Source organism: Myodes glareolus, chromosome 4 (genome assembly GCF_982192425.1).
Source record: "Myodes glareolus chromosome 4, mMyoGla1.1, whole genome shotgun sequence".
Taxonomy (NCBI): domain Eukaryota; kingdom Metazoa; phylum Chordata; class Mammalia; order Rodentia; family Cricetidae; genus Myodes; species Myodes glareolus.
Window position 1 is genome coordinate 72,828,953 of NC_142029.1, and position 142,333 is coordinate 72,971,285.

General features: G+C 44.3%; 5 protein-coding genes across 17 annotated transcripts; 2 read left to right on the forward strand and 3 right to left on the reverse strand.

The window, feature by feature from the left end:
- The first annotated feature begins 16,318 nt into the window (after positions 1-16,318).
- Positions 16,319-29,344, forward strand: Mcam (melanoma cell adhesion molecule). 4 transcript variants are annotated; one of them, XR_007228340.3, is made up of 16 exons: positions 16,319-16,466; positions 18,215-18,348; positions 18,436-18,643; positions 18,734-18,804; positions 18,900-18,987; positions 20,910-21,089; positions 21,214-21,335; positions 21,443-21,605; positions 21,690-21,808; positions 21,881-22,022; positions 22,164-22,285; positions 22,387-22,528; positions 22,653-22,748; positions 22,894-23,041; positions 23,287-23,433; positions 23,851-24,828. XR_007228340.3 is itself a non-coding variant. In XM_048417214.3 (16 exons), exons 1-16 carry the CDS (start codon positions 16,400-16,402, stop codon positions 23,878-23,880), a joined length of 1,950 nt encoding a protein of 649 aa, XP_048273171.2. In that variant the 5' UTR covers positions 16,319-16,399; the 3' UTR covers positions 23,881-24,828. The 4 variants fall into 4 exon arrangements, 3 of the variants coding, with proteins under 3 accessions (XP_048273171.2, XP_048273172.2, XP_085544770.1); XM_048417214.3 differs by having other exon boundaries at positions 23,316-23,433; XM_048417215.3 differs by lacking the exon at positions 23,287-23,433.
- On the reverse strand, positions 25,092-106,767 carry Cbl (Cbl proto-oncogene). Of its 3 annotated transcripts, none has more exons than XM_048417210.3 (16): positions 106,460-106,765; positions 82,547-82,794; positions 50,321-50,467; positions 47,523-47,679; positions 46,385-46,506; positions 45,606-45,743; positions 43,815-43,902; positions 42,960-43,091; positions 42,324-42,527; positions 40,122-40,253; positions 39,657-40,034; positions 38,514-38,608; positions 36,418-36,558; positions 35,937-36,034; positions 34,963-35,145; positions 25,092-33,873 (listed from the first exon to the last, which is right to left on the reverse strand). In XM_048417210.3, exons 1-16 carry the CDS (start codon positions 106,646-106,648, stop codon positions 33,581-33,583), a joined length of 2,745 nt encoding a protein of 914 aa, XP_048273167.3. In that variant the 5' UTR covers positions 106,649-106,765; the 3' UTR covers positions 25,092-33,580. The 3 variants fall into 3 exon arrangements, with proteins under 3 accessions (XP_048273167.3, XP_048273170.3, XP_048273169.2); XM_048417212.3 differs by having other exon boundaries at positions 33,734-33,873; positions 34,877-35,145; positions 106,460-106,767; XM_048417213.3 differs by lacking the exons at positions 82,547-82,794; positions 106,460-106,765 and adding an exon at positions 82,513-82,531.
- Positions 106,768-114,165: 7,398 nt separating this feature from the next.
- Drc12 (dynein regulatory complex subunit 12 homolog) lies at positions 114,166-119,660 on the forward strand. The gene is made up of 7 exons (XM_048416854.3): positions 114,166-114,214; positions 114,407-114,542; positions 115,051-115,116; positions 116,014-116,133; positions 116,556-116,648; positions 118,416-118,546; positions 119,479-119,660. Exons 1-7 carry the CDS (start codon positions 114,179-114,181, stop codon positions 119,605-119,607), a joined length of 711 nt encoding a protein of 236 aa, XP_048272811.3. The 5' UTR covers positions 114,166-114,178; the 3' UTR covers positions 119,608-119,660.
- Positions 119,661-120,260: 600 nt separating this feature from the next.
- On the reverse strand, positions 120,261-126,247 carry Nherf4 (NHERF family PDZ scaffold protein 4). 4 transcript variants are annotated; one of them, XM_048416852.3, is made up of 11 exons: positions 125,932-126,247; positions 124,019-124,046; positions 123,818-123,891; positions 123,294-123,505; positions 122,840-123,029; positions 122,614-122,750; positions 122,211-122,415; positions 121,800-121,996; positions 121,508-121,714; positions 121,180-121,380; positions 120,261-120,957 (listed from the first exon to the last, which is right to left on the reverse strand). In XM_048416852.3, exons 2-11 carry the CDS (start codon positions 124,027-124,029, stop codon positions 120,928-120,930), a joined length of 1,464 nt encoding a protein of 487 aa, XP_048272809.1. In that variant the 5' UTR covers positions 124,030-124,046; positions 125,932-126,247; the 3' UTR covers positions 120,261-120,927. The 4 variants fall into 4 exon arrangements, with proteins under 4 accessions (XP_048272809.1, XP_048272810.1, XP_048272808.1 ...); XM_048416853.3 differs by having other exon boundaries at positions 124,019-124,049; XM_048416851.3 differs by lacking the exon at positions 125,932-126,247 and adding an exon at positions 124,408-124,517.
- A 58-nt stretch (positions 126,248-126,305) lies between these two features.
- Nlrx1 (NLR family member X1) lies at positions 126,306-141,250 on the reverse strand. Of its 5 annotated transcripts, none has more exons than XM_085688646.2 (11): positions 141,101-141,250; positions 138,489-138,545; positions 138,333-138,375; positions 137,841-137,910; positions 137,403-137,491; positions 136,292-136,911; positions 134,921-135,742; positions 129,843-130,438; positions 128,827-128,913; positions 127,436-127,687; positions 126,306-126,966 (listed from the first exon to the last, which is right to left on the reverse strand). In XM_085688646.2, the coding sequence occupies exons 6-11, from the start codon at positions 136,880-136,882 to the stop codon at positions 126,645-126,647; spliced, it is 2,670 nt and encodes an 889-aa protein (XP_085544772.2). In that variant the 5' UTR covers positions 136,883-136,911; positions 137,403-137,491; positions 137,841-137,910; positions 138,333-138,375; positions 138,489-138,545; positions 141,101-141,250; the 3' UTR covers positions 126,306-126,644. The 5 variants fall into 5 exon arrangements, with proteins under 5 accessions (XP_085544772.2, XP_085544771.2, XP_048272803.3 ...); XM_085688645.2 differs by lacking the exon at positions 141,101-141,250 and adding an exon at positions 140,507-140,674; XM_048416846.3 differs by lacking the exon at positions 138,333-138,375 and having other exon boundaries at positions 138,424-138,545.
- Between the last annotated feature and the right edge of the window lie 1,083 nt (positions 141,251-142,333).

Genomic DNA, 142,333 nt, shown 5'->3' on the forward strand with positions numbered 1-142,333 from the left:
AGACTCCGCTAACTTGGTGGAGGAAATTTAAGTTGCTCGCCAGTGCGTTCTGGAGGAGTGCAGGTAAATGAACTCTGAAAAAAAAACACACGTCTAGAGGCGCTGTTCTTGCAGAACTGAGCAGAGAAAATGCTACGGCAAGAACTGCAGCTCCCAGTGGCTGCTCTAGCAGCCAGGGCTGTCTGCACAGGTGGAAGCCAGGCTTTCCTTCTGCTTCGCAAGAGAAAACCCAGTTGGACAAGAGCAGACTTTCTTAGAGGTTACAGGGTGTATATGGGTGGGGGTTAAGGGACCCGATGAGACCAAGAGAAGGTGTCCAACTCAGAAGGCTGTTCTGTGCACTCCTTCATCTCCTCCACAAACATTCAGTAAGATATAGGTTGATCTGGGTAGTGGTGGTGGTGACGCACACCTTTAATCTCAGCACTTCAGAGGCAGAGGTAAGTGGATCTCTGTGAGTTCGAGACCAGCCTGGTCTACAGATCTAGCTCCAGGACAGTCAAAGCCAGACATAGAAACCTTGTCTTGAAAAACAAACAAACAGGGCTGGGGAGATGGCTCCGTGGTTAAGAGCACTGACTGCTCTTCCAGAGGACCCGCGTTCAATTCCCAGCAACCACATGGCAGCTCACAACTGTCTGTAATTCTAGTTCCAGGAAACCCAACACTCACGACAGAACACCAATGTATGTAAAATATAAATAAATAAATATTTAAAAAAGAAAAACAAACAAACAACAAAAAAAGATAAAGGTTGCTTGCTAAGATTTTTAGAATTGAAGGTTTTCCTTTTGATTTGTTTAATTTTTTTTTTTTCGAGACAGGGTTTCTCTGTGTCACTTTGGAACCTCTTCTGAAACTTGCTCTGTAGACCAGGCTGGCCTCAAACTCACAGAGATATGCCCTCTGCCTCCTGGGTGCTGGGATTAAAGGTGTACACCACTACTGTCTGGTTTAATCTTATTTTTAAATTATGGAAATTAAGGTTAGAGTATAGCTCAGTGGAAGAGCATTTGCCTGGCATGGGCAAAGTCTTAGATTTCATCTCTAGCAGTGCGTGTGTGTGTGTGTGTGTGTGTGTGTGTGTGTGTGTGTGTGCGTGTGCGTGCGCACGCACGGTGCAAGTGCATGCGTGCGTGCATGCTTTCTCTCAAACACAAGGAAATTATTATAATGGGCCTGGGAATAGCTCAATGGCAGAGCACTTGCCTGGCATGTAGAAGGCCCCGATTCAGTTCAGTCACCTGCACTGCGTGGGGGAAAGACCTATGGAAAGGCAGATTCTAAACCAAGCTTGTTGGCTCATACCTACAAACCCAGCACTCATGAAGCCGAGGCAGAAAAATCAACATGGATTGAAGTTAACCTGGTGTCTCAAATATAGAAAAATAAAGAAAAAGGAGCCCTCACTGAGACTGGCTCTTCACCCCTGTCCTTTCCACTCAGCTCCCCCTTCCAGTAGCATGCAAAGTGCAGAGCCCACACATACTAAAATGTACAAGAATCCAGAGAGGAGAGAATGAGGCCACCTGCTCCTTCACAGTGGCACTCGGTCCACTGAAGAGATGCCATGACAAGGCCCACCCTCCCAAGCTGAATTTATGCACAAGAAGTTATGGTTGGAGGCTGGAGAGATGGCTCAGCGATTAAGAATACTGGCTGCCCTTTCAGAAGACCCAGGTGCAATTCCCAACACCCACATGGCGGCTCGCAACTGTCTGTGACTCCAGTCCCAGGAGCTCTGACACCCTCACACATGTGAGCAAAACTACCGATAAAATGAAAAGGTCGTTTTAAAAAGGACGCTATGGTTGACGTCAAGCGATGGCCGACAGGTCCATGGAATTGTACTGGCCTCCATCCCTTTGTGACCTCTGTGATGGGTGAGGGTCAATGCTGGGCAGCAGAAAACACTGAGGACAGAAGGCTTGGAATGAAGTCCCTAGCAACTATTCACAGAGAAGCTCACACAGAACCTGCTTCCCTGTCCTGAAGCTGGGCCGTGTAGGGCTGGAGAGATGGCCAGTGATGGCCAGCACCTGCTGCTCTACCGGAAGGCCGGCTTCTATTCCCAGCCTCCACCTGCTGGCTCAGCCACTGGGTAACTGCAGTTCCAGGGATCCTGCATTCTTCTGGCCTCTGAGAATACAGCACACATGTAGTACCCAGATATACATGAAGGCAAAACACTCATACATATAAAATAATCAACTAAAAGTTGTTTTAAGGATTGGAGAAATGGCTCAGAGGTTAACAGCACTGGCTGTCCTGAGTTCAGTTCCCAGCAACCACATGGTTGCTCCAACCATCTATAATGAGATCTGGTGCTCTCTTCTGGCCTGCAGGCATACATTCAGGCAGAACACTATACACATAATAAATAAATCCTTTTAAATTTTGTTTCAAATCAGGTCATCTATATTTTCATATGAGTTTTTAAAGATTTATTTATTTTTATTTATGTGTTTAAGTCCTTCGCCTGGATGCATGTATGTGCACCATGTACATGCCTGGCACCCAGGGAAGCCAGGAGAGGTGGATTAGATCCCCTGGGACTGGAGTTACAGACAGTTGTGAGCTACATCACAGCTGCCATGTAGGTGCTGGGAACTGAACCCAGATCTTTTGAAAAAACAGAAAATGCTCTTAAACACTGAGCCATCTCTCCAGACTCCTGACGTTTTCTTGATAAACTTTTTGTAATACCAAAACAAAAAATTGTTTGAATAAAGGTTAATTCCTCTGTCAATCAGGCAGAACAATTAACCCTAACGTTCAGTCTGGAAATAACAAGGTCTTGGCCCAGAGGCGTCTTCCTATTACTGGAACCTGGAGGTCTTACTACTTCTTTAAATTTTGTTTTGTTTTGTTTTATGTGTATGAGTGTTTACCTACATGTCTTTATACTACATGCATGCAGTTCCCAAGAAGGCCAGAAGATGGCATCAGATCCCATGGGACTGGAGTTAACAGTTGGCTGTGAGCAGCCCTGTAGGTGCAGGGAAATGAACTTTGGGTCCTCGGGAAGAGAAGCCAGTGCTCTTAACAGCTGCACCATCTCATCAGCTCCTCTACTTCCTTTTTATCTCCTGAAAACCAGGGTGAAAGCTGGGAGTGGTGCTGCACACCTCTAATCTAAGCACATGGGAAATAGAGACAGAGGACCAGAAATTCAAGGACAGCCTGGGGTACAGAAAACCCTATGTCAAGAAAAAAAAAAAAAGCAAAACAAAAAATTGAAACCTGGGATTACTCTTGAACTCAAGGCAATCCCCCACTTCAGTCTCCCAATTTAGACTGGCATGCTAGGTTGAGGAGATGGTCTTTATGCCAATCTAAGGAAAATGATGTAAACTATCTCAAAACTCTCATTTTCAAAACTGCAAGAAAGAGCTTTGGGAGTTTTAAAGTATGGTGGGTGACTCCACGCTTGATAGTCTTGCACCTGGGGAAGAGTGTGTGTGCCTTTTTAAAAGATAGGCCTAATTTTTTAGGCATAAAAGATCTTGCTAGAAAAAAAAGAAAAAAGGGGGGAAAAAAAAAGAGGTTGCGAGGGTTATCTATGTCTCTCTCTCTCTCTCTCTCTCTCTTTCTTTTTTGTGTTTGTCTTGTATGTTTTGTGGTTTCTTTTGTTTTGTTTTTGGTGTTTGGTTTTTTGAGACGGCTTCTCTGGGCAGCCCTGGCTGTTCTGGAACTCACACTGGAAACAAGGTTGGCCTTTCAGTGACAAGCAGAGGGACTCTGACAGAGCAGAGGAAGGGAGGTTAGGAAGGTGACAGGTTTGTTTTTTTTTTTTTTTAATAATTTATTTATTTTTATTTTATACACTTGGCATTTTGCCTGCAAGTATGTCTGCATGCGGGCATCAGATCACCTGGAATAGGTGTTATAGACAGCTGTGAGCTGCCATGTGGGTACTGGGAATTGAACTTGTATCCTGTGGAAGAGCAGCCGGTGCTCTTCACCGTTGAGCCATCTCTCCAGCCCGAGAGTTCTGTTTATGATGCATCATATCGAAGTCTCTCAAGAGGAAGCTGAGCTGTTTTCCTTCGGGCCGGGCAGCCTGTGGTGGCTTCAGATTCCCCTGGCCTGCATGAGCATTAGTTGAACACCACCATTAGCTCATGTTCTCCATTCTTCTACCTGGTGGCACGTCTCCAAACACATGTCCTTGAAACATGAAGTCACCGCGGACAAAAGCCACGAGGTCTGTGGCTGGGGAAGAGAAGCACTTGGATGTTCCTGCTGCCGTTCTTTGCGGTTCCAGAAGCACAACAAGCCATTTCCCGCCACCACAAATGACAGTAAAGCCCAGATAGAAAGTGACTCTAAGCTGTGTGTTCTCAGAGAGACAGCAATATGAGAAGAAAGGATTAGCATTCTAGAGAGCAAGCCAGATGCTCAGAACGTGCCCTTCATCTCAGTACTTGGGAGACAGTGGCAAGCAGATCGCTGTGAATTGGAGGCCAACCTCGTCTACATAGCAATTTCAGGCCAGCCAGAGCTAAATAGTAAGAACCTGTCTCAAATAAATAAATAAATACATACATACATACATCTGCGGGGAGGGGTGAGATGGGGGCGGGAAACTGGGGTCAGTATGTAGAAATAAGTGAAAAAAATGCTATTTAAATAAAAGAAAAAAATCCTGGAGATTTACCCTCTCTCTCATCTTCAGTCAGCAAGTGTTAGAGGGAAGTCAGTCATCCCACGGTTTAGTCTTCCCCGTCCAGTCAGGATCCAGCCTTGTCTCTGAGGTTGGAATGTTGACACGTCTCCTTCTCCTTTGTCTCTGTGTGCACCTGTGTTTGCACACACTCAAGGGGCTGAGGCTTACGTTCCTCTGCTACACCGTCTCCTGGTCTGGGGATAGCTCAGGGCTTAACAGGCCAATCATTGGTGCTGGCCCTGCTGGGCCATTTGCAAAGCAAACCTGCAGATACCGTTCTACAATGGAAGCGTCAATGTGCCCACAAAGAACATGAAAGCGCCCCCATATGTCCTCCTCATCTCAGAGGTACTCACTCTGGAGTCTGAGGCAGGAATTTTGGTGCCAGCCTGGGTTAAACACACACGCATGTACATACACAAAATAAATATGTGTATTTTTTCCCTTTTTAAAATGTACTTTCAAATTTTTAGTTGTATTTTCCTTTTGAGAGCGGGTCTCACTATGTAGCCCTGGCTGGCCTGGCACTACTGATCTTCTTGGCCTAGCCTCCTGAATGTTGGGATCACTGATTCCTACTCAGCCTAACACTATCTGCAAATTTTAAGAGAAGTATGTGCTGTGTTACAAACTGTTCCTCAGACACTGCTGAAAACACTACCAATCTTTGAGTACTTATGTTACCTTATTTTGTCCCTGTGACAGGGTCTCACTCTATAACCCAGACTGGCTTCAAACTTGAGGCAATCCTCCTGCCTTAGCCTTCCAAGTAAGTATTTCTGATAGGGTGTTGGTGCCTCTACCCACTAAGTCATCTTACTAGCCCTCAAAACAAAAACAAAAACAAAAATATCTTGTTTGAGGCTACAGAGCAACTTCCAGGACAGCCAGGGCTACACAAAGAAACCCTGTCTTGAAACACCCGCCCCCCAATTTAAACTTGGCTTGGTGGAACTTGTCTATAACTTCAGCACTCAGGAAATGAAAGCTGGAGACTGTGGAGTTCAAGGCCATCCTTGACTACACAAGAAATTTGATGCCCTGTTTCAAAAAAGAAAGGGCAACCAAGATGCTCACAGTCATCTATAACTCCAGTTCCAGGGGATCTAACACCTTCTTCTGACCTCTTCAGGTACCAGATCTGTAGAAGGTCCACACACATACGCTCAGGTAAAGCACACAGGGAACTCCAGGACAACCAGGACACTGTCTCAAAATAATAACAATAAACAATTTTTTAGAATTATTTTATTTATTTATTTTTTTTAAAGATTTATTTATTTATTTATTATGTATACAACATTCCTTCCATGTATGCTTGCATGCCAGAAGAGGGCACCAGATCTCATTATAGATGGTTGTGAGCCACCATGTGGTTGCTGTGAATTGAACTCAGGACCTCTGGAAGAGCAGTCAGTGCTCTTAACCTCTGAGCCATCTCTCCAGCCCTAGAATTATTTTAAAGAGTGTAAAAAAGTAAAACAAACTCAAGTTCTGTTTGATTTTTTTCCCCATCAACCAATGAGTTTATGCTTATACACTAATGCTCATTACTATTAACTGAGACCCATGGTTTACACTGGAATATAGCCATTCACCCATTCCCATTGTATCATACATTCTAGGTCTTGAATTCAAATTGAAATTTATCTCTGACACACACAGGGAGTACTCACCTCTCACTGGGGCAGCGGGCAGGTAGTGAGCTCTAAATCTGTTAAAAATCACTATTAGTGTTAGTAAATTCGGTTTATATTGTGAACACTCCCACTAGTGACCATTTTCCTGTAAATGAGCGAAGATATCAGGTTTGTGACAGTTTCCGTAAGTAGCGGCTCACCGACTCTCTGATTTCCCTGAGCAGGACTGCCAGTCTCACAGCTGATCAGACTCTCCCGTGCCCACATCAGCAGTCTAGAACGCTCCATGGACACTGAATTAGCTATGCAAAGACTGCAGCTGATTGCCGCAGAGTCTGAAGGTATTCAAATTTTCATCCTACCAAGCCTTGATGAACTATAGGTGACCCAGTCACCATGTCCACTTTAGTCTGGGAGAAAGACTTCCCCAGGTGAATTAGCAGAAGGATCCCATCATGCTAAGGCTGTGATTGGTTCAAACACCGGGCTGATACACAGTCTGTCCTGATCACCTGGTGAGTTGACTGCCAAGGGCCTTTGTCTCCTTACATGTGGTACTCAGAGGACAACTTGGTTCTTTCACCAGGTTGATTCCAGAAACTGAATCCAGGTCTTCAGGCTTGGCGGCAAGCTCCCCTAACCTACTAGACAATCTCCCCACCCCCACCCCTACAGCCAGCTTGGCATGGTGGCTCAAGCTTGTAGCCTGGCCTCGGAAGGCCAGGTCAGAGCATCTCCATGGAGTTCCAGGCAAACATAGACTACAGAGGAAGAGCCGTTCTCAAAACATGCAGAGAGAGAAAAGAAGGCAAGGAAAGAAGAAAGGAGGGGAGAAGAAAGGAAAATAAAAAGTAGGCGGAGAGAAAACTACATTCTGTCGGCGACTACAGAGTGCTTGCTCTTTTGACTGCCTGCTACTCTCCTCTCCGCCATCAGTGCATTATTCTCCAAGGCCTCGGCCCAGGGGAAGCAGGAGAGGCTGCCAAGAAAAACTCAGTCCCATGTAGGAGACAAATGGCTAAAACAAGGCCACACCCTATATGTTGTTGGAGACTGCTTCCCTAGGAAAAAAATAGATATTTCCAATCCCCACCATCTAAGGGAGAGAAGGGACTTTGGCGGGAAATGGAGTCTTGGAAAGCAAGGCCTTCTTCGGTTCTGGCCCTCTGGGGCCTGACCTTATTTAATGGATTTAAAGTAGCTTCGGGATTGCTCTCTTCCTTAAAACCATGGTGTACACCCTGCTGCGGTTAATAATTTATCACAATTTACAAATCGTCTGTAATCCAGCCTGGTCCTCAGCAGCCTCCCTCCTCCCTTGCAGGATGCAGGATGCGGGAGGGCCAACAGGCCCTTGCTGACCTCTTGACAGCGCACCCCGCAGCCTGAGCAGCTTACAGCTGGGCCTCAGAACGAGGCTAGGTGGCGCTCTTCCAGGAAGTTGCTCTTGACCCACCCGGCTGTCATCAGCAGCTGTTTGCTGCACGTGTTTGCTCCCCAGTGCTTGGCACACTCTACTATAACTGCTCATGTACTTGCCTACCTCATTACGAATCCATACTTCTCAAACACTGGGACTTTGTCTTCAGTGTCCCTAATGGAGTCCATTCCAAAGGCGCCAGGTGTCAGAAAACCGAGAGAAGGGGGACGCTACCACGCCCTCTCCTTACCTGGCACCTTCTCTGCCAACCTGTTTTGCTACAGTGCTTTGTCATCACTCAGGATAAAATGAAATCAGACACAGGAAGCCTGCGTTTCCAGAACTCTGAAATCCTGCAATTCCGGGCCTGAATCCTCCTATCTACTTGGTTAAACGAGGGAGCAATACAAATAAAAGACACCAGGGGGCGCGCTTGGGCCAAGAAGACATCAAGAAATTAGTGTGTAAGGTCAAATTCCCGTTTTGTCACATAAATTCTGCCATTGCTCAAAAAAAAAAAAAAATTGCGGTGGCTTCCCATTGCCTAACTTATCTTGAAATCCAAGATGTTTCCCCATAACCTAATCCTGACTCATCTGAATGTATCCTCTACCCTGGTGAATTTCTAGTTAGCCATGAAACACATTCTTCGTGGAACACTACCTGTTCATTAAGGCTTGGTTGGTAGTATAGCCCACAATTTCTGGTGAAGTAAACACATAGTGGGAACAAATATAGGGTTGTTGTGACAATACAATCACAAGACAGGTCACGGAGCCTCCTTATCTGCCTCCTAGCCAGATAGCTGCCTGAAAACTTTGGAACAGGATCCCAGACCTTAACACAACTGACTCCATGATGGACGTGTCATTCAGACTGTAAAACTCAGTTTGTAGATAAAACCACCTCCCCAAAATAAGAACAAAGACCTATTCCATCAAAGTTCGTAGTTGTGGGAAAGTCTCTAAATACACTAATCTTGCTTTTTGGCTCCTGTGATTCTACTTCTGGCTAACCGTTCTTGTGAACTGAAACTTGTCAGTCCAGGACATGTTTTTTGTGCTAAAAAGCTCACCCTGAAAAAGGTTTGGATCCTGAACACCCAGTGAAGCCACCAGCCGACTAATAAAGACTTTGGCTTAAACCCTGGTCTGATCGGTCTTCTCTGGGGACGACCCCACCACAGACCCTGGTCTGATCGGTCTTCTGATCTGATCAATCTTCTCTGGGGTCGACCCACCACAAACTTCCTACAAAGAACAGAAGCTGGCACTGAACTGCCTTGCTCTCTCTTTGGATTTTTGTTTGTTTTTAAGACAAGGGTCTCATTATGTTCTTTGGCAGGCCTCCAACTCACAGAGATTCACCTGCTTCTGCCTCCCAAGTTCTTCATGGATTAAGGAGAGGCATGCACCACTGTGCCAGGCCATTTTGGTTATGAGACAGATTCTCATGCAGTTCAGACTTGACTTGAAATCCTGATCTTCCTGCCTCTGCCTCCCATGTGCTGAGGGATTACAAGTATACATGATCCTGCCTGGCTTCCTTCCCCCATTGCCTCTCTTTGTTGGTGCCATTTCCCCTGCCTGGAATGGCCAGCCCTTGGTTTTTTTTTTTTTTTTTTTTTTTTTTTGAGACAGGATCTTGCAGGATCTTGTTATGTAGACTAGGCTGACATCCATCTTGCAGAAACACAGCGATCCTCCCATTTCTGTTTCTCAAGCACCGGACAACAGGTAGACACCACCACACCTCACTGACCTTCTGCAGCCACTCTGGGGTTTCCAGAAAGACTTTCCTGGCTGGTGGAGGAGCTAGATAAATCTTCCTTCAACACTGTTCACTGGGACTGTAGCTCACGGACAGAGTGCTCACCCAGCGTGCACAAAATCCTGACTTGGATCCACAGAATTGCATCAGACAGGCAAGGTGGCATGTGCCTATAAAACCAGGGTATCCGGGCTGGAAGGTCAGAAGTTCAAAGTCATCCTCAGCTACACAGGGAATTCAAGGCCAGCCTAAAATACAACAAGATCCCACCTCAAAAAAGAGAAGCTAGGTGGCTCAGATCTTTAATCCCAGCACTCCAGAGACAGAGGCAGGGAGATCTCTGTGACTCTGAAGGCAGCCTGGTCTACAAGGTGAGTTCCAGGACAGAGAAACACTGCCTACAAAACCAAACAAAGCAACCCCCCCCCCAAACAAACTGAAAAAGAAAGAAAAGCTGTTTTTTTAGGTCTCTTAGGCTAATTTAGAAGTTCTGACAGATAACAGAAACATTGAGACTGTAGCTGTAGGGTTGTCCCTGTCCTCCTTCCACGAGTTCTCTCACTTGGATCTGTGCCTTCTCCTCCTGGGTGACAGGACCGATGGCTAAATATCCTTATGACAAGAGGTGGGCTTCCCAGGGAAGACCAAAGACTATGATAGCCAGACTATACCCCAAGCACAGGTGACCACCTCATGGGACCCAGATGCTTCCTTCAATCAACTGTGAAACGCCACCTTCTCCAGACTCCCCATCCTCCCACACACTGAAGCAGCACTCAGATCACAACCTACCAAGCCACTGGCCTAATGAAGACCACCTTCTCAGGCAGCCATCTACCCCAGGTTATTATTTCCTTTTCCTGAAAAATCAAAGTCCCTGTCAGACCTTTGAGACATGTACTTCTTTCAGATGTGGCCACCTTGACTAAAACCTCTTTTCTCTCTGTCCTTCACCCTTTCTTTCTTTCTTTCTTTCTTTCTTTCTTTCTTTCTTTCTATCTTTCTTTCTTTCTGAGTGGGAGGTTGACACAGGGTTTTAATATGCAGCCCAGACTAATCCCTAATGAGAAGTCATCCTCCTGCCTCAGCCTCCCAAAGGTGGGGATTACAGACACGTACCAGCACACCCAGCTACACTCAGCACTTTAGTCTGTATATTGGAATAGTTAATATGTTCACTCTGTTGGTAGCCCCAGAAGGGAGTTTTTGCTAGAAAACTCTAGTAATATATTTAGCACCATTGCAATATTCACTTTGAAATGGTTAAATAATTTTATTATTGTATATTTTTATTTTGAGACAGGGTCTCGGTATTACAGGCTTACTCCAAATGCAACTTGTCAGCTGAGGAGGACCTTGAACTTCCTGCCCCTCTTGTGTCTGACTACCTTCTAGGTTCTGGGATTAAGCGTAGGAGCTTTCATTACATGCACTTTAACACAATTTGAAAAACTGATCCTATGTTACGTTAGGTCATGTAACTCTTGTTTGAGACAAGGTCTTGAAATCTTGCCCAGGCGAGCTTCAACTCCTCACCTCAGTCTCCCATGTGCCAGGAAAGATATGCTACCCTGCACATAGCTTCCTCTGAATGCTGAACCCCCTCCCCTTTCCCCCCAAGTGTAGTCTTTGCTGTTCTGAAATTCAATCTGTAGACCAGGATGGCCTGGAACTCAGATCTGCCTGCCTCTGTCTACCGAGTGCCAGATTAAAGGTGTGTGCCACCACTGCCTGGTTAAAAGTTTTTCGGTTTTTGTTTGTCTGTTCGTTTGAAGTTAAGGTCTCACTATATAAGTCCAGCTGGCCTCAAACGCAGTAACCTAGTATTTCCACTTACTAAACACTGGGACTACAGGCCTAGTCAAGAGAGCTCCAGCGGCATCCACCTTTCTGTGGTCACTTTCTGTTGTAAAGATCACTATAAACATGGGTCACCACAGTGGCCCTTAAGTGGAAGTCCTAAGCTGTAAAGTCCCATGTAAATAGAGGTAGCACTGCTTCTCTCCCTCGGAGCCCTGTCTGCTCTCCTTGTGGCTGTAAATAGGTAGGAAGCTGGTCTCAAGGCCAGTCCCTTCAGTATTTGAGACCTCACCACTTCCACAGTCACAGGCAAGAAAGTGGCAGCTTTTGAGTTAGTTTGTATCCAAATCCCAAGATCTCTAACTTTGGAGTTTCCTTGATGGTCCAAGCCATCAGGGTATGTACTCTGGAAAGGCCGCAGGTCGACCTTAATTATCTCCTTTCTTCTCTCCACTATCTTAAGATCCCTGTCTCTGTCCTGTCCCTTTCTGGAAAGCCTTAAGGAGGGTGTACCCGCGTCCTTCCGAGAACACAGTGACCAGTAGACCCAGAACGTGGTGCGTCCCGATTTCCCATATGCTCTCCAACAGTGGTCTTTGCCTTCGGGACATCGCAAAGTCAAACTTGAGCAGCCCTCTGGGGACATTCCTCCCCCCTGGGTGGTGGTATTTGGGAAAGCGGATGTGAAACTCCCAGAGGGGGTTAGGCGTAAACTCCCAGCATCCGGCCTAGGCCCCAGTATCCTTTCCCGCCCACCCCCCAGATCTATGATGGTGATAGGTAAGTGGGATGAGGGTGTGAGCCCAGAGGCCGCAGACCTAAGACTCCACCGGCGACAGGACTTGCTCCGCGCGGAGCTGCAGAGCGCCCGGACCCGCCCCGCCCGCGGGGTCCGGTGCAGCCGCACCACACCTCCGTTCTCCCCCGGGATCTGCCCCCGCCCTTCGCAGAGGGGGTGACCGGACCGACTGAATCACTGCCGAGGGAAAGACTCTGAGACCGGATTCGGGGTTTCCGGAGAGTTCCATGGTCCCCCCCCCCCTCCCAACTCGACCGAGCCGCCTGAGCATTTTTGGTAATGTTTGGGTTGGTGAGCACGGCCGGATGCCCCGCCTCCCTCTCGGCATCCCCTGGGCAGGACCTTAGAGCCCCGGGCTGTTGCAGCGCCTTCGCGCCTCGGCTGCTTCTGTGAAAATGAGACCCTAGGTGCTGAGAAGCGGGCAGGTGAACTGTTCACGAGGATAGACCCCCTAGGGTCAGAGGGAACAAGAGGGCCAGTCTAAGGTATAAGTATTCACAAGGTCTGGGAGGAAGGATAGAAGGGCCATGACCTCTGTCAATAAACCCCATCCACTAATTCCTTGTTGGTTGTAAGGGTTCCTAGTTTCTAGGAAGTATCTGATTCGTTCACATTCACCACCACCACCGCCACCCCGCCTCCCCAACACTACCGCAAGGAAGGGGCCAAGAGTAGAAGCCCGAAGCTCCCAGGGGAGTCCTGGAATGTTGGGATCCTGGGAACAGACCCAGAAGTCCATGGGAAAGCCAGGCGGTGGGAATCCCACCATCTAGCCCCCTCCCCAGGATGAACCACCGGATGCTGCGGACCCCAACTCCCCAACAGCGGGGCTTGTGCCTGTGGAAGTCCCCACCCTAGCCTAAGTCCGGGGCAACCCTAAGGTTCAGTAGGCCAGCTGTGACGCCGATGCCCCTCCCCCACCCTGCTCCAACATAATCCTCCTCTTTGTGTCACTCACCCCCACTCCCTGGCTCCCCCTTCTCCGACCCCTGCACAATAGAGTCTTTGCCGCCTCCAGGGTGGAGATGAACTCACGATTTTTCCAAGTTTAAAAATAGCTCCTCCCACCCCCCCCCCCCCGAAAGCCACCCTCCCCTCTCCCATGTTGCTGCTGGTGTGCACCCCAAAACAGCCCACACCTCCTTCCTCCTGCCCTGGGTCAGGTGTGAAGGACATGAGTGAGACTTCGTGTCCGGCCAGAGTGTAGACGGCTTCCCTCCATTCAGTTTCTTCCTCCATATCTTCCACCCCCTAGCATCCGGTTTCCTGGCTTGATGATGTCCTCAACAGCAATTGACCCCCACCCTGGTTTTCACTCTGCTGTGCCCTCCCCGAGTGGTTCCCCACTACTCTGCAAAGGCTCCTGCCACCCCTCCTGGATCCTGTCTTCTGGCCAGGCCAGAGAGGGGGTTCCCCAGCCTCTGTAGACGCCAAGATTGCTGCCCACCCCCAATCTCCTCATCACAGCTGCAAGCGAGTCTTCATCCATTTCCTTCCTCCGCCCAGCCCACCCTTCCCAGCAAGGAGGTGGGGCATCCTTCTGTTTTTACCTCCACTTTAATGCTCTTCCCCACTTTAATAAGGAATGGAAAGCCCCAACCGCTCACACCAGAGACTGTAGCTGGCAGGACATAGGATGGGGACCACTCCTCATCCAGCCTGTGGGCCTCACTGTGGTTAGTATATGGCCCCTTCATAAACACCATCACTAAGCTGTGTGTCCCCTGACCTTTCCCTACCAGCCTGAGGCTACTGGTGGCTGCTGCTGCTGCTTCTCCTCCTCCTCCTTTCATCTTAAAAAGAATTATACTTTTTCTTCTTTTTTAGTCTTAAAAATACATCTTATTGATCCCTTTTTGATAAAACCAGGTACTGGTAAGGCAAGATAAGTGTTAAGTTAATGTCTTGTGGGGCGGAGGTGGGGTGTTCTCTCCCAGTGTTCTGTCCAAACCACTCTTGAACTCAGGCTCTGAGTCTGGGAGTAGCTGACTACAGCTCAGGGGACCACAGCCGGGAATGTTGCCTACCTGGAGCATAAATGTGCTGGTCTCGGGGTGGGGGTCGGGTGGTTGTTCTTTTTTTTTTTTTTTCCCTAACAAGCTGACAACTGCTGGCATCTGTGTCACCAGAAAGACCACAGTTCTCAGGATCTGCCCAACTTCGGATAGAGGCCATCCTTTGTGGCCCTAAAGTCCACAGCGAGCAGAAGAAAGGGCTTTGTGCACTTGGCACAAAAAAGATGAAAGTGTAGGCACGCCCTAGGCATTGCCGCCATCCCAATAACTTAGGGGAGATTCCACCGTAGGCTTTCTGTCCTCAGATTAGTTCAGAGTCCAGGTTAGTCCAGAGTCAGAAGGGATGCCTGCCCCTGTGTGGTCTTCGTAGCTCTTCTTTGCCAGTGTTAAGACACCAGTGAATACCTTCAAGACCCTCATCGGAAATGAGACACAGAAACAGTGATGAGAGTTCTGGACTGCTAATCTCTCCAAACTGTTGCTACACAGTCTGGCCGCAGGGGCCAGGCTTCTTAAAGTACAGTGGGTTTGTTTGCTTTGGTCATATGCACCTGGGAGGGACGGGATGTCACCCTGGCCTCTAATCTTATTTTCCTTTCACTGCAGAAATGACTCCTTCAACCCCCACCTGGCACCAATCGAAGAGGAAGAGTTCAGAATCGACTGTCCTTGGTGGTTAGCTGGCTGTGTTTCCAGGCTGCCAGAAATGAGAGTGATAAGTTAATGGTGTTAAATGAAGACACAGGGTGGTGGTGGTGGGGCAGCACTTGGCCTGCCTCTTCATCCTTTAGCCATTTCTGCAGAGAAACAGGCTGACCTTCCTATTTTGCTCAGGGCCAGGGGCCAGTGCCCATCACCTCACTCTGGAGGGTAGAGGAGGCAGGACCCTCTTATTCTCTCCCCTCAAGGGCCTACGCCAGCAGCCCGGCAGGCTTGGCATGACTCTGGCTGGAGACTAATGCACAGGGAGGAGGGGTCAATGAGACTCTGAAAGATGAGGTTGATGTGGTTTGCCAGTCATCTCTGAGTCATCAGAACGCAACCCAGAGCATTCTCTCAAGTCACCTGGCCATCTCTCGTGTTTGCTGCCTCACCCCTTTCTCTGGGGCCGTAGCAGAAGGGTGACAGACCACTTCCCTAAGTCCGGACCCCTCTGATTTCCCAGTGAGGTCTCAGCAGGCCTGAAACCCTTCCTGAAGCAATGGTGCTGGGGTCTTTTTGAGCCTTAGTTCTAGAGTCCAGAAGACCCAGGGAGAAGCTGGGGTTTGGAAAGGGGAGGATAGGGTTCCTGGCCTCTTACTATGTGGGAGACTGTTTGCAGGCATCTGTTTGATGGATCTGACTCCTCCAGTCACTGAGCCACGATCAGCAGTGTGAAGAGCTGAGGAGTGGGTACCACAGTCGGGGGCCGCTTTCAAGCATTAGGAGGAGCAATAGGTTTCTGGGGGATCAAGCTAGGGACTTGCACATCCATTAATATTAACCTTTCCTCATTCAAGTGAGGAGAAACTGAGCCGGAGACCAGGAAGGCACAAAGAGGGTTGGAATAGAATTATCTAGGCCTGGATGTGGACCATGGGTTTGTGAATTTAGCCCCCTCCTCCCTTCTCTAGCATAAGAGGGACTTGGAGGAACTTGAATATGAAAGGACAGCGTAAAAGGCACCGTTTCCAACTTCCCTGCCCCCTTGATGGCACCTCTAGGTCTGTGGGACCTGGCACAGTTCTTCCTCCCGGGCTGCCAGGATAGCGAAGACTCTGGAGAAGTGCCAAGCCGGCAGCCGCCGCAGTGAAGCGGCCGTTCCAGAAGGCGACTAGGGCCAGCTCCATGCCTCCAAAGCAGGGCAGAGGAGAGGAGCCTGATTGGGAGGCCCCCATCAGGGACACCGCCCTCCTATTTCTCTGCCTGAGGGTCCCAGGGGCTACACCCGCTGGTAGTGGCCAAGCCCGAGTGAGCGCTGCTACTGTGTCCAGGACGGCTCTAAAGGCCACCCGGTCAGCTTCTTCTGCCGCCTCGGCCAGTCATTTCAGCCTCAGGACACCTGTCATTCCTCCCTCAACCTTTCCAAGCCAGGAGGTTGGGAAGCGGGAGTTGGCTTCCAGGCCTTGATCGGGGCGCAGCTCCCAGCCGGAGCGCCGGGGCCCGCCCCCTAGGGCGCGGGGAGGGGGCGGGGGGCTGCGCGGGGCGGGGCCGGGCGGCGCCCGGGGTCCCCTCCCCCGCCCCCCTGACGTCAGCCCCCGACAGCCGCGAGCTCCTCACTTGGCTCTGTCCCTCCGTCGGGGAAGCATGGGGCTTACTAGGCTGATCTGCGCCTTCTTGCTCGCAGCCTGCTGCTGCTGTCGCCGCGTCACGGGTGAGCTGTGTGTCCGTGTGTGTGTTGGGGGAGAAAGTGTGCGTGTGTGTGTGTTGGGGGAGAAACCGACCCGCATCCCTCAGGACCTGGGAGTTGGGAGATGTCTTCGACGGAGCCTGAGTGTGCCGGAAATCAGAGCTAGCAGCCAGGCAGAGGCCAGGGCTCTGTACCCCGGCGGGCGCTTCTAGTCAGAGTCCCCAATTCCCAGGCGCTCCGCTTGCGTGCAAGTTCTTTGCAGCGAATTTGCAGCCTAGGTTCTAGAGAATTCTGGTAACGGACCCAGCCAGGAGGCTGCAGCGGCGAGCGGGAAGGGGTGGGGCCGAGCCTCTGCAGGACTCTGGGGCCGGCCTCACGCAGGTGCTTGCTCTGGGTGCCCGCGACTGGAGCCGGGACAGAGGCGCGGCTGGGGCGCATCCTCAACCCGTGCATTCTGCGCCCGCCTGTTGCTGAAAAAGCTGTTTCCCTTGTTGGAGAGGGGGGGCGCCGACCCCTCCCCCTCCGCCTGGGCCTCAGGCCAGCTTGGAGGTGAGCGAGGGAGGAGGTGGCTTCTGCTCGGGCTGGGCGTTGGCAAGGGCAGCAGCGGGTATTGTGGTTCGCCTCGCGCCTCCCGACTTGACGGGATCACAGGGGACTAACGACGAATGGAGAAGTTCTACAATAGAAACAGTTTATGTTAGGGACTAGAGTCCGAATAGAGAGCGTCGGGGCACCTCGGAGCTTTTATTTGAGCCATCTGGGTCCGGGCTTCTCTTGCACATCCCGCAGCGGTGTCGCGTGTTATTCTTGGCTCCTTATCCCGTCCCAACCACTGGTCGGGCAGGGAAAGGGGAGGGCTGGGCATTACCCACTTCGTTGGCTTCTTGCCCAGTGCCAGCCTCGTCCCTGGGGTACTCCAGTCTAGTGCCTCCCAGGCTGACCTTATTTCTGGGGAAAGGGCTAAGCCAGCTAGGCAGTCAGCACAGCAAACAGAGCCTCCCTCTGCCCTGCTTTCTGGCTCTCGGAAGAGTCAGATATCCAAGGTCCTGCTCTTGGGTGAAAACGACCCTACCTGCCTGTCCTCCAGTCTGGAAGCCACACAATCCAGGCATCCCAGTGACCAGCCAGATTGTGTCCAGTGACATCACTTTCCCAAAGGGCTGGTACCACTGGCGTCTCTTCTGCCCACTCTTTGGTCCTTGACCTAAGTCCTGTAGGGGATTCTGACCCCTCTATACTTGGATGGGGTCTTCAGATTGTATTGCAATATTCCTTGACATACTGCTTCTGGAGTATGAATTGTGGCCTCTGGCCAGAGTTGTCCCACCGTGTCTTCTAGAGGATTTGGGGGGCAGAGGGTAGAATAGTGACGTCTTCCCCGGGGAGGTGGGAACACAAAGGGGCCTGTTGTGCCCAAGCCTGGCACATGCCTTGCATTCTCATAGTCTGAGCTCACCAGGACTAGGAAGGGGCCCAGGAGCAAAGGGGCCTTCCTCTTGGCCCAAAGCCCATGTTCCCCTTATCTGCGTCTCCGCCAGTTTCTCTTGAGAGACACCCAGTCACTCTGTCTATGTTTCAGGCCATATTACACTGGGAGAGGTCTGATCCAGGTTGGGTTGTGGGCATTGTGAAGTTAAGGGTCAAGAGAGGTCAGGGCCCTCTCCAGACCCTTGGAGTGGAACAGCTGCAGTGAGCCAGGAGAGGAGAGGGGACAGGACAGGACAGAGCAGCTGGCTGACAAAGCAGCCTGGGCATGCGCCTCCCTTTTGCAGGTGTGCCAGGAGAGGACAAACAGCCTACACCCACACCAGACGTGGTGGAGGTGGAAGTGGGCCACACAGCCTACCTGAATTGTGGCCCCCCACGGCATTCCTCAGTCAACTTAACCCACGTGGACTGGTTTTTGGTGAGTGCCTGGGCTTCAGAGGGCCGTAGTAGGTGGGAAACACTGTCTCTTGGGTAGGTAACTCATCTCTCTGCTCCTTGCCCTCAGATTCACAAGGAGAGGCAGATACCCATTTTCCGTGTGCGCCAGGGCCGGGGCCAGAATGAACCTGGGGAATACGAGCACCGCCTTAGCCTCAAGGATTCGGGAGATGCTCTGGCCCTGAGTCAAGTCACTCCCCATGATGAGCGTGTGTTCCTCTGCAAGAGCAAGCGGCCACGGCTCCAGGACCACTACACTGAGCTTCAAGTCTACAGTGAGTGCCCCCTCCATTCCTGCCTTCTGGGTAGTGTGGACCATGTAAAGATGGGTTTCCATTTCTTGGTTTGTTTCCCTTCTGTTGTAGAAGCTCCGGAAGAGCCAACCATCCAGGCCAATGCCGTGGGCATCCACGTGGACAGACAGGAGCTTAGGGAGGTGAGATACAGTAAGCCAAGTGATGGTGAACAGGGGTTAAGCTGGGGCAGAGGTGGTTGTCAGAAGCAAGGAGACTCCCATCCTGTCCTCTTTAGGTTGCTACCTGTGTGGGGAGGAATGGGTATCCCATTCCTCAAGTCATCTGGTACAAGAATGGTCGGCCCCTGCAAGAGGAGGAGAACCGTGAGTACTCCCTTACTGCTTAGGCTCTGGAGGACCACCTAGCGTGTTCTATTAGAAATTTTACCAAAACAAAAAGCCCATACAGGTAATGTGCTATTGAATAATTCAGACTATAGCTGAGAGTTGGCTCAGTTAAGAGCACTGGTTGCTCTTGCAGAGGATTCAGGTCAGTTCCGAGCATCCACATGATGGCTCACAACCACCCACAGCTCCAGTTCCAGGGGATTCGATGCCTTCTTTTGACCTCCGGGGCAAAAGGCATGCAAGTGGTACACATATACACATTCAGGCAAAACATTCATACACATAAAAAATCATTACAAAAATTTACCTTTTATGTATATTTTATGTATGAGTGACTCTAACTAAATGTATACCTGCAGGCCAGAAGAGGGCATCAGATCCTATTATAGATGGTTGTGAACCACCATGTGGTTGCTAGGACTTGAACTCAGAACCTCTAGAAAGTACAGCTAGTGCTCTTAATCCCTGAGCCATCTCTCCAGGCCCCACAATTTCTTTCTCTTTCTTTCTTTCTTTCTTTCTTTCTTTCTTTCTTTCTTTCTTTCTTTCTTTCTTCCTTCCTTCCTTCCTTCCTTCCTTCCTTCCTTCCTTCCTTTCTTCTTTGTTTTGTTTTTTTGTTTGTTTGCTTTTCGAGACAGGGTTTCTCTGTGTCGCTTTGGAGCCTGTCCTGGAACTAGCTCTATAGACTAGGCTGGCCTCAAACTCAACAGAGATCTGCCTGCCTCTGTCTCCCAAGTGCTGGAATTAAAGGCATGCGCCACTACCACCCAGCCACAAAAAAAAATTTTTTTGAAGAAAAATTTGGGCTATAAAAAAGCTAGGATTCCTTTCTGGCCGACTCCTCCCAGAAATGGCTTCTGCTGTCAACTGTCATTTTCTTTTGTTCCTATTTCTCTGTCCTTCACAATGTCTGCTGCGGTGTGGTTTGTGTCGTGTTTTGAGACAGGAACTCAAACAACTCAGGCTGGCTTTTGACTGCCTGTTGCCCAAGGGCTAGGATACCATGTATGTACCACCACCCCTGGCTCAAGGCTTCCTTTTTGTATTGATTTGGTTTGGTTTTTCAAGACATGGTTTCTCTGTGTAGTCCTGGCTGCCCTGCAACTCCTTTGTAGACCAAGCTGGCCTTGAACTCAAAACAATCTTTAGGAGACTTCTGCCTCCTGAGTGCTGGGATTAAAGGTGTGCACCACCACTGCCCAGCAAGGCTTGTGTTTTTTACTGTCTCAACCAAGGGTGATTTTGCATACATACCTATCTCGGGGAGACTTGGCAGTGTCTGGGGGCACAAACTCAGAGGCTGCTATTGGCATCTGGTAGGTAGAGGTCAAAAATATAGCTCAGCATCCTACAGCGCACAAGGTGGCCCCACCACAAAGAATTAATTCTGATCTGAAATATCAATAGTGCTGAGCCTGAGAAGCCCTGCCCTTCGTGGTAATGCGGCCACACATCCCTTTTTGTAATGTGTCCAGGTCAGTCTGATCAGATAGACCCATTTTGCCTCCTGCTGTCATACTGAATATGATGTGGTTATTACCCTTCTCCTGCTAGCACTTAATGTCTCACTTTTTCGTCACTTTGGACTTTTGTTTTGGATTCTGAGGCTTGAACCTAAGGTCTTACACATGCCAAGAACATGCACTACCACTAAGCCTTTTGCCTGACTCCATTTTCCTTTGTCTCTGGGGTGATCCTGGCACATACCCTTGTATATGTGCTAAGGTGTAAATGTTTTTTTTTAGGGTAGATAGCAAGTAATAAAAGTACTGGGTTGAAGAGGCACCAGTTTGTATTTGGCTATGGGCCCCTGCCTTAGAGCTCTCCCTGCTAATCCCCCGGAGAAGTTGGGCAGGGAGGGGTGCTGAGGCCAAGTCTTGCTTCCCTCTCCTGCCCAGGTGTTCAGATTCAGTCGTCACAGATTGTGGAGTCCAGTGGCTTGTACACCTTGCAGAGTGTTCTGAAGGCTCAGCTAGTTAAGGAGGACAAAGATGCCCAGTTTTACTGTGAACTCAACTACCGGTTGCCCAGTGGGAACCACATGAAGGAATCTCGGGAGGTCACTGTTCCTGTTTTCTGTAAGTCTTGATTTTTTTGCTCCTTTGGTTTTGGGGGATGGGCCTGGTAGGAACTTCTGCTGGTCCCTCTGCATCAAATTCAGGGCCAAGCCTTGGGCTGAGAGCCTTCGCTTTTGCCCACCAGACCCTGCAGAAAAAGTGTGGGTGGAAGTAGAGCCTATGGGACTGCTGAAGGAAGGGGATCATGTGAAAATCAGGTGTCTGACGGACGGCAACCCTCAGCCCGACTTCACTATCAACAAGCAGGTTCGGAGGGCGCCATGGTGGGTGCATGGAGGGTGTGCAAGGGCACAGGCAAAGAGGCAGATACAGCAGCTGGAGGGGTATCAGCTCACCCTCTTGTCCTCTCCCAGAACCCCAACACTGGGGAGACGGAGGAGGAAACCACCGATGAAAACGGTATCCTGATCTTGGAACCTGCACAGAGGCAACACAGTGGGCTCTACCAGTGTCACAGCCTGGACTTGGAAACTATGATCACCCTGTCAAGTGACCCCCAGGAGCTGCTCGTGAACTGTGAGGCACTAGGATGGAGGTTCAGCCTGAGGCTAGGGGGAACTGGTGGGCCTGCCCAGGCTGACACTTTTACTATGCCTCCAGATGTGTCTGATGTTCGAGTGAATCCACCTGCCCCTGAAGCCCAGGAAGGCGACAGCCTCACACTGACCTGTGAGGCAGGGAGTAACCAGGACCTTGAGTTCGAGTGGCTGAGAGACAAGGTACAGATGGCTTTGAGACTGTGGGTGAGAGCTTGCTCCTTCCGACCCCCCTGACCTACCTCTCACCCCTAGACAGGCCAGCTGCTGGGCAAGGGGCCTGACCTCCAGCTAAACAACGTGAAACGGGAAGCAGGGGGACAGTATCTCTGCATGGCATCTGTTCCTAGTGTTCCTGGCTTGAATCGCACACAGCTGGTCAGCGTGGGCATTTTTGGTGAGGCCCTTTGTATAGCAATCAACCCAAGTTGGATGGCTTTGAGATGTCGGAGGTCAAAAAAGTCAGCTGGCACTCCGAGAGGTGTGGTGGGAAAGTAGAAGCGAACGATTTGGGGGTCTAACCCTTTCCTCCCCCAAGGGTCCCCGTGGATGGCGTTAAAGGAGAGGAAGGTGTGGGTGCAGGAGAATGCAGTGCTGAACCTGTCTTGTGAGGCTTCAGGACATCCTCGGCCCACCATCTCCTGGAATGTCAACGGCTCGGTGAGAAGGCTTCATTTATCTTCCCCGTCCTCTTAATCCCTGCCTAGGCTTTGAGGCCATGGCCGGAGATCCTCCCACTCTGAGGATCCATTTCCTTCTAGGCAACTGAATGGAACCCAGATCCACAGACAACTGTGAGCACCCTCAATGTCCTTGTGACCCCAGAGCTGCTGGAGACAGGTGCAGAATGTACAGCCTCCAACTCCCTGGGCTCAAATACCACCGCCATCGTCCTGAATCTGGGTAAGAGCTGCCTCCCTGCCGAGGATGATGGGCATGCCCAGGCCAGGGCATTAACGTGCGCTTCTACTAACAAGCCCTCCCTCTACGTGCGCTTCTACTAACAAGCCCTCCCTCTGCCTCCTAGTCACTTTAACCACCCTCACACCCGACCTCCGCCAGACCACTGGCCTCGGCACCTCCACAGTCGGTCCTCACACCAGAGCCAACAGCACCTCCACAGGTAAGCCAGGCCTTTGCCAGGGTTCCCGCTCTGCCCTGTGGAGAAAACAGTAACAGCTCATCTGCCACCCTGGGCTGGGTAGGGTGGGGCAGCAACAGCGATGTGGCAGCCTGGGGCAGGGAGTGACTAGAAGTGTCTTTGACAGAGAAAAAGCTGCCACAGCCAGAGAGCAAAGGTGTGGTCATTGTGGCTGTGATCGTGTGTATCTTGGTCCTTGCTGTACTGGGTGCTACCCTCTATTTCTTCTACAAGAAGGGCAAACTGCCGTGTGGACGCTCAGGAAAACAAGAGATGTAAGCCAGGCTCACGGCCCTCAATCCCTCCCCATTTTTGGCTGCCCAGCTTGCTACCTCATAAGGGACCTCCACTACCTAGTGTCCACTTACCCTTGAGAACAGAAACTGGACCTTTTGTGCTGCCCACTGCCCAACGTCCATCCACCACACCTCCTCGGGTCCTCCCTTCCTGAGCTGGCCCCAAAGCACCAGAGAGCATAGAGTCTTCATCCCTAAAGGCTCTCCCTTCCCTTGTCCCCCAGTTGCCAACCTCTCACCTCCCTCCTCCCAGCACGCTGCCCCCGACTCGTAAGAGTGAATTTGTAGTTGAAGTTAAGTCAGATAAGCTCCCAGAAGAGATGGCTCTCCTACAGGGCAGCGCCGGTGACAAGAGGGCTCCAGGAGAACAGGTAGGAGGCAGCTCCTGAGGCCAGGGCCTGACCCCCCTTTCAGGAATCGGGGTAGTGGGCTGATGGTACTTGTTCCCGAACATTAACTCTTTCTGTCTTTCCTCTTTGGTTGGAGATGGGGAGCAGGCCCATCCTGCCTTACATTACTGATGATGGCAGGACGAGGTCCGTGGTGGAGGGACCCTGGAGAAAGATAGCAAAGCCCCACCCTATATTCTGCTAAAAGTATAGCCTCTTTCCCCACTGCAGATACTTAGTTGGGGGACATCTATCTTTTCTTGTCCCCTTCCCCCTATTTCTGCTGCTTGCCTCAAGGCTGTTGCAAATTCATCAGCTTTTGCTTCAGTCCCTCCTTTTGGTGTCCATGCCGTGAACCCTATGGTTCTTCATGTTCTGGTTGTTTCTCTTCCCTTTCAGGGAGAGAAATACATCGATCTGAGGCATTAGCTGACTCACCAATGTTTCCGGCTCAGTCTTCACCCCAAGCTAAAGGGACAGCAGGGACGACTCCCACTCAGGTTCAGAGACCAGGTCCAGAGGGCCAAGAATTGGGACAAGCGCCATTTGGAGGATCTCATTTGGCCATGGAGGCCTTGCTATAGAGACCAAGTCCTCCTTTGTGTCCACTGAGTAATGCTTATCCCAAGTGACTGGGAGCCTCAGTCTCCCAGGAATGGGGTTTTGTGTGTGTCCCCCACCCCTCCTGCTTTTCCCAAATGGATTTTTTCTGTGCACAGCCAAAGGTCGCATATCCACCTTCTGCCATCAGCTGTGTGGGCCTGTCCCTCTGAGCAGGTGTTCTCCCCTCACAGGCTGTATCACATGATATGGAACCTGGACACGTGGTCACATACACTGTTCACACTGCTCCTCAAGAGAGGCCCACAGTCCAGAGGCAGCTGCAGCACTGCTTCTCTGCCTGCCTGCCTGCTGCTCTTTCAGGGTCTTTTGGGGTCTTTTCCCTTTGGGCAGAAGACAGGGATTGGTGGTAATCCTTCAGTGCGTGAGGAAGGAAGCTCGGCACTGTTGTTTGTTTTGGAGTGAAAGCTGTTTACTGAGCCTGAGCTTCCTGCTCCCTCAGTGGATAATGGGAGACTGAAAGAGAAGCCATGGGACAGAGAGGAGGTCTACTGGGATGGGGATTAAGCTCATAGGTAGATTAGTACCAAATTTCTACGTGTGAGTTTATGGGCCCAGATCCCAGGAGAGTCTGTGGGACAATGGTACTTAAGAGATGAAAACCTGGCCTGGGCAAGAGCTATTGGAGTATGTGTGCATCTATGAGTGTGTGTGTACATACATAAATATATATATATATGGTTTTGTCTGTAAATTTGCAAATTGTTTCCTTTTATATATTATGTGTTAGAAAAATAAAGTGTTATTGTCCCAAAAGCTTGACGCACTTCCCATTCATCACGGATGACAGACCTGGAGCTTCCAGAATCACAGGTGTCCTCACAGAAGTGACAGGCTCTCAGAAGACTGTCCCTTTACCTCCAGAGCATCCAGGGCTGAGCAGCATTGGCTGAGCAGCATGCTGCTCAATGCTGACAGCTATGTCCCTGTTGTGTACCCCATCACTTGTACCACTGCCATTGGTCTCAAAGCTGCCCTGTGTATTAACCCCCAACCCCAGGTGAGACAGAACTCAAGTGTGCTACAACAAAAGAAATTTTATTTAAAAATATTTTTTACAGACATGGGTGTTTGAAAAAGCTCTTTAGTTAACTGTATGGAAATGAAAAAATTAATAAATAACATTAGTATAACAGACCTCTAATTAGTATAACAGACCTCTACACATCAGTACACTGGCAAAACAACATGGACTTGAGAGAACGAGTCTTAAAGCTCGGCCACTCTGCAGGAGTATTTACCTCTGTCTGCTCTTTAGAGGAGATTAAATACTGCTAATAGAAATCTTTTTATATTAATGACATTTTAAAAATAGTCCACAAGAATCTCACCTAAGTGTGTTTTGTTTTCTTAACACTGATATACAAATTGGGACTCTATTCTGGGGAAAATATTAAGTTCTCTCTTGCCCCACCCAAGTCAAGAATTTTAAAATCTTGACTGAGGAGGACCTTAAAAAGAACTGTTTCTATCCCCCACTCTTTGTTAGCTACAGGCAGGGGAAATACAGGAAAAAAGGAGGGTAAGAAAACTGTGGTTGAAACCTCTGACAGTGAATGACAGGCTTCTGGGTTCCATGGCCTTTCCCTGGGGGCAAGCAGACCCTGAAGGGCATCAGCCACTTAATGCTTTAAGGTTGAAGTCTTCAAATGAAAGGAAAGCCAAGTCTGAGGAGAGGCAGGAGGTTGAAGCTGGCTCAAGATCCAGCAAAACGAAAAGACAACAAATGAACCATCTCCCCTTCAGGAGGGTCGCCCTCAGCTCCATGCGGCAGGGAACTCTTCCAGGAGGCTGCGGGAGCAGGACATCAGGAGCAGTGGAGCGCTAACCGCTGCCTGGAACCAACCAAGCGATGCCAGATAAAATGCTGCTCTTTTCCAAAGAAGCCTCGTGGCAGAGAAAGGAGACTATAGATAGCTATGTGTCACCTCTCCAGCCAGATAGCCTTGTCCCCAAAACTAGGGCTAAAGAGATTCCAGGTAGAGGAGCTCAGACTCTGGTATTTCCATATTAAGTCCTAAAATGCAGCCTGGGATACAGCGCTGCCTTAGAAAGGCACAAAACATTTGGCTTTTTTTTTCAGTGTGCTAAAAATTGTTTTGTTTTGAATAAAGGAAAAAGATATATAAGGTTAAAAATACCAAGTCACCACAGCCAGAAAGCAGATGGAGGAGGTACCTCACAGCTGCCATGCCCAGCACCTCTCAGCAGAGGTCAGACTTCCCACTTAAGGGTGCTGACTAGGAGGTCAGGAGGCGGCTCCTCTCTGTGCACTGCAGGGCGGGCTCACTAGCCCAGACAGGAGGGGAGAGGCCAAGAGAGCTGTCAGGGCCTGCAATCCTCTTACCACTTCAAGACAGCCAAAACATGGTCACCTTCTTTACTACTGGGTAAGAGGTAATGGGGAGGGAGCAACAGCAACCACACACCCCACTTCTGGGCCTGTGTGGGGAGGCAGTGTGAGCCTGAGGAGCTGTACTCAGCATTCATTGTGCAATCCTCTTCTCTGGCTTCCATTCTGTTTTAGAGGGAAGAAAACTTGGAGGCAATGTGGAGGTTTGCCTCTCACATTCAGTTGCGGGACTGATCAGGACTGCAGAGCCAGGTGCTCACAACTCTTGGTTGATTTGTTCAGCTGCCAGATTAGATCTGAGGCTGGCGCTCAGCCTAGGCTCTGTACAACACAAGGAGTGGTCAGCCACATTTTTCTCAAGCACTAAAACAGGGAAGAGGCTGTAAGATCCCTAAGCAGCTGTTGGCTAGCAGCTGGCCCTTCCCCATGGTGCTCTTCATCAGGCACAAAACAATGTGTAGGCCCTCCCTTTCCTTATTTCTCTATTTCTTAAGTCTTGTGCTCCTTACTAGAACCAAGAAATACTGGTACTTTCCCTTGCAAGCACCCCAGATCTCCTGGGACGCTGAAGGCACATGGCACTACTATCCCTCTACTCCTTCATTCAGGAGCCTAGACATCTAATGAGAACTCTGCTCTCGCCCTTCCCATGAGCCTATCTTTGGATTAGTAGGTTACTTCTGTGTATACCAAATGACTTGAATATTTAGAAGTTAAAAGCAGGGTAGTATGTGTGATATGCCTTAAAATGCAGGGCAGGTTCTAAGATGGGAGTCCAAAGATCCACGTAAGCAGATGCATAGCTTTACTCCCCTCACCCCACCCCTAAAAGAAAAATACCCCTCATTCTGATGTTGATCTTAAAAAAGAAAAATGCCCCAAGCAAACAAAACCCACCACACTTATTACAGGACTAGAGAAAAAGCAACCAGACAGGGAAGATACAGGTAGCTTGTCTAAGGAGTTTACAGAATAAGCTCTATTTGACACTGAAAATCTCTATATCCTGGCAAATGTACCAAGGTTCCTAGGAAAGCAGAGTTAAGTACATCACTGCAGGCTCCCTCACAGAGAGAAACAAAGTGGATGGGAATGCAAGAGACTGACCAAGAGCCCACAGAATGAACAGGTATTCAGCACTAAAACCAGAAGAGTCAAGCCTAAAGGTAGTAGCTACAGTGGAAGCGGGATCTACACTCTAAGTAACATCGAAGAAGACCCGAGTTTGAGTGGAGGCTAAGAAATGCTACCCAAGAACAGACTAGAACGGCCTCTTGAGTGGGGAAAGCAATCTTGGGTGCCAAGACTCTAAGGAGAACAAAAGGAAGAAATGAAGAAGCAAAGATGATAGTGACTCTGAGTAAGTTAAAAATAGGTATTTCCAGCTGGGTGGTGGTACACGCCTTTAATCCCAGCACTCCAGAGGCAGAGGCAGATCTCTAGTTCAAGGCCAGCCTGATCTCCAGAGCGAGTTCCAGGACATGTAGGGCTACACAGAGGAACCCCATCCTCAAAAAGCCAGAAAAAGGGGGGGGGGTAGGGGGTGATTCCTTCAACTTCACCTTTCCAGATGAACAGTAGAACAGAAACTGTGCTTTCAGCATGGAAGTCCCTTTGCAGATCTCTTCTTGGAGGTTCTCAATCTGCCACAATCTCTCTGTTCTTCCTGTAAGGCCCAGTGTGGGTATGAACCCTCAAATCAACACTCTTGCTGAGTGTATTCTTTCTTAAGAACATAACCCAAGTATTATTGTCTTCTGCTCCTTGCTTGCAGCTACCTCATGTTCCTGCCTCCATGACCTTCCCAAAATGAAAGATTGCACCTTCAAACTACCAGATATAAAGGAAACTACAGCGGGAGAACCAGAAGGGTCACTGGCAGGAAAACTATTCCATTAAGGAATTCGCACTTGAGGAGAGTACTTCCACTCATGCACAGTATGGCGTCGGTGCTTTCCCTGTTGCTGGAAATGAAGAGGAGAAAATATTCTTCATGAACATGCAAGACACTCAAGAGTCCAGTCTCGTCGTCACCTTGCAATGTATCTGAGGCTGGTCTAAAATTCCTAATGCTACTTCCACCTCCCAAGAGCTGAAAGACAGGCTCGCTCCATGAGTTCCAGCTTGGTGAACAGATACCCTCAGGAGATACAGCTCAGCACAGACTCCTCAGGGTGCCTGTTCTGACCCATGGAATCAATAGACAGGTTTAATTTTCTCTTGTTCTTTTCAAGAATTATTGAATGTTTCTAAAGAACCACATTCATTGTAAGAAGATCAAGTGAACTGAAGTCAAGGGCACTATTTTGGGGTCATGTATACTAATATGCTGTGAAGTACAGGTAGGGACTAAGTCTGTTTTCCAGCACAGTAATATACAAGAACCAAGTCTCCCATGCATCTAATGGCTGTGTGTATTCCTACAGAAGGACTGCCCATGTGTGACTGAGATCACAGTTGACTCCAGATGCTTTGTGTAGTGCTAGAATACTTCTGTTGAATTTTGAAGCTTCAAGTGCCAGATGATAACGTCAGCAGTAAGGCTCTGGTACCTTTAATAAGCTGCCCGCACTGAGGTTTATGAGGACAGAATCCAGGCTCAGTTCCTCACCAGCTCCTGAGAGTCAGGGCCTCACCCTTTCCCAACCCTTCCACCTATCCTAAGACAGAATCACGACACAGATTGCTAAAGAATAGAAAAGAAATCCCCAATTGTACGGGAGATAGTGACAGGTCCCAGAAGAGTAAAAACAAAAACCTTTCCAACAAGACGGATGGGGACAAAAGCAGCTCAGTAAAAAGATAAAGAAGGCACTGGATTGGAAAGCAGACTGCAGCAAAAGCTTTGCTTAAGCATTTAGTGCTCTACTGTGCAACTCTCAGTCAGTGGATCCTCAACCCACTGAAGAGATTAGGAAATTTGTAGCAAAAAAGGATAATCCATGAGGTATACACAACAGAATCTCCCAAATATTATCAAGGCTACAGAAAGACAACAGGGGTTAATGGGAAAGTCTTGGGCTAATTTTAAACAAGACAGCACTAGTAAGGACAGATAACTCTACACAAAAGAGTTGTGAATAAACCACATGTATGGTCAAATGCTAAACGAGTTAAGGACAGTCCATGCTTAACTTCCCAACACCAGTAAACCACCATGAGGTGGCACGGACATTTCTGACACATAGTAATTACTCCAATATTTGTAGGAATTAGAAAACGGTTATAGCCAGGACAGTGGTTAGAATAATCTATTCAGTGGAGTGATTATTCTAGAGACAGAAAGGCCAATGGAAAGAAGGGAAGTCTGAGAAGGCCTGCAGCCTTCTGATTCTCATGATGTGAGGTAGAACATTCAGCATTAACACCATGGCTGATCATCACAGAAGACTAAATCCTGCTAATGGTGCCATAAAATGAATACACAGCTGATTCCTGGTTTGGTCTGTAAGCAAGTTATATTACAAAAATTAACTTGTAAGATTGCTATTTGAACCATAAAACACATTTTCTTTCCTATAGAGGAAATAAATATTTTAAATATGAAGAACAGTGACTCCTATCCATCCTCAGTTTAAAAAAACCAAACCCCACAGAACAGCTGAAGGATGCGAGTACTACTATGACACACTGTTGTCCAGTGAAAGGTATGTCTGAGAATTGAAAGAGAAAGACAAAATGGCAGAGTATGCAGGGAGGGGCTGGAGGAGGAAGAGGGGAAGAATTAAAAGAGAATGGTCAGCCAGGGTCAATTCACTGCTTAAATTAATACTAACATACAAAGGCTGAGGTCAAGAGCTGCCCAGTCTGCTAACTAGGAGGTATATTTCAGAACCCACAGATTTTAAAAACATTTTAAGAACTTTTCACTTTAGAAGAACAGTGGGAGGGCAGTTAGAAGAATCTAGTCCTGGAACTGAACTAGAAAAGTCTTGCCTTGAGTCCTGGCGAGATAGTGATCTGTCAATGAAGCGGCGGCACGCAAAGCAATTTAGAAAGACACAGAGAAAGCAATGATCTCTGTGAAATAAAATAGCCTAATGAAGTTGAGAAATAGGAAAACGTTAAAGCCGTTTTCTTAATTGTAACAGAATAGAAAAAGAGGATGGGCTTGCCAAAAATAGCAAAACCCAAACTAGATTATTTATGAAAGAGCAATTTTAGGTAAACTCAGAGAAAGAGCCAAGGAATTAAAATTACTATACAAATGGAAAAAGAAGAATGGGTTATTGGTGTCTTCAAAAGAAAAAAAATTCAATATTGGAGACTATTTTCAAAATGAGTGGCACAAAACCTTCCTAAGACTACCTAATAGTATCAGCACAGGCTCCAGCATGTCCTGGGGCCAAAGGAAAGGCCTACATACGATGGTCTCAATCCTTGATGCCTACAGATATACATCTGATAAACCAACACCCAAGCTAATCAAACATGTGCCTGTCCACCATAGGGACCAAATGCTCACTCACCCCCACTCAACACCCCTTTCAGAGCTCACACGGGCGCTCAACAGAGAGGCAGGACAAAACTGTCATTTCCCTAGATAGTTTGGGCAGTAATTGCCACAGATTTGGTTTTTGTTTTCTTTTGGAGGCAGGGTTTCATGTAGCCCAAGCTAGCCTCAAACTTGCTATGTAGGCAAGAGTAGCCCTGAACTTCTAATGCCCTGTCTTCAGCTCCCGAGTGCTAGGGACTGGAGGTATGCCTCAGCACCATTTGTTCTGTGCAGTGTGGGACTCAACCATGACTTTGTGAATGCTAGACAACTCTACCAACTGAGCTATATCCTTAGTGCTCCACAGAAGACTTGGATACACAGAAAAGGCAGAAGGTACATAGCCAATGATTTATTTTCTTGAGAGATCTTCAGATAGTGGTAATACCTACAATACTACAATACAGACAGATTAGGCCTGTAACCTTTTCCAAGTTCTCTGTAGAGGCTTTCAAAAGCTTGTTTTTTATACTTTAAAAAATATTTCTTTAATTTTACATTTATGTTTTATCTGCATGTATGTATGCACATTATGTATATGCCTGGAGCCCACAGAGGTCAGAAGAGGGTACCAGATTCCTCTAGATCTGGAGTTACAAATGGTTGTGAGCTGCCATATGGGTGCTAGGAACCAAACTTGCGTCCTTTACAAGAACAGCTACTCTTAACCCATGAGCCATCCATTCAAGCTCCGTTGTTTGTTTTGAAACAGTGGTTCGAGCAGCTTTGAGCTGGTACTGAACTCCTGATCATCTTGCCACCATCTCCCAAGGATGAGAGTAGAAGCACATGTTACCAAGCCTGGCTTAGGCTCTCAATGTTCAAAAGAACACAAAATTGGAGCTTTTTTTGAGGTGGATGATAAGCTACAAGCTACTGTTTCCTACTTACCCCTATGTAGAGGAGACACTGGGTAACCATGGCAAATCCACATAAAGTTGTGTAATAGCAGTCTGCCCTGGGAACACAATAGCTCTGAGGCAAGTGGATAAAACCTGAAGACCTTGAAGCATCCAGAAACCAAGAGAGTTAGTTGCAAAGATGTTAAGACTAGAAAGAAAGTGTAATCTTAGTGGGCCAGTTCTGTCTGAACATAAAGGATAGAGTGGATTCGTGCAAAAAACAGTTTGCATGTGACAGGAGAAAGGACAATGCTGCCACGGAAGTCAGCAAGACTCCAGGCAGAGAACTAACTAAACCCAAGGGTTGTAACAGTGAATGGGAAGCAGGTCTCCAAACTGACTCCAAATCTAAATAAACTTATAAATACAGAAACTTCTATAATGTCCCAAACTGTCTTTGACTGAAAGATTTCAATGAATGATGTGAACACTGTGAACGATACGGTGATAAGGGTAAGGAAGAAGAAAGAGAAACCATTCCCAAAGCCCTAGGCACTTGAACAACCAAGTCACTGGGTGGTACCAATGTAGGAAAAGCGCTAGCCATTAGCAAATGCTGTAAGGTAATTAGGGTTATCCCTACTCCTTACAGGGCGAAGAAAGAAATCATTTCTGAAAGGCTAACCTCACTCCTGTTCAAGGGAGAAATTCCTATGCTGAAATTAACCACTGGCAAGAAAGACTGAATAGATAAGTCCTTACTGATTTATTTTGTAAATCTAAAGAGTATGTGACTGAAGCTTCCTAAAAGCTCCATGGTATTTGGGCTGGAAAGCCACCCTGGAAACAAATATTCTTCTGTTCCTGTTAGGTAGAAAGACTCAAGACCTACATTGGAAACACATACCTGGCACCAAGGCAATAGACTCCCACAGACTATTTCCTGGGGAAGACATGGAATGTATATGAAGGCCTCTATTTCAAACCAGTCATTAGGTAATTAGAATTCAAACATCTTATTTTAACAAATTCAACGTTCCTATAGAAACAGCACTTTGGAGTGACCAGTGTTAGCTGTTAGCATCAGTCATAACTGTAACCACAGAACAGTACTTTCCTTCCCACCTATTCTACCAAACAAACCAATACCATCAGACATCAGAAAGAACATTCTGTAAGCTGCATGGCTTCAGGTCACAGCAAGCCAAAGAACACCAATGAGGAAAGGATAGGGTAAGGAGTCTCAAGGGTAAAGGACAGAGGGTATTCTAACACGATAAGACTTAGCTAAGCACATGATAATCAAGCCAAAGGGGAGTGTTGAGGTTGTAATATCCAGCAGGGCTAGGTGCAATACCACAGTAGATGGGAGTCTTCAGATTCTTTCCTGAAGCTCTTGTGCTAACTCCCTGCCTGGATTCATACACAGCAGGATAATCTTATAATCAGAGGACACACAGACAGACCACATACACACCCTTAACAGGAAAGTCTTAAATCTTTAACTAGGGCTACAGAACAGCATTTCTACTGCTTTCTGTACTGTTGCAGGGATGGGCTACCATTTAATAAAAATTCACTCTCTCCTACTGGGAACTGAAGGACTACAAACACTCTTCAGACCAATGTAACAGTGAAATACACCAGCTGCTCCATTTTCATTCCACTGTTTTGAAATCTTGGAACCATGGGTGTTGATACCCACAGAAAAGGCAGGACCTCACTGTGATGTTCAAAAGAAGTTACTGCTTTCCTAGGTGCTCCTTGAGTAAGAGTCCGGCTCATGGGTCCTCTGAATCCATGGCAAGGAGAGATGTGCTAGGTAGCTACGTGGGCAGGAGAAGAGATAGAAACAAATTCCCGGAGGATGTTTTTGGCCATCTCAATGTTGTTGTGGGCAATGACCAAAGCTTTCTGAATGTCCTGGTAGGAGTAGCCCTGACTCATGAGGCGCTCAATCTCACTTGAGAGCTGTGGTGAGGGAGTGATGGCAGCAGGATTAGCAGTGGCACCTCCACCATGCTGATAGCTACTTGCTTTTCGTTCAGAGTTGATTCTCCGTGGGAATGGTTTAGGGGGGCGCTCTGGAACTTGGGAACTCTCATTGAAGTCTAAAAGAGAAAGGAAAAATATTTGCAAATCCCTGGAAGCTCCAATTTAATGGCAGCAACAATAACAATATGCTAATAATGTGTTCCTCTGTTACAAGGCTAGAATTCTATGTTTTGTTTGTTTGGAAACAGGAGCTCAGTCTATAGCCAAGACTGGACTCGAACTCACACCTGTGCTCCGGCTTCCGTCTCTCGAGTGCTGAGATTACAGCTGTGAGCTACCATGCCTAGCACAAGTCTGGGTTTTATCTATCTTCAGTGCTAGGCGTGAACCCAGGTTGGTAAAGTCTGCTGCTGCTAAGCTAGGTCCATCAGTCTACAAGTTGGGTTTTAATCTAGACTCTTATTACAGAGTGAAGAACCTACTAGATATGTCATACACCCATTCTAGTAACTGTAACTTTTAGAAGTATTATCACACCTACACTGTGTGTTATACTTAACAAGCTTACACATTACCTAAACTAAACTAAACCAAACCATTTCTTCTACAAATAAGGAGATAGCACAGCCAAAATTGCAAAGAAGCAGCAGTAGGCTAGTCTGGGTGGGAATCCTACCTAGATGGGAAACTAGATGCTACATCTTTTTCATCAGCTGTTCTCAAAGTTATCTTCAACTTCCAAAGTGACAGCTATTCTGGCTGCTTCCCTACCAGGCAGCCACAGGTGCATGAGCAGTCCTGGATACCAGAGACCACTGTGTGTGTGTGGGGGGGGTGGGGGGTGGAGGGGGGTGCGGGCAGGCCTAGTATTTGAGGACAGTACAATCCTTCCCAGTGGGACAGGGCTTAGTGTGTGGGTGTGTGTGTGGGGACACACGGACGACAACTTCACTTCTATCAAGCCTAATACTCAGAAAAGTTAGAAGCCCTGCCCTCTCCTACAGGAGGAGCTATGGTTTAACCACCACCTGCAGTTTCACTTCCTAATGTGGGACCTGGGACCTGCTCTCCAACATTTAGATACAGTGCACAGCCTGCTGCACCCACCCACTGACTTACTGCCACCAGAAGATCATGACTTTCAGTTATAAATCAGAGGCCAGACAGCAGCAATCCAGGACAGGCAAGGCGGCCTGCAGACTCACTTGTTGTAGCGTCACCATCCAGAGACAACCAACCAAAGGAGGAGCTGGCATTAGAGATGTCAGACAGAGTCCGGCGAGCTAGTACAGCCGGTACAGGTGGCTTAGGCACATCATACCCATCATCCTCATTTTCTGATTCCTCAGGGCCAGTGCTGGTGTGGGCTGTAGCCAAATTCCCTTCCCCTGGAATAAAGTTGGTATAAGCTATCGTTCTCTGCTGACATACTTCATTTGCTAATACACTTCAACTCAGAGGGATCTACTCATTCACCCATGTACACAACCATTTATTTCATTCAAAAGGTACTCAAATGTCTACTGTGGGCCAAATACCATTTGAGGCCCTGTAGATGGATAAAACAAAAACTCCACCTGCTCTTGTTGAGCGCGTCAACAGTCACCTTGCTAAGGTCAACAGCTACTGATGCCAAGACTCAAGTGCTATTTTACAGCCTCCTACCCATATTTCACCTGAGAAGATCAGCCAAAGGGCTTGTGTATGCAGGCTTCTTGAACTTTCATTTTGTTAAACTATTTACCATGGGAACTGAGCATTTACTACCCACACACAAAAGAATTTCATCAATGTAATGGGAATAAAAGAGAGCCGCTAGTCTTGAGGTCCAGGCCATATAACACAGATGTCTCCAGGCCGCGGGAGGAGGAAAACAGTTAGGAAACAGTGCCTAAAAAGGAAATAAAAGGAAAGTGGGGCCCATTCTGTACATGAGTCAAAGACTTTTTGCCAAAGAGCACTGAGAATAATTTTCTCTTTGGGTAAGCTGTCTTAACCGAATGTTACAGAGCATCCCTAAGGCTTTTTCTTCTTAGTCTTGAGATTGGGTCTTAGCTATGTAAGCTAGGCTGGCCTCAAACTTGAAATCCTTTTGCCTCAGACTCCCAAGCATTAAAATTACGGACAGGTGCTACCACACAAGGCATATCAATTTTAAAGTAGAAGACGGGCTACTCACCAAAGGTACTGTTTTCCGTTACAGAGAGTGCTTGGGACTGAATGTTATACATTGCTTCATACGTGCAGGTGTCAATCTGCTGGTCACAGTCACACGCTCTGAATCACAAAGAGGTACAATGATCTTCACAAACAAAATTCTGTTATTGCAAACTTAAGAAGACTAACCTGTTTCTAACTGTCCTAGACCCTAATTCTTTCAAAACAACATATTCTCTTTGTACCTATACCATTAATAAATACCGTGAGACTGACTCATGACAAGCTAATGGTGCCCACATTCCGGAGGTCACTGTGTCACAGTGGAAAACAATGCAACTGCTTATCGCTATTAGGGATGTAAACATTAGGGTCTAGATTTCTCTTTCTGCTTTACTTCTGACTAGGTAACGGTCTGTGCAATAAGAAAACAAACAGGTGAAAGACAAGTGAATTATCCAAGTAAACATATTTAGCTCCAATTGGGGTTGCTGGGAGCATACCGTGAACTCTGGGTTGCCTCTAAAGGCCGTTTGGGCTCTGGCTTCTGAATTCCTACAGGCCTAGATGTGGGAGTCATATACTCTGTGTCCTCTTCACTTTCTCCCTGCTCTCCAGATGGCAGTTTTGGCACAGGAAGCGGCCTGGAAGAATGAAAAAAAATAAATAAATAGTACCTAGGGTACTATCACTTCCACTGACCATGGCAGCAAATATTTAGGAAAATATGCATTAACTACAAAGTTTGCTTTGAGCTGATCCAAATGTTAAGCTGGGATAGGCAGTTGGTTCCAGTTACCTGCAACTCACAAGTAAGTTTTGTTACAGTAGTACCGTTAGCACTGTTTTTCCCCCAAGGCATAAAACATGGAATAGCAGGTGGCTTTCTAACAGAATGCTAGAAATGTGTAACAAATCACAATACAAAAACCCATCTATAGTAGTAAGATTATATAGCTAGCTTGTCAAAAGCACTTCTCTAAAGTATGATCACTTCTTCTCTTCACTACTTCCTATCAGAAAAATCTAAAATAAAGAGATAAAAAGTAACCTGGGTCATTAGCAACCTAGATTAGGTCCTACACATCTGACTCTTAATCATTCACTTTTTTCTTCCTTTTTTTCTTTTCTTTTCTTTTTTTTTTTTTTGGTAGTGAAGAGATCAAACATAGAACCTTGCATGTGCTAGACTGGCTGTATCTCTGTGCCTCTACTTCAGATTTTGCTATTGCAACACAAAGTAAGTAATTCTCATTCAACTTTCTTCAGTAAAACTTCTCAGGGGCTGGAGAGATGGCTCAGTGGTGAAGAGCCTCTCTTCCAGAGAGGATCAGGGTCCTACTCACAGCACCCACGTAACAGCTCACAATCACCTGTAACTCCAGTTCCAGGGTATCTGATTCCCTTTTGGTACATCTGCATGGGCACTGCCTGCACATAGCGTACAGGCATATATATTCAGGTACCAGATAAAACAATCAAAAAAACCCAAAAACTTCTGCTGTCCCACTTTATGAAAGAAGACTAAGACAAAATAACAACTTCATAAGAAACATGACCTCACCTCATGCTTCTTGGAATAATTCTGAGTATCTCTTTCCCTTTTCACATTTTTTGCATATCAACAAGAAACACTTGCATTTATTTGCCTTCCCTCATTACATAATATTTTCCTGATTATAAAAGTAGTACATATTTTTGCTTGTTTGTTGTTTTGTTTTTGTTGTTTTTTAAGACAGGATTTCTCTATGTAGCTTTGGAGCTTGTCCTATAACCAGCTCTGTACACCCTGCTGGCCTTGAACTCAGAGACCTACCTGCCTCTACCCCACCACCACCTGGATGCTTGTTTGTTTTTCGAGACAAAGCTCCCCCCCCCCCCCCACACACACACTGTCCTAGAACTCAAACTCTGAGACCTCTGCCTCCAGAGTGCTGGGATTAAGTACATGTGCCACATGCCTGGAAACAGGCATCATTTAAAAAAATCACATCACAGCAACATAACAAAACCAAATCTTTAAAAAGATTAATAAAAATGACAAGACTCAGCAAGACTGACTTACACACATGCACAAAGGAAAAAAATGAGAAGAAAAATATTTCAAAATACAAAACTCACAGCACTCAGAGGGCCAGAATAGGAGACTTGTGAGGTGACTTTTTGTTTAAGATCATTTCTTATTACTTTTAGCTATAATAAAACATGAGATGCATAGGGGTATCTACAAATGGGTATGTGCAAATGAGTGCAGGTGCCCAAGGAGGTCAGGGGCACTGGATCCCCTGGAGCTGAAGTGACGAAGACGGTTGTGAGCCTCCATGTGGGTGCTGGGAATCAAACTCAGGTTCTCTGGAAAAATACCAAGTAAACAACTGAGCCACAGCCACTTGTTTGTTTTGAGAAGGAGTTTTGCTAACTTGTAAACTTGCAGTAATATTACTGCCTTAGTCTCTCAAGCGCAGGATACAGGCATGTACTAACATCTAGTTTAGGATTCTGAGTTTGAAGACATCACTATCTACCTAGGGAAACCTTGACTCATAAAAAAAATGAAATACCCACTGCCACGAAATGAATACAACTTTAATATGCTTACCTGGCAGCCAGAGAGTAAATGGCATTGGCAGATGAGGAAGGCTTGATTTTTGGGTGCTCACTCTCTGGACCTGCTGTTGGGCTGCTATTCATAGTCTGTAAAGTAAGAAAAGGTCTGAAAAAAAAAAATCTTTCCCAACTACAGCTAAATATCTCCTCTTATTGAACCTACTGGGGAAAAAAAAACTCACAAAAATATAACACAGACCTCACAAACCCAAGAGTCATAACATCTGACAAAAGAACTGCCTGCTTATAGCCAGGCGGTGGTGGCGCACGCCTTTAATTCCAGCACTCGGGAGGCAGAGGCAGGCGGATCTCTGAGTTTGAGGCCACCCTGGTCTACAGAGTGAGTTCCAGGACTGATTGACTCCATAGGCACTGAGAAACCCTGTTTCAAAAAAAAGAAAAAAAAAGAAAGAATTGCTTATAGATACTGATTCTGAAGGAATTTTAAATGGAAGAGTCAGAAGACATACCTTATTCATTCTAATTCTAAAAACAGATGAAACAAAATTAGTTATCTATAGAAATATTATTTCTAGCATAAGTAAATCTACGTCTAAGCTCAATGGATGTTCTCCACCATTTGGAGCCATTCAAATGTTACCATTTTTTTTCTGTGAAACCAAGAGTCATCTAAGTGTCATTACAGTGCTAAACTGTATTTTTCCCATTCTATCTCTTCATTAGCTTCCAACCTCCTTTTCAATTTACCCATTTAAAGCTCACTCCAAATTTGATGTCTGTTAGCCAGGTTAGGGGAGATTTCACATCTTGTGTCTTTCCACCTGCTGACTTCATGCACTCTAAAGGATCCCTCTAACCTAACTTCTGCTAAAACACTCCCACTGGGTCACTGGCACCAGCTACTCTACACTACACTACGTACAGACACATTTTTTTTTTATCTTTATTTATTTAGTTTTGGAGACAGGGTTTCTCTGTGTAACAGCCCTAGCTATCTCCAGGAACTCCTCTGTAGACCAGGTTGGCCTTGAACTCAGAGTCTGAACGCCTCTGCCTTCCAAGTGTTGAGATTAAAAGTATTTACCACCACACCCAGTCCAACGAAAACACTTCTGACCAAGAAATGTCACCCACAGATACTCCTAAATAAAATGGTATGAAATTCAGGACTTACCATGGAAGTGTCCAGACTAAATGTACTTCCCAGTCTAGGAACATCTGCTCTGGATTCTACTTGTGAGGGCAATGAAAATGGAAGTGAGTGCCGATTGGTCAGTTCTCTTCCATTCCTAGGATCACTAGGGCTTGGGGTAGCTACTGGTACTTTAGGGATTGGCCGAGGCAACCATGAGTCCCCTGGGCGGCTAGAGGGGACAGGAGGCAGTTTGTCTCTAGATGGACAGTCGCCTGGTGTACAAGGCAGGGGGCGTCTCTGAGGACGTGTTTCTGCTCCAACAGAGTAAGGCCGGTCTGGAGGGGGTGGTGGTGGAAGATCTCGAAGTGTGGGAGGTATTGGCAATGGTTTGTCTTTATGAAGGGAGCCAGAAGCAGCCTATGGAAACAAGATGGGAACAAATCAATCAAAACCACTTTTATATAAGAAAGGCCCATCAAAGTGCAGAAATGGATAATGCTTTGCCTTGGAAGTAGTCCCCAGAACTGAAGTGCTGGGGGGAACAGATGCTCGCTGTTGTAGAAGGTCAAGTCTTGGTGGCACTGGAGGAAGGGAAGCTTGTGGAGCCATGGAGAATGGAGAAGAAGGCCTTTCCACCTAGAACCGATGAGATTGAAAGGGTTACTCTTGTTTAGGGAATAGCATCTTTCAATCCTAATGTCGGAGACAGCAAATACTACGTGATCATAGGTGCTGGGTCACACAAACCTATAAAATTGCAGATATTTTTGAAATCCTGGATTATATTTATATCACCATAAGAGGGCACTCTCAATCAGACAGCAGTCTACGAAAGAGATTCCCTTTAAAAACTACTACAATACTCTATCTCTTTATCTTTGGAGGAAAAGAAAGACTATTATCAAGATTAAAACTAGGTAAATGTGCTTGCTGTGCAAGTCTGGCAACCTGAGTTCAACCCTTGGAATGCACATAAAGGTGGAAGGAGAGAACTGACTCTACAAAGCTGTCTTCTAGGGACTGAAGAAAGGGCTCTGGCTGCTCTTCCAGAGGTCCTGAGTTCAATTCCCAACAACCACAGGTGGCTTGCAACCATCCCTACTGGGATCTGATGCTCTCTTCTCGCATAAAGGCGTGAGTGCAGATAAAGCACTCATAAACATAAAATAAATCTTAAAAGCAAACAAACAAATAAGGTCACAAAATTGTCTTTTGACCTCTATAGGAAGGCCATGGCACCCCCGTCCCCTTACAGACAATCATGTACAAACACACACACACATAAAATAATAATAGTAAATAAAAAAAATTTAAAGACAAAAGATTTATATTATCTGGAAAAAGAATATTAATAAGCAAAATTTTTAAAAACAACCAAAATATGCAGGGCATTGAAGAGGCAACGAAAGACTAGCTGAAGCCTCAAAAACCAGGCTCTATCTCAGGTGAAAATTCAGCTTAATATTAGGACTAAAAATGTTAAGTTATTCACCAAGCTAACTCTCACTCCATCAGTATCTACTCCAGCACTTGCTGACTTCTCCTAAAGACCTCCAATCTATATATAGTGTCTCCTTTGTCCAAAGACCCCAGAAAGTTACTCTTTCACTTCTTCACAGAGATTATTTTTTTTGTTTTTGAGACAGGGATTCTCTGTATAGCTTTGGAGCCTGTCCTGGAACTCACTCTGTAGACCAGGCTGGCCTTGAACTTACAGAGATCCACCTGTCTCTGTCTCCCAAGTGCTGGGATTAAAGGCGTGCACCACCACTGCCTATCCAGAGATATTTTTAAAGATTTATTTTTACTATTTTTAATTATGTATAAGTGTCTGTGTGTAGTCATTTGTATATGGGTGTAGGTGACTACAAGATTACAAATTTGGATCCTTCAGGAACTGGAGTTATAGGTGATTGTGAGGTGCCGCACATGGATACAGGGAATCGAACTTGGGTCCTCTAGAAGAGTAACATATGCTCTTAATCATTGAGCAATCTCTCCAGGCTCCCAGCATTTATTTCTTAATGTAGCCACTTGAGAAGATGCTTTAAAACATGGTCTTATTAGTGACAGATGCAAACTGAAAACTAGAAATATAATTATTTCAGGAAAAACAGGAAGTTAGGTTGTAAAAAAACAAAACAAAAAAATCCCCAAACCTTTAACTTTATACAACAAATACACACACTCCTCAGATCAATGATGTGGCTCAGTGGTAGCAGTCACGTGCATAAAGCTCAAGTCCAAGGTACAGCTCAGAAAAAGAAACAAATCATACAACAACAAAAGACAGCTGCCCGCCTGGGTGTGAAGAACCAGGCAATGCCATGCTTTCACATACTTTTATGGTAAGATTTTAAGAAGGGAAAGAGGGTCAAATTTTAATAGTGTCTAAAAGTTAATATATAACAAACTGAAAGCTATAAAGAATAGACTAAGAAAACACTATTCACGTGCCATTCAGTGAAGAAATGAATACTAGTATCTTTATAGAATTCCCAAGCATCTCCCTCACTTAATCCTCAGTTCGAACAAAGGAAGAAAGCCTCAGTGTATCCCTGACTTCCCTGATGATGAACTACAAGCTAGAAACCCTTTCCTCCCCAAGTTACTTTTGGTCAGTGTTATCACAATAATAGAAATGTTGACCAAGACATTTCTCTAACACCAAGATGTATCTCCAATGCCCCCGAATTCCAGTCTTACCTTGGCACCTGCCAACTCCTTCATCATGAAGAGAGAATCATCAGCTCGTTCATCATCATCATCATCATAATTTGGGGAAGGAGCTCCTTCTGCTCCTTGCCTTAATAGACTGCCACTGCCTCTGGGGTCGAATGGATCCACCACGATGGGCTCAGTACCTTTGATTTCACATCGGCAGAACGGACAGCCCTGACCTTCTGACTCCTGCAGAAGAACAAACGAGAGTAACAGATATTCTGAAAGAATGTAACATACGCATCTCCTAGTAAGTACAGCTCCTACAGATAAAAGTGGACTTAATGAAGAATATAATTCAGAGGTAGTGTGTGCTTAGCAGATCTTAGTGCCCAGAAGAAGAGAGAGAATAGGAGAAGAATTAGGTACCCACCCTTGGAATGGCAGCATTTGGGAGGTCAAAGCATAAGGCACAGGAATTTGAAGTCATCTTCCAGAATTGATATGGTAACCAGCAGTGGTTAAATAAGCCTTACCTTAAACATCCAAATAGAGGGCGGGGAGCAAGCAAGAGAATTTAAAAAAAATTGAACTTACCCCACCCTTCTTATCTATAAAGTATGTATAATACCTTACTCTCAGAGTAACCACACAGAGAAAACAGAGTTTGGATATCCATACCTGCCACGATGTAAGGCAGGATGTGCACATGAGGTGTCCACAGGGCTCAATCTTCACGTCCTTATCATTTTCAGCACATATTTTACATAGTTGAAATGTGGAGCCCATCTCACAGTATAATTCATATTGTTCCTTTGATGAAAAATTGAGAGATAATGTGTTGAATGAATGACACTAAATGTTAGCAACATGAAAACCAAAAGACTGTCAAATTTACTCAAATAGTGGTGCTAGAGAGATGGCTCAGTGATTAAGAGCACTGGCTGCTCTTTCAGAGGACCGGGGTTCAATTCCCAGCAGCCACATAGGAACTCCAGTTTTGATGCCTTTTTCTAGTCTCCACATGCATGTGGTGCACACACACATCATACAGATGTACAGGTACCCATGAACATAAAAAAAAATTCACTCAAATAGCAATGTCACAATTTGGTGCCGAGGAGATGGCTCCATCAGTAGAAAAACAGATTACTGTACAAGAATGAGAACCTGAGTTCAGATCCCCAGTACCACCTAAAAGGCATACACATCTGTAACCCTAAGGCTGAGGAACAGAGACAGAGAGACCCCAGGGGTTCGATGCCCAGTCACCCAAGCTGATCAGACAGGTCCAGGTTCAATAAGAGACTCTGTTTTTAAAAAATCAGGATGGAGAGTGACTAAAAAATACTCACTGTTGACCTTGGTCAGGCCTTCTCGTACACATGCAACACAACACCATACATGCACATACACACTCACTAATCTAATCAATAGTTTAAAATCTAACTGCTGCAATACTTAGACTATTACTGAGTTCTGAGAGTACACCCAAAAGTTCAGCTCAAGTGAATATAATTATAAAACAAAACTCACCTGGGTTACTTTGATATGATCTTGTGGTGTTGGTTCACATAAACCTGTCAGGTCAGGATTTTGACTTCGTCCATCAGGAAATAAATAGCTAGAAAGAGATTAATAATCCTTGGGGTTTCAACCAGGTCAAATTATCAGTGCAAAGTAAAACAGACAAATAAAATCTACCATTTTGTTTGTTTGAGACAGGGTTTCTCTGTAGCTTTAGGGACTGTCCTGGAACTTGCTCTGTAGGCCAGGCTGACTTGAATTCACAGAGAACCGCCTGTCTCTGCCTTCTGAGTATTAAACGCATGTGCCATCATTGCCCAGCTACCACATCTTTAAAACAAATAACAAGGGGCTGGAGAGATGGCTATTCTTCCAGAGGATATGGGGTTTTGTTTGTTTGTTTTTATTTTGAGACAGGGTCTCACTATGTAGATCAAACTGTCCTCAAACTTAGAGACCCACCTTCTTCTGCCTCCACATTGTTGGGATTAAAGGTCTGCACCACCACAGCCAAAAGGATCCGAGTTTGATTACTAGCAACCACTTGGAGGTTCACAACTGTAACTCAAGTTCCAAAATTCTGATGCCCTCTTCTGGTCTCCTCATGTAACAGGCATGCAAGTGGTGCCTATAGAGGCACGCAGGCAGGCAAAATGCTCCCACACATAAATATAAGTGGATAAGCCATGTATGTGTGCTTGTGCACAACTTTAATCCCAGCACTTGGGAAGCAGAACTAGGCAGGTCTCTGCGAATTGGAGGTCAGCCTGGCTTACAAAGTAAGAAGTACGTTTTAGGCTAGCCAGTGCTACCTAGTGAGACCCTGTCTCAACAATCAAAACAAAATCCCCAAGCAACTATCACCTTGATCTGCAGGCTGTACCAAACACCTAGCTGATGGGTCATAGTTTGTCAGCCTCTATTTTCAATGGTCATGAGGTATAAGTATTTTTTTCTTTTATTTTTGATTGCTGAGAGAGGGCCTTGTTATGTAGTCCAGGTTGGCCTCAAACTCATGATTCTTAGTCCAGTTCCTGGAGTGCTGGGACTACGGATGCATGCCATCATGGCCTGCGCAATGTTTGCTACTGACTAGAGACCCCAGTTACAAGTGGTATAACCGGAAGCAAATGAAGTCACTGAGATCATCTACAGTGATCTCAGCACCAGACTGCCCAGACGTTAGGAGCAGCACCTCTCCTTGCCTCAATGCTAATGCCGAGATGACACATAACCGAAAAATGTCTTTTCCTAGTAACTTTAGAACAGTTGCTGTTCTGATACCCACTCAACAGTATTTTCAGTGTTTACTGACTGAAAATAAATTTAAATTCCTAAAGGAACAGTAATTCAGGAGTAAGAACTTAGCCATAAATATTAGCCCAAGGCCTGAAGAAAAAAGACTGCTGAATCAGACTAAAACTAGGCTGAAGGCCACTGAGGTCTGCTGTCACTGGAAAATCTAATCACCCTCACACTGACTAGTTAAGTAAGCAGCAGAATGTCCTGATCCTTGCATAGCTTTTTATTCTAAGTTTGATTTAAAACTAAGTTATTTGGAAAAAGGGATAGTTTATTCATGGTAATAACTAAAACAACAAAGAAAGCCAGTCTCACTTAGGGAATCCCCAAAAAGAGCAAAGCTGCTTCAACCTCAGGGCAGGGTAAGGTGACATGTTAACACATCCCTGAAATTTTAGTCTGCAGAAAAAAAAACATGCAATAGAAGCCACTAATAAAGAGGCACTGGTGTCCCCAGTTCCTAGATGTTAAGAGACGACAGAAAGCAGTAATACTCACAAGCCTTCCCTGAAGCCATCAATCAGTGCTTGGAAGAGTGGTTTATTGTGTGGGATTGTCTGCAGAATGTTCCCATCAGCAGTAACGTATCCAATAGCCCACTGACCCAGACGAGTACAGCTCAGCCGAAAGATGTAACTGAGGACAGAGATTAGCAAAAGTTTCAATATATATGCTATCAGACATAAAGCAAAATAGAGACAGGATAAATAAACAACAATAAAGTATATATGAAAACATAAATAATAAAACTCATTTTCTTTGTACAAACTTGAAAAGAATTTAGAGTAACTTTTTCAAGGGACTGGGGCATAGCTTAGGGGGAAAATGAATGCTGTAGTATGTCTGCAGGTCTCAGTTCAATCTCCAACCTAAAAAAAAAATCAACTCCTCTAATGATGTCATAACAGAAGCAAAATACCTCATTGTTCTATTTACTGGAGACAGGATTTTGATATATTTTTCAGGTTGGTCTCAAACATTCTCCCGCTTTAGCTTTCTAAGCTCTTGTGTACTCGGACTCTCAGCACCCAGCATAAATCCCATTCTATATTGGCTTAAAAACATTTACTAAATCACATGAGTTGATTAAACCAATCCTATCCCCAAAACTGGGCTACTGGGGAACCAATAAAAAATGATGTCCCTTAAACTCTAACAAAAATCATGAGAGAATGAAATTCAGGAGAACAAACCTCTTTCCTTCAACCTGCCAGGTTTGTGAATCAACTTCAAGGTACTGACCTGCCAGATTTGTGAATCAGCTTCAAGGTACTGACCTGCCAGGTTTGTGAATGAACTTCTGGAGCCTTGCTTTCACTTCATCATATGTCAGGAAAGCCATGTAACCAGGGTGAGTTACAGCAAGGCTGTTCCAATTTCTGAGCAAAGAGGACCAGGGCTAAAGAAATAAAAGATCAATCACAAACCATCTGGCTCAGACATACACCTTCAGAACAATGAAAAACAAAAGAAAAAAAAACTTCACCTCTCAAATATAAATTTGTCACAAATTCTCTATTGTCATTCTTTGGGAATGACAAACATATTTAGGAGAATAGACAATTGAGAGTTCAGAATACAAGTGGTCTTGTACAGGGAGACAACTATACACACAACATTGTTCAGAAGCTCTTACCAGTATTAAAGTCAAACAGTGACAAACCCCAGAAAAACAGAATAGGGCCTATATGTACAATTATTAAGCTCTTAATGAATGTTTACTCAAGCTGGCACATACACACATTGAAGGACCAATACCTAGGACCTTTCTCAATTCTCAGACTCATTTCCAATCTTGGAAATGCTTTTCCCTGTCTTTCTTAATAAACTGTCTCTATTTTCCCCATTCCCACAATTCTAAATTAATAATACGAGTTTAAATTTTAATCTTTCTTTTGTTTACAAGTTTCTAAAATGAATTCAAACACTTTCAGACTGTGTTTATTTTTTTTATATGTAGGAGTATTTTGCTTGCAAGCATACAGGCAAACTACATGCATGTGTGATGCCCACAGAGGTCAGAACAGGATATTAGATCACCTAAAACTAGAGTTACAGATAGTTGCAAGTCACCACGGAAACTGAATCAGAGTCCTCTGCCAGAGCAGCAAGTGCTGTCAACTGTCGAGCCCTCTCTCCAGTACTGAATTGAAACGCTTTTATGACAGACAAAATCCTTAATGCTACTTTTTTTTTCCTAGTTGACACGGGGCATTATCCTGTAGGTCATGCTTGCTTCTAACTCACTCTTTAGCCCAGGCTGGCCTTGAACTCAGCAATCATCCTGCCTCAACACCCTAAGTGGTAGGATTATATTACAAGCCACCACACTCAGCTTCTATCTTTTTTTTTTTTTTAAAGAGCTTTCTCTTCAGAAAAATAGTACCAGGTTAGTCAATGACTTTAGTATCCTACCTGAAATAGTCGTGTAAAGATATCAAATTCAAAAACAGAAATATAATCATTGCAGGTCAGATCAATAGTGGACTTCAAAGCCATGGCCTCCAGCCCAGAACTGATGGGATGCACTTCATGAAGGGCCTGTCGAAAGCTCTTCCAAGGAACTATTGTCCTGAGGTGGAGTGGGGTGAGAGAAGGCACAATGAGATAATAGGCAACTGCAGATATGGACCGACTGTGATTTTCTTTTTTCTGTTTGTTTTTATTTTGTTTTATTTTTTCAAGACAGGGTTTCTCTGTTTAACAGCTCTGGCTGTCCTGTAACTCAGACTGGCCTCAAACTCACAGAGATCTGACTGCCTCCGCCCCCTGAGTGCTGGGATTAAAGACGTGGCACCCCTACCCTGCCTGATTGTGATTTTCACAGTTTAGTTCAGAACCAGGTGTGATGGTTTAAGCCTTTAGTTCCAGCAGAGACAAGTGGATCTCTATGAGTTCCAGGCCAGCTACGCCTACATAGTGAGATGCCATTTCCAAAGAAAAACTTGGTGTAGAGGTCTGAACCTCTCATCTCAGCATAGTGAAGCTGAAGAAAGGGATGGAAAGTTCAAGGCTAACCAGAGTCTGCATGGTAAAACCCTGTTTTAAAAAATGCATAATCTCATCTTCCTTCTATGCTTCTAGGTTAGAACAAATTGCCTATAGAAGGATGAGAAGGTGATTAATATGTGACATTTTTGGCCAGAGAATCGTAGAAAATCATCTGTTACTCATTAGGAAGTTAACAAACATATCCCTTATTTTCTTCTTTCTGTTCTTAGTTTAAATATAATATGACTTCTGTGAAAGATTTATTTTGGGGGGATTGTGACAGGGTTTCTCTGTAGCTTTAGAGCCTGACCTGAAACTCACTCTGTAGACCAGACTGGCTTCAAACTCACAAAGATGTGCCTGCCTTTGACTCCTGAGCGCTGGGATTAAAGGTGTGTACCACCAGCTGTTTGCCTATTTTTTAAAGAAAAAGGAAAAAAACGTGGGGGGAGTGGCCCAGAAACTTTTGCATTGCTGCCTGGCCTCAAATTCCTGCCTCTGCTTCCCAAGAGCTGGAATTATAGTGTGCACTACCATGCATTAGCATTTTTTTTAAATTAGTGTACTTTTTTCACTGCTAAGGTTTGAAAACAGGACCTGAACCACTCTAGGCAAGTGCTGTGCTGTACTGCACCATAACTCAAATCCTATAACTCTTACCAACACTCAGGAGACAGAAGTAGGCAGATCTCTGAGTTCACAAGATCAGTCTAGTCTAACACAAGAGCATTCCCAGGACAGTCAGGGTTACTCAGAGAAATCCTGCCTCCCAAAATACAGAGAGAGAGAGAGAGAGAGAGAGAGAGAGAGAGAGAGAGAGAGAGAGAGAGAGAGAGCGCAACTCATATAAACCATTTTTGAAAGCAATTAGGCAATACTTAGTAGAAGGGGAAAAAGTGAAACCCCATGACTTACCAATAACATTCCTAGCTATGTAATTAAGGAGAATTCCTAGTCTATGAAAACAACTATGACACCACTCATTTAAGTTTGAAACAGCAATAATTTGAAATGTGGGGCTGAAGAAGTGGCTCAGTGTTAATGTCAGGTATCACCTCTTCCACAAGACCCAAGTTCAGTTTATAGCACCACATCCAACAGCTCACAACAATCTGTAACTTCAGCTCCAGGAGATACGTCACCTTCTTTTGGCCTCTGTACTGCACTCACGTGTATAAATACATACATATACACAGTTAGAATACAGACTTCATCTAAACTGCGGTTTTATTTCTTTAAAGATTGGGAAAAGCTGGAAAGCCGAGCGGTGGTGACACATGCCTTGGGAGGCAGAGGCAGGCAGATCTCTGAGCTGGAGGACAGTTTGGAGATAGAGTGAGTTCCAGGACAGCCAGAGTCAAAGAGAAACTCTCTCAAAAAGATGGGAGGAAAAAAAAATGTTCCAAAAAGCTGGAAGTAAGCACATGCATTTCCCCCAAAGCTTGCCCATGGTTTTTTTTTTTGTTTGTTTGTTTGTTTTTTTTGTTTTTTGTTTGTTTGTTTGAAGTTTTCTCGAGACAGGGTTTCTCAGTAGCTATGTAGCCAGCCAGTCCTGGAACTTGCTCTGTAGACCATACTGGCCTCAAACTCAAGAAATCCACCTGCTTCTGCCTCTAGAGTGCTGGGATTCTAAGTGTACACTATTCCTGACAGCTTTTTCATATTTTAAATATTTTTATTTATTTTGTTTTTTGAGAGGGTCTCATGTTGTCCAGGGTAGTTAGTTCTTATCTTCCTGCTTTCATCTCCCTAGTGCTGGGATTATAGTCATGAACCACCATTCCTGGTTTAAAAAGAAAAAAAAGAAAAGCTGGGTGTGGTGGTACATGCCTTTAATCCCAGCATTTAGCAGGCAGAGGCAAGGAAATCTCTGTGACTTCCAGGACAGCCAAGGCTGTTACATAGAGAAGCCCTGTCTTGAAAAACCAAAATAATAACAACAACAATAACAACAACAACAACATCAATAATAATAATAACAGAACAAAATTTAAAAAATAATTTAACTTTTTAAATTGTTATTGTTGATGGTAGTGTGTGTTTCTCTGTGAGTGCAGAGGGCAAATGCTAGATCGTCAGGTCTGTATAGCAAGCACTTTACCCCCTGAGTCATCTTGCTGACCCACTGTGTTTTAAATATTTTATAATTTCAAATTCTAAACAAATATCTCTTAACATAAACTTTAGTTTTTCATAGTTAGGTTTATCATCTAGAGACTTACTTTTCCCCAAAAGCTTTCCTCCAAAATTCTGCAGCATCTGCTTTAGTAATCCGAAAAGTGTCTCCTTGGAAGAGTCCACTTGGAAAGATGCCTTTCAGTTCTGCCAGCATGTGGCTGAAGATCAGGGATAATTTGGTTAGGTTTCGCCTACAAATGATCAAAGTACAATAATTAAAACATAAATTATTCCTTTTTTTAAATTTTGTTTTGTTTTGTTTTGAGTAGCTCTCTGGCTGTCCTGGAACTCCCCCTGTAGACCTGGCTGGCCTCAAACTCAGAGATCCTCCTGCCTCCATCTCCTGAGAGCTGGGATTAAAGGTGTGAGCCACCACCGACCAGCAAATTACTGATATTTTAAGTGCACTGAATTCACCATACAAAGTAGCTTAACATGAACATGAAAATAAGTTTATAATTTCTCTTCAATAATACTAAAAAGAATGTCAAACTATGAGAGGAAAAGTGTGTCACTGACAAGAGCTACTACTCTTTATGTAGGGCTTCAGGAATTATTTTGCTCTAGCAACAAATGAAAGATGGTAATCTAATGTATCTCATCTCTCTCCTCATTCAAATAAATGTCATACAGTAAATAAAAAAAATTCCTGAAATCAAATATTTGTGTGTAAGCTAACAGGAACAAATGTGCTTTAGGGTTACAGATAAGAGATTGCTTCAAACAAATGCAACAATTTCGCACATCCTTGACCACACACACAAAAGAAAGGCAGTGTCCAAACATTGGTTAATATATCCAAGATGAAAGCATTGTCAATAATAACTATTTAAACGTCCAGACCTAGCAAATATTTTCACTAAATCACACTTGATGAAAACTGTACTAAAATTTCTAAATTTTACTAAACTTCTTTTTACCAAAAAAATGAAACATTAACATCCAAAGCAAATATGTACATATACTACCACTGTTCTTAACATGCCTCTAATTTTATCAGATTGTCCTCATTATCTCTAATGTCAGTACTACACAGAACAGTACCTAGATTTTTTAGATATTATTAAATACCAAACCAATTTACAATTTGACATATTTCCATTGTCTTAATAATCTTCTATGTATGTGCTCAAAACTCTAGATTCTTATTATATAACTGGACAAAACCTCAAACCATGATTAATTATTGATGTTCTACAAAAAGCATCTTTAAAAGACATTTTCAGGTGGGCAGTGGTGGCGCACGCCTTTAATCCCAGCACTCAGGAGGCAGAGGCAGGTGGAACTCTGTGAGTTTGAAGCCAGCCTGATCTACAAGAGCTAGTTCTAGGGCAGGTTCCAAAGCTACAGAGAAACCTTGTCTCGAAAAACCAAAAATAAATAAATTAATCAATAAAAAAAAGAAGACATTTTCATCTGTTATACTACAGGGTCACCATCAGATGCTTTTTGTCTTTTCAAGGTAAAATAAATACAGCATGAATCAACTCAGACTTTGCAAACTGCTGCTGGGACATTTCTATTCAGCTTTTCAACATACCAGTTTCTGTTTATCCTGATGTATTCTTCTTTGCACTGGTCTTCTGTTATTGACCAAAGTAGAATCTAAACCAAGATTACGCACTCATCATACTTAGCCACACAACCTTTGATCTACAATTTGTCGTGCCTACAAGATGTGCTGGAATAAAGGCTGTGCAGACATTGTGAGAGTGGCCAACCAATGACTGGCCCAGCCTGAATCCCATGCCACAAGAGGGAGCCCATCCCTGACTACCTGAAACACCAGGACCCAGAGGCTAGATAGCCCAGAGACCTAGGATAGAACCAAATAGTCCAGAGACCAAAGACGACTGGCAAAAACAAAACAAAACAAAACAGGCCAATGTAACGATGCCTAATGATATTCTGCTATACTCATAGATTGGTGCCTAGTCCAGTTGTCATCATAGAGGCTTCATCCAGCAACTGAAGGAAACAGATGCAGAGACCCACAACCAAACATTAGGTGTAGCTGCGGAAGAGGGGGAGTAAGAATTGTAGGAGCCAGAGCAGTCAAGGATACCACAAGAAAACCTACAGCATCAACTAACTTGGGCTCATAGGGGCAGGCTTACAGAGACTGAACCACCCACCAGGGAGCCTGCATAGGACTGACCTAGACACTCTGCATATGTTACAGTTATGCAGCTTGATCTACTTGTGGGACACCTAACAGTGGGAGCAGGGGTGGGGCTGTCTCTGACCTTTTTTTTTTTTTCTTTTTTCTTTTGGGGTTTCAAGGAAGGGTTTCACTGTGTAACCAACCTATCTGTCGTGGAACTCACAAGAGATTCGCTTGCCTCTGCCTTCTGAGTGCTGGGATTAGAAATGTGCACCATCACAAGGCCCGGCTCTGACTCTGACTCTCCGGTTGGCTTTTGAAATCTATTCCTCATACTGGGATGCCTTGTCAACCTTAATGTGTGTGTCGGGAGGGTCCTTTTTTTTTTTTAATGCCTTTTTTTGGCTCTTAAAAAAAAAAAAAAACTATTTTATGTTCATTGGTATGATTCCCTGAACTGAAGTTATAGACAGCTGTGAGCAGCCATGTGGGTGCTGGAAATTAAACCCAGGATCTCTGGAAGAGCAGTCAGTGCTTACCACAGAGCCATCTCTGCAGTCTCCCCCCCCACACACACACCTTTTTTTGAGGTGCTTAGTCTTACTGCAACTTGATAAGCCATGTTTGGTTGATATTCATGGAAGGCCATCTTTTTCTAAACAGAAATGGAGGAGGAGTAGGAAGGGAGCAGAAGAGAGGTTGCGGGGAAGGAGTGGGAGGAGAGGAGGGAGAGGAAACTATGGTCAATTTGCAAAATTATCATCATCATCATTAAAATAGGGCTGATACAGGACTGCCTCAACTAGATAGATGCCCTGGATTCAATTCAGGGTTAGGAAGGAGATTATATCCTAAGTAATATATGAAACAGAACTCAGCAAGAACACTAAAATGCCTAATGGGAACCTGAACCAAGTAGTACAGAACATTAAGCTAAATGTTAGCTTGTGAAGACAGGGAGAGCCTATGATTACCAAAATATCCCAAACTACTGGAAATGTATGATGTGTAAAGGACATTGCTACAGGGCCAGCAACAAGATGGTTCAGTGGGTAAAGACACTTGCTGTCAAGCCTGATAACCTGAGTGTCACATCTCATGTGAGGGAAGGGCAGAATGATTCCTGAAAGTTGTCCTGTGACCTCCATATTTGTGCAGTGACAATAAATATAATAAAAGAAATTTAAACAAAAAAATGGTCAAAAACAGAGGCAGGAGATTCTAGAGAGATGACTTAGCAATTAAAAGCACTGGCTTCAAGATAGAGCAGTCATTGGTTGGACACTTGATGTAGGATGTCCTTCTGTATAAGTGTTGCTTTCACTGGTTGATGAATAAAGCTGTTTCAGTGAATGGCTTAGCAGAATAAAGCCAGGCAGGAAATCTATATATAGAAAGTAGGTGAAGTCAAAGAGACACCATATAGCTGCCAAAGGAAAAAGATGCCATTACTTAACCATTAATAGAAATGGGTTAATTTAAGATGTAAGAGTTAGCTAGGAATGTGCCTAAGACATTGGTCAAACAGTGTTGTAATTAATATAGTTTCTGTGTGATTATTCGGGTTTGGGTGGCCAGGGAAACAAAAGCACAGTCTCTGTCTACAGCCACTCCTACAAATTCTGAGTCACCATTGCCCTGCCCCAGTACATCTGGCAGACAGGACAGATTGTAGGCCGAAGGTTTTGTGGCTGGGCTGGTGTCCCAGGCCTACCACTCATCTGTACCTTTTTTCTTTCTTTCTTTTATTTTTTTAAAAATATTTATTTATTTATTATGTATACAATATTCTGTCTGTGTGTATGTCTGCAGGCGAGAAGAGGGCACCAGACCCCGTTACAGATGGTTGTGAGCCACCATGTGGTTGCTGGGAATTGAACTCAAGACCTTTGGAAGAGCAGGCAATGCTCTTAACCTCTGAGCCATCTCTCCAGGCCCCTTTCTTTCTTTTCTTTTTTAAAGTTTCTCAAGACAGGGTTTCTCTGTGTAACCGTCATGACTATACTGGAATTCACTTCGTAGACCAGGCTGTCCTTGAACTCACGGAAATCTGGAGATTCACTTGCCTTTGCCTCCCAACAGCTGGAATTAAAGGCATGTGCCACCACTGCCCACTCATTTAATTGATGCCCAAAGCACAAGAGAAAGCCTATGTTCTACACTGCCTGGATAGCCCAGAGACCTAGAGTAGAACCAAACACAACTGGCCAAAAAAATAAAACATAAAAAAAAAGTCAATGAAATTCTACTATATTCATAGATTGGTACCTAGTCCAATAGTCACCAGAGGAAAGAGAAGAGGCTTCTTATGGTAGCTAGTGGGAACAGATGTACAGACCTAGAGCCAAACATTAGGCAGAACTCAGGGAATCCACAGAAGAGGGGAGCCAGTAGGGTCGAGGACACCATGAGAACAAAGTCCACAGAACCAACTAAGCAGAGCTCATAGGAGCTCACAGAGATTGGTGCAGCAATCACAGAGCCTGCATGGGTCTGCGTTAGGTCCTCTGCCGATATGTTATGCTTGGAATTCTTGTGGGACTCCTTTTCCTCCTACTGGGTTGTCTCAACCAGTCTTGATGAAGGTTTATTGCATCTTGTTATGCTGTGTTCAGCCGATATTCCTAGGAGGCCTGCTCGTTTCTGAAGGGAAACAGAGAGCAGTTGATCTGTGGGAGATGGGAAGTGGCGGGGAGGACTTGGAAGAGTGGAGGGAAGGGAAACTGTGGTTGAGACACAGTGTAAGAGAGAAGAAAACTCAAGTTCGGTTCCCAGTACCCAAACATGACAACTAACAACTGCCTAACTCCAGTTTCAGGGGATGCTATATCCTTTTCTGGCTTTCATGGGTATCAGGCACACATATAGAATATACTTACACATGCAGGCTAAACACTTACACACACATTTAAGAAAAGAGAGATAAATTTTTAAAATTATGTTTTAAAAAAGTATATAGGATGACAGCTTATGCTGGAGAAGATGTGGAGTAAGGGGAACACTCCTCCATTGCTGGTGGGAGTGCAAACTTGTACAGCTAGTTGCTTTGGAAATCAATATGGTGGTTTCTCTGAAAATTGGTAATCAATCTACCTCAGATCTAGCAATACCACTTTTGGGCATATACCCAAAGGATACACACTCACATCACAAGGACATTTGCACAATTATGCTTATGGCAGCATTATTCATAATAGCCAGAATCTGGAAACAACCTAGATGCCCCTCGAGCGAAGAATGGATAAAGAAAATGTGGTACATTTATACAATAAAGTATTACTCAGTGGTTAAAAAAACAATGACATCGCCGGGCAGTGGTGGCACATGCCTTTAATCCTGTGCACTTGGGAGGCACAGGCAGGCGGATCTCTGTGAGTTCGAGGTCAACTTGGTCTACAAGAGCTAGTTCCAGAATAGGCTCCAAAAGCCACAGAGAAACCCTGTCTCGAAAAACAAAAAACAAACAAACAAACAAAAAACCACAATGACATTTGAAATCTGCAGACAAATGGACAGAACTAGAAAAGGCCATCCTGAGATGGCCTCAGACTCAGAAAGATAAATATAATATGTACTCACTTATACGTAGATATTAGACATAAAGCAAAGGATAACCAGCCTACAGGCCACAACCCCAGAGAACCTAGGTAACAAAGAAGACATAGATAAAAGGGTGAAATAAAAAAAGACAAGATCTCCTGAGAAACTTGGGAGCATGGGGGGGGGGTGGAAAGGAAAAGAGGAGGAGGGAAGGGAAGTGGAGAGAAACATGTAGCACATTCCTATCCAAACAAATAAAATGAGAAAAATTTTAAGAAGTATATAGGAGTACACAAGTAGGTTGTTTACAAAACTTTGGCCATCTTATACATCCGCAGATGTGTGTATCAAATGGAGTCCTGGAACCAATCCTCAACCATATTGGTGGGTAACTGCTTATCATACTTTGAGGTTACAACAGAGTATCTTTTTTTCCTTTAAAAAAAAAAAAAGGTTTGCATCTCACTTTTTTCTAAAAACAAAGTTTGATTCCCATGTTGTCCTCTCTTGGGTCTACTTGTTTCCGTTCTTTAGCTTTTGTTCCAAACCCTTGGAGATATTTCCCAAATATTCGCTCTTTGCTGTTTTCCATTCTCTATAGTTTCTTTTCTCTTCCTTTGTAATACCAAAACTTTCAAAAACCACTCTGAGCAGAGCTAGGGAGAAGGCTAAGCAGTTAAGAGCTTCAATACCAACACCCACATCAGGCAGCTTACCTGTAATTACCTGTAATTCTCCTTGAAGGAAATCCTCTAACAAATCCAATGCCTCTAGCCTACACAGGTACTTAGTCGTGTACACACACACACACCCATAGAAATTCCCTATCTTCGATTTCCATAGCTTTCTAACTGCTCACCTTATTTATCCATCAACAGGAGCACTTGAAAATGACACCATCAGAATTAACATTCGTTCTAAAATCTGCTCTTTCTTCATAACCCTATTCTGTATTTAATGATGGTGCCTCTTATTTCCCATAAACTCAAAATTTTTGGCTTCTTCCATTTCCCTTATTCTCATATTTGATTTGTCAAGTTTGAAGATAGTGTGTTATCAATTCTCCTTTGAATTGTATTATTACTTTAATACAAATTCCTTACTACTTTAGTTCTATGCAGGGTCAATCTTATCTTTCTAAAAAATTTCATTTTTATTTAATGTAAACAAATTGTGTGTGTGTGTGTGTGGTTTTCAAGACAGGGTTTCTCTGTATAGCCCTGACTATCCTGGAACTTGCTCTGTAGATCATGTTCGCCTCAGAGATCCACCTGCCTCTGAGTTCAGAGTGCTAGGATCAAAGGCATGTGCTACAATGCCAAGCTTCCTTTTTATTTTTTTTTTTTGAAAATTATGTCTAGTGGGCTCTTCAACAAAGGTATTCTCAAAGGCTTCTCTAAATGGTGATCTTTAAGTTGAATCTGAGAGAAGATAAAAACTCTTATCATGTTGGTATCTTCAGCTCTCCAAATATTTTTCCACTAAAAATCTACTAGATATAGTGTTGTGTGAAATAAGAAACAAAAATGCATGCCAAAATAATAATGGACAGAAAGTTTTTATAAATCTATGAAGTAAGCCACAAAAAAAGGAAAGCTATTGATGGTAAGGATGTAATGGCACCAGCTACCTAAGATGAGTTGAAAGTGCTGACTGAAATAGTTACTGAAAATCAATTTAAGACATTTTCCTACTCAAAGAAAGAGTTCTTCTTCCCCAAGTCAGCAGATATTTGTTAAAACCACCAGATGTGCACCATAATCATACCTCTCAAGAGCAAACAGCAAGTCTCTAAAAACTCATGGATTGGAGTCTTCTAAGAGATCTGAGTTGGAATTTTGCCCAGTAACACTTCAAGGCATTGGGCTTAGGGTTCAGTGTCTGCAGTGTTATTATCAGAATCTATCTTTTTTTGGTAACAGTCCTAGCTGTCCTGGAACTAGCTCTTGTAGACCAAGCTGGCCTCGAACTCACAGAGATCTGCCTGCCTCTGCCTCCTGAGTGCTGGAATTAACGGACACTTATTTGGGTGTACGGCTAGATAGGCAGGACTTGTTAAAGTCCTGTCAGCAGTTATCAGTTCCCACACTCTATCATTCTCCAAAGACCAATGGATAACACAACCACTGCATCTTTTGCAATATGCTGAAGATGGAATTTTTTGTTACAAAGTCCCAATAGCTGCAAGAAGCACAGGTCTTTCTGTAACAGCAGAGAAAGGTCATTCTGAACTTCTTTTAGCTCTAACCACCCACATCTAAGGAACTGCAAACTGACTTTATGGCCTTCAACTTCCCCTTCCCTTCTCACAATTTCCCCATGATTATCTGCTGATTCTATGTGCAAAATCAGTTTTGTTTTTTCAGTGCTAGGGATCAAACCCCATGGCCTTGTTTCTCAAGGGGGAGCAGTCTGCTGCTGAGCTACATGGCCAATCCAGCATCAATACTTTTTTACAGGGGAGGGTGCTGGTTGTGAGACAAGGTCTTGCCTAGCTAGTTATGTATTCACTATGTGATACAAGCTGGTCCTTTTGTTTGTTTGTTTTGTGTTTTGAGACAGGGTCTCTCTACATAGCCCTGGCTATCCTGGAACTCACTATGCACACCAGGTTGTCCTTGATCTAGAGATCCACCTGCCTCTGATTAAAGGTAACAGGCACCACCACTCAGGCAGGTCTTAAATGCACAGCAGCCCTCATGCCTCAGCCTCCTAAATGCTGTGATTACAGACCTATAATGCCAGTTTCAGTCTTCTTTAAAAAGTCAAGATTAATCTGTCTCAGCACTAGGGAGGCAGAGACAGGTTCTGTATCTCACAGATCTCTGAGTTCCAGGCCAGCCAAGGCTATACACTAACACCCTATCTCAAAACAAAACAAAATTAAAAACAAACAAATGAATAACAACAACGAAAAAATGCCATGATTATTTGATTATTTCTATTCAGCCTACTTTAGGTATGAAGTAATAACTGTACTGTATATAATTTCATCTAATAATGAACTAAGATTTGTACATTGCTAATAATATAAAAGTACATTAAAAGATTAGATAGGTAATTATAGCTCCTGTTTTATCTTTAAAAGTGAAAAAACAGGGCTGGAGAGACTGTTCAGCAGGTTAAGAGCACTTGCCTTGTAAGCTTGAGGACCTGAACGCAAATCCTCAGATCCCATTTGAAATTGGACATGATAGTACATAGCTCTAACACTAGCACTGTGAGAAGAGCAGAGACCGGAAGTTTGCTGGTCACCAGTCTCACTCCATGCTCAGTGAGAAATGTCTCAAGGGAACAGGGTGGAGAGTGCTAAGAGTTGGCACTCCAACACTCCTCTGAGAGTGTGTGGGGCTGCAATAGTGGCACACACCTTTGATCCCAGCAGTCAGGAGATAGAGGCAGGTGGATCCCTGAGTTTGAGGACAGCTAGGTCTTCAGAGAGTTTCAGGACAGCTAAGGCTACAAAGAAACTCTGTCCTGAAAAACCAAAAAAGTAAAAATAAGAAAATAAATAAACAAATAAGCAAACAAATACATAAATAGTGAATGAGCAGAAGCAGGTAGATCTGTGAGTTTAAGATCTGCCAGGGTGACACCCCTTCCCCCCAAAAAGAGTAGTAACTCTCGTGTTAGTGAGAATGCCTCATGCCCCTGAAATGCTATGATGTTCAAAAAGTAAAAGGTAGCTGAGAGGTAAGCATTAAAGATGGAGATTCTCCACAGGAAGCAATGTGATGATGTCTAGGCAGTGAAAGCAGGACAGTCACATAAAGTCAAGGTTACAGTTCTGTGAAACTCCTTTGGTACTGATAAATTTCCAACTGACAAGATCTCATTTATAGTAACAGTCAAGAACAGTCAAGACCAGGATTGAAGTGTATTTCCTGTCCTGTTAACGTAGTGGTCTTGGACAGTTTTTTAACTCCTGTGGGCCTCTACAATATCAGATGTGTTCAGAGGAAGCACAAATAGCCCCGTCAATAAGAAGCTATGGATTTATGCCATTCCATTTATATTCAAAGTGGGAAAGAAATCTGAACTTGACCATTTAATTTAGATCCCTAAGACTGGAGAGGAAACACAAAAGATTACCAGTGCTTATCCTCCTAAGTCTGAGGACTAGAAGCCTCATCAAGAAATTATGCCATGGGGTTCAGACAAACAGTAAATAAAACATTTTCTGTTTAAGAGTAAGGACCTGAGGTTAAAACCCCAGAACCCACAAAAAGCTGAGAAATGTCATACTTATTTGTAATGTCAGTGCTCCTACACAAGATGGAAAATGAAATCTAACTTGTTAAAGTACTGTTATCTGTACTAGGGACTTGCTAAATCCAAGAACCTAGGAAAGTAGTATGCCTAAAGAATTTTACACTTTCTAAAGAAATAACAGACACATTAAATAAAAAAAAAATCACCTTAGTCGTTTCAAACAAAACTAATCCCAAAGAGGTTTAATTTTGTTTGTTTTGTTTTGTTTTCTTTGTTTTTTGTTTTTCGAGACAAGGTTTCTCTGTGTAACAGCCCTGGGAACTAGCTCTTATACAGCAGGCTGGCCTCAAACTCACAGAGATCCACCTGCCTCTGCCTCCTGAGTGCTGGATTAAAGACATGCACCACCACCATCCGGTGAGGTCTAATATTTTTAAAGAAAAGAAAGTATTTTATTTTTAAAAGCAGTTGTTTGCTTGATAAGTTAGCTCAGCAGGTAAAGGAATTTACTTCCCTCCAAGACTGATAACCTCAGTTCCATCCCTGGGTCCCACATAGCAAAGGGAGAGAATCAACTCCAGAACATTGTCTCCTGACCTACACTCAACATCATGGCACTAGCAACCACATACAGACACATATCACGTAAAATGTAGTTTTAAAAAATTAAATTTAAAAAGCAGTAATTTAGCCAGATGTGGTAGAGCATGCTTTTAAATGGCAGATAGTCCTCTGTGAGTTCAAAGACAGCCTGGTCCACAATATTGAGTTTCAGGTTAGCCAGTGCTACACAGTGAGACTACTTATAAGTAAGTAAGTAAATAAATAAATAAAATGAAACAAATAAATACAGCAATTTAGTTAATTGTAGCTTATTGTATAGTAGCTGTAAAACTCTTTCAAAATGTATATAAGTAGCAGGTGTGGTGGCTTTAATCCATAACCGAGGTTAGGAGGGGTTACACAGCAAGACCCTCAAAAAGAAACAAAAACCCAAGGGGTTGAAGAGAGGGCTCAGTAGTTAAGAGTACTTGCTGCTCTTGCAGCTCACAGCACCCATATGGTAGCTATCAATCATCTATAACCCCATCTCCAGGAGATGCAACAACCTCTTCTGGTTTCCATGGGGACCAGATACATGTGGTACACTTACATAATGCTTATAAAATATTCATAAGCATAAAATAAAAATAAATCTTTTCTTAAAAGATAGAAGAAATGTGTCCTCTAATAAAAACCAAAGGGCTAGAGAGATGTCTCAGCAGTTAAGAGCATTCATTGCCTGCTCTTCCAAAGGTCCTGAGTTCAATTCCCAGCAACCACATGGTGGCTCACAACCATCTATGAGGTCTGGTGCCCTCTTCTGGCCTTCCGGCATACATGCAGACAGAACATTGCATACATAATAAATAAATAAATAAATAAATAAATGCCAAAAAAAAATCTGTGTTATTGGGACCAGAAAGATGGCTCAGCAGATAAAGGTACTTGTTGCCAAACATAATGCCCTGGGTCACACAGAGGAGAAACCTGACTTTCAAAAATTGTCCTTGAACTCCATATGGCAGGTTGTGATAGGCATATGTCCCCTAACACAAAATAAATAAATAAATGTAAATTTTTAAAAGCCTTATAATTAGAAGGTTTCATTAACAAAATATTATGGGAAACTTGAAATATTTTAAACATAAATTAAGATAAAAAGCTACCTTAACAATATGGGCTGGGGACCCACACAGGTAGATGTATTTAAACGTGAAGTGACCAATGCCTGTGAGTACATTATATACTAGTACTACTTCAAGTGATAACTATAGCTCTTCACTAGTCAAATTCCAAAACCTTGCTATCCGACACCAGTATTATCTAAGAACGCTCAGTTGGAAACATGCTGAGAAGACAGTCATAACTCAATAGCAGCATCCTCTACTCAGCACACAGTAACCAACTTTAAAAATAGACATCACTGAACTTCTTTCAACAGGAAGTCAAAGAAGTACTGCTTAACTCTTATCTACTAAAGTGTTCTTTTAAAAAGAGAGCCCGGCATAGCACACATTTGTTATCCCCCAGCACTTGCTAAGACAGGGGGATCTCTACTTCAAAAGCAGTAAGACCAGCATGAGTTATATAGCAAAACCATATCCCACACACATACAGAGAAACACATGACTATAAACTACAAAAGGAATTCTCAATCAATATATCTAAAAATATCAAGGTTCCCCCCCCCTCATTAAGTATATATAATAACAGCCAGGCATGGTGGCACATGTCTTTAATCCCAGCACTTGGAAACAGAGGCAGATGATCTCTGAGTTTGAGGTCATCCTGATCTATATTCTGAGTTCCAGGACAAGCAGGGCTACATAGAGAAACTCTGTCTTGAAAAATCAAAAGGAAAAATAAAAAATAAAAAACAAAGAAAATATATATTTATATGTAATACCATACTCATGGTCCATCCAATTTATGACACATTCCCACCCACACTACTTGGTAACAGTTAGTAAGTAGTTAAAGGAAACACTAATTCACCAAAGAAAGAAGGCAGAAGCCCATAAGTCTTCAACAAACCCTCCATAATTTATACTTTATGAACTTATGAATTAGTCATGTGTGTGTGTATGCTAGGCAAGTCCTTTAAAACTGAGCTAACCTCTCAGCAGAATTATTTATTTTTATTTTATGTATATGAATGTTTTGCCTGTATGTATGTGCAGTATTCTCATGCAGTGCCTGAGTAAGCCAAGAGGAGGAGCAGGATCCCTTGGAACTGGAGTTACAGATAGTTGTCAGCCACTGAATTTAGGTCCTTCCAAGAGCAGCAAGTGTTCTTAACCACTCAGCCATCTCTTCAACTCTAAAATGAATCTTAATTCAAACTCTTTATTCCTTCCACACGCAGCTCTGGCCAAGAGCCATCAGAAAGTACTCATGTTCCTATTCCAATTCATCTATCTAAACAATGCTCAATGTCCTCCCAAAATATTCTGTACTTTTCAGGCCCCCATGCTTTTTATAGTGGTAGATTATGAACAGTATGTGCATATCTTCATGATCAACTTCTTTCTTTTTATTGCTAGAGATCTAACCTACCACCTTGTGCATGTAAATACTCTACCACTGAGCCACACCTCAGTTCTCAGCGTTAATGTTGTGAGCTTGTTAGTGTCAGAGCTAATCTGTGTGATTCAAGATCTGGGGATCTCTACATGACACCTATTTTCCCTTCCAATGACTATAGTTATGGAAATCTTATCCATTCTTCAACATTCTCAAATCCTACCTCTTTGGGTAGGGGAAGAGAAAAGCCATGCACCTACATTTAATGTCTGTTCTAGGCTTCTGAACAAACTATGACATCTGTTATGCCCTGTTTAGCAGTTACTATCTTCCTTCCATCATCTGCATGACAATTCCTTAGGGGCAGAGCAGAAAGAGTGTCAAATTCTTTATCTACTGTAGTTAGGTCTTACTCATTTATAAGTGATCTGTTAATTTTGAAGCAATTTTTCTGAGAAGTTATAAAGATAGCTGTTTCCATAGACCTACCTCTCACCCACTTTCTGTTTCCTCTAGCATTCTACCATCTTAAATTAGGCTAGATGACACTAAACAGAACAGCCAGCACTGCTTAGGGGAAAGGACCTGGTTCTATCCCCACAAGTGTCCAAAAAACAAAACAAACAAACGAAAAAAATCAATCAACTCAAGAAATCAGCATGAAAACAGCAATCAGAGTTTCTCTGTGTAAGCCTAGATGTCCTGGAACTTGCTCTATAGACTAGGCTGGCTTTGAACTCACAGAGATCTACCTCCTGAGTGCTAGGATTAAAAGTGCGTGCCACCATTGCCCAGAACAATATTCTAAATGAAGCCCTAGATTTTTTTTCCAGGTCCTACTTTCCCACACCCAACCCTGGATACTATAATCTACTTGTTCTTTTTACCTGCTATGGTAGCTTTTTTGATCTTTAATTGTTTTTCATGATGACTGTTTTCCAAAATATTGGTTTGTTTGTTTGTTCTACAATGTTTTCAGCATATCTGAATTACATATTTATATTTTCACTGAAATCATGAACTCGTGAAAAAAGCAGTAAAAGGTGCCCTTTATCACATGTCACAATATCTCACTGACATCACTTTGATCACTTATAGTAATCACCACCATGCTTCTTCACTATAATGTTATTACCAGAAAAAAAGTTGCTTTTCATGGGTATTTTTTCCCAACTCCTTTGCACCAGACAAATGCACTTAAACTTTAAAACAGTTTGACACATTTGAATTAAAGCATAGGTCAGATGAGGTAGTATATACATGCAATCCCAATATTCAGGAAGCTGAGATGATCACGAATTCAAGGCCAGTAGCCTGGGCTCTATAGCAAGATCCTATCTTGAAAATCAAGATCGTTTTGGAGGTTAGTAACTTTGGTGGTTTTTTGTATAGTTAGAAAACACAAAATAGCTCAAAAATCATGATGAACGAGCCACTAATTGGCATTAGCCCATGTACTGTGATTGTCTTAGAGTCCAGAACTTGTCTGGAGCTGAGAGCCTAGCCCACAATATCGGTTACTACTTTTCTGTACCAGCTTCCAAAGACTAGTTCTATAAACTAGCAGCAACACAGTTAAGCAATCTCCATAACCTTGTTCAAGCAAGATCCTTTAAGACTAACTAATGGCAAGCACTTAAAAATAAAATGAAAAATATACAAACAAAACAAATTACACTGAACAGGAGACAGTTCTAATAGAATCTAATCAAATATGTAAAGTCTATTCAGTTATGATTAATTATTTAACTCTAGAGTACACATTAAACATCAATTTCTATTTAAACACATGGACTTCTCTGAACCAACACATAATAACTACAGTTACTAAGTTTTGCTGTCCTCAAAGACTGGGAAACAATCTAAAAATTTTTTTTTAGATCAGTCTAAATATGGTAGAATGAATCAAAGCCAGAGAATTTTCATCATCAAAGCCACCTCATCAATTTAGAGTAATGGACCATACATATACTTTAAAATTTAGCGTAACTTAGGAAATTTTCTAGACTTCAAAGAATGGATGGCATTTTTACAGACAATATGGGAAAGGAGTCCAAATGAAGCAAATGTTACATTTCAGAAGTCCAGAGAGAGCTGCGTAGCATCATCATGGCAGTATAATAAAACTGAAAGAGTAAGGGATTTTACAAATGCAGTAGGGCATCATTATCAGTTTGGAACTGGGAAGTAATGCTTCAAGGCTGTAAATGACAGCCATATGCAAGATAAAGAGATCACAAAAGCAGAGAGATGAGTTGGAAGAGTACTGACAAAGAAAGGTATGGCATCCTGAATCATAAAAGAAACAGGAGCTATAAAATAAGACACTGCAGAAATCAAGATATGAGCTAAAATTGAGCATGTGTGCAACTGAAAAGAGGGCACTCCTAACAACAATTAGAACTACTCCATGTTTCCGTCAGGGCGCACAGACACAGCCTCTTGGCATGCTAGATAAGTACTCTACCACTAAACTACCTCCCCAGACAAAAGTTCATTTTTCTAAGATTCATTTTTAATTTAAGTGTGTGTGTGTGAGAGAGTATAGGGCATATTGTGTTCAGGTACCCACAGAGACCAGAATAGGATCTCCCTTGGAGATGGAGTTAAAAGTAGTTGTGAACAGCCAGACAAGGGAGCTGGGGACAGAACTCAGGTCCTCTGGAAGGGCTGGAAGCATTAAAACCTAATATGTTTTAAGGGCTTATTAGTTACCAGAAAATTTTATTGGACTTTTATTGTCATATCATAGATTTTGTTAAAAAAGGCAAAAAGAAGTTTGAGGCAAGAGTCAATTTCAATAGCTTATGATCATTACCATCACATTACACTAATACAATTAAGGAAGGAATGGTAGGCCTATAGGAATTAGTATGCAAACAGAGGCAACTCAGTATCCAAAGGTGCTGACTGTGAAAGATCTCAAAGATGTTAACATGCCATAATTCACATGCAAACTTGGAATCAGGCGCCAGGGAAAGAACCAATCTGTGGATATGTACAAGATTGTTGGTACTGCTAGGAATAGTCTGGTCAGCCCATCTGTTAATTCTCTTGCACAAGGCAAACTGAAATGGGGGTTTCTCCCTCTCGAGGGAATGCCAGAGTAGGTGGGATTGGGATAAGAAATATTGAAAAGGACAGTATGGGGTTGGGGATGATGGCTCACTTGATAAAGTGCTTAATATGCAAGCATGAAGACTTGAGTTTAGGATCCTAGCATCCTTGTAAAAAGCCTCTAAGACCCTGAATAAGTCAATGATCACTAAATAAAGTTACAAAAACCCACTTACATCCTTCATACACAGCTATACACACACATGGTGTGTGTAAACACAAACATCACTAGTGACATTTTGTTTGTTTTGTTTCTGGTTTTGTTTGTTTTGAGACAGGGTTTCTCTGTATAGTTCCAGCTATCTTGGAACTCTGTAGACCAGGTTGGCCTCAAACTCAGAGATTCTCCTCTGCTTCTCAAGTGTTGGGTTTAAAGGCATTCAAAACCAGGTCCACTGGAAGAGCAGTGAACGTTCTTAATTGTTGAGCCATCTCTCCAGTCCCCACAAGCTTATTTTTATCTTGTATAGTTTATTCACCAATAAAAAAATAATTCATTTCATTACTTGAATAATCAGACAAAGTACATGAAATAAAAACATCATTTTCAGGGGCCTTTAATAGCACTAGCTACTCTTGCAGGGGACCTGGGTTCAATTCCCAGTATATACGTGGTGGTTCATAACTGTCTGTAATTCCAGTTCCAGGAGATCCAAATCCCTTGTCTGGCCTCTGAAGAGACTGTATGCACATGTTGCACTTATATACATGCAGAAAAGACACTCATATACATAAAAATATTTAAATGGCTTAAGGAAAACCAATTCTTTGAAAGGTAATAAAATACATTTTTAAAATGTTATTTTCATCTAAATACAGCTTTTAAAAGTTTCTAAATAATTATAGGCACTGTGGAGGTGGCTTGGAAGTAGAGCAGTTGTCTATCATGGATGAAGCCTTGGCTTAGATTCCTAGCACTGCCTAAAACCCTAGCAAATCTTTGCTGGGCAGTGGTGGCCTAGTTAGGTAGTAAAATATTTATGTGTGACTGTGCTTGTATGGAGGAGGCCAGAGGTCAACCACAGGTGTTGTTCCTCAGGAGCTCTTCACCTTGTGTTTGAGACAGGGTCTTTAACTGACCTTATGCTTGTCAATTTTGGCTAGGCTGGTATCCTCAGTACTGTAATATAAACATTTCCACCACACCTGGCTTTTTATGTGGGCGCTAAATCAAACTCGGATCCTCACTGCTTATATAGCAAACACTCTACTGACTATCCCTCTAGTATGTATGCATGCACGCATGTGTATCACACATACACACACATCGACATTAAATATATAAACTAGGGTTTATGCAAGAATATTTTTGTTTGTTTGTTTGTTGTTTGGTTTGGTTTTTCGAGACAGGGTTTCTCTGTGTAGCTTTGGAGCCTGTCCAGGAACTAGCCCTGTAGACCAGGCTGGCCTTGAACTCACAGAAATCTATTTGCTTCTGCCTCCGGGATGTGCCACCACTGCTTCGCTTATTTGTTTGTTTTTCATTTATCTCTAGATCAAAATGGCCTGGAACTCCCTCCATAGCCAAGAATGACCTTTCCATACTTGTTTGTTTTTGTTTTCAACCAACAAATCAAACCTAGGACTTTATGTATGCTACACAAGCATACATAACATATAACATCACTAAGTTATAACCCAGCCCTGCTGGACACTGTAGCTGTAATAACAGACTTCAGCAGGAAAACTATAATCATCTTTTGGTGCCAGCCATGTCTTCATCTCAGTCCATTATTAGCCTGGTATAGCCCACCATCATCTAGCTTCCCTGATCTTATTTTACACTGCCTTCACCTATTTCTAACATGTCACTTGTGTCACTGAGAAAAAGTACTGAAACTGTGTATAAAACAGGGCCTGCCAAGAAGCTAAATCTACAAACTCTTGATGAAGTGACTAAAAATTAAAAAGTTATTACTCGGCCTTATCTAGGCCAAAGGTTAATGACAAGAAAACTAAGGCCTTGTTAACAGAAACCACAATGAAAGCTGTCTTTGCTAAGGGGCTGTTCACTCACACTCACTGAAGTTACGAGTAGAAGAATGACATCATTATTATTTGTCCAACTAATAGAGAAAAATATCATTAAAAATAACAATGATACAAGTTAAGGAACATAAAATCTAAATACTTAAATTTCAACCACCCAGATACATTTTGTCAGGATGTATCTGAATGATGTAAAAGGAATGGGGTAAAGTTTACAGAAAGAGGAATAAAAACACCAATAAAGCTTTTTTTCTTTTTCTTTCTTTTTCTTTCTTTGTTTTGTTTTTCAAGACAGGGTTACTCTGTAGCATTGGAGCCTGTCCTAGAACTAGCGTGTGCGCGCGCTCTCTCTCTGTCTCTCTCTCTCTCTCTCTGTCTCTCTCTCTCTCTCATTGAGCTCTACATTTTTCTCTGCTCCCCTCCCCTTCAGTCCTCCCCCAAGGTTCCCATGCTCCCAATTTATTCAGATCTTGTCTTTTTATTCTAGCTTTTGTAGATCAGGCTGGCCTTGAACTCACAGAGACCTGCCCACCTCTGCCTCAGAGTGCTGGGTTGAAAGGTCACCTGACTCTTGCTTAATTTCTTTAACAATTAAATACATTGGACTTCAACTTTCTGAAGAAATTTCAAATTCGGCATACAGCACACAGAAGTGAAAAAGAAGAGGCAATATTGCTAACTTCTCCACAATTATCAGGCACCCCTGGCAGACTCACTAGCTTTGTATACCTCCTAGATGGCATTCTGTGGTCAGTTTCTGAGCTGGTTCTTTAAGATTCTCTCATTTAAGTGTGGTTGTAGATCTCACAGGCATTATGGTTTTGGAGCAACTCTTAGCTGGCGTTATTAGAGCAGAGTGATAGAGAAGTCTTTGCACATTTGGCCTGACATTCACCGCTTGCTTCTCTACAACACTCTAGTTTTACAAAGTATCACTGGTGCTTGGGGGAGCAGAACATCATGTCTTCACAGTCTGTCTTTCTACCTGCATTATCAAGCCTATATTCTAATTAACTGAACTATTGTGTGACTGCACATTCCTATGATAACTCACACTACTGAATATGCCTATGCTCAACAGACATGCCTAAAAACAGTCTATTAAACCATGTTTTAACTTCTCTCAGTTTGGCTAGTTTAGTATTTAATCAACTGCTTCAAAGATGTGGCCTTGTTGAAGGTGGCAGGTGCCTTTCATCTCAGCACTCAGGGGACAGAGGCTAAATTAAAGGGCTGTTTTGGTCCTGCCTAAAAAAGGTTATATGAATCGAAGTACTCAAGTAACAGTACTATGAAGAATGTAAGAATATACAAGTACCTATTCTCCCACAAGGCAAAATTAATAACCTGGCATCCAATCAAAAGTTATCAGGCACACACCTTTAAGTCCAGCACTTGGAAGGCAGAGGCAGGTTGATTTCCATGAGTTTGAGGCCAGTCTGGTCTACACAGGGAGTTCCAGGGCAGCTAGAGCTGTTACACAGAGAAACCGTGCCTTGAAAGTCACCCTATTCCCCGCCAAAAAAAAAGTTACCAAGCATACAATGAAGCAGGAAAATGTAACTCTTATTCAGGATAAAAAAAAAATGGATAGATTTAATGCCACATGTGACACAGAAGACAGAATTAACAGATGAAGATATTAAAATAGTCACTCTAACTATATTCCTTTTATAGACAGGGCAAGACCCAGTGTAGTGAGCAGGTCTTTAATCCTGACACTCATGAGGCAGAGGCAAGTGGATTCTTGTGAGTTCCAGGACAGCCTGGTATACATAGCAAGTTCTAGGACAGTCAAGGCTATGTAGAAAGACCCTGTTTCAAAAGTCAAATAAAAAAGCCGGATTGTGGTGTACACCTTTAGTCCCAGCACTTAGGGAGGCAGATCTCTAAGTTGGCTGGCCTGGTCTAGAGAGTGAGTTTCAGGACAACCAGGGCTACTCAGAAAAGCCCTGTCTCAAAAAACAAAAATCAAAGACAAAAAACAACAAAAACGGGGCTGAAGAGATGGTTCAGTCGTTAAAGGCACTCACTGTTTGCTCTTCCAGAAGATCCAGGTTTTTTATTCATTTATTGTTTTATGTGTATGGATGTCTTGACTGCATGTATGTCTGTGCACCAAATGCACACCTCGTGCCCTCAGAGGCCAGAAGAATACATTAGGTTCCCCGGAATTAGAGTTAGCAGAGAGTTGTGAGCCACCATATGTGGGAACCAAATCCAGATCCTCTCTAAGAGCAGCCAGTGCTCTTAAATCACTAAGCCTTCTCTCCAGCCCAGAAATTAAAATTTCAAAGGGCAGGATTAACAGTTGAGGCTTTATAGCAGGGGTTCTCAACCTTCCTAATACTGAGACCTTTTAATACAGTTTCTCATGTTGTGATGACCCCCAAACATAAAATTATTCTGTTGCTATATCATAACAGTAATTTTGCTGTCATGAATCAATGTAAATATCTGAAATGCGACCCTGGTGAAAGGGTCGAAACCCACAAGCTGAGAACTGCCTCTTTAAAAGAAAAGCAACAATAACATGAAGAGAGAAACAGAATTTATCCAAAATAAAATACTGGGGAGAGGATAAACATAGTATCAGTGGCACTGGAACATAGAACAGGCAAATATTCATGCAAGCAGTTTCCTGAATGAGAAATGAGAGGCAGAAAAACTTGGAGAAAATAGAGATAACAGCTTTCCCAAATGTAGCAAGATCTGAAATCGCAACAGCACTTTACACAACTACCACAGAATATCAATACTATTAAAAATCTATGCTCATGGGCTAAGGAGATAGATCAGTGGGCAATAGTACTTGCCACCAAGCCTACCCAACTGAGTTTGATCCCTCCAACACCCATGCTGGAAGGACAAAACTGACTCCTTCAAGCTGCCCCTCTCACCTATATGTGTGCCATGACATGCATGTTCATAATACAATAAATGAATTTAATTTTTAGAAGTATATGAATATAATAATTCAAGAACCTTTCAGACCATCTGAAATATTAAAATTATCTCCATAATAATGTTACACATCACATGACTCACCTTTTCTATTGGAGTGATATCTGCATTCATGGCACCCAGAAAACAGTGACTAAGACTGCTAGTTCTAGAGGCTGAATCAAGACAAAAAGCACCAAACTATACATGTAGTCAGCAGCTGTGTTCTTTACCATGACTTACAATTAAACCAAATATTGCTTGCTTGCAGTAAGAATTCCCTTAAGAGCAAGATGGCTCAGTGGTTAAAAGCACTTGTCTCAAACTTTAACAACCTGCGTTCAAACCCTAGAGATCACATAAAGGTACATGAGCCACAGCGTATGTACCCAAATGTACACATTAAAAACATACAACACACAGATACATATACACACATAATTTCTTAAAATTTCCTTAGTGAAATAGAAGTCCTTAATAATTACTATTATTAATCTACAATGAAGAACTTTAAAAAGAAATCTATGTAACAAAATAAGAACAGAAAGTACTTTTGTTGCAACATGGTTGACATTAGGAAAAGAACTTATGCAATGGAAACATTAATGCAAGATTTTTTCAAAAGCCACTATTTCCTTAAAACCTTTAAGCCACTTCTAGTATACAATACAGAAGCACAGTACATCAATAATTTCATATAACCATGACCACTACCTATTTCCAGATTTATTTTTCCCTTCCTCCCTCTTTTATAGTACCTATTATTTGATAATTTTATACATGTATATATTATTTGACCTCTTTATCTTTTTTATTTTTTAGAGACAGAACATTATGTAATTATGTATCCCAGGTTGGCCTAAAACTTGTTATCTAGCAGAGAATGACCTTCAATTTCTCTGGTCCTCTTGCCTCTACCTCCTGAGTGTTGAGACTACAGGTGGGTACTATCATGCTGGTAATAATTTGTTTGTAATTAGCCTCGCGTTACACACTGGTTTTGAACTTGCAATAATACTCCTGCTTCAGTAGTATTAAGTATAAGTGCTAGAATTTCAGGAATGTGCCTCCATGCCCAACCCCCAATCCCTGAACTTTTCATCTATCCTGGCTCTTTAACCAATAAGCAGTAACTACTTACTTTCCCTCCTTTCAGTTCCCAATAACTCTATTATGAAATTTGAAATAAAATTTATGCCCTGACAATGCATACCATGAGGTATGCATGGGCAGCTCGTATATGGTGGTTTCATGGTCTAAGTTGATGAGGACGACTGACCAGGTCTCTTCCTCAAGAGGGCAGCAGATCTCATTACAAGTGGTTATTATCCACCATGTGGTTGCTGGGAATTGAAATCAGGACTTTTGGAAGAGCAGGAAGAGCTCTTAACTGCTTATACCTGTTTCTATAAATTTGCATATTCTAAATATCTCTTAAGTAAAATCATAAAATATCCTTTTCCATCTGGCTTATTTCCGTCAGCAAAATGTCTTCACGGTTAACCTGTGTGTAGCTTGTATATGAATTCCACCCCTTTCTATGGGTGAATATTTAAACTTTCTGAGCCAGTGAGATGGCTTGAACAGAGGCGCCTGTGCAGAAGACCCGAGTTTGATCTCAGATCTCTGGATCCCACAAGGTGATGGGAAAGAACCAACTTCTGAGTTGTGTGTGTATGTATGCACACACAGAGTAAAACAAATTTAAATTTTCTTAGTTTTAAACAATATGTTAAGTTTTATACAATATTTCTCACTCCCCTCCTTTTTTCAGCCCTCCCACTACCTAGTCTCCACCCCCTAGATAGTCTCACTTCTTTCATTTAATGTAGTACATTATGTACTACAGAAAATTTAGTAACTACAAATGAGAAAAAACAATGATATCTGGCTTTCTAAAATTAGCTTAACTCACTTATTAAGATTGTCTCTAGTTGCATCCATTTTTCTGGAAATGACATAACTTAATTCTTTATAGCTGAAAAAGTTTCACCATGCAAATGGCACATTTTCTGTACTTCCTGTTGCTGGATACCTAGGCTGATTCCATAACTGCACTGCTATGACGATACTGCAGTGAACACTACGCTCAAGAATCTCTATGACAAACCTCACAAGTCTTTGGTCAAACACCAAGGAATAGTGTAACATGTACAACAGCATTTCATTTGTTCATTATCTATTAATAAATGTTGACTGTGTTCACCTTTGCTTGTTATAAAGGCTGCTACAATGAACATAAATGTGCAAATACCTGACCAAGTTCCTGCTTTCAGTTCTTAGAAGTATACGGCTCAACTTGTGCAAGAAATGCCAAACTTTTCTATATGGTTACACAGTTTTTCACACCCATTAGTAAAGCATGATTCCATTCTCTACATCCTCACCGATATTTATTACTTTCCTTTTCTGATGATACATATCCAATGGGTGTCAAATAGAACTTCACAGTGGTTTTGATTTACATTTCCCAAATGGTTAATTATAACAAACATCTGTCTTTTCATAAGCTTACTGGCCAAGTGTATATTATCTTTGAAAATAAGTTCATATAAATACTTTAATAGTGTGTGTGTGTGTGTGTGTGAGAGAGAGAGAGAGAGAGAGAGAGAGAGAGAGAGAGAGAGAGAGAGAAGAAAGCCTAGCTAGGTGAGGCTGGAGTCCCACATGCAGCACTGGCCTGCATTGGTGCCTAAAAAGCTCAGGCAAATGGCTTTTTTATGAATTCATACTCTAAACGTTGGACGCCACAAATGTAGCATGCATAATAAAAACCCAGTGACAGATACTGGGGTTCAATCTCAAGATGAGAAAAGCAAAGCGGTGCTTTTAACCACCAAGTGACCTCTCCAGCCCCAGATTCCCAGGGCTTTAAAGACCCTCTGAGCCTTTTTTCCCTTCTATTCTAAGTCTCCCCCTCCTAATCCCAAATCCTAATCAGACTGACAGCTGCTTATTTAACCTCTCTTTAATGGCTCATAAAACTTCAAGTTTGGTGAACTTCCCACAGGGCAGGAAACCCTGACTGCTCTTAGGGATGGAGAGGGAGGAGGAGAGGGAGTGGGGGGAATGGGAGGGTGTTGGGAGGAGGGGCGGAAATGGAATCTTTTATAATTTAATAAAATTACTTTCAAAACAAAAAAACAAAAACAAAAACAAAAAAACTTCAAGTTTGGTCAGGTGTGATAGCATATGTCTTTAATCCCAGCTCTTGGGAGGCATAGGTAAGTGGATCTCTGAGAATTCCAGGCCAGCCAGTGCTACACAGTGAGACCCTATCTCAAAAACAAACAAACCTCAAACCTACACATCCCAAATGAAACTCTTTCTTCTTCCCATAGTTATATCCTAAATTCTCTGCTATAATAAATGTGATAGCATTAGCAGAGTTAATGAAGCTAGAACCATTTTCAATTCTGTCATCTTTTTCTACACTCTACTTGTCTAATCTGTCAACAGCTTTACTAATCCTAGTTCTAATCCACTTCTTACCTATTTTTCTTTCAACTTCCTCCTCCCTTATCTACTTCCATTATTGCCACTGCCACAAACCCTTATCTCTTTTACAGACAGCAACTGATACCATCATTGTAAAATGATGACCTACCAGGTCACGTGTGTCTTGTTCCTGGCTAAAACCTTTCAGTGGCTTCCCACAGTGCTATCAACTTGTCTAACTTAGAACCCTATCCAATCCACCAGTCCTGGTAGGCTACCTTTAAAACACAGCCTTTACCCACTTCTTCGCATCGAACTCTCTTCCACTAAAAGCTGGGCTTCATCAGCTCTCTCTGAAGGTGAAAAGATACAGGCACAAGTTCCTACCCCCTTTCCAAAATGCAAGAAAAACATTCCCCAGTAACTAGAAATTGTTTCCAAGGTCAAACTCAAACACAGAGACAGCGGTAGTTCATTATCTATCAACAGCATTTAGCATTCTGAAGGGTGCTAGGAAAGGACTATAGGTGTGCAAACACTGTCCAGTTTGTGAAATACCACAGTTCCCCTGGAGGAAAACATCAAGAGTGGAATAAGAAATATTCTTTTGAGCCAGGTATGGGTGGCACACTCCTTTAACCCCAACACTTGGGAGGAGAAAACAGGCAGAATTCTGTGAGTTCCAGGCCAGCTACAGTCTACATAATGAAACCTGTGAGAGAGAGAAAGAGAGAGAGGGGCGGGGAGGGGGGGGAGAGAAAGGGAGGGAGGGAGAGAACGAGGGGCGAGAGTAAGAAAAACAGCTTTTTTTTTTTTTTAAAAAAAAAGACTTTTTATTATGTATACAATGTTCTATCTGCATGAATGCCTGCAGGTCAGGAGAGGGTGCCAGATCTTACTACAGATAGTTGTGAGCCACCATGTGGTTGCTGGGAATTGAACTCAGGACCTCTGGATGAGCAAGCAGTGCTCTCCACCACTGAACCATCTCTCCAACCCCAATAAACAAGCTTTTTGAGGGAAGGGTGTCTATATTGCCCCCTGCTCGATCTTGCTCCTGGAGCAGTGTTACCACAAAGCACTCAAAACTACTGAGTATTTAGCAGATGAGTGTTTAGTTAGGTCTAAATCCTTCCAAATTATACAAGATAAGCAAAATCTGGATAACTTAAGTGTAACTAAAAAGGTAAGATAATTTAAAAGCATAATCTACAGTGAATGTGAGCTAGTTTTAGAAATTCCATTACACTCTATAACCAGTCCCTTTCAACTTTCTTTCAGGCATAACCAATTATTCTATAGTTCACCAAAGTCAAAATCACGCGGTGCTGCTGACACAGCACCCTGAGGAAGCAAAGCAAACGGCACAACTCAGAGTCAGGCCTCTTGCTCTAGCAGCAGCTGAAAACTCAGGTTTTCTGCAATGTGGATCTGATGTACGCTGAGGGAGTGGAAGTCACACAAGGAGAGTTGATGGCTAAAAGATGCGACCCTGGCAATATCCAATCCTGCAGTCAGTTTCAAGATTCTACAATGAGACAAATTCTACCTTGGTGTAAGCTATTCAAACTAGTTTTTGATCAAAAAATTTTAACAGCATTTCACTTAACTAGAATTCTCCTATCCCTAAAAGAAAATCAAGGAAGGATGGCATATAAATCTGTAAAACCCTTAAGGGTTAAAACAACACAAAAACAAACAAACAAAAGTCTCGACAAACCAGAGGCAGAGGAAAACTTCCCCAACCCAATAAAAAAGCAACTCCGAGAATCCAGTGTCATTACAAAGTTGCCTCAGAACAGCAGGAACAAGGATGTCTACTCTTGCCTCTTCTACTCAACACAGGCTCCAGGTGGCAAAAGCCTGTCAGCAGAAAGAAAAAAAGTAAAACTATTTGCTTGCATATGGCATGATCTCTTTTTCTAAGAAAACCCAAAAAACCCACTGAACCAACTGTTAGCTCTGCAAAGTTACAGAGCACAAGAAACACGTATAAACACCAATTTCACTTCTACAAATGAGCAATGAACACTCTAAAACTGGAGTCATCCATGAATTGAACCATATATATATGATGTGAACTATGAAAACTACAAAACATCAATGGAGAAAGGAAAGAAATGTAAGCAAAAGAAAAGAAGGCTCATGCTGACAAATTCCAAGAATTTAAAAAGGTACAGTACCCACAAATTGAGCTACACATTAAACACAACACCTATCAGATGTCTACATATTCTTTTCATTAAGAAACTGAGAGCCTCACTCTAGAGTATACATGAAGTCCATGTTCCTTGATTGAACAGTCTTCCTTTTCTCTCCCTATCTATTCTATTAATGGGTATTTACATTTCAAATGAATGGTTTAAAAATTTTTAACTATGTATATATGCATATGTTTACACATGTGAGTCCAGTGTCCAGAGTCCAGAAAGGGTGTCAGATACCCTGAATCTGGAGTTAGAGGTAATTGTGAATGACCCAATATGGGTGCTGGGAACCTAACTCTGGTCCTCTGGAAGAGCAATATGGGCAGCAATGTGGATCTGATGCTGAGTAATCTTTCCAGCCACAACTCACATTTGAGGATTTCAAACTTCTACAAAGGCACAATAATATAAGCTACTGTGGTACCAGCATCAGGACAGGTAATGAGGGTTAATAACAGAATTCAAAGTCTAGACATAAATACTTACATTATGGTTAATTTTCTTTTGACAGGAACAAATACAGGACAGGTTTTTTTTTTTTAAAAAAATGGTATTTTGACAGGGGAATATGTATATGCCAAGGAATGAATCTGGACCTTTACTTCAAATAGGAAAATCTACAATAAATAAATGAACTCATAATCAAACAAATAACTAAACACAAGAATTAAAACACAAAGAAAAACAAACAAACAAAACCCCCACAGCCATTATTCCCCCCCCCATTATCTTTATGGCCTTGAATTAGGTGACCTGGAGGGAAGGGAGTTTGGAAACAGAGCCTCAATCTGTAGCCCAGGCTGTTCAAGAATTCACCAAGCAGCAGTCCAGTTTGGCCTTGAATTTACAGCTCTAGAATGCTGGGGATAACTGGCATGCATTACTACATGTGTTTGCCTTACACATTGGTTTCTTAAAAGTACGAAGTAGTATTTATTAGACTTCATCAAAGCTTAAATATTTTGTTTCAAAAGATATTAAAGTGAAAAAAACAGAGAATGGGAGTAAGATTTTACAAATCATTTTTTTCGAGCATATATGGTATGACACTAGTTTAGTAGTAGGCAGATTCTACACAAAAACTTTTTACAATTCAATAGTAAAAGAACACAATTTTAAAATGAGCAAAAGGAATAAGAACCATGAAGTCTCTAGGACTGCAAAAAGTAAAAACAAAAAGGGAAAAATCAGGCATGTGGTAGCTCACACCTTTAATACATTACTCAGGTCAGCCTGATCTACATAGGGGACTCTGTCTCAAAACAAGCAAGCAAACAACAAAAGGCAGTAATTTAGTCATTGCAAATGCATATGACAGTCCTTATTTGGCCAGGTCAAATTACATGCTTTATGTGGTTCTGTGTATTAATGATACACAACCCGCTATAATAATTTATGTTTACTACATAATTAAAAAAAAACCCTGATTAAGATAATAAAAGCTGGGGCTGAGGATGCAGCTCCTTGGTAGAGTGCTCGCCCAGCACCACATAAACTTGGCATAGTAGTGCATGCCTATGATTCCAGAACTCAGGAGATGGAGACAGGATTAGAGTGTTGTGGAATAATCCTTCTGTACACTGTGTAAGTATATGTTGCTATGATAGGTTTAATAAACAAGCTGACTGGTCAATAGTTGAACAGGATAAAGTTAGGTGGGAAAGCCAAACTGAGAATGATAGGATGAGGAAGGGTGGAGTCAGAGGAGTCACCAGTCAGACTCAGAACAACCCAGACACACATAATGGAATAGAGGTAAAAGTCACAAGTCTCGGGGCAGCACAAAGATTAAAAGAAATGGGTTAAGTTGTAAAAGCTAGTTAGTAGTAGTAAGTCTGAGCTATTGATCAAGCATCTATAATTAATATAAGCCTCAGTGTGCTTATTTGGGAAAAGGCTGTCAAGACAGGAAAACTCTGCCTACATCAGAGAATTGAGGCCATTCTCCAACATGTGGTGAGTTCAAGACCTGCCTGGGACATATAAGACTCTTTTCCAAAACGTAAAACAGAAACAGAACTTCCAACTACTCGGGATGAAACATTATTTTCTGGATGAGAAGACTGAAATCACACAGCTTAAAAAAAATGGCTAAGAAAAGATTAAAACCTGCAAGTTGGCTTCAGAGTTTATCTACTTAGCCAGGGTACTATAATGGTTCTCAGTGATAAACCTTCAGTCATTAAAAGAAGCACATTAAACACTGTTCAGAATGCTCTAAGAAGATAGAAATACAGTTTCCATTTAACTACAAAAATGTTCTTAGGGCTACTAAAACAGCTCAGTGGGAAAAGATGCTTGCCTGGGAACTTCATGGTTTGCTGTCTTGCCTGATGACCTGAGTTCGATCCCTGGGACCCATATGGTGGAAGGAAATAGTCAACTCCAGCAAAATGTTCTCCAATCTACACACATACATACCCATACTGACTGTCTGTCTCCACCATGTGTGCTTGTATGTGAAAATAAATTTTCAAAATTTCTAAATGTACTTAATTTAAGTGGGTACCGTGGCATGCTTTTATTTTCTGTTTCTTGCGGAGGGGAAGCAGAAGAACCACTTGAGCCCCAGAATTTAGAGCAGCCTGAACCATATACCAAGAGCCCACCTCAGAGGCAACACCAACGCCCACATATATATATGAAAAACTTTAATGCTCTTAAAAAAAAAAACTATTCTAGGGGGCTGGAGAGATGGCTCAGCAGTTAAGAGCACTCACTGGCTACTCTTCCAGGGGTCCTGAGTTCAATTCCCAGCAACCATATGGTGGCTCATAACCATTCGTAATGAGATCTGGTGCCCTCTTCCTGCCTGTTGGCAGACATACAGGCAGAACACTACAAACATAATAAATAAAATATTTTTTAAATGAGAAAGAAAAAAATATTCTAGACAACTGATTATCTATAAGAGACAGTCTAGAGTCAAAGCCAATCCTTACGATCTGACTCCGATCTGGACTTCCATTCATCTAACTCTAGTAATTCTAGCCAAACCAGACTTCCCACATCCCTTAAACACGTAAGTCTGTAGTTCCTGCTCCTGTATTAAAGGCTGACTTCTCTACCTAGAACAGTGGATCTTAACCTTCCTAATGCTGCGACCCTTTAATACAGTGGTGACCTCCAATCATAAAACTATCTCACTGCTACTCCATAATTGCAATTTTGCTACTGCTATGCATATAAAGTAAATATCTGATATATAGGATATTTGATATGTGGCCCCTGTGAGGGGTCATTTGACCTGTAGTCGCAACTCACAGGTTGAGAATCACTGGTCTAGACTATTCTCCTACTCATCCTTAAAAATCTAGTTCGGATCAACATTTCCTGTGTCACCTCTGATGCCATCCAATAGGCAAAACTGCACCCTCATAGCAATCTGTACATATCTCTATTAAATCCTTGACACATTACATCATATTTCACTATCCTTTTTCATTTCCTAGAATTAGACAGAACCTATTTTACAATAGCTGACAAATACATTTTCAAGTTTTGCTCAATGACAAGTTGATTTTTAAAGCACATTGCAATACTTTAATCCCTAGTGCTTGAAAAGCAAACAAAAAACAACATAAAAGCCTTGTGCATGCTGAGAGTGCTCTACCAGTTAGTCTCATTTGTATATGTGCACATTATATCTATGTGTGCTCAGGCCTGTTCACTTCTGTGTGTATGCGTGTGTGTGTGTATATATGAATGTGCACGTGTACATGTGTATAAACAGGGCCTGTCACTGAACTTGGAGATCACCAACTTTAAACTGGACTGGCTGTAAGACCCTGGGTTCCCTCTACATCCACCACCTTCCAGCACCTTCAGTGAGTCTTTTACTCACTAAGCAATCTCCCAGGCCCTTAAGATTTCATTTTAACAATTCTATAAAAATATAAACAACTGGTAGAACAAAACAAATCTGTATGTAAGCAAAAAGTAAGGCAGCTTTCTACAGACTGAATCAGTCACTAGAAACCTTTCCAAAACCAAAAGACTATTATTATATCTGAAAAATTTGTTACAGTAAAGGCAAAAATGATAAAGCAAAAACTTTTAACTAAGACGGAATTGCTAAAATCTAAACCAACAAAGCCAAAAGAATAGGAAACTACAAGGACACTATTCACAGGTTACTAAGGGAATCATGCACAATAACCTAGTGAAAAATTACTATTTCTAATTCAAGACACTCCTCAAGAGGAAGTGACTATATCTAGAACTTGAGACTGAACCAGGAGAACAGCAGTAGAATTTTAAAGTAAACATTTCCAAAACCAGCTCAGAATACATATAGGCCAGCCTGGGCTACAATACGAGTCTATTCAAAATAGAAAAAAATTACCCTAGCAAAATCATGGTAGCAGACACCTGCAATTCTAGTAACTCAGGGGACTGAGACAAAAGGATCATAGTGAGTTCTAGGCCAGCCTAGGCTATAAGGGAGAGTTTCAGGCTAGCCTCAGAAACAGTAAAACCCTGTCTCAAAATAACCAAGAGCAAGTAGAAGAGAAAACCACTTTCTATCAAAAAAAAAACAACAACAACAAAAAAACCAAACAAACAAACAACAAGAAAAAAACCCCACCAAACTCCTGGTGGACAGCTGGAAAACAGCTCAGCTGAACAGTACTTGCCTAGTACTCACAAGGCCTGGGTTCAACCCTCAGCATTTAGGACAGAAAAGAATGACTGGAATTTATATTATCTGCTCCAGGATCTAGTTTCTTCCAGTAGGTATTTTCAACAACCAAGCTAGCATGTAACATAGCCTAAACTGCATTTGGTGCTATGGGACCTGCCTAGCCTGCATGAGGCCTGGGTTCCATCTCCACCACCAGAGGAAGGCAGGTAGTGTGCACTTGTTTCTATTTATCCTAGTTAAAAATTATTCTTACACATAAAATTTCAGTTCAATTTGCTTTATTAAAAAAAAAAACAGGTTGAAGGAATGGTTCAGCAGGTAAAGGCACTTGCTAACAAATGATCTGAGTTCAACACCTAAACCCCACATGGTGGAGGGAGAGAAAGAACCATTACCTACACACTATACACATACACACACGCATGTCTGTCTAATAAATATTTTTAAAAATTAAAAAGTGCTGGGCATGGAGGCACACACTTTTAATTCAGCACTAGGGAGGCAGAGGCAGGCAGATCTCCGAGTTTTAAGGCCAGCTTGGTCTACAGAGTGAGTTCCAGGACAGCCAGCGATACACAGAGAAAGTCTATCTCAAAAAATTAAAATAAATAAAATTAAAATAAAAAACAAAAGGCAATCTCAAGCACTATCTTCTTTGCTCTTATCTGACTTGTGATTTATCAATCTGTTGCAGCTTCTGCTAAAATCTCATCTTTTCTCCTTAACCTCAGCTTAACCTCAACCTTCTTTCAACTCTCATCTACACACAAATGTCTGAGATCCAAAGGCTCTACTTCCTGCAACCTTTTTCATGAGTATAGATCACTCTTTCTTTCATAGACAAATCTATCTAACCCAACAATGGTCAAATGCCTACCAAGACCCTGTCTATCAAATGTGAGCTTTCTAGTCACATTGAAATAAAATTCAAAGCAACTCAACTATTTCTAACATTATCATCTGACAGTCACAGACCTGAATTAGTATTTGTGTAGTATTTCCTCATTACCTAGGCTGAGAATTCTCCTCATACATTCTTTCTTTTCCCTCCTTGAAGAGGCTTATAGTCTGCTTAGTTTTCTTCATCAAATTTTCCATAAACACCCTAAAATATTCATTTTCTCCAAGTGTCTCCATCTTCCCCTCGTATCTTGACAAGACAGTGCGGAGATGCTGGTAGGTGTCAGGTAGCAGGTCTAAGATATATGGTGGGCTGTTCTTGAGCGCCAGCTTTGGGTTTTGACACAACCGCACCACCTGCAACAAAGGGAAAAAAAAGGGCTATTACTCAGAGGACCTTAAGGACAGCCTTCCTTGTTAGGTTTTGAGCTGTGAAATATGTGCTATTTGCATAAATATGAAAGATACCTGAGGATAATAAGAAATTATCCATAACCCAATGCCATGGGGTTATGGATACCTGTACTAGTGGCCCTCCTACACAGAGGGGCAGTTTTGTGAATTACTTAAGTTACAGGTATTGTGTGTGCACGTGTTGGGGCATATGCGTGTGAGTGCAGGCACCCACGGAATCCACAAGAGTCAGATCCCCTGGAACTAGAGTAACAGGCAGTTGTGAGTCATCTTGCTGGAACCAAACTTAGGTCTTCTTCAAGAGCAGTATGAGCTCTTCACCTCAAGCCATCTCTCCAGCCCCAAACCATCTCTTCAAATGCCGGGAGAAGACTTGGGGGGTACAGCTCAGTGGCAGAGCACCTACCTACCATACACATATACTGTGGGCTCAACCCCAGAGCCTGGAGCAATAGAAGACTCCCTGAAAGACTGAGAGTACAGACAACACAAGCTGGGATTGTGGTGGAATCTCCCACAAATGCCTGAAAATATTCCAGATGAAATAAAATATAACAGGCAGGGAATGATGGCATACACTTTAATCCCAGCACTACGGAGGCAGGGGCAGGTAAATCTTTGTGCGTTTAACACCAGCCTGGTCTACACAGTAAGACCCTTTTTAAAAGAAAGGAAGAAAGGAGGGAAGGAGGGAGGGAGGGAGGGAGGGAGGGAGGGAGGAAGGAAGGAAGGAAGGAAGGAAGGAAGGAAGGAAGGAAGGAAGGAAGGAAAACAACTTACAAATGTATATAGCTGACAGCTGACCCATCAACAAAAAACATTCCAGTTGAGCATGGTTGTACATGCCTTTAATCCCAGCAACTGAGAAGCAGAGACAGATGGATTTCTGTGAGTTCAAGTCCAGACTAAAAGACTGTCTTTTACCAAAAAAAAAAAAAAAAGGCAAGAGCCAGGCATGGTGGCACACGCCTTTAATCCCTGGATTTGGGAAGCAGAGGAGGCAGAGCTCTGTCAGTTTGGTCCACAGGTTTGAGCTTTAACAGCCTCTAAAGAATAAGGGCATAAAGGTCTTGTGCCCAGCAATGCTTGAAAGTGAACTGAGATGTCCATGTCTTCCTAAGAAAACGGAAATGCTCTGGTTTACATACACCTATCACCTTTCATCAGTAAATTTAGAATTCTCAGGACTTGCTGGTAGTTCTTTCCCCATCTCTTACTTTCAAATTTCCTGAGTTCCTGAAAGTAGGCCTTTTTTAAAATGAGATTTCAGCCAGGTGGTGGTGGCGCACACCTTTAATCCCAGCACTACAGAAGCAGAGACAGGTGCATCTCTGAGTTTGAGGCCAGCCTGGTCTACAGAGTGAGTTCCAGGACAGCCAGGTCTGTTATCCAGTGAAACCCTGTCTCAAAAAATATAACCAAAATTTTAAGTGAGATTTCTTTGTTTTGGGTTTTTTTTCCATTTTATCCTTATTTTATATGTATGGGTGTTTTGCCTGCATGTGTATCTGTGCACACTGTGTGTGTCTGATGTTCACAAAGGTCAGAAGAAGGTATCAAATCCACTGGAACTGAATACAGCCCATATTCAGTGCTAGGACTTAGAACCAGATCCTCCAGAGCAGCAACTGCCCCTAATCGCTGAGCCATCTCTGCAGCCTGTTTCCGCTGTTTTGAGGTTTCACGTGGGCTGTCCCTTCAAGTGCCAGGATTGATTATCTGAGTGTGCCACCACACACAACTCTTAACTCTTGACCAAGAATCCAATATAACAATCTTTATTTCTAAATGGTTCATCATCTATTTCTTACAAAAACTAGTAATTTGTATTTATTCCTATTGTCTAATTTGTGCTATTTACGTCAATAATTTCTGTTTCTGGAAAAGACACTACTAGACAAAAAGTCCAGAAACAGATCACAGATCACACAAACACAGATTTTAACCTTTGTGTCAAGGAAGTGGTATTTCTCAAAAAAAAAGAAAAAAAAAGGTTGGAATAACTGGGTGCTAGTGGTGCACGCCTTTAATCTCAGCACTCAGGAGGCAGAGACAGACAGATCTCTCTGAGTTCAGCCAGTCTGGTCTACAAGAGCTAGTTCCAGGACAGGCTCCAAAGCTATAGAGAAGCCCTGTCTCAAAAAACAAACAAACAAACAAAAAGAATAACTAAGCATCCATAATGGGATAAAGAAAAATAAGAACTAAACCATCACCGAGCCTATGCATACATTCTCTGTGGATTACAGACCTAAATGTGGAAGGCAAGTCTAGAGAGCTAGCAGCATGACTTCATAAAGAAAGGTTTTCCTTAAACAGAACCATGAAAACCACAAACCATACAGTATTTTTTTTAAATTCTACTACTTCAAAAGTGGAGCAAGGCAAAGAAAAAGAAACAAGAAATAACTTCTGCTTAACAAGATATCATAAAAAGATGGAATATGGTAGTACAAGTCTATAAATTCCAGCACCTAGAGCTGGTGGAGGAGACTTATGAGCTCAAGGAGGTCGGGGCTCCATAGAAAGACACAATTTAAAAAATAAAAATTAAAAGCAAAACCAAGACAACAGTCAAAAGCAACATTAACAAGTCAGGAGACACCCGTACCATATACCTATCCAGAGCATATATCCAAACAAATATATTCAGGATACATAAATAATACCTACAAGTCACTAAGAAAGATAATCCAATACACAAGTTGTCAAGACTTAAATCAGATCTTCACAAAAGACGGCATCAATAATAAAAGACACAAGATGGTGCCCAAACTCATTATTCATTCTAGACTGAAAACCCTACAATCACAATTAGACAAATAACAAACTGACCACGCCAACCAACGGCAAGGAAATGGAGCAAAAGGCACATTCAAACACTGCCTAGAACAACCTAAACTGACACAACCAACTTGGAAACAGGTCAGTGACACTGTCAGGCTAAAAATTTGTACACTATGAACTGGGAATGGTAGTATACTTTAATCCCAGCACCGAGGAGACAGAGGCAGGTCGATCTCTGAGTTTGAGGCCAGCCTGGTGTACAGAGCAAGTTCCAGGACAGCCAGTGCTACAGAGAAACCTTGTCTCTAAAAATAGAAAACAAAAACAATTAAAGAAAAAGCAAATGTATCTTATGGATGATATATAACTGTCCATGAAAAGAAAATCTCTAAGAATTAATAAAAATATTAAACTATATAAACAATATTAAAAATAATATTAATCCAGTAAATTGGATTACAGATGTACGGTATATTAACAGCAACCCTTGGTTAGGCATGGTGGTGCACACCTTTAATCCCTGCAGGCGAAGGCAAATTTGGCCAGTCAGGATTACATAACAAGGCCTTGTGTGTGTGTGTGTGTGTGTGTGTGTGTGTGTTCATTTTTTTTAACAATAGTAAATAAATAAGCAAAAACCCAACCAGAACTCCTAAGTACTTTATAATAATTTAAAACATTTTAATTGCCATTTAAAATGAATGGCATGGATCAGGAATGGTTTAGGAAATCTGCAGGCTAAGCACCCATGGCAGACAGGAATATTTCAGATTTTAGGCTTTTCTGAGTTATTAACTAAAAAAACAAAAACAAAAAACCCAGAAAATGCAAGAAATAAACTCAAAGGTTTTAGTAAGTCTCTGAAACTGACCAGCTATATACTAAGTCCCTCCGTCATATATAAACTGTAATGACTGTCAAGAGACACTCAGATGAATTGAGCCGCCCAAATGAAGCAAAGACCAACCAATCGAGCCACTTAGAAAGAACATTCTCCACTCTGCTGAGCTGTCTGCAGGTTCCCAGACTTTGTGTGCCAGAACCCATGCTGGGGTGAGCTTTGGTGACACTTGAGTCATTCCTGCTCCTGTAAGTAATCCTTCACCCACACTCCTGTAAATGACCTCAATAAAATGTATTGGTTTGGGGCTGGAGAAATGGCTCAATGGTTAAGAGCACTGGTTGCTCGTCTAAAGAATCTCCCTTTAGACTCCTAGCATCCACACGGCAGCTCACAATTGTAACTTCAGTTCCGGTGTGTGCCCTCTTCTGACCTCCATGGGCACCAAACACACAAGTGGTACACAGACATACATCATGGGCAAAACACTCACACACATAAAATTAAAATTAAACACATACCAACTCAGTGGCTTACCATGCTGAACTTTTGTCATTCCCCTTTTGGGAAAGTTTGTGCACATTTCCTTAAGAATAAACAGCATCCCACAACAGCTTTCAGCAGTGTTACATTATATAACTTAGTAGCTAGTGTAGGCTTTGTATTTTTTTCTGCTTAATGCTGATAGTTTCCTTAATTTGAAGTTTGGTGGGTTTTATTAGTTTGGAGACTTCTCAAACAGCTTGTTAAAAACTTTTCTCCGCCTATTATTCTTTGTCAGACCTCTTCTAGAATTTAATTATGGATACTTACAGCTACAGATCGACCATCTTTTTGTCTCAACACCTAAGTATGGAATTTTCCTCTGACTTACATTCTACCTCACTAAATCTTTCTTCAGCTTAATTTTTGCTCCTAAATCTACCTGCTGTCTTAAAATTTTCTATTACATTGGTGGTTGAGAGGCATATGTATGTCACTGCATGTGTACAGAGACGAGAGGACAACTTTCAGGACTGGGTTCACTCCTTCATCATGGATCTCAGGGATCCAAACTTTGGAACTCAAGTCATCAGGCTTGGCAGCAACGCCTTTAGCTACACTAAGCCATCTGGCCAGTAGTACTACTGACATTTAATAATCAGTTTCCTTCAGTTCTAGAATCCTTTATCATTTTGCGATTCTTACAAAAATTATCAATTTAGAGCTGGAGAGATGGCGCAGTGGTTTAGAGCACTGATTGTTCTTCTGGAGGTCCTCAGTTCAATTCCCAGCAACCACATGGTGGCTCAAAACCACCTGTAATAAGATCTGGTGCCAACTTCTGGCATGCAGGGACACATGCAGGCAGAACATTGTATATATAATAAATAAATCTTAAAAAATGTTTAAAAATTATCAATTTAGTGCTGGGGACATAGTTTAGTGGTGGAACATTCGTCTAGTATGTACATGGTTTAGGTATACACACAAAAAACTTGCCAACTTAGTCTTTATTTTTGTTACAGATGAATAATAGGTATATTTTAAGTCCTTGACTGACAATTTCTATAATCAATGTCACCTATTGGTTTTCAGTTGCACCTTTTAATTTAAAGTAATGTTTGTTTTTTTTAAATGTTGGTCACTGTAAAAAAATTATAAACAATTTGATTGTGATACCACTATTCAAAAAGGATTACTTTTACTTCTAGCAGATAGCCAGACTACCAATATAGGAATCCTAGACTATCTTAATCCAATATAGAACAACAGATTGAAGGCTGGGCTTCCTCCCCCTTTATAAACTGACCTATTTCTGTTCCATTCTTACGCCTAAAACTCAGACCTTACCAAGCGGTGGTGGCACACTGCCTTTAATCCCAGCAGGTGCATCTCTGTGAGTTCAAGGCCAGCTTAGTAAACAGAGCGAGTACCAGAACAGGCTCTAAAACTACACAGTGAAACCCCATCTCAAAAAAAAAAAAAGAAAGAAAGAAAAACCAAACCCCTCAGGCCTTGTGGGAACCAACCCAACTGTTTCCCAGGGTCCCTTTCCTATGTTTTATGAATGACACTTGGCTGTCATCCAGAACTAGCAATTTTAAAGTCTGAAACATCAGACTCATTTCTTAAAGCTTGATTCATCTTTCAGAACTTGACCTTAAAATTTTTCACTGCCCACCTAGAGCAGTGGTTCTCAACATTCGCTACTGCTAACAACCTCTAATTTTCATGTTGTGGTGGCCCCCAACCATAAAATTATTTTGTTGCTACTTCATAACTGTAATTTTGCTACTATTATGAATCATAATGTAAATATCTGATATGCGACCCAAAGGGGTCAGGACCCATAGGTTGAGAACTGCTGGCCTAGATAAACACTCTGTGTCTAACCTTGTTAACTGCCAGTGTCTTTGGTTATAAACAGAAGAGTTAAGATAAATACGGTAGAGTATGTCCATAATTCCAGAGCTCAGGAGTCTGTTGCAGGATTACCTCAAACTCAAGGCCTGCTGAATTACAAAACAAACAAACAAAAAAGCCAGAAATGAAAGTGGTGGGGATTTCAGATGTGCACAAAGATAGCAGGCTCCACAAAGCTTTCTGGACCAGAAGGAATAATAATGTCCCATACTGTCTCCAAATGTGGTAGTCCAGAAAAACATAGGAAGGATGAATATTCACCCAACAAGATCTATATATCTGGTTAATCTACATCCCTGTTGCCACTAAAACAACAAAACAAACCACAATCAGTACAGAGAACTAACCACAGGATGTCATTACTATAAAATAATAGAAAGAAAAATTTAAATAAATATCTGAATTAGCTGTGTACAGTGGCACATTCTTGTAAACCCAGCACTCAGGAAGTAGAGGTAGGTGGAGCAAGAGTTCAAGGCCAGTTTAGGAAAGCGGAAGAGGGGAAACAAAGGATAAAGGAGAAGGGAAGAAAAAGCACTAGACAAGGGCATAGTTTAAGTGTACTAGCAGATTGGGTGGAGAGATGGCTCAGTGGTTACGGGCATTGACTGCTCTTCCCTCAGAGAACCCAGGTTCAAATCCCAGCAGCCACATGCAACTCAACACTGTAACTCCAAGATCTGACATTCTCTCATAGATGTACCTGCAGGCAGAATGTCAGTGCATATAAATTAAAAGTAAATAAGTAAAATAAGAAGAGAAAAAAGAAAGATTACTGGCAGACCACTTGCAGATAGACCTTCCTGTGTCCCCAAAAGCATGTTATAAACTCTTTTGTGATGTCTAAATTATTCATTCAATAAATATATCCTGGCTCTCTATCCTTCCTACTTGAATTATGTTATTTTCAAGTCTCTTCATGAAGAATATCATGGTGAGACACATGCTTAGGCATGTTTCCTTAAATTAGATCCCAGCTGCCAGGTTATGATGGCACACACCTATAATACTCCCTGATGTAGGAGAGTCTTCTATCTATCTGTTGCTTTCATTGGTTAATTAATAAAGAAAACTGCCTGGCCTGATAGGTCAGAATATAGGTAGGTGGGGAAGACAGAACTGAACTGTGGGAGAAAGTAGAGTCAAAGAGCCGCCCGCCATGAAGCTGCCAGGTCAGACATGCTGATTCTTTCCCAGTAAGCCACGACCTCGTGGTGACATACAGATTATTAGAAATGGGTTGAGTCAAGATGTGAGAGTTAGCCAATAAGAGGCAGAAGATAACGGGCCAGGCAGTGTTTAAAAGAATACAGTTTCCGTGAAATTATTTCGGGTAAAGCTAGCCAGGCGGGAGGTGAGAAGTGGCCCGCCTTTCCTTTTACAACTCCCAATATAATGCCAATATTCAGAGGCAGAAACAAGTATATCCATGCCAGTACGGGCTACATGAGGACTCTGATTCCATAAAACAAAAGCAAACAAGGAAAAAGTTGCAAAATTCCAATTTAATAGACAATCATTATAGACTCAAGTGAAAAGGCAATATACATAGGCTATATTTTTACTCTCAGCAGATCATTTCTGGTACAGTGTTGGAAAATAGTCCCTCTGTAAGTCTAGCAAATATATCATCAAAAATACTTTATGCAAATATAATTTAACATTACTTTAGGAAACTACTTATTCTAGGAAGTACTAAGAAAGGAACAACTTAACCAAGAAAACCATTTTATTTTTAGAAAACCATATATTCAAGCTGGATAGATAAAATTTTATATTAATAAAACAAAATGGTTCCCAATTTGTGTTACATTCAAATCTCAATGTAATTTTAATGCTATGACTCAGAATATACTTTATAAAAATAAAAATTATTAAATGGTAGCAAGATGCATACAGAGCATCTTAAGTAGACAGAAGACTGACACTAAGCAACTAGGAACTTAGCATATGCCATAAATATGTATTTTTTAAATGTGACAATTAAAGAAAAAGACTCTACAAAGACCACAAAGCCTTGTGATTGAAGACTTTCTGTTTATTAAGACAAGGTCTCATCCCAGGTTGGCCACTATTACAGATATGTGACATCATGTGGTGATATTTTGTTTGTGCTGTAACAAGTAAAGCTTGCCTGAAGATCTGAGTGCAGAGCTAGTCACTCACTAGTTAGCCATAGAGGCCAGGCAATGATGGCTCACACCTTTAATCCCAGCATTTGAGAGTCACACGTGTTTAATCCCAACACTACGGAGGTGGAGATAGGAAGGGATATGGCTGGGTAGAAAGAGGACTATAAAGCAGAAGGAGACAGACTCTCAAGGCATTCAATATGAGGATATCGCAGAGGTAAGAACTAGAAGTGGCTGGCTGCTCTGCTTCTCTGATCTTTCAGTTTACACCTCCTAATATCTGACCACAAGTTTTTATTATTACGACCAATTAGAATTCACGCTACAACACCATTCTGTTTACTTTCTTATGTAGCGATGGGGATAGAACCTGGATCTTCATCCACATTAGACAAGTACTACTAACTGAGCCACTCCCCAGCCCAGGTTTTTAATTACAGAGAGAGTTGAAGATGTTTCACATTGAGAACAGAGAGAAAAAGAGAGCAATAATAAATTCCTGGCAAAAGAAAAAATAGGAAATGAAACTTGAAGAGCAGGTCAGGAGGACCACACCATCTAAACAGACACCTCCTAAAACGAGAAAAAGGGGACCAGAATGGGTTTAGACAGCAACAAATATGTAGCTATGGAAGCAGTTAAACTAAGCCTGATGGTTTCAATTTTTCTCAACATACATGTCATATGCTGGGAAATGAAGAAAAAAGAAAAGGTCCCTGAATCTGACAGGTATTATCAGGAAAAAGAGAGATGGAGGGAGGAAGGAAAGGAGGGAGGGAGGGAGGGAGGGAGGGAGGGAGGGAGGGAGGGAAGGAATCAACAAAGGAAGTATCAGTCTCTGCAGAGAAAGTAGGGTAATAATATAGCAAAGGGTTGGGTGACTGCTTTAAAACAACAGACAGGCTTCCATGAGGTGTTACTTGTGCTAAGAGCTGAAATCACAGAAAGAGTTCAGTCTGTAGAATCAGCAGGAGAGTGGCCAACAAAGCATCTACCTCAGCAGTCCTAAGGTCCAATGAGTTGGGATCACCTGAGGACTATGAAGTATACAAAGGGCAATTAGACTAAAGTGCAGCCACCAAGGCACCAAGTATGATTAAGAGATTTATGGGCTAGTCAGAAAATTGCTTAGGAGATATGACAAAGATTAAATTTAAGTTTTCAATTAACATTTAAAAAAATTAAATCACATTTTAATATTTGTTAAGATTGTACCAGTCAGACATACAAATTCAGCCTCAGTCATTTACCTTGAAAAAACTTAACCTCTGAGCTTCAATATTCTTTCTTACCTACAAAGAAATAAAATCTATCTCATAAAATGTGGGTGAAAGGCCCTCCGTATTGCCAATGAAGTAGGCATCCGATATATATAGTTCTCCTCCCATTTCCATACGACTTGACCAGCAGAATTGAGAGGAAGACATGATGGTAGCTAGGAGCAATGGCATAAACTTGCATGCAGTTCCAGTGACTCAGAAAGTTGCAACAGCAAATCAGGGGACACAACCTGAAATGCTTAGACTCAAGATCAAGCATTTAAGGCCATCTTGGGCTACATAACTAGATCCTGTCTCAAATAAAAACAACAACAACAAAAAAATTACACACACACACACACACACACACACACATTTCTATGCTGCGGCATTCCAATTTAAGTAGCATACCAAAACCTGTCTTTTAGCCTCTGCTTGACTTGGGGCACATTACTGAGTTTGTATGTACTTAGGAGTTTACCAGTTTGTGCATTAAAATAAAAAACAGGAAAGGCAAAATGGTAACCTCACATCGATCGCCCTTTGCTGACTCCCAGAAGCCAGTAACATTATTCCTACCACCTGAACCATGCCAGTTTCCTTCCCAGTCCCACAGTCTACAAAAATCAAGAAAGAGGTAAGACACGGTAGGTAAAGCAAGAATAGAAAGACCAATCTTCCACAATAACATTCATACCTTCAAAGATAGGAGCCAAGACAGGCATGGTGGCTAATGCCTTTAATCTCAGAGGCAGGCAGATCTCTGTGAGTTTGAGGTCAGTCTGATACACACAGCAAGTTCCACAACAGTCACGGCTACATAGTGAGACTGTCTCAAAAGACCAGAAAGGCCAGGCAGTAGTGGAAAATGCCTTTAATCCCAGCACTTGGGAGACAGAGACAGGTAGATCTCTAAATTTGAGGCCAGTCTGGTCTACAGAGTTCCAGAACAGCCAAGGCTACACAGAGAAACCTTGTCTCGAAAAACCAAAAGAAAGATCCAAGCCAAGTACAACTTCTAAATAAAACATTCACAACATAGGAGAACAAGAGAAAAAGATGGTTCAGGGGTAAAGAGAAATTGCTGCTCTTACAAGAGAGGACCCAGGTTCAGTTCCCAGTCACGTTATGGTTAACAACCATCCATAACTTCTGTCTCAGAGGATCTAAAGCCCTCTTCTAAACTCTATAGGCAGCAGGCATGCACAGGATACACATACATACATTCAGGAAAACACACACACACACACACACACAAACTTCACATACAGAGAATAAATAAATGAACCTAAAAAGCAAGAATTGGAAATTAGCAACACATCATTCACATTAGGGCCAGAGAAATGCTCAACACTTAAGAGCACTTTCCACTCTTCCATAGCAAGAGTTCAGTTTAGAGTACCAGCATCAGACAGCTCATAACCCCCATGTAACTCCAGCTTCAAGGGCTCTACCCCTTCTTCTGCACTCCATAGGCACCTGCCCTCATGTGGCATATAGTGATGCATGTGTTTAATCCCAGCACTCAGAAGGCAGAGGCCAGCAGATCTCTTTGAGTTCAAGGACAGCCTGGTCTATAAAGAGAGTTCCAGGCAGCAGGGCTACACAAAGAAACCTTGTTTTTTTTTTGTTTTTGTTTTTTTATAAAAAAAAAAAGTTTAAACAGATTAAATGTGTGCTTTTTCTAAAATATTTTTGAGATGAATCACTGCATCATCCCACTGAACTCCAAGTCCTCAAGTAAGGAACATTAATATTGGCCATAAAGAAAATACAGAGGTAGGTGTACTCTTAATATACCCTAAGGAAAGAAAATGACTTAAGCATTTGTAGTTTTCAAAAAGGCATTCCAAAGGGTCCTCTGTGAATAATTCAAGTGAAGCATTAGCGCATGTCAAAAGTCATAATGACTTACAGTCTTAAGTTTACACAGCAGTCAGTTAACCTCCCAGGCACAAATGCATACTGCTGAGCTTTAAAAAAAAAATCAAGTTCAGCGTGATGGACCACACCTTTAATCCAGCACTCAGGAGGCAGAAGCAGTAGGAGCGCTGTGAGTTTGAGGCCAGCCTGGTCTACATAGGGCGTTCCAGAACAGTTAAGGACTACATAGAGAGACCCTATCTCAAAAAAAAAATTTTAATTATAAAAATTTTTAGAATAAAAAAAAATGTTTTTCCCAAAAGCACTGGTGTTGGTGGCACACTCTTGTAAACCCAGAACAGGGGAGGCTGAGGCAGAAGAATTTTGATAAGTTTGAAGCCAGCCTGGGCTACACATAGTGAGTACCAAGTGAACAGGATATATAGTAAGGAAAAAAAAAAAAAAAAACTAAACCTAAAGGATAAAAAAAAAATTCTACTTAGTCTTATCTTCTAGTTTGGCAAATTCTATATATCCTTGAAAAGGGGCTGTCTTTTGTTTATTTCTAGCTATATATTTACATAATCCCTCAGAACAATGTCAAAAAAAGACATGTGCTTAGCTCTGGGAAACCAACAGTGTCCTTGTACAGCTGCCATGTGTTCCATTCATAATAGTTTCTCACTGGCTTGACTTCTCCCTTTGCTTCTGCCAAGGCTCAATGGTCAATAGACAAAAAGAAAAACTCAAAAAACAAAAACCCAAGAATGAAAACTGCTATGTTCACAATGAAGAAAAGTAAAACCATGTTTAAAATCTGCTATTTGGGAGGCAACAAGATGGCTCAGCTGGGAAAGAAACTTGCCTCGAGGTGTGACAACCTTGATTTATTTTTGGAACCCATATGGAGAAAGAAGAGAAGCTATCACCAGACCTCCACATGTCTATCATAGCACGTGTATACATATACAAACACACACACACACACACACACACACACACACACACACACACACCAAGTAAGTTCTTTAAAGAACTCACTGAATTTTATAAAGTGAAAAACCACAAAGAACAGCGCCTAGGCTTACCTCTGGTTCTAGATACAGAATTTTTCTACCAGTCAGGAATTTGCATCTCCAACTAGGCAGAAAAGGTACATCTAAGCCTGTTTTCTAAGGGCAAGAACTTTTCTCTGGTTCACAGAACAAAGTGTAGCACTCAATAAATATTCTGAAAATATTGTGTCATAATACTTTACATAATTTTTAAATAAATGCTTTTGTCTCCTCAGAGTTCAATCTGTCCAAGCAATATTTTTAATTTATGCATGATGTATGTGTGAACACACATGTGGAGGCAAGGCAACCTTAAGTGTCATCCTTCTTTGAGACAGGGTCCCTCACTAGCCTGGGTCTCAAAAAGTAAGCTAGGCTGGCTGGCAATGAGTTTCAGGGACCCTCCTGTCTCTCCACCCAGCACTGGCATTACAAACGCTGCAATACCCAGCTTCTTACATGGATTCTGGTTTTCATGTTTGTGAGCAAAGTACTTCACCAGTGAACCATCTCCTCAGCTCCCAATGACACGTTGTTCCCCTTACAAGTTTTTCTTTAAAAGGCATAAAAATTTCAAGGCCAGAGAAATGCCTCAGCAAGCAGAATTGCTAGCCACACAAGTGTGACAACCTGAGTTCCATCCCTGGAACCCACGTGAAAAGCTAGGTCTAGTGCAGCACATCTGTAAACCTAGTGTTCTTATAGCAAAATGGGAGGTGGAGAACTGCCCGAGGCTCCAGGGCCAGCTGGTCTGGAGTTCACAGCGCAGCAGAAACTGCCTCAACAAGGAGGAAAGCCAAACACAACTCCCAAAAGAAGCTGTCCTGACCTGCATTGCACCCACAAACACACCACACACACACACACTCAAACCACACACGCACATACTTTTTAAAGAAACAAATTGCTATACTACAAAAACAAACATGTAAAACTTTCCTACAGGTTTTATACAACTGATCCTGCTCACAAGCACCTAGTCTGCTGGCTTTGGACATTAACTATATATACATGAGCAATTACTTATCTTTCTGAACTTTAATTTTTGTCTGTAAATGTTAAGCATTAGGTCAATTTCTTTCTAAAGTGTCTTAAAATGTCAATGTTAGCCAGGCTTGGCAGCATACACTCAGCCTGTATTCCCAGCACTTGGGAGGTAAAAGCAGAAGATCAAGATTTCAAGGACACCTAAGCTACCAGAGAATCTGTCTCAACAAAACAAAACAAACAAACAAACAAACAAAAACATAGAAAAGGCTGGGGAGCTGGCTCAGCAGTGAAGAGCTTACTGTTCTTGTAGGGCAGGAGTTCAATCCCCAGCATCCATATCAGGTAGCTCACTACTACCTGTAACTTCAGCTGCAGGGGAATTCCACACCCCTGGCTCTCAAGGGCACCTTTACTCACATACAGACATAATACATGTAATTAAAAATAATAAAAATAAATATTTATTACCAAAACAAATAAAACCCACAGAAACTTCAAATGGTAGAAACTCCAAGTTTGGCATGATGGAGTTGTCGTAGTGGTCCTAGCACTAGGGAGGTAGAGAGAAGATAGTGTTTTTGAACTTGTCTCAAAAACCCAACTCCACCATCTCATAACCCAAAGAGGTCTAACAGTTTCACAAGTGTAAAGACATAGGGAAGCTTTTAAACAAAAGGAACTGATAAGTGTTTTCCATAAACAAATCTGCAACCTATACTTTTCATAGAAACCTACTGTCACTAAATAATTTAGGGCCCAAAGGAAAAAAAAATCTCTTTCTTCTAACTACTATTCTCTAACTGATTTATCAAAACTCCATTTAGGTTCTTGAATTACATTATTCTTATCAAATGCTACCCAACAGCAAGTACAAACACAGTGCCACTTAAAACTGTGTGTTAGTGCTGGGATTAAATGAATGTGCCACCACTGCCCTGTCAATTTTTTTTTTTAATTCTTTAAAACTCTCACTGTTTCAGTTGGGCACTGGTAGCATTAATCCCAGCACTTGGGAAACAGAGGCAGGTGGATCTCTGTGAGTTTGAGGCCAGCCTGTCTATGAAGAGAGTTCTAAAACAGGTAGGACTATACAGAGAAACCCTGTCTGGGGAAGAAAAAAAAAAATCTCACTTTAAAAAAAGTATATTTTAAGCATGTATTACTTTTATAATTTAAGATAACACACAGCCATTTCTTTAACAGAAAATTTAAGCTCTTCTAACTAAAAGCAACTGTGGTACAGAGTCTTGCTACATCAAGCGTGATCCTTAGACCAGTTGGACTATCTTCTGGATGATGGTCAGGAATGTAGAGTCCTAGGCCCCACCCCAGACCTACTAGTTTCTCCCATTTAACAAGCTTTCTCTCAGGTGATCTGAACATGTTGAAAACTTTGAGGATCACTAACTCACTACCAGTTCAAGAGCCAATTGACAAAAAAGGAAGGAGTTGGAGAAATAGCTCACTTGGTAAAGTGCTCACCTTGCAAACATGAAGACCTGAATTCAGCAACCCTCCCTCCCTATTCCTCCTTCCCCCCTCCCCCCCATTACATTAAAAACATCACCAACAACAAAAACAGGTGTGGTGTCACATAGGTGTAATCCCAGCACTGGGGAGGGAAAACCAGGCAAATCCCTGGGGCTAGCTGGGATTGTGTAATGTAGCTAGCCTAGCCTACTTGCCAGTTCCAGAATGAAAGAGAAAAGGTGGAAGCTGTTTGAGGAACGACATGCATGCAAGAACATGCACATATACATACATGCACATACACACACACACTTTCACAGTTAGAAGCTGAGTAACTTGTAAAATTTTCTTAACGTATATTAAAACATTTAAACACAGTATTTTGAGATTTCTTGAGTTATAAAGAAATGTGAAATTATAAACTGCTCCAAGATATAAAAAATGACTAATTATTGATCCTTGGTTATGTTGGTGTTGGTGTGGAGCAAATGTTCAGCTAGACAGGATTTACACAGTATTCTCAAGGCCTCGAGTTTCATCTCCAGTACCAGAAGAGGGAGGAGAAAAGTAAAAGAGACTAATGCTACAAACTTAACAATTCACTAATCAATAATGCAGTAAACGACTCAAAGATGATGCCTCCATCACATATCTTAGAGCTACTCAGGAAATGGGATATGGGGTGGTGGAATGGACCCCCGACGCTTCTGAAGAGGGTATGAGAGTAAATGTGGACCGCGACATCTATACATTTTATGATTCATCAGTTGTACTTTTTTTTCTCAACAAAGTGCTACAGATCCATACAGCTGTTCAAGAGATCTAAAGGACAGGATCTTGAGAATGGTACATCCATGCCTATGACCCTAACATTTGAGAGGCTAAATGGGAGGCCTGCTCAGAGTGAGGTCAGCCCGGCCTACAGAGAAAGGTCCTATCTACAAAACAAAGCAAAAAATTACAGATATTTGGACCTCATCCTATCTAATGAGCATCAAAGAATTAGCCTTGTTTAAAGTTGCTTTCATGGCAGATCTAAGCTGGAGGAAAAGGTAGCAAGCAAGCAGTCAGTAGTAAGTTAAGGAACTCTGGCAGCAGACTCAACTAAGCACTTCTTACCCACTGCTCACTCCAAAAGATATAGAGAAAAAAGATCCAGAGTCACTACTGAATCCCTGTGTCATCAGTGCTGTCACTTCCTGTCCCCACCCCACCACTCCAGTCCCTGGTGGACCCCAGAATCTTTTGCAGGCTAGCAAGCACTCTGCCACTAAGCTACAGTCCCAGCCCATCATTGCTGATTTCTGATGGCTATGTCTAGGCAGTGGCACCATTTCTCTCACCAGTGCCTGGATCCCCAGGGACATGTGTCACCAGTATCATTATTAGGACCCCTTTCCCCTTTTGGAAGTTGTTGTAGGAAGGAACATTGTGGGGGACAGTGCAAGGCTGTCTTCCAGGATTCCTAGCTGACTACTCCCACCTATTTCCTTCCAGCACAGAATGTGCTAATCACAAAAACACTTCACAATGACTTGCTTATCACAATCCCCCTCATAAAACCTAATGTGCATCAGAATTAACAGCTTCTTTGCATACTGTGATTAAAATTTAGGTTCTGTTTTCAAACTAAAACTTAACCAGCTTTTCTTTGAATGTTCCAAGTTAATCATTAAGGAAATGATCTTTTCCACAGTATCATATACGTTTAAATACAACATAAATTCTACTAAGGGGAAAGACTCAGGGACCAGTTTGATCATCTATCAGTTTTACTATATGTATACTACCAGCTAACATAACAAATTTTCTTATAGTAAAAGAAATCAAAAAGTTTAGCCTTGATTTAATCCTACTTTAAAATATTTTTTATTGCTGGGTGGTAGTGGCACTTGCCTTTAATCCCAGGCAGAGGCAACTGAATCTCTAAGTTCTAAATTCAAGGCCAACCTGGTACACAGATCGAGTTCCAGGATAGCCAGGGCTGTATAGATAAACCCTGACTTGAAAAACCAAATATATATTTACTTTTGCGTGTACAAATGTTTTCCTGCATGTTCACCAGTGTACTGTGTGCATACTTGGTGTCACGATGGCCAGAAGAGGACATCAGATCCCTTGGAACTAGAGTTAAATAAAAATGGCTATAAAAGCTGCCATGTGTGTGATGGAATTCCAACCCCTGTCTTGTCCAACTGAACAATCTCTCTAGGCCCTTAATCCTATTTTTAACCTTTCTATCAGTCAAACAAAAGTTAATTGCCTCAAATTTCACACACATGGAGTTAATAACGAATTTTTAGATCCTCTGGAGGAGTCCAAAGATACACAACAACACATTTTCCGGACATGGAGGCAAACACCCAAAATCCCAGTACTTGGAAGGTTCAAGGCCAAACTGAGCTACAGTAAAAACCAAAAATACCAAAAATAAAAATAAAAGTGCTATTTCAGGCATGACGGTGCACACCTTTAATCCCAGAACTCAGGAGGCAAAGGCAGACCTCTGAGTTAGAGGCCACCCTGGTATAGAAAGTAAGTTCCAGGACAGACAAGGCTACACAGAGAAACCCTGTCTCAAAAAAAACAAAATGAACAACAACAACAAAAAAGTAAAAGTAGACATGGTAAAAGTGCCGGGTGGGGTTGTACTGTGATCCTAGTACCTGAAGACAAGCAGGAGGTGGTTTGAGTGAAAAAAAAATCACTCTGATTTCAGGGTCAGCCTGGGAAGCATTGAGTCCTTGTCTCATCTCTTCCTCCTACCCTGGGAGAGGCAAATGCCAACATAGACACCATTAAGTAAAAAAAAAAAAAAAAAAAAGTAACCAATATACATAATTTGAAGAACCACTAACTTAGAAGCCAGGCATGGCAATACATGTCTGCAATCCTAGCACTTGGGGAAGAAGCTAAGGTAAGAAAACTGAAAGTTCAAGGCCAGCCTAAACTACAATGAGTTCCAGAGTTCCATAATAGTCAAAGTTACAGAATGAACTTGTCTTGGGGAGGAGTAGCCAACAATTATTTCATTGAATGGTACTAGTTAAACATTACCTTAATACATTTGAGAGAATGATGACGTCCCCCCGAACAAATGAGAGTAAGACACCATTGAGAACTACACAGGTCACTCTCTAAATACAATCATGATCCTCTTAGAAATGCACCTTTAGGCTATTATCACTGTTTGAACATCAGAGTGTACTTATACAAATATAGATGATATAGCTAGTCATGACACTCTTGATTACAGTAAGAATTACTGTAAATATGACATCTACAAGGCTACTTCCAGCTTAACACTGCATACTATATTCATATTTCATACTATAATATATTTCACTGTTAACTTTTCACTAGAAGGAACACATACACTAAAATGAAAAAGTATGGTCTAGCAAACGTTATACATAAACTAGTAAGTCATTTGTCATCATTACCAAGTATTATGTACTGTAGTTATTGCATGAGCCATAATTCTGTGTGACTGGCCTCACAGAGTGGTTTACACCAGCACCATCAAATATTACAGCAGTGTGTTGTCCTATGAAGTTCAATTAGTGCTCCATTATCTTATGAGATCAGCATCATCTATATAGTCTGTGACTAACAAATACTCATTTTAACACTACTGTAAATGGCTTCTGTGACCAAGAGTTTGTTGTACACCTGAGAAGGAAGTACAAAGAAAAACTTAGGAAGCCTTAAGAAGTAGATTAATCCTGAATTCCAAGTCAGGAAATTACTTAACCTTTGACCCTAACTACTTTCACCTATAAAACAAGAATGATACCAATAAAAAGGTACAGTAAGAAACAAATTTATTGTGGCTAAATTAAATTCTTCCACAACAAAACAAAAACAGTAAGTAAATTAGCTAATTAATTTCCACCCACATAACTTTTCCTTTCAGTTAATTCCTTTGGGGCATATAAGCAATTTAATTTAGCAAACATCTATATACTATCTACTATTGTACATAGCTCTGACTGAACAGTGTAACAGACAAGTAATTTACACAGCTTACAGCTGCTTTCCTTATAGAGTTTAGAAGGTTTAGATGTTGTCTGGCATGGGGGCCTATTGCCACAGGCACAATAATCAAGAGGCTGAGGCAGGAGGATCACAGAAAGTTGGAGGTCAATCTAGTGTACAAACAAACAAAAAGAAAAAACAAAAACAAAAACAAAAAACATGGTGGGGTTCAAGAGAAAAAAAAAACAACAACAAAAAGCCAGGTGTGGTGGTACGTCTTTAATTCCAGCACTTGGCAAACAGAGACAGGTAGATCTATGTAAGTTCCACATCATGAGTACCGTCTAAAGAAAAAAAGGGTGTACAAAAGCATCAGAGGTTAAGATAAACCCAGAACAAGTATGTCTTGTGTTTAAACCTAAGAGATCCCAGATCACTTTGGACATACTTCAGTCATCACTTATCATTACAGATCACAAATCCTAGAGAGTGTGAACTTAACACCTAGCATGTGCCTGGAACTCAGCACACAAGTGAAATGGAAGAAGGAAGGGAGGAGGAAGGGAGGAAAGGGCAAGAAGTCCAATGAAACATGTGAGTTTAAAATCCAACTAGAAACATTTTACTTCCAAAACACAATTATTTACTCAAAGTTCTTTTGGGAGTGGGGAGCAGGTACAGCCAAGAAAACATAACCTAAGAAAAGGAAATAATTCCATCTTTTTTTCATTTTCATTTATTTACTGTGTGTGCACACATGTGCCCATACGGGTGCCATGTTTAGAGGACAACTTGCAGAACTTGGTTCTCTCCTTCCACTGCATGAGTCCTGAGGCTCAAGCTAAGGTCATCAGACTAACTCGGAAGCAAGTATCTTACCTGCTACGCCATTCACTGCCCCAAAGTAATCCTTTTTTGAAAAGACTTCTTTCAAACTCAAAAACTGAAAGCTTGTGTGGTGATGCCTGCTTGTGATTCAGGATTGTTGTTAGTTCAAGGCCAAACGGGGCTACCCAATAGGTTCTATACAGCCCGAACTACAGTATGGCACCTAAGATCCTACCAACTCTACCACTTCAAAAGGAGAAAATTATGACCTGCAAGACTACATATCCCCCAGAATATCTGAAAGCTAAGAATAATTTTTATAGCTTTAAAAAGTTACAACAACAAAAGATGTGGGATTAAGCATGTAACCAGAAAGACCACACTATTTACTATCGTTCTCTTTACAAAAAATCGTTGCCTACCCTACTATACTTTACAATGGCATTTTACATCTCACTAAATTAAATAACTTGGTGATTTAAAATTTACATGAAGCCAAGTAGTGGTGGCACACACCTTTAATTTCAGCACTTGGGAGGCAGAAGCAGGTGGATCTCTAAATTTGAGGCTAGCCTGGTTTAAAGAGTGAGTTTCAGGACAGCCAGGACTACACAAAGAAACCCTGTCTCAATAGACTCCCCACTCCCCACCCCAGAAAAAAAATTTACACATCAAGACCATTTGAGTTTTCTTTCTTTCCATTCTCTCTTTCCTGACTAGTCTTCAATGTACTAGCCAACTTCTTTATAGAGAAATAACTCTGCAAATATTACAATATCCTGGTAAGATGGGGCAGGGGGTTGATTATGTCCATTTTTGTTTAAGGGGTATTCTAAAACAAGCATTTTTTTTCTAACAAGTTTAAGTTCCATATGGCTGAGCAAACTGGGCCTATGTTAAGCAAGGCCCACAATTTACACCAGCTGCTGACATCTAATATTGGGGGAAGGAAGGAGACCACTAGTACCCAGGGCTAACTCTCGGTAAACTTTACCAGTCCCGGGCTGGAATAACACACACCTAACTTTTACAAGAACAAAACAAGTATGAAAAGATTACTCAGAACTTACTACATAATTCCACATATTAGAAAGATACAATGAGGAGCTGGAGAGATGGCTCAATGATTAAGAACACTTGCTACTCTTGAAGACTAGGGTTCAATTCCTAAAACCTGTATGGAAGTTCACAACAGTCTGTTACTCTATTTCCAGAGGATCGGACTCCTTCTTCCGGCCCTCTCACAGGCACCAGGCATGCATGGGATACATATACATGCATGCAAGGAAAACACTCATACATATAAAATAAAATGGTATAATGGCCCCATTTAAAGACTTCGGGTGGGGGGGCATCAAATGGTAAAGATACATTGGGACTCACTTGATGAAGGAGTGAACCAACTCTCACAAGTTGTCCTCTACCTCCACACAGGGCTGATGGTATGCATAAAAACATCCACACATATGCACACAAAATAAATAATGTATATTTTTCAAAGACCGTAAAAAATAAAGTAAAAAGAAACTCCTAAACTCCAAGGGCAAAGGAGATGGTGCAACCCAGCAAGTATTAGGTAAGTACTAAGTAATAATACTTAATACAGAAGTATTAAGACAACCTGGAAGTCGGAGAAGTGCTACAAACCTGCAGGCCTAATATGAGAAAGGACTGAACTTTCATTTCAGCACAGTTAGTAATGTGTTATGGGCAAATTGCTGAAACCATTTTCAGAGACAATTAGTAAAGAAAAAACATCCTGCCTTCCTAGACTAACACAGAAAAGCTAGAAGTCTACGGTACTTGAAACTACCAAAACCTAAACGCAGTTTCACTCAAAACTTTGAGATCGTAAGTGAATAAACGTATCTAGAAAAACTCAGAAATCAACACTCTCAAGTGATGAAAAGAGTAAGACATAAGAGACGGTTTATTTGGATTATCTGGTAGAATATGACTAGCTATAATCTATCTTTCATTAGCAGAGACACCATTTTCAAGTTCACTATTTTAAGGAAGTCAATAATCAGTATCACTTTGTACAACGAATCCACTCCCACATCCTAGATGAGAGACCAACTAGAAATGAAACACTTGTTCTATACCAAGAGTTCCCAACAGTTAAGCTCCCAAAATGTAAACCTATGAACTTCAGATTGTAAAGACATTCAAATGTTAACACATGGCTCTAGGAAGCACTTGACAGGCTGAGGCAGGATTGCTGTGGGTTCCAGACTGGCCTGAGATATAGTGAAAGCCTGTCTCAAGAAACAAAAAAGGGGCCGGGCGGTGGTGGCATACGCCTTTAATCCCATAAAGGCAAATGGATCTCTGTGAGTTCGAGGCCAGCCTGGTCTACAGAGCGAGTTCCACGGCAGGTTTCAAAGCTACAGAGAAAGCCTTGAGAAACAAGTAAGGATTCATTCCCTGGCATCTTCAGACAGCTATAGTTCTATTGGGGCTGGAGATATGGTGCAGTGGTGGGAGCACTTGTTCACAGAAGACCCAGGTTCAATTCCCAACACCCATATGGTGACTCACAACCATCCATAACTCCAGTTCTGGCCTCAAGGGCACTCCATGCATGTGCTGCACAGCCCCCCACACATACACACAAAATAGTAAAATTAAATTTAAAAAAAAAGAAAAAGAAACAAGATGTCAGCACATCTTTTTAGTAGTTTTATAATTTCCAATAATAAAGTCAGCTCCACAACATCAAAATAATCACCATACAAGTACTTAAGTCATTAATTACAATACCAGTTGGGACAGAGGCTGGGGGAGTTCCCACAATTCAAATTACTTAAGGTAGGAAAAATCAGCCCTGGAAAAGTGGCTCTGAAACCACTGGTATGCACTGCAAGAGTGTTAATTCTCACACAGGACTTGTTAAGCATTTATATAGCAGTTACGTTTGCCAAGTGCTTCATAATAATTTTATTGGCTGTTCCTAGTCCAAAACAACCCATGGAGAACTTAAGAGAAGAGGAACCTGGGCCCAGAGAGGAACCAAAGAAAACCAAGTTTACCCTGGAGGAAATAACACCATTTGCTTACACGCCAGATCCTACTAAACACATTTATCTGCAGTAGGGATTTTGAAAAATTAATGAATATGGTAAGAATCAAAGAAACAGCGCATTGAATCTGATCAAAATGTTAAAGATTGTGTGTACACTTGTACTTGAGGCAACTTCAAGACTGCATTACACAGACATAACTATAAGGAAGTAAGAGTCTCCCGAATGACAGACAGGCTTAAAGAGCTAAACTTTAAGTGTTAACCCCACCCCGCAACCGACTTTAAAATGGTTATCGAAGGGGTTCATGAAACAAGCTCAAAGTCGGGTTCCGAAATAATAGGCAGATAGGCCCGTTACAAAAATCAAACTATAACCCAGCTAAAGCACTGAGTGCAGGGAGGAAGTAGACAGACTGCAATTTAGTACGCTCAGTCAGTCCACCTTTCGAAAGATAATGGTTCTAACTAAAACTTGTGGTTTAACCAGTGCCTATCTCGGCACCAGCAATGGATTACATCCAACACTTTGCAAGACAACAAAAAACTTGAGCCATCCTCAGCGGTGAAGGGGAAGTTCCTTTCCTGCCCCCATTTAAACCCACCGCTTTCTTTGATCTTCGTGTTACATCTTAATGAGAAAAAACTACAACCTCACCCAGACCGCAGTCAGTCCGGTCGTCCGGTCCCCTGACCCCAGTTCCCTCACTCAGGATGACTCCTCTTCCAAGCTTGCAGATCCAACACACATCCCTCAGGCCCACCTTCCAGGGCCCACTCGGCGACCCACATCCCCAAGCTCCGCACCCCCATCGCACTTCCGCCCGGGTGGCGCGGTGACCGGCCCTCCCCCAGCCCCCACCCCATCTTTGTCTGGCTCCCCCACACCTCAACGCCCCCAACTGCCAACGGCAGCCTCCCCTCCCTCCCCACCGCCCACGCCCACCCGGCGCGGCGCGCGCCCGCAGGCCGCTCACCTTGTCCATGAGCTTCCAGCACTTCTCCACCATCTTCTTGTCCACAGTGCCGGGAGGGTGCGGGCTGAGGTGGTGGTGGTGGTGGTGAGGCTGGAAGGCGTCCTTCATGAGCCCGATCAGGCCGCCCGCACCCGAGCTCCCCGAGCCGCCGCCGCCGGCGCCCGAGCTCTTCTTCACGTTGCCGGCCATGGCCAGCCGAGGGTCGGGAGCCCGCTTGGCCGCGAGCGAAAGAAATGAGCGGGGCGAGAAGGAGGGGCCTCTCCGGCAGCCACCGCCGGCGCTCGCAGCCCAGGGACTGAGAGGGAGGTGCCCGCCCGGAGGCGCGCCCCTGCGCGAGCGCGAGCGCGGCCGGCGCGACGCGGAGACGCGCGCCGGAGACGGACCCGCAAGCGGCGGACGCCGCAGCGACCCCCAACTCGCGCGCGAGCTCACGAGCACCCGCGTGCCCGGCCGCTCCCGGAAAGCCTTGACCAAGTTTCCGCGCCCACTGCTCCCGCCCCGACCCTCAGGGACGGGGCGTGGCCACCCGGGGCGGGGCCCAGAGGAAACTCGCGCCTGCGCCCTCTGCTGGAGAAGCGAGGTGTGGAAGGATAGAGGTGGGGTCCAAGGTAGAACCTGCGCACTAGGCAGAAGCCGTGCCTGCCGTCCATGTTCTTTGTGAACTGGGCTTGGTGCCTCCAGGAGTGAGTCATTGCTTTGTTCAGAATAAGACAGGTAGGAATGGAGGGAGCCTTAACATCAAGTCCTTTACCCACTCCCGACAAATGTGGAGGTTGAGTTTAAAATTATATGCTTCATATCGTGCGAAAATAGAGAAAGCTAAATTCTCTATCCACTCTCTAGTCTTTCTATTTTTTTTTTTTTTGTGGTGCTTGGAATTGAACCTATCGCCTAACATCCTAGGCAAGCACTTCATCACCTTGTTTTACCATGTAGCCCTGGCTGCCCTGGAATTTGCTTTGTAGACCAGGGCAGCCTCGAACTCGCAAAGATTCACATGTCTCTGCCTCCCCAGTGCTGGGATCAAAACTCTCCACCCTTCAGCGAATGGGAATTCGGATGCTGCAGCTTTTTGCAGACAGATTAAGCCCCCAAAAGGCTTAAGGTTTGGGACACTCGAGTCTCAAACTCTTCTTTCAGGCCTTTTATCCTCTTTTTAAAACATAACTTTCTTTTAATCTTTTTCTTTCTGAAGAGTAGTTCCGTTTCTGGGAACTGAATATGTATTTAAAGATTCCACTGCTCAGCGGAATGCCCTGCCAGCACGGAGCCCCGCCCACAGAAGCTGTGAGGCTGCAATGAGCCCTGCCTGACCAGAGGGGTTCCTGCACAGGGAAATTCAGCTCCCATTCGCTTCCACTTCCCCAATCTTAAAGCTTCGTTGGAAGAACGTTGAAAATAGGAACTTCTTTTCCAAAGAAGGAAGTGCCCTGCCTTGATTTGGTAATTTTTTTTTTAAGCTCCAAAGCCTGACTTGTGGTTAAGTACTCAACTCCTTCCTATACCTCTCTCTTGACTCTTCCACCAAGCCCTCGACTTGTTGAGCTTATCCAGTACTTCTTCAAGAGAGGAAAATGTCTCTGAACTCCAGAGCTATTCAGTCTCACAAGTTTGGTTTGCAAATCAATCATCTTTTTGTTGTTGTTGGGGGGGTTGGGAGGGGCTAAGAGGGTACAGGGTCTCACTATGCAGTTCTGGCTCTCCTGGAAGTCACTGTGTAGACCAGGCTGACTTGGAGCTCAGAGATCCGCCTGCCTCTGTCTCCCAAGTGCTGGGATTAAAGGTCTAGTCTACAATTCAGTCTTTATCTAAAACATTTCTGAATCTTTATCACCATTTTACATCAGTAGAATGCCCTTTATCAGTTGATTTGTTTTGACTTTTTATTGTTGTTTTGTTGCTGGTTTTGTTATTTTTTGGGGGGATGGGGGGAGGTTGTTATTGGTTGTTGTTTTGAGAAAGCCCTTACTGTTCTAGAACTCTCTATGTAGACAAGACTGGCCTCAAACTCACAAAGATCCTCTTGCCTCTGTCACCCAAGTGCTGAGATTAAAGGCATGCATTAGCATGCCTAGCCATTTGTCATTTTCTACCTATAAAAAAAAATAGAAGAATCTACCAAAGAAATATCTAGCAACGCTCGAAAGTTATTGTCAAAACTTTGTAAGGCCTATGCCAGCACCCTAGTTGTTAGCCTTCCTTTTGACTCCCCCGTAATATTGAAACCTTCCTCGCTGACACTGTCAGTTCATCTTGTCACTGACAGGAGCACACATGCACAGGCTAAACTTTCAAGCCTCCCCATTGTTGCATCTGTAATGAAATTAACAATCACAGTCTTACTTAAAATTGTATACTACTCCAAGATGCACAGATCCTATGCTGGATAACTCTCCAAGTCATAAAGTACAACAGTTACGATTTCATTGCCCCTACTGAGTGTATTCCCTCTGCCTGGAGTGTGCTCCTAAAGTCCCAATCCTGCCTCACAAATCATTTGGGCAGGGCAAGCTGGTAAAAGCCTGTAGTCTGAGCACTTGGGTGACTGCAGGTTAGACAGAAGAGGGGATTTGATGCCAACCTGGGTTACACAGTGAGACCCTAACTCAAAACAAACAAAAACCACTCAACTCAAGCATCCCACAGAGAAAGGCAGACCTTCACATCTCTAAATTGCCTTTTGTTTATTCTGGGGATTGACACCAGGCCTCAGATATACGAGACAAACATCAGTCCATTGAGCTGTATCACTAACCCCATTTGTCTGGCTTATGAGATGGTATCATTATATATCCAAGACAGACCTCAGTCTCATTACAGAAATTCTCCTGCCTCAGCCTCCTCCTAAGTACTATGATTACAAGCATGTACCAGTATACCTGGCTTTTATTTCTCTCTTATGTCACATGATAACTTGCTATATACTATGTTGCCAACTTGGGATCTTTTATGGTACTTGCATTATGTTGGTACACCAGGGTATTTTTCAGTCCTAGATTCAATGCAGTACAAAATATTTACCTATATCATCTCTGTGTGTGTGTGTGTGTGTGTGTGTGTGTGTGTGTGTGTGTGTGTGTGTTTGTCCCCTATGGGCTCAAAAGCTTGTCTAAATATACAATTCACATCTCCAGATTGGTTTACGATTTCCAGTCTAGAGCAGGGTGGTTGTACTGCACACTGTTAATCCCAGCACTCAGAGGCAGAGGCAGACAGATCTCTGTGTATTTGAGGCCAGCCTGGTCTACAGAGTGAGTTCCAGGACAGCCTTGGCTACACAGAGAAAACCTGTACTGAATAAAACAAAATAATCTCCAAAGCTACAGAGAAACCTTGTCTCAAAAAACTAATAATAATAATAATTAGTAATGATAATAATATTTCCAGTCTGAAGTTGGGAATAGTGTTGTAAGCCTTTAATCCCAATTCTTGAGTGGCAGATGCTGTAAATTTAGCCTGGTCTATAAAGTGAGTTCCAAGACAGGCAGTACTACAGAGAGACCTTGTCTCAAAATAAAAAATAAATTAAAAAGTAAAAAAGATTTCCAATCCGTGTTGTCTTCAGCAAAGTCTCCATGGGATGCAATTATAAAGCACACATTTTGTTTCTGCTGCAGCAGGCCATATTTCTGTTTCTTTCTTTTTTGGTTTGTTTGTTGTGTTTCATACAGCAACGTAAGAGCTCACTGAGATAGAAGCACCAGCACTGAACCATTAGAAGGAGACAATTTCTGAAATTCCAGAAAAGCTCTGATTTGTGCCTGTTAAGTGCTCCTTAGAATTTGCTTTATGCACAGTATCACCAAGAGCTGCATCTAATCCCCATGTTTTCTCTATCACAGAACCCTCACTGCCGGCTTATATGAAGGCTGCCAACTCTCCCTTAACCATGACAAAGGTGGAGGATTTGCCAGAAACCTGAGCATCCATCATGATACTTTGACCTTGACCCTTCCTGCCAATTTTCTGACAAAGCATAACTATCACAAGGAACAGAAGACAGTGACCCAAACACTGAAAGCTTATGCTATCCGCCAGGCAGGGGTCAGTAGTGTCACCCTTGTCTTCAGAGAGCCTGATACCTCTAACCTCTCAAGCATCCATCAGAGAACGGACCAAGGGCCTAGGAGCTCTTCTCCCCAGAGGGAAGCAAAGAGAGGAAATGAAAACTCACACTATGTTTTATACTTTTTAATAGCTCAACATCTAGCCCAGATAAGATGAACACAATTTTCTAGTTCCAGAGATTTGAGAACCACACACCTTTGCAAAATTGTCTTCCTTGCCCAGAAGGACCCCTCCCCCACAACTCCCACCTGCTTCCACTAACCTTACCGGACAAATTCCTCTCAGCGAGCAAGATCTTCAGGCTTGTCAATCACCCTTCTGGACCCTTCCAGGCCTCAGGAATAGGCAGGCTCTCCACTTCCTGGTGTTAGCTGCCTTGACCTGGATTGCCTGCCTGACTACTCACCTGGAAGACAGGGCCCTTCGCAGACATACTGATAGAAAAAAACTCAGACCAGGGCCTGGTGTTCCACACATAGTTGCTTAATGCTCATCAGTCTTAAAGTCAAATGTGTGGATACATGATTGCAGGATGCATAGGCCACATCCAAACACTTTCTCTTGTGTTAGTTAATGATAATTCTTCCTGTGCAGAGACACATGCAACCGAGAAAAATGCTTATCATCCCTCCATCCTAAGTAACTGTTGCTTTCTTTTTTTCTCCCCTACCCCTTTTTTATCCTTTTGGAGACAGGTCTCACTTCATTTCCCAGACTGACACTGAATAGAAGGTCAAAGGGTTCTCCTACCAGAGCCTCCCAATTAGCTGGGACTAAACAAGTGTGTCACTCTACCCAGCTCACAGTCCCTATATGCCAGTGGTTCTCAACCTATGGTAGAGACCTTTCTGGGGGTCGAACGACCCTTTCACAAGGATCTCCTAAGACCATCAGAAAACACAGATATTTATATTATGAGTTATAACAGTAGCAAAACTACAGTTATGAAGTATCAACGAAATAATTTTATGGTTGGGGGGGTCACCACAACATGAGGAAATGTATTAAAGGATTGCAGCATTAGGAAGGTTGGGAACCACGGCTCTAGGCCAAGGCCATTGGCCATATTTCTTTTAATATATAAATAACCAATCTCATATTTGAATAAAAGCAAGTGACCTTCCTTTCTATATATCTCCTCAAAACTCTTGTCTAGATCAGGATATAGTGATCCACACCTTTAATTCCAGCCCTCATAAGCAGAGGTAGTTTGAGGCCAACCTAATCTACATAGGGAGCTCCAGACAAGCTAGGGCTACACAGTAAGACCCTGTCTCAAAAATCCAACAAACAACAACCCTCCTAGATAGATCTTATTCGAAGGAAGACAGAGAGCCAGCAAGATGACTTAGTAGTGGGTAAGGGTGCTTGCTGATGACCCAAGTTCAGTCTCCAAGATCCGCATGGAGAAGGAGAGAATCAACTCCCACGAGTTGTCCTCTGACCTTTACACGCACGCCGAAGCACACGTGCACACACAAACACTACATGTATACAAATTTAAAGATTTGTGATTAGTAATCTTAATAATCTGCCTCTGTGTGTGCACATGGGTGAGTCTTCTGGAAGAGCAGCAAGAGCCCTTAACTACTGCTTAACTACTGCCCATCTCTTCAGCTCCCCAAAAGAATTTTTATCAGGGAAAGATCTACTGAAATGATCTTTCTTAACAATTCTAAACTGAAGTCAATGAAAAGAAAAAGGATTGACCTTTCTCCTCACAGTTTTTATTCATAAATATGTGAGGTTTTTTTCTGACTATGTTCTAGAAATGGGGTTGAAATACTGAACACAATGCTGTCCTGTTCTGGGTTACGCGGGGACCAGTTCGTCATGTGACAGGTGGTGCTCTTTTTTTCTCCACCTTGACCTCAAACCACATCCTGACTCTGCACCTGAGAGTCCGTTGACTGTGCGTATTTGGAAAACAAACGCTCTTCCGAGGCCTGTGGTATTGCTTGTATTCTTTCACTGCTCTCCTCAATGTGGCATCCCAAGAGCAACAGGGGTGACACAGGGACTTGGTGACACAAGTCCCAAACATGCTCCTGGTACAGGGGAAAGGGAGGAGAGATGAAAACATGCTGGGAAATGAGAAGATGCTCTCCACTTCCAGGAAGTGTGCCCAGGGCTCACCAGCCCCAGGTTCCGTGAGTTGTAAGCATCACAGAGCCAAGTCTGACTCTTGTCTTCGCTGTGGAAAATGTCCAGAGTGAGGGATGGAGACATGGTCAGCGGTTAAGAGCAAGCGGCACTCTTGCAGAGACCTGAGTTTGGTTCTCTACCCCCAGGCTGCTCACAACCGCCAGTAGCACCAGCTCCAGGGGCCCCACTGCGCCTCCTCTAGCCTCACGTGCCCAAACCCACACACATATAACATAATTGAAAATTAAAATTAAAAATCTCTCCTAAGATCTCTACAGTGTCATGAAGTTAAATAAATGCCTTGATCTTCTGCTTTCTCTTCACAGGTGAGAGATTTTACTTCCACATCTTATACTTGTTTCTGCAGATACGCTTCTGATAATATGCAGTTGACCAAACTTTAAGGGACTGGGATAGACAGAAGTGCCTAAAAAGTGTCTGTAGGTCCCATGATCCTCAGGGAGGAAGGTTTGCTGTTTCATTCTACATATGATGCCGTTATGATGCCCAGTGATGGCACGGTTCCAGGATGGAGCCCTCCCAGCTGGAGGGGGGCCATAGCAAGCTACCAGTCACACTCTCTGCCCACAGTCAATTTTTAATCAGACACAAGATGCTAGAAAGAATCCGCCAAAGGGACTCCCCCCTCCCATAATGCCCAAGAAATAATAAACTGCAAAATTTAGGAGACTCAGGACAAGTGAGTCCACTAGAGGGAGCCCTAACCAACTCTGTGCTGCGGGAAGCATGGGGGCTTCTAAACACTTGTCTGCAGATTAACCTCATAGAGAGAGACAATAATGACTGGGAGAGGAAGAAGTAAACATACCACTAAAGTCTAGGGTTTTCAGGAGCTACGAAACTTATACACCAAGGCATTCAGGCTGAGCAAAATTAGCTCAACTCCTGACTGCCTAATTTGTGGCCTCCCCTCTGGGACAGCATCCTAAAGTCCATGGCTCTACCTCTTCTCTGTTCTCTTACGTGGAAAACTCTCTCAACCACTTGTGCCAGCACGTGTTTCGCGCACACCATAGCCTTTCTGAAGTGGACCTCAAGTTCTAAAGTAAATCAGGATGTACAGTCCCTGTGAAGGCTACTCCCCTGCCTTTCCTCTCCTTCTGTAAAGCACTATCCTCTCAGACTGACTGGACGCTTCTCGATTTCTAGACTGGAAAGTCTCCAGATGACAGGCAGTGAGACATGACTAATAGCTATTCAGCTCCAAAGCCTTTTTCTTTTTAGGGCTAGGATTTGGGAGTAACAGGAGAAGCTACCTACAGGGTGTTTGTGTGAGCCGATTTAGCCCATCCTACCTGCCTATGAACACAGTGTTTCCCCGGTTGCCCAGACAGCAGACAGTCTCAAGAAAACCAACACCCCAGTTCTTGGTCCTGCCCCTTGGGGAAGTTTTTCACCCTGGATTGGCTCACAGGACCCAGGCTCCTCCCTAGGCTCGGTCTGCTCAGGGACTCTCTATGCCCTCCCCAAGGAGTGTCATTCCCCATGGAGACACCGCACAAGCAAGAGAGGGTCTTGCAGGTAGGAAGGGAAAGAGTAAGCATGCTGGGGAGACTTCTTTTCGAAGACCAGCTGCACCCACAGAATAGTTCTCCCCCTACCCCCCGCCCTACCTGAGGTTCCCAGGAGGCCAAGAACCGAAGCTTCTAGAAAGTGTAAGATATGCTGAGAGACTAGAATTCTGACTGTCCTGGGACTCCCACCTTCGTCTAGGAGTCAGGAGAGCATCTCTGTATACAGGCCTACACAGAAAGTCTTCCCTCCCCCAGGACAGCAATGATGCCACCTAAAACCAAAGGAAAGGGGAGAAAAACTGGGGCACAGAAGAAGAAAAAAAAGTCAAGTCCTGGTGAGTCACAGTGTGTGTCCAGGACACAAAGATCCTCAGGAGGAATCCAGTTCTCTGGGCAACAAGATGGAGTGGCTTTGTTTTGGTTTTGTCTTTTGTCCTTTTGATACAGGGTCACTATGGGGCCCAGGCTGGCCTCAAACATATCCTTTGCCCCAGTCTTCTTAATGCCGGGCTTACAGGCATTGCCGCTTCACTTGACTAGAGTGAAGCTTTCTTGCCCTCCTCTTCAGAGCCTCGAATCCAGACTCCACAGGACTGGGGAACTGGAGAATGCCTTGTTCCCAAAGTCCTCCTGAAGCCACTTCTAGCTCTTTGCCTTCACCATGTTTTGAGCACCCGCCATGTACATGGGAGTGAAGACTCAGCTGTGACTTTGTCAGATTTTGCCACTGGGCGTCCCTTATCCTGCGATCTTCCTCCATCACGCAGGGAGTTGATGTGTGGGAGGAGGACTGGGCTGGGACCAGGATCAGGATAACCTAAGACTATCATCTTGCCAAGACAGATGCGGGGGCTGAGGCCAAGCACAGGCTGGTGCTGCTGGAGAAGGAGCTGCTTCAGGACCACTTGGGTAAGGAGTTCGAAGTCTCAGAAGACAGCAGAGATCGCCTGTCCTAGTTGGGGTTACCGTCGCTGTGATGAAGCACCATGACCCGATCAACTTGGGGAGGCAAAAGTTTATTTGACTTAGCTTTCAAATCACTGTTTAATATTGAAGGAAGTCAGGATAGGAACCCAAACAGGGCAAGATCCTAGAGGCAGGAGGTGATGCAGAGACCATGGAGGGGTGCTGCTTACTAGTTTGCTTCACATGGTTTGTTCAGCCTGCTTTATAGAACCCAGGACTTATACCAGCCTAGGGGTGGCACCAACCACAGTGGGCAGCCCCCCCATTAATGACTAATTAAGAAGATGCCCTAAAGGTTTGCCTACAGCCTGATCTTCTAGAGGCATTTTGTCAGTTGAAGCTCCCTCTTCTCTGATGACTCCAGCTTATGTCAAGTTGACAATAAATTAGCCACCCAATACATGGCACGTGGGGCATTTCTGGGTTCTTGGGGAACTGGAGGTTTGAGCTATGTGCAGAGCTAAACCAAGCTAGCCATTAAGTGTTGGCAAAGATTGTGAGGAAAGGCTAGGCAGTGGAGATCAATGAAAGAAGCTATTCCCCCTCCCCTCCGACATTGGGAATGGAACCACTACCTCATTTGTGATAGTAGTCTACCATGGAGCTAACTCACAGCTCGGGAAGCCATGGTCTTTTAGTAGCCAGAACATGGAGGGAATATTGACTCCTTAGGAATGAAAACTCTATGGGTTTGGTGGGATGCAACTAATAAAGAGAATAAGAAGTTAACACCTGTCACCAAGTTCCCAGAGGTAAACATAGCTCATGGGGGCTATGGCAATAGATTCTGTGAGACCCACAATCAGCCCTGAGCATGGTTCTGACGCTGGCTGTTCATAGCGCTACAGAGGGATGAGACTCGCAGAGCCAAGGCTTCTGAAGACAGGCTGAAGCAGAGGCTGCAAGAGCTGGAAGCTGAACTGGAAAGGGCCCAAAGCGAAGGGAAGGCTGTATATGCAGGTATGATTTGACTGGCCATGGGGCAGGAGACAGGGGCATTGAAGAGGACAACCAAGAAAGTTGGGGAATTCAAGGAAGGGAAATGAAGAGGAATCCTAACTGCCATACCTAGTGGCTCCCGTCCCTGCATAGGCAGGGTCCTGAGAACCAAAGACAGACACCCTAGAATGTCTGATGCTGCACACTTGATTGATGTGTGAAACAGAATGTAGCTCACAGCTCTTTATCTTTACCTTTGGGGGTGACCGGGAAGAAGAGCCAGGGTCCCCCTCTTACACTGGTGTGGGGAGGGAGCTGGTTTCAGATCTCCCAAACTTTCAAGGTCTCCCAAGTTTCTCAGTTCTGTTCCTTGACTGAGACTTTTCTCCACCCACAACCTCATTTCTTTTCTTCACACCTCCGTCCCTATGGCTCCTCCTCAGAGATGAGCCGCCAGCGTTGGGCCCTGCAAGAGGAGTTGAGAACCCGAAGCAAGCAACTGGAAGAGGAAGTGAGAAGTCAGCAGAAACAGCTAGGTAGTCCCCATCGCTCACCCTTTCTTTCCTAGGCTCCCTAACAAGACCCGGCATGGGAGAGTGGACTTAGAAAGTTCTTCTCTGGAGGTCTACAGTCTGCTGGTTGAATTTTAACTAGGGTCACCTTCATCCCAACTTTCCTCTGAACAGAGTTCGGTGACACACACCTCTATGTTAGCGGCTGGATTTGACTTCTAGGAGAGTTGACTCAGCTGTTAAGAGCACTCCTTCTTACAGAGAGCCTGAACCAGTACCCTCACAGTGGCTCACATCCATCTGTAATCCCAGCCCTAGGGCATCTAATGTCCTCTTCTGACCTTCACAGGCACCCACATGGTGCACATGCATACACACAGGCAAAGCACTCACACACATAAAATAACAAAATAAATAACTCTTTAAAAAAGGGAAAACTTAAAAAACTCTCCAAGATAGAGGTAAAGGAAAGGTAGGACTCTCACCCCATCTCCCGCTTTGTTTAATCTCCCCAGGTCCAGCAGCTACCCACTTCATTGCCTTGACTGTGAAATGCATTTAATAGTTTAGCTGGTTTTTACAACCAAACTACAGAAAACCATAGCCTTAATTTAATTCAGTATCTTCAAAGCTGAGCACCTTGTAGAAAGCCTTAAATTACTACTTGTTAAATCAGTGAATTTACCAATCAGATGAGAAAACAGAGGTCAGAAGAGGGCATCAGATCCCCTGGAACTGGAGTTAAAGATGATTCTGAGCCACCGTGTCGGTCCTGGGAATGAAACCTGGGTCTTCTGCAAGAGCAGCAGCCAAAGCTCTTAACCGTTAAGCCATTGTCCCAGTCCCCTCCTGAGTCTTTTCACTCCTCAAAAATCCCAAGGTGGCCTTGAACTCACAGTGGTCCTCCAGCCTCTGTCTGGAAGGACTGCAGGTGCGCGCTATCACACCTGAAATATCTCAGTGCCACTGTAAATATTCAAGAACTGCTTAGACAGGCCACGGATTCCATCTCCAGCCTTCTTTCAAATTAAAATTCAACATTTATTGAACACCTCCTATATTAGGTGTTTTGTCATGCATTTTCACATTTAAAGGTTCACAGAAAACAGGAGGAGCAAATATCATTTTCCCTCCAAAGATAAAGAAGGGGCTAGAGAGGGGCTCAATGGTCATGAACACTGGCTGCTCTTCCTGAGGGCCTGGCTTTGATTCCCAGAACCCACATGGTGACTCACAATCATTTTACTTCCAGTTTCAGAGGATCAAATTCCATACCCTCGTCTGTCCTCCAAAGGCACATACACATACACATGGGGTGGGTGGGGCAAAATAATATTATTTTTAAAATTAAGATATAAAATTAAAAATAAAATATTTATAAAGATAATGAAACTGAACCATGTTAGTTGGTACAAGTCTATAATTCCAACCCTGGGAAACAGAGGGAAGAAGATCTGGAGTTCAAGGTTGTCCTTGATTACATGGAGAGTTTAAGGCCAGCCTGGGCTACATAAGACCCTGTCTTAAACAAAACAAAGTCAAACATTTAAGACATAGAGAACAAGAGATACTTGTCCCATGCTGTATATCTGACAACCACCAGACTTTGGACCCATCTCCTATCTCAAAACCTCTACTCATTTTTGCCCTACCTCAGTGAGTCCTTACAGTGACCTCACAAAGGTTGATGATCCCGGAAGTCTGTAATGTCGAGGTACCCTTTTAGGTACCTTTGGAACTTGGTATCGTGGCATCATCCTGTCTTCTTTATCTTTCTGCCCTGCTCCCTAGAAACATGCCAAAGGGAGGCTAAGACAGCAAGGGAAGGGGCTGAGAAAGCCCTCAGAGAACAAGGTGAAACCCTGGCTCAACTTCGTGCCCACGTGGCAAACATGGAGGCCAAGTATGAGGAAATCTTGAATGTAAGTACTACTCCCTGGAGGCCATCTTCTCAGTATCCCAGAACCCACCAATCCTATGGCCCCGACTGGTGTGATGACCCACAACCTAAAGGAGCCATGCTCTATTCTAAGGGCAAATAGAAGACACAACCATTGACAGAGCCAGTGATTTATAATCCCAGTACTTGGGTGGCTAAGACAGGAAGATTTTGAGTTCCAGGTCAACATTAGCTACAATGTGCTATGTGGCTGCTACATAGTGAGACCTAGACTCAAAATAATCAGGAGCTGCTGGTATAGCTCAGTGGTGTGCACAGCCATGGGTTCAATCCCTGCACAGAGGTGGGAGGAGGGAAATAGGAAGAGGAGTCCGGGACAAAGAGCAGGGAAGGAAAGGGGAGGCACTGTTCCAGAGACTGAGGCAGGAGGATCATAGGTTCAAGGCCAACCTGTGTACAGAGTTCAAGGTCAGCCTGGTAAGTATAGTAAGACTCTATCTAAGATAAAAAAGTGAAAAGAGGGATTGATGACAGCTCAGTGGACAGGGTACTTGCCTAGCATGCGTGAGGCCTTAGGTTCAATCCTGGATGTTGAAAAGAGAGAGAGAGAACAATGGGAAGCTAAGCATGATTGGTCATGCTTGCAATCCAGTGCTTGGGAACCTGAGGCAGGAGAATTTTGAGTTCAAAGCTAGCCTGGTCTACAAAGCAAGGGTATCTCTCAGAAGGAAGGAGGAAGGGAGGGAGGCAGGGAGGGAGGGAGGGAGAGAGGGAGGGAGGGAGGGAGGGAGGGAGGGAGGGAGGGAGGGAGGAAGGAAGGAAGGAAGGAAGGAAGGAAGGAAGGAAGGAAGGAAGGAAGGAAGGAAAAGGAAGCCATTGGCAAAGGACTATTACCAAGCTGGGCAACTTTCACCCTTCCCTCACTTCCTGGGAATGAAAGCTTGGTGTTCACAGGGCAGCCTGGACTGTCTCTTGGCCAAGCTGAGAGCTGTCAAGCCTCAGTGGGATGCAGCTGTGCTGAGACTCCACACCAGGCACAAGGAGCAGCTACGTCAGTTTGGTCTCAACCCCCTGGATCTTTGAGGCCATTGACCTCTAATCTCTGAGGCCTAGAAATAAAACGACTTGATGTAGAATTCAACAGAACTTGATTTGGCCTATACAATTGAGGAATGACTCTCATGGGGACACCTGTGTTCTGGGTTAACCCATTGTCCCACTGTCCTAAACACGGAGTGATAAAAAATGAACAACCCTCTAGGAGGCTGGAGAGATGGCTCAGCAGTTAAGAGCACTCACTGCTCTTCTAAAGGTCCTGAGTTCAATTCCCAGCACCCGCATGACAGCTCACAACTGTCTTATGCCCTCTTCTGGTGTGCAGATGTACGTGCAAAGTATCCATATACATAAAATACATAAATAAATCTTTTTTTAAAAAAAAAAAAAAGGCTGTGTGGTGGTACACACCTTTAATCCCAACTTGGGAGAAAGAAGCAGGTGGATCTCTGTGAGTTCAGCCTGGTCTACAGAGTGAGTTCCAGGATAGCCGGGACTGTTCCACAGAGAAACCCTGTCTCAAAAAAAAAAAAAGAAAGAAAAGAAAAAAAGAAAAAGAAATGGACAAAGTTCTAAAGCCTTTCCTACAGAAACTAGATTCCATTCCCTTAGACCTGGAACACTTTTGGTTCCTTTAAACTACCTTGGTTTATTCTTACCAACAAAAACACAAAGCCAAATTTATATGGAAAGATTGCATAAGTGTGCACATGTATTTACTTATTTATTTGGACAGTGGCATACTAAGGTGCTCATATGGAGGCTAGAGGACAACTTCCTGGAAATGGTTCTCTCCTTCTACCATGGGGTTCTGGGGATCGAACTTAGGTTGTCAGACTTAGCAGCAAGCCCCTTTACCATCTGAGCCATCTCACCAGCCCACTGGGAAAGACAGTAACAGGACATTACAGTGGCCAGGAACTAGCTCCCAAGTTTCTAAGGTGTCCACAGAAGGAAAATATGGCTGATCTCCAAATCCTTGTGCCGTATAATCCTAGAATCATAGCTAGCCTGAGTTCTCGGTGGCTTTGATACTAAAAGGCTCCACAGCATCACTTTCCGGGGCAGAAATTCATACTTGTAGCACAGGTCCTCAAAACTTCTCCATAACATCCTGTGGAGACTTGGGCTCCCTCATGAGCCTGCCTGAGGTCTCTGCCCACACCCCTCTGCTGGAGGTAGGCTCACGAGAAGGAAAAAAGACCCTAGAAGTCCTGCGATCAGTGGTATCTGAATCCTCCAGCTCCTGCTTCCTGCGTGGAGAGACCATTCCTGGCTTCTGCCACCTCAGGGTGCAGAGCAAGGGTAGGAAAGACACTAGGCAAATCTGTGCCAAGCAGGGGTATCCTATAGCAGCTCTGAGGGCAGGGTCCAGTCCTACACAGAAAAGAAGGACAGAGTCAGTCCTGGGAGATTGGGAGTGGGAGAGTTCATTTTCCTGCCCCAACATGCTCTGACTGCTCAGGAATGGGACTTGCTTCAGGATCCTTCTGTCCCCACCTCCTATGACCTACAGCTTCCTCTTGCACACCTCTCTCAGCTCTACCCAGCAACCCTCCTATCTGCCCTTCTCATAGTTCCGTCTGTCTTTGATTTCACCTTTCCAGACTCCGAGGAGATCCAGGCTTCCAAGTCCTGCTGACTCCTAGCTGCCAGCTTCAAGCAGAGGGGTGGCTCAGCCTCAGTCAGTTGCTGAAGCCTATTCAGGTCGTTGTCTCCACCCACAGGATATCCATTCACCTCCAAAACTGCATCTCCCATTTGCAGCCCCGCACGGGCAGCTGAGCCTCCTGGGGTTACCTGGCAGCGTAGGGGGGAACACACGGAAGCATTCATCAGGTGTCCCAAGGCTGGGCATGCAGGCAGGCAGAGGAAGGCAGGTAGATAAATGATGGAAAGGTTCCAAGGCACATGGGGCATCAGTCACCTGGGAAATGAAGAGACAAGGCCTACTGGCCACAGAACAGAGCTTGAATCCATAGCCACCTCCTGGCCCAGGGTACAAGAAGCACTGGCGGGAGCCGACAGGGCTAGAAGACTCGACTGTGTCTTCAGCTGCAAAGTCCTTGGTTTCTGCCAGAGGGGAGGCAGCAATCTCTGTGTTTTCCAAGAAGAGGAGGGGAGACAGCCGTACCTGGGGTGAGGGGCAGACAGAGCAAACCTGTGGCACTTGAGCCTTGCTCCATTCCCACCTTCCCCTCACCCGGTCACTTGCGCACCATGTTGAAGAAGCGATCAGCCTCAGGATCGACGACAATGAGGGAGACGCGAGAGCCCTGCGCTCGGATCCTGGACACTATTTCCTCATGGCACAGCCCATCCACACTTTCCCCAGCCACAGCCACCAGGCGGTCCCCAGCCTTCATGCCAGCCTTGTCAGCTGGCAGTCCTGGGTCCACCTCCCATAAGAACTGCCCTAGGACATAGACATATGTGACATAGACATATCACTGCTCCTCCCTGACTTGCCCCCATGCTCTCCCAGGGACTAACTCCGAAGTACATGAGAGGATGCCCAAGGGTTGTGGATCAAATTGGGGCACCTCTCATGATCACTGAGAAGTGTGCAACTGGGTATGTATGACCATCTTAAGGCCCAGTTCCTACCCACCCCTAGGGCTGCCACTCACCAAGGCAACCGTCCGGGCCCTTCTCCTCCCGGAGCAGGAAGCCAAAGCCTTGAGGCCCTTTCTCCATGTTTATACACCGGGGCTTAGCGGGCAGTGCCCAGCCCTCTGCCAGGGGCGCAGCAAGAGGCATTCCCAGTTGATGACACCGTTCCTCGACCTCCGGGGCTGCCACCAACAGAGTCACCTGATCGCCACTCTGCCAAAGCTGTGGGAACCCAGCAAGAGTTTAAGTACGGGCCATCAGCATGGGCATGGAGAGGCAGATCCCCTCAGCACCTCCTCTCAGGCCCAAGGATGAGGATGGGCCTCTCACAAACTATAGAGAATAAAAGAGGGGTGACATAGACAGACCCTCAGACCAGGAGTCGGGGTTCATGTAGAAAGTCACTGCAGGAAGCCCTACCTTCCTACTGAGCTGGCTGGAAGTGAACTTCTCCACACTGACCCCATTCACTTCTAGCAGCCGGGCCCCAGGGGGCACCCCTGCCCTCTCAGCGGCTCCTCCGGAACTGAGAACCAGCCAGAAAGAACCCCGACATCCTAAAGGCAGACAAAGGAACTTCCAGTCTGCTGCATGCAGTGGCTGGGTTTCCCATCCCTGACTGCCCCATCTCAGGCCCTAAGCTCACCATGGGTGATGCTGAAGCCAAAGCCACCTTCATCTTTTACTACATGGCACAACCGGGGCCTGACTGCCGATCCTAGGGTAGGGCAAAGGAAGGCATCGCTCCCCTGCTGAGCACGCACCACGTCATGCACATGTTGTGCCAAGACTGTCAGCAATACCCGGGGACCGCTGGCCCGGATGTGGCGCACTACCTATGAAAGGACACGGGAGTAAGAGAGATTCGCCCCCTGGTGAAATCCCAAGACCCATTAGGACTTGTATTTTCACTGTAGAAACCAGTTCTGTAGGTGTCTTTATCAAATCTTTCTAGCTGGGCACCTCCAAGTCATGGGGTCTAGGGAGAGTGAGGCTTGGCCCATGCATTAGAGTGCCCAGGCAAATGTCAGACTCCTCTTCCTCTCAGAAGTGCTATGGAATGTTCCTTTGTTCCACAAGGAGTCCCGGGCCAGCCTCACCATGGCATAGTCCTCATGGTCCACAATGTTATTGTTCACCGCCAGGATCCGGTCTCCTTCCCGGAGACCATGGCGCTGGGCGGAGGAGCCTGGATCCACCCTGTACACCACATGGTCAGCCTTGCCCAGCTGGTACTGCAGATGGAACCCAAAATTCTTCTGCTCCTCTCTGCTCAGCAGACAGAAGCGAGGCCGTTGCAGGTTCCAGGGATCTGGAGGAGGAGGTGGGTAGGTAGCCAGAAAGGAGGGAGGGCACAGTTCAAGTACAGAACCATCAAATAACTGGTAGCCTCTGCCTCCTGTCAGGACTGGACAGCTTCCAGCCAGGGAGAGGCTGGGCTTTATAGCTGAATGGACGCTGCATGGGCCAGGTGACTAAAGCAAAGGGAGAGCTGCCCCCTCTACCTCCGCTCAGTTGCTGATATCAGAGGGAGTCAGCTAGTGATTATCAAGGAGATAGGAGGCTGTGTGGCACTGTAATGTCTCTAGGGAAAGGTAGTCATTGTCAGGGGTGAGGGGGTTACCAGACTGAGCCTGGTCTTCAGCCAGAGAGAGGACAGGATTGTCAATGCCCAGCTTTGGATTAAATTTAAACTTCCTGTAAGGAGGCAGGAGAGGCATGTAAGAGAAGTATGTAGCTGGACTGGGGTCCCAGGTCCTACTGGAGATGCTGATGGACAGTTGAGAGCCTCCCCCTCCAATTCTTCAATCCTCACACTACTTACAGAGTTAACATGGCCGTGTCTCGAAGATCTGCTGGACAAAGAGGGATAAGGGTAGAGACACATTCCTCCCCATGTTTTCCATGAGAAAAACATGAAAGAGCTTAGGAGAACCCCTCAAACCCTCTCATTCTGCTCCGCTATCTTCACACACAGGGCTGTTTAATCCCCTTTATTTCTCTTCCCAGTTCTTTGGCATGTAAATCTGAGCCTGCCAGCACAGGGTGTGGACCAGGAAGATAGGCACACACGCTCACCTCATTCCTCTTTCGTTCTGTTTGTTTGCCTCAGAGCAAACCCCAATACCAAGTGTGTCCTAGACTCAAAGATTCAAAATCTGTTCCCTCTGCCGCTTCCCCAGAATCCCCTTTCAAGGATATCTCCCCTCCTACCTGCAGTTGCCTCCATAGTTGGATCAGTGACCCAGGACTTTAAGAGTAGGGACAAGGTTCATTATAACCAGTTGACCCTCCCACCTGCCCCCTCCTGAGTCACGCCTCCTTGAAGACGCTGCAAGGAAGCAATGGGGTAATGGTTAACAGCAAAGGGCCTTATTCTCTGGAAAGTGTGTGTCTATGTTTCTTCTGCCCTCAGTTCTGGACTCTACCTTTCTCGAGAGAGCCTCTAACTGACCCAGCTGTTCTTATGCCCAGAAAAAAAGTAGCTCACTGGTCATTGAAATTCCAAGCTGAGGGCAGTAAAAATGCATAGGGCGATAGAAATGGTAAGGCCCAGTGCGGACAACCTTTTCCCAGAGTCTTACATGCAGCCCCTCCAGCAACAAAATTATCTAAAGATATTGGTGCCCCTCCCTTTGGTTATCAGACTATTCAAACAGTGGATCCCAAAGAACTGGAATTTCTTCTGGAATCTGAAGCTAGGGAAGAGAAAAAGACGAAGCCCTCCCCGATGCCAGCCAGAACTTATCTCCCAAGAAGAGGTGTCACACAGTTATGACAATTTGCCAAACCACTGCACAGGACAAACAGGAGCAGTCAATAACCCAGTTGTTTATTGTGGTTGGAGACCACAGCCTGACACGACTGCTTTGCACACAACTGCTTTGGACACACACCTCTTGCCCTCACTGTATTTGAACCTAAATTCCAGGTCAGGATCCTGAAAGATGAGTTGAGGGGGGAGGAGGTGTCCCTTGGACCTCTTTATTTGTTCCTCTTCCTGATGTGGCCACCTGAGAGAAATCTCCTTTCTCCACTTTTCTAAGATTGTTTGTTTTGTTTTGTTCTTTTGAGACAGGGTTTCTCTGTGTAACAGCTGTGGCTGTGCTGGAACTCACAGAGATCCACCTGCCTCTGCCTCCTGAGTGCTGGGATTAAAGGCGTGCGCCACCACTGCCCAGCCACTTTTCTAAATTAAATATATGTATTTATATCCAGGAGGTAGTGGCTCATGCCTTTAATCCTAGCACTCGGGAGACAGAGGCAGATAAATCTCTAATTGAGATCAGTCTGGTCTATGGAGTGAATTCCAAGACAGCCAGGGATACACAAAGAAACCCTGTCTCAAAAAAAAATTATTTGTGTGTGTGTGTGTGTGTGTGTGTGTGTGGTGTGAGAGAGAAAGTGAGAGGGTTACCCAGAGGCCAGGAGAGGGTGTTGGATTCTCTGCAACTGGAGTTACAAGTGGTTGTGAGCTCCCCCACCATGTGGTGACTGGGAATGCAACTCTTGCCCTCTGGAGGGGCAGCAAGAGTTCTCAACCTGCTGAACCTTCTCTCCGGCCTTTCTCTATTTTTTCACTATTCTCTTTTTAAATAGTTTATCGAAGATTAGTGGCAGAGCTCAGCTTGTTAGGGCTGCCAGAGCCCAGGCATCAGTACTAAAACTCCATCAATACTACTGCCTCTGAGTCTCGAGGCCAGGAACTAGCCTCAACAGAAGGTAAATCAGACTAACCTTTTCTTGGCAAGGAACAGGGGATCACAGGGAGTGGAAGACACACAGCTTTTTAATAGCAGCAAGGTGAGCACGCTTATCCCTAGTGGACTTGGAGCCGTCGATACCTATGTTGTTCAGGGGACACGAGGCTGGAAAAAGCACCAGTGTGAAGGCATTTTGTGTCCAGAAGTGAGCATAAGGCAGGGATGGGAAGTCATCTAGTACAGCTGCTGGATGACAGATCCCCCAGCATGGCAAACATGAGAGGTGTGCCCCCTTGGTAACAATCAGAGGAAGGAGAGACAAGATCGATGGTGGGGCCGCAGGGCAATTTGTCCACTCATGTGTCATATTCTTCTTAGTCCTTCTAGAAAAAAAGAAGTGACGTCGGGCAGTGGTGGCGCACACCTTTAATCCCAGCGCTTGGGAGGCAAAGGCAGGGAGATTGAAGTGAGTTCGAGGTCAGCCTGGTCTACCAAGCAGTTCCGGATAGCCAGGACTTTACACAGAGAAACCCTGTCTCAAAAAAAAAAAAAAAAGAAATCCAAAAAACAGTTCACCACATTTGACCTTGGGAAGTCTAGCTTGGGGTCCTGGCTGGACTTGTGGATTGGGGCAGCACAGTTGTACCTATTGCTTTAACTGCAGATCTTTCTGGAAGGAGTTGTGTGCATGCCAGGAAGCCACAGAGGGAAGGGTTTGGGTCCAGTCGTCCCACAGCTGTCACTGTCTCAGCAACCAGAGTCTCCCAGACGCTCCAGGAGGGTCTTGACCTCGCTCTCCACTCGAAGCAGCTGAGCCTTGCGCCAAGGATTAAGGGTGGCGCCCCGACTGTCTTCCAGATCCCGAAGCAATAGCTTGAGATGGCTCTGGACCCGGGACGGGTCCCAGCTGTTGAGATTGCGCTGAACTTCACTAAGGATCACTGACCAGTACTCAGACACCGCAGCTCCTTCTGTCAGCGAGGCCACAACCCGGGCACCACCTTCGTCCGAGCCCCCCAAGTCCCGCAGGACCTGGCGACCCTCCGAACTCAGTTCATTGAAGTAGAGGCTGATGGGAAAGAGTTGGAAGGATGTCATTCATCGGGGTTTTGAGAAGGCCCAAGGTGGATAGACAGAGAACCAGGAAGCTTTATAACTCCCTTCAGGCTGGCGAGTGGGAGGTGCCAAGCGTCTGTAACAAGAGCTGGGGATGTAGCTCAGGAGGTAGAGTGCTTAGCGTGCACAAAGCCCTAGTTCACTCCCTAGCATCACAAAAAGAATCTTCAGTAAGCCAGAGACAGAGGTAGAAGCCGATGGAAACATTAATGTGACCAGGGACAGCAGTCCCTGGGAGAAACGGTGGTAGGGAATCAGGTTAAGGGACAATCACAAAGGACTGGCTCAGCACTGGGTAAAACAGGATAAGAAAGGGAACACAGAAGGCAGGCTTGGTACCGAGCCCTCCCTGGGTAGTTAGAACATAATGAGAGGGGAAAGCGCGGTTAGGGTCTGGGGGCAGGAGACCAGCCAGGACTTACTGCAGCAGCTCCAGAGATGGGTGCTCCCTAGCAGCCTTCGCCAAGGCCAGAGCTGCTGCGTCCCCAGCACCGTTGTAGGCCACGTTCAGTTCCTGCAGTTGCCTGTTGCGGTCCAGTTGGGCAGCCAGCAGCTCCAGCCCCTCATCTCCGAGGTCCGTGTGTAGCAGGGACAGGTGTGTCAGTGAGGTGTTTCCTGCTAGCCCTTCCATCAGTAAGGCAACCCCTGCTGCTGTCAGTGGGTTGTTGGACAGCCTACGGCCACAAGCAAGGCAAGGGTGGGGGGTAAAGCATTGTAGATACCCAAAGTGGGTGTTAGGACTTTGGCCAAAGGGGGCACGTCTGGGTGGAAGACCAGTCTAGATGCAGAAATGGGGCCCAGATGAAGGGATGGTGAAATGAGTGGCCCCTACCCAGGAGGGGGAGTGAGGGGAAGCAGGCTTCTCTTCCCCCTCCTTTCTATGTCTCTTGCTTCCTGACTCCCTCCCCTCTTCTTTCCTTATTAGTGCCCTTCTTATATCTTCGTTTACTGCTCCCCAGCCTTTGGCCTTCCATGCTGTCTAATTCCACCATCTTTCTGCCCCCCCCATTAAAAAAAAAACCACATTTACTTATTTTGTGCATGTGTGCCTGTGAGGGTGAGGTGAGGGGGGAGGCTACGGAGGCCAGAGGACAGCTTGCAAGAACTGGTTCTTTCCTTCCAAGCAACTTGTGGGTCCTGGGAATTAAACTCAGTTTGTCGGGCTTGGCAGCAGCCACTTCTACCTTCTGAGCCAGCTCACCGGGGGTCCCCTTCAGCCAGCCTTTCTTCTACCTCCTCCACTCTCCTGATTCTAATCAGGAACCAGGACCCCCAGGCATCTAGGCTCCTAGGAAATCAGCCAACGACTTGGAAGCAACTAGAGAGTATCCAGCATGATGGTGAGTCTGCAGGGAACAGTGACTCTGTTGCCAGGCAACTGGCCCAGGAATTACTGCAGCTTTCCTGTCCCTGAGGCTAATATTAGCTAGGAGAAAGGCTTTCTCAGCACCCACTCCTGGTGTCTTCCTTGTTCCTTTCTTTATATTTACTCTTTCTTTGTTTCTTTTTGAGGGACAGAGTTCCTCTGTGTAGTCCTGACTGTCCTGTAGACCCTGCAGGAACTTGTTCTGTAGAACAGGCTAGCTTTGAACTCAGAGATCTGCCTGTCTCTGCCTCCCGAGTGCTGGGGTTAAGGGCATGTGTTACCACCTCGCTCCTTTCTGGTGCTTGTAATGGACCTGGGCAGGAAGCTAACCAGGGCCCAGAGAACCTCTCTGCTAGTGCCAGCCATGTTGTGAGGCAGGGTGTTCACCATGTCCAAGGCCATCCGAAGAGCCAGAGCCTCCCACCAGGCCCCCGTTAGGACACTCACCGCAGAGTGGAGATCTGGCATTGGTTGTGAAGCAGCAGGTCTCGGAGGTTCCTGCAGGCCTCGGGGCCCAGGCCGTTGAGTTGCAACCTGGAAGGGAAAGTGGCCAAAGAAGAGGCGAGACCTGAAAAGCAGTTCAGCATGGAGTCCTCCTATGGACCGTGCCTCTCCCTCACCAGCCTGCTTCCTGCCAGCAACATCTTTCTTCCCTAACGCTGCTCCTGTCACTCTGCTCGCACCTTCTCCATCCCACTTTGCTATGGTCCGCTCTGTCGAGGGCCATGAATTGGAGGTTTGTGGTTGTACTGCAGGAAGGTAGGGCCTTGAGAGACGGAGCCTGGTTCTTGTATCAAGTAGGGGATCTGCTTGTGGAGCAGATTGGCTGAACTTGGAGGGCACTGGTTCCCACCCAGGGTGCGTGGTTGTCCAGCAAGCCTCCTTCGTGTGCCTGGCCTTCTCAACACACAGCTATTTCCTTCTCTGTTCTTCTGCCATGTTGAAACGCAGCCTCAGGGGTCTTCATGAGACGATGAGCCCATATATAGCTGCCTTTCAGCCTCCAAAACTATAAAGTCCTCTTTCCTCCATGAGACAACGTTTTTTGTTTTATGTATGTATGTATGTATGTATATGTATGAGTGCTCTATCTGCATGGATGCCTCTTCTCCAGAAGAGGGCATCAGATACCACTACAGATGGTTGTGAGCCATCATGTGATTGCTGGGAATTGAACTCAGGACCTCTGGAAGAGCAGTCAGTGAGCCATCTCTCCAGCCCCAGCCTGGGCTGGGGCTCACAGTGTAGCTCAAGCTGAACTCAAACTCACAGTACTCCCCCTGCCTCAGTCTTTTAAATGCTGGGATTAGGCCTAACCTCAGGTGTTGTGATAGCAACAGAAACTCATGCACGGTCCCCTGGCCCTTCTTCATTCTTTTGGGCTCCCTAGTGCCTCCCCCCACCCCCGCTTCTTATCCAACCGCCTCTTTCCTTCATACTTGCACCTAAGGATTAGTCCTCACCCCAGTTTCCTGGCCCGCAGGAAGACAGGCGTGAGAGTCTGTAGGCCGGCAGAATCCAACTGGCAGGAAGCCAAGTTCACCTCATCCAGCGGATGCTTTCCACTTCCTAGTACCGAGGCTACCACGGTGCACTTGAGTGGTGTCATGCGCACGCCTGCTAAATTGAGCTGGCGCAGGGAGCCGAGCACCTCAGCTGAGAAGCGCTGGTTCTGGAACTCATAGTGAAAGAAGAGATGGTCCAGAAGCTCGGAGGGAGGCAGCACCTGCCGACCCAGCTTTCCCAGTTTCTTCTTGATGGCCTGGGCGTTCTCCAGGGCATCCAGGTTCTTGATGGGGCAGCCAAGCTGAGCCAGCACCGCCCGATTGTGGGCCGAGAGAAGTCCCCCCATGAACATGGGAAAGAGCTCAAAGACTTCATCCTCAGGGGGTTCATCTGGGTGACGTCGGGGGCCCTCCACACCCAGGATGCTGGCACCCATCTGGTCCAGAACATCGTCATTGTAGTAATCCTCCTCCCGGAACATCTCCAGCACCATGGCCTGCGCCACTGCCTCCCGACTCTTACTCACCATGCCCCCAAACACTCGTGGAACCACCTGGAAAAGAAGCATGGGAAGGGGTGTGAATTAACCACGGATTCCACACATCCAATCAGCTCCCTCCAACTGTTCTAACCTTGGGATTGTCCCTCGAATTTACAACACCATTGGCCAGATCACACCACTCCTCCTTCTCTGCCACCCTCTATGGCTCCTTACTGGTTGGGAGGCAAACCCCCAACATTTAGTCTGGAATAGGAAACTTTTCATAATGCGGCCCCAAACGGACTTTTCTAGGGTCATCTCTCAAACACTTGTTTCATGCACTCCAGACGCTAGGGACCTCCTTCTTTTTTTCAAGCACCCATTCATTTCCCAATCCAGGAGGTGGTGGGGAAGAAGGAATACTTGCACAGGGGGTCAGTTTTGGATAGCTCGTGGATATCAGATGTGCCAGGATACTCAAGCCCCTTATGTAAAACTAGTATTTATATATAGTCTATGCACACCTAACTATATCAAATAATCTCTGCATTATTTATAACACTTAACACATTGTAAATGCTAAATATAGAATGATTACGTGGTAATTATTTATGCTAAATAAACAGTACTATATTGTGTTGAAAAAGACCTATATAAGTTTAATACAGATACTTTTGTGTGGGCAGAGGATTGAGCCCAGGGCTTCACACATGTTAAACACATGCTCAATTATGGAGCCACGGTCCCCAGCTGCATTTTATTTATTTATTTATTATGTATATAATATTCTGTCTGTGTGTATGCCTGCAGGCCAGAAGAGGGCACCAGACCCCATTACAGATGGTTGTGAGCCACCATGTGGTTGCTGGGAATTGAACTCAGGACCTTTGGAAGAGCAGGCAATGCTCTTAACCTCTGAACCATCTCTCCAGCCCCCCAGCTGCATTTTAAAACTTATTTTATTTTATTTTTTATGTGCATGAGTGTTTTGTCTGCAGGTATGTATTGTACCATGTGTATGTCTGTTGCCTGTGGAGGTCAGAAGAGGACATTGAATTCTCTGGAACTGGAGTTATGGATGGTTGTGAGCTACCACATGGGTGCTGGAAATGGATCCCAGGTCCTCTGCAAGAACAAGTACTCTTAACCAGGGAGTCATCTGCCTCGACCCATCCTTTGCATTTCTTTTAAAGATTCATTTTATTTTTAATTATATATATGCACGTAGGTACATGCACATGAATGCAGATGCCTGAAGAGACCAGAGGAGGTTGGACCTCCCCAGAGCTGGAGTTATAGGTGATTGTGACCCACTAAACATGGATGCTGGGAACTGAACTCAGGTCCTCTCCAGGGCTGAGTCATGTCTCCAATGCTACACAATATTTTTTTCAAATGTTTTCTTCTACCTTTTTTTTTAAGACATGCTCTTGCCCGATGCTGGTGGCATACGTCTTTACTCCCAGCATTCAGAAGGCAAAGGCAGGTGAACCTCTGAGTTCAAGGCCAGCCTGGTCTACAGAGCAAGTTCCAGGAGTGCCAAGGTTGCACAGAAAAATACAATCTTGAAAAAAAAAAAAAACAAAAAACAGAAACAAAGACAGGTTCTTACTGTTGGAGCCCACACTACCCTTGACCTCCAGGTCCTCCTCATTTAGCTTCCAGGGTACTGGGAGTAGAGGCAGGTGCCACTAGGCCCTGTTAGTCAAATATTTTCTTGCTCCTGCTCTTGTTCTTTCTCCTCCTCCTCATCTTCTTCTTGTCTTCTTGAGTTGGGGTCTTGTGTCCCAGGCTAGACCTGGAATCTCTATATAGCTGAAGATGACTTTGAATTACTGATCCTCCTGCCTCCACCTCCCAAGTTCTAGGATCAGAAACAGACGCCACAATATCTCGTTCAAACACTAGCAGTCTGCAGCAGAATGCATACACAGACAGCAGATGCAAGGGGCTGAATGTTAAGTCACGCTGTCGGAGAGTAGGCTGGGTGTTATGAATATATCAACACTGTCATCATCCGGATCATCCCAGCAACCATGATTGATGTGGCGCCTGCTGCTTCATGGTCCTGTGTGATCACCCCTGCCAACCTCAGTGCTGTCATCCTGAGCCTCCACCCCTGCTCCCTCTGCTCCCTTCCTCAGAGTGCGGAGGCTCCCCCACAGTGCGGAGGCTCCCCCTTTTTCAGCGTCTCCATGATGCTGCTTGCTAGAGTTCCTCCTACCCCAATTGTCCTCTCGACTAATCCTACAGAAATTGGTTTAAATACTCTTCCAGAAGGTTTTCCTGACTGCTCAAACCAGGTCCGCTTATCTCTCTTAGAACATCAGAACTTTTCTTACAGGCATTTATTATTTTTCATTATGTAGGCATGTTGACTTTTGTGTTTGGTATGTAAAATCAGAAAAGACAGGAACCTACAAAGTAATTAATTGATTTCTCCAACAAACCTAACACATTGCCCAGTGCATAGCAAGTACTGAAATATTTGGGAGAGAAATGAATGACATGTGGGGAGGGTTGCTATGTCACCTCCTATCCTGGCAAAGAAACATGAGGCTGTTTGATAGCACCTCCTTTGAAGTCTCCACTATTGTTCATCATTTTCCTTCCTTCCTTCCTTCCTTCCTTCCTTCCTTCCTTCCTTCCTTATTTCTTTCTTTCTTTTTATTTTTTTTTTGCTTTGTGGGGGTTTTTCAAGACAGGATTTCTCTACATAGCCCTGGCTGTACAGGAACGGGCTCTATAGATAAAGCTGGTCTCAAACTCAGAGGTCTGTCTACCTCTGAGATTAAAGGTTTGTGGTGCCACCACCCAGCTTATTGTTCATTTTCCAAATGTGAGGTTCTTGCCACAGAAGTGACAGTACTCCATATTGATCCGGGAACAAGACCAGAGAATATCACTGTATGAAGATGAATCAATAGGACCATCATGAAGAGGACTGAGAACGCAGTTCAGTGATAGAGCATTGCCAGGCGTGAGTAGAGCCTTGGGCCCAACTCCCAGCTCAGAAGAGGAGGGATGTGAGACTGTGTGTGTGTGTGTGTGTGTGTGTGTGTGTGTGTGTGTGTGTAGAGGAGTATGAGACTGCATGTGTGCGTATGTATAAGCCCAAGACTGACCCCAGGAATCATCCTCAATCACCCTTTCACCTTGTTTAGGGGGGCAGGGTCTCTCACTCAGACAGAGTGCTCACTGTCCAGCTTGCTCTAGGGATCCCTGTATCTCAGCCTTCGGAGGTGGAATTCTGTGTGGTCTACCACAACCATTCAGCATTTGCATGGGTTCTGGAGATGCAAACTGAACCCTCATGCTTGTAGTGCGAACATTTTCATCATTGAGCCATCTCTCCAGCCCAGGGTCTTCAAGATAGAAAGAGACTGGAGCAGTGTCTCCTCTCCAGACCTCTAGGGCTGATTTGCAAACAAAGGAAGAAGCAGTGAAGCATCTGGCAGACAACAGCAAGACCAGCTTTCTCCATCCCCCCAGGAACATCCCACATCCGCCCAGCTTGTTGCATCGCTTTCAGGCCTATTGGCTGGTTTCTAGAGTGGACCGGCAGCCAGGATGGACTGTCCTAAACCAATTACCTATGTCATTCATCCTCCCGGTACAAATGAATAAATGACATCTGCTTTATAAACCTGTCTCCAGTGATTGAGTTAGGATGAGTCATTGCTCCTGGGGCCTAATCTCCTCTGAAGGAGTGGACACAATTGAGTTTCTGGGCCTAGGGTTACTGAGGATGTAGCTTGGTGGTAGAAATGCTGCCTAGCACTTGGAAGGCCCTGGGTTCAAGCTCCAGCACTACTGCAAGAAAAGAAAAATAAGAAATTTCTGGGCCTGCAAACTGGATTGCCATGACCTCCCAGCCACAGGAAGAAAGAAAGAAAGAAAGAAAGAGAGAGAGAGAGAGAGAGAGAGAGAGAGAGAGAGAGAGAAAGAGAGAGAAAGAAAGAAAGAGGGGAGAGGGGAGGGAAGAGGAGGGGAGGGGAGGGGAGAGGAAAGGAGAGGAGAGGAGAGGAGAGGAGAGGAGAGGAGAGGAGAGGAGAGGAGAGGAGAGGAGAGGAGAGGAGAGGAGAGGAGAGGAGAGGAGAGGAGAGGAACCCTTGTTAGGAATCCATGTGGAATTGTTTCAAAAGTCCCTATAACCTCAATTTCCCTCTTATTCCCCAAGCCTTACTGTGGTTTCTTTCTCCCCATTCCTTAGACCTCAATTCCACTAAAAACCAAATTTCCAGAAGATTCCCATGTATACAAGAGGCAGCCCCTCCCTACTGGGAGAAGAGCAAGAAGTGCATACAGAAGATCATGAGGCAGTCTGGAATCCTGGGAGGAAGGAGCAAGGATAGTGTGCGTGTGTGTATGTGTGTGCGTGTGTGTGTGTGTGTGCGTGCGTGCGTGGGTGCGTGCGTTGGTGTGTGTGTTGGTGTGTGTTGGTGGATGTGTATTGGGGTGGTATTAGATGTGTGTTGGGTTTATGTTGATGTGTGTGTGTGTGTGTGTGTGTGTGTGTGTGTTGGTGTGTGTTTTAGGGGTAGGGATCTTTACCTTGAGCAAGTTGAATAGCAGAGGCAGAATCCGCAGGGGCAGCAGCTTGGCCACGATGCCCAGTACCAGGCTGACATCCTCCCCAACACGGCCCACAAACTCAACTGCTTCTTTGCCCACTCGCTGCAGGGCCGTCTTGCGTAAACCCAATACAATGTAGAGGGCAGCCAGGTATTCCTGCATGGCAGGCACAGTGAATACAAAGGCACCCAGGTGTCCTGGTTCCACACATGGGGCTAGAAAAAACCTCAGGGCATCTCGTCGGAAGATCTGCAGCAGTTGGAATTCTTCCTCTGTCTTGATGCCAGCTTCCAGGCAACCACGGACATCCTCTTCAGAGAAGTAGGTCTTTCGGGATGATACCCCCTCGTAGGCCAACTTTCCCATAGTTCGGGCTGCATAGGCCATCAGGGATAAATTGGAGGGGTGGGTGCTGTCCAGTGTTTCCCCACTAAAGTTCAGACGCAGGAAGCTGGTATAAATGCTTGTGAGGGTCTGGCCAGCAGGTGTAGGAGCATGCAGGAAGTGCAAGGTTGCACACACAAGCCAGCAATAGGAGGGCAGGAAACAGGCAGCGGCAATCTGGTGGTGCCCCTCCAGGTTTCGGGACAGCATCTGAATCAGGTTGTCCCGCTGAGCCGGTGTGGCTGAGACACCTGCACCCCCTGCACCGTATCCACAATCGGGCTGGTTAAGGCGGAGCTGGAAGTAGAGCTTCTGCAGGTTGGTATCGGAGAAGCCACAGATCTCACCATAGCGGCCCACGTACTTGCTAGGGATACGGCCAATGGCAGAGGGCCGGGTGGTTACCAGAATGCTGGCCTGAGAAGGATATGGTTAAAGGTTATGGGAGAAACTTCTGGGTCTTAAGAAGCCTGATAGTCTCAAGCCCCTAAAGATGGATGGTCCAATAATGAAGAGGACTAGTTATCAATGTTATAACTCACAGTTCTGTGCACAGTGGCACATGTCTTTAATCCCAGCACTAGGTAGGCAGAGACAGGTGGATCTCTGTGAGTCAAAGGTCAGCCTAGTATAGACAGTGAGTGCCAGGCCAGCCAGAATTACACAATGAGAACCTTTCCAGAAAAAAGTATCAATATTAATTACTGATTATCTACTATGGCCTCAGGCACTGAGCTTAGCTCTTAACATATGTCTCCCACTTAACCCATACAGAACAAGGAAAGAAGGACACAGACGTTTGGGGAGGTAAATGACTTGCTCAGGCTCAGACAGTTAGGAAGTGGAGGGACCAAGGGTGAACTAACCTAGGTTAGTTCACAACAACCATGTCGGTCAAAAACATAAAATGACCTATGGAGCAGGTTAAGGGGCAGCAGTGGCAGAGTGTGGCAAAGGGCAACCCACCTCAGGAAGCATGTATTTGCGGAGCAAGTTGACCATGATGGCAGCTGGTGCCCCAGGTTGCTCTGGGTCATTACAAAGCCCTGTGCCTGCCAGCCGGAAGTCAAGGTTGAGACGCTCCAGGCCATGGAGCACAAAGAGCAGGCGGGATCCTGCAGCGGTCATCAGGGGCAGTACCTCCTTCAGGGATGTGTAACGCTGGGTCACAAGTTGGCACAAGGAAGCTGGGGTGGATCCCAGGGATGACAAGTCCTCACAGGAAAAGGGGATAAGCAGCTCAAAGGCAGGCAGCCTTCCATAACACCAGTCCAGGACCATCTTGCGTACCAATGTGCTCTTGCCGGTACCTACGGTCCCATACAGAACCACTGTCTGCACGCGGCGCCCACAGGCATCTGGGTCAAAGAGCTGAGACAGGACCAGTGGGGGCTGCCCAGCATGGGTTCGTTGATGCCCTGTGGCCAGCTCTGCGGATGGGCGAAGCAGCTCATCTGGGGTACTCTCACGGATCACAGGGTCAACATGGACCGTGTCTAGAGCAAAGGTCGGCCCAAACTGACGCTCCTCTCTGGGCAACCGGCTAAACCACTCCATGAGGTTCCGGCGATGCCTTTGGATAGCTTCTGGATGAGAAAGCAAAGGGCATCATGGGTCAAGGCAAGCGACTGAAGATGCTAATCCTTCAGGCCAGCCAGGGTGCTTGTAGGTCAGGGTAGGGAGTCAAAACAGAGCTCAGAGATACAGGAACCCATTTTAGTATAAGTACACAGAACTCCCTTAACCAATAGATTACTCGGAAGGTTTAGAAGCCTCAGAACAGAAAATAGAGAGCCTTTGAATAAATTATGCAGAGCCTGGGCTGATTGGCTTCCTGACTTTCTCTTTGTATAGTCTTAACCTAGTTATTGAACCTGAGATTGGCTGGAGGTAGGGAGAGAATGTCTCTGTAATGGGCTTTGTGTATGGCCCATGTGCACAGGAACAGTGATATACAGACAACGGGAGGGAAGGAGACAGGAAGGAAGGAATCACCAGTAGATGACAATAATAGATCCTCTGGCCTTCCTCCCCCTCCCCCTCCTCCCAGGCCTTTCCTGTCCACACCCCTCTTTACCAGTAGCAGAGATGCTCTTGAACAGCTGTCCATGCCTCCCTGGTGGGGGAACACTGTCTGCTGAGTTTCCATGGTGACGGATAAAGGCCCTGCGAGCAAAGACATGGAATGATCTGGAGTTTAGAACTGAGCTCAACCCTGGCATAGGCTTAGTCTATTCCAGTCTGCACTTTCTAAGCTGAGACCCTGAGTCTTACCCTGTCCTAGAATCGGGGCCTGGCCTTCAGCCCTAATGGCTGCCTGCCTGGGACATTGACTGACCTCTGCCAACTCTATCCCACTCCCCATTGTTATGTGTACCTACATAACCGATCTAAGCCAGCTTCCTATAGATCCTCCATACCCGCCCACCCTCTCTCCCAACAGCACATTCCAACCATTCCCATTGCCTGAGCTATGTCCATCTGTGCCCTGAGGTACGACACACCCAGGTCTCACCTAGCAGGCCCAAGGGGATGCACCCCTCTACAGGGCCAACTCCAGTGGGTCAGGAAGGAGATATGCTCATCTACAGAGAGAAGAAAGAGGCAGCATCTGCAGATCCCATCCACATCGCCCCACTAATGCACACCCCAACACTGATATCAGATCCCCTCCGATTTGCTCTTACAGTAGCATGTGCTATTTCTAAATAGCAGTTATTACATAATCTTCTATTTAGCCATATGATTATTTGATTATCATCCATTTCCCCTCCATGAGCACAGGGCTCACATCTGGTTTTATTCACAATTGTACATCAAGAACCTAATCCACGGTCTGGTACACAGCCAACACACAGCTAACGTCTTGGGTGAAAAATCAGATTGATACAGTTAGAAGGGACCCACTCAGCACCCTTGTCTTAGGATGGGCCAAAGAGGTTCTGGGAGGTGAGGTGACACACCCAAGGACACCAGCTATAGCCCCACACAGCGAGGACTAGCGCACCTCGTGTCTGGATCCCTCCTTTTTTGGCAGCACCATCTGGACCCTGAAAGCAGAAAGGAGGGGCCAAAACAAATATGAGTTCCCTGGTTACCTGATAGCTGGGATGTTCTTCCCAGACCTGAGCCCCAAGAGGTCCTGGGCAAATGGCAGCCCCACCTCATCCTAGGAAAGTCAGAGCCTGGAACAATTAGAACCACCTTCTTTCTGGTTCTCCTGCAAAAAAGAAAGTGTGAATGGGGTTGGCAAGATGGTTCACTGAGTAAAGGCTCCTGCTACCAATGCTGAGTTCAATCCCAGGAACACTGGGTAGAAGGAGAGAAATACTCCAGAAAGTTGTCCTCTGACCTTTGCACACACCCCACACAGAAAACAAATAAATGTATAAAAGAAAAACTTGCCAGTTGGTGGTGGTACATGCCTTTAATTCCAGCACTAGGGAGGCAGAGGCAGGAGGATCTCTGTGAGTTCAAGGCCAGCTTGATCTACAGAGTGAGTTCCAGGGCAGCCAGGTCTACACAGAGAAACACTGTCTCGAAAAACAAAAAGTAAGGGGAGGAGGGAGAAGAAGAAATAAAGAAAAAGAGAGAAAGAAAAATTTAAGAACAACCAATAATGCATATTGAAAAAACAAAACAATGAATGTATGGCTATCACCACCAGGTGGCCCCTCACACCCCCCCCCCACACACACACACTCCCTCTCCAACTTTTACCCCTAGCATCTAAGAAGGGGCCATCTCCCAAGGGAGGCTGTGCCTGTCCTCAGATATCAGCATGTTTGAAAGGCTGGCGTGGCTTCTAGCTCTCCTCAGCAAGGATAATCCCAGCCTAAAAGATTCCATTTCATCTCCTACCACCTCCTGCCTCCCTGCTGAGGTTTCACAGCTGCCTTTGTCCAGACTTCCAGTCTGATCAGCTGCTTTTGGGTTTTATTTGGCTTGACTGCTAGCAAGCTCAGACAGGGGTACTGTGCTCACTTCCAGCCCCTTTTCTGAGCCCAGGTTTCCCCCCAATCATCACTATTCACTTCCTTCTGCCTTTGTGTCCCAGCCATCAGATCATTTGAGCTGAGTTTTAATGGCTGTATCACTTTATCTTCTGACTTTTATGTAAGCTGCCTTTAAGGCTGGCATAAATAATCAATGAATGTGTGAATGAACTTCCTGCTTGATGTAAGGACGTGCGGCCTCTGCCTCACACTTCACCCAGGCCAACCTGGCCTCATCAGCCCCTCTCGTCAGTTACTTACTACAGAGCTCCTCCAAACCCTGGACTCACACTGTATTTCCTGGCTTTTTTTTTTTTTTTTTGAATCCTCTTTCCCTTCAGGAGTGGAGACAGTCTTACAAATGCCTCCCTCCCTACTGCTGTGTGTCAGCCCATCATCATCCCAGAACTTATTGGGATCCTTCCAAGTCTTACAGGACCCCACTTTCTCAAGGTCTCTGGGCCTTCACACTCTTGGCCTATTCTGACCCCACATTCCCTGAAGAAACCAACGCCCTAAATTTATGCTATTTAACAGCTACAAATCCCAGGCACACACAAGCTATTTTTCTAGGTTTGCCGCCAGCCCTCCTCATACTCCAGGACTACTGGATTCTTGCTCTCACCTGCCTAACTCAGTTCATACACTTTGCTTTAGCAGAATCCCAGACACTTCGAAGATTCTGCTCAAGGTACTGTCTCCCAAGTACCCCCTCCGCCATTTGGCATGCCTGTGCTCCTATCCTGTTGTGGCCTTCCTCACTGACACTGGGGCTGAAAAAGGGGGCAAACTTGGGAAGTGCTGCATTGAGTAACCTGCTTTAGTAGGGCTAGCCAGAGCAGGAGCTGGCTAGGCTTTTAATTAGACTGGGCACAGGGGTCATGGGGCCTAGAGAAAGGACCTGAAGACCTGGCATATCTCAAGATTGGCATTAGCTCCAGGTCCAGAGTCAAGATAAAACACGCAGGGTTTAGGATAACTATCTAACCAAACAGTTGTCATGTCACTAATCAAAGTAGGGGTGCAACAGGAAGTTGCAGAGCTCCCCCACCAGCAGCTCTTCCACTTCTACTTGGCTTCAGGGAGTAAAGTGAAGCTGCCAGCAGGCCCACAGTCAGCGCCCAAGCTCCGGCAGAACTCCCAATGCCACTTGCCCGCTCCCGCGACCCAGCAGCCCGACTCTTGCTTCCCCGGCCCATCGCAGCTGCCCAAGCGGGGACCGGAGGAGCGATTGAGCCAGCTAGGCCTTTACCCAGGCTGCCCAGGCCCTGATGCCCGTCGCCGCGGCCCGGAGGGGTGGAAGCCGGCGTCTCCCGCTGGCTCCCAGCGTCCCCGGCTCGCTCTGCACGGTGCGCCTAGCCCGCCTCCGCCAGTCAGCCAGCGCGCAGCCCGGCCCACTCTGGCATCCCGCCCAGCCTGGCCACCGAAACGCGCCCAGAGCGGAGACCAGCCGAAGGGGGCCCGAGGAACCGGCACCGGGGGAGGACTCCAGCCCCACCCGGCCCTCCTAGGACCCGGGTTCCCGTACTGCCCCCTGCAGGTTCCCAAGCGTCAGGCCCAGCCGATTATCTCATCTCCACCTCCCAGTTTGAATTTGTTGATAACGCCCATTTTACAGACGAAAGCTCGGAAGCTCAGAAGGGTGAAATGACTAGCGCAGGCTGTCCCATTTGGAAGTAGATGAGTCAGAACAAGAGCTCCGGGTCTAAGCCTTCCTCACTCTGAGATATTCAGCCCCAGGGCCTCCTGACCTCTCTTCCTGGTCACAATCGTAGCTTACCTCCACGCACAAGACTAAGCCCTTCTTGGGTCCTCCTTTCTGTGTCATTCAGGCCCAAGAACTCTGTGGGGGGACCTCTGGTAACTTTGGCCAGGAAGGAAGACTGGGGACTGATAAACAGTTCCTACTCCAACCTGCTCTTCCTGTCTGACATCCAGTCATGGTTTAGCCCTGGGACTTCCGGGCCCTAAAAACCCCCACCCTCATCCCTTCCATTCAAGGAACACCCAAGGCTCTCGTAACTAGAATGTCAGAGTCACCCATCCCCTTCGCCCAAGGAACGCCTCCACATGCAAACATGGGTGTGCGATGTGCAGGGAACAGACATGAAATAGAGAACTCAGGAGAAAGGTTCCTCAGGGCAGGGCTGGGAAGAGGCTTTTGTGGTCTGCCCTCCATTGGAACAGAAGGCAATGGTGATTCTTTCATCTAGGCGATTGTCCATTCATCCATGTGTGGTGCCGGGCCAGCACTGAACGCTCTCCCTGGGCTACCAACCAGAACAAGTCGTGCAGGGACCAACCGTGTTGACAAAGAATGCTCTTCAGAGGCCGAGGCAAACCATGAGGAAAGCCTAGAAGAGGAAGTTACTACCTGCTTCTAGCAGAGGCTGTGACTGAACTGGTTGTTAAAAAGTATGTCAGAGGGGGCTGGTGAGATGGCTCAGTGGTTAAGAGCACTGGCTGCTCCTCCAGAGGACCCGGGTTCAATTCCCAGCACTCACAGCTGTCTGTAGCTCCAGTTCAAGAGTATCTGACACCATTATACCAATGTGCATGAAATAAAGTTAAATAAAGTTAAAAAAAAAAGTATGTCAGAAAGGCATAATGGGCAGTGTGGAAAATGACGTATTTGCATTTGACAAGAAGTTTTTCCAAGATTGGAGAGATGGCTCTGCAGTTACAAGCACTGGCTGCTCTTCCAGAGGACCTGAGCTCAATTCCTGTCACCTACGTGGCAGCTCACAACCATCTCTAGCTCCAGTCTCCGTGGATCTGACGCCCTCTTTGGCTTCTTTGGGCACTGCAAGTATGTGGTGCACAGATACACACACAAACAAAACACATCCCACATACTTTTTAATATTAAAAAAATAAAAGAAATTCTTTTATTGAAGTTGAATGAGGATGAACATCTCCATGGATATAGGTCTCAGGGATGACATTTAATAAGGGCCTGGGGCCTCCTCTAGCTTGACTCTTCTTAACCTAGCCATGGGAAGCCAACTGTCAC

Coding starts and splice junctions, on each gene's coding strand:
- Mcam (XM_048417214.3), top strand. CDS start 16,400: ATGGGGCTTACTAGGCTGATCTGCGCCTTCTTGCTCGCAGCCTGCTGC. Junction 16,467..18,214: donor CTGCTGTCGCCGCGTCACGG/GTGAGCTGTGTG, acceptor TCCCTTTTGCAG/GTGTGCCAGGAGAGGACAAA. Junction 22,023..22,163: donor GGTCAGCGTGGGCATTTTTG/GTGAGGCCCTTT, acceptor TCCTCCCCCAAG/GGTCCCCGTGGATGGCGTTA.
- Cbl (XM_048417210.3), bottom strand. CDS start 106,648: ATGGCCGGCAACGTGAAGAAGAGCTCGGGCGCCGGCGGCGGCGGCTCG. Junction 42,528..42,959: donor CCTGCCTTACATCGTGGCAG/GTATGGATATCC, acceptor GTTCTTCTGCAG/GAGTCAGAAGGTCAGGGCTG. Junction 40,254..42,323: donor AGGAGTTGGCAGGTGCCAAG/GTAAGACTGGAA, acceptor CATCGGTTCTAG/GTGGAAAGGCCTTCTTCTCC.
- Drc12 (XM_048416854.3), top strand. CDS start 114,179: ATGGAGACACCGCACAAGCAAGAGAGGGTCTTGCAG. Junction 116,134..116,555: donor AGGGAAGGCTGTATATGCAG/GTATGATTTGAC, acceptor GCTCCTCCTCAG/AGATGAGCCGCCAGCGTTGG. Junction 116,649..118,415: donor AAGTCAGCAGAAACAGCTAG/GTAGTCCCCATC, acceptor CCTGCTCCCTAG/AAACATGCCAAAGGGAGGCT.
- Nherf4 (XM_048416849.3), bottom strand. Junction 121,997..122,210: donor GGGCCCGGACGGTTGCCTTG/GTGAGTGGCAGC, acceptor TCTATGTCCTAG/GGCAGTTCTTATGGGAGGTG. Junction 121,715..121,799: donor CTGATCGCTTCTTCAACATG/GTGCGCAAGTGA, acceptor CCCTCACCCCAG/GTACGGCTGTCTCCCCTCCT.
- Nlrx1 (XM_048416846.3), bottom strand. CDS start 138,493: ATGAGGTGGGGCTGCCATTTGCCCAGGACCTCTTGGGGCTCAGGTCTG. Junction 130,439..134,920: donor TGCTATTCAACTTGCTCAAG/GTAAAGATCCCT, acceptor CTTCTTTTCCAG/GTGGTTCCACGAGTGTTTGG. Junction 126,967..127,435: donor CCATCTCTGGAGCTGCTGCA/GTAAGTCCTGGC, acceptor CTTTCCCATCAG/CCTCTACTTCAATGAACTGA.